We start from the raw sequence: 144,179 nt of genomic DNA, 5'->3' as shown, positions 1-144,179 counted from the left end.
GACGGCCTGGTATTCAATTCTGGCTTTAGTTTTGAGCTGTGCTGACCTTTTTATGTCTTATGAAAGAAGACACCAATCTCAAGGCAATCTGACATAGTGACATTTTTGTAACACTTTCAACACACAGTACCAAAGTCAAAGAACAGCAGCGCAAGACAGAACATGCACAGAGCGAGATTAAACGCAGATCTTGTTCATGTGATTGTGAGAGATGTAATAAATCTATCATCTCTTATGCTCAAAGAAAAAAAAAAATCTGAGTTGCTTTCAATGAGCCGATTCCACGTTGTTTTGAAAAATTCTTCTCATGAGAGATCTGTAAAAATATAATTGCACCCTCCTCATAGTGTGTGGAAAAAGAGATAAAAAACAAACATACCAGCTGTCTCCCTTTTTTATTGCATTCATGCATGAATTAATATCCAGCAAAACACTTTAGGACAGCCATGTGAGTGAATAGCAATTAAATGAGAGTGCCATTTTAAAACAGGAAGCAGAGTTTTCTGTCTGATAACATCAAAATGATGAAAGTGATGAGAATATTTAAAAGGTGGTTTGCGAGACACTGTAACAGGTCATAAATTAAGGCTTCAACAGCAAAATAAGTTTTAAAATCCATCAATGACGCAGCCTGTAGAGAACAGAAAACATTCTTCTTCCTTTGTATCATTAAACTTTTCAACTCATCGCTGTTTTCCAGCGGTGATGCACCTGTTGCAAACATCACATGAACACTCAAATCTTTCCACACAGGTACTGTCATGTCTGCCATAAGAAACATTCATGTAACTGAATTTCCAGAAATGTAATGTGCATTTCCACTAAGCAGCAGCTACCGCGGCTTGAGGCTGAAGCTGATGAGGAAGTACCTTAAAGTGAAATGATGCTAACGACCGCTAGATGCTCCAACTGACTCCCATTCAAAAAGCGTCAACGTCTCCCTAGAAATATTAATTCAATCATTTTTTAAACGCGTCATCGTGGTGTCAATCTCTAAATTCAGACCCTCTAATAAGTGTGCTGGTGGTCGTTTTGGAAATTACTGCACCATTAATAAGATTTGAAGACTTCTAGTAGCTTTGATGTCTCCCTTGTGGGCGTTGATTGACAGCTATCTCTCTGGCTCCGGGACTCACACTGAGTCAGATTACTGTTGCAGTATTTCTGTAAATTTAATATTACTTGATTACAATACCTGTGATGTTAGCTAAAGTAGCTAATGTTAGCCCAAGTGTGCAGCGCTCAATGTTCCCAGTAAGCTAGCGTTAGCCTCAGTTCAAGGTAGCGGGGGCGTGTTTCCAGAGCGTAAAAGGAAACACATCCACATCCCTTATCTGGAAGGTCCTGGATCCAAACTGATCATACTGACCAACCGGCTCCTATGCAAACCAATGGGTGATGTCACACCTCGCTACGTCCATACAGGCTGCGGTTTCCATCCACTGCCGTTATGCACATTTTCTGAGTTTTCCGGAACAAGAAGTTGGTGGCGCTCCTTTTTCCAGTCGGGGCCATTAAATCATTGCAGAAGAAGAGCACACAACACGATGATGTAACTAATAATGTAGAAAACATGATGGAAATATGACATTTATGTTTCATGTGCTGATATCTGCCGCCATTTTCAGTCTCCTCAGTGGATGTTTAAGTGGTATGCTTTATGTATGTCATCATTTATTCAAAACGTCTGTTTCCATCGCACTTTGTCGCATTTTTTCACCTCAGCCAAGGGTAAACTAAATGTCTGAAAAGGACAAAAGAAGAAAAAAAACCACCTCAACCTGTTTAAATGTGGCTAAGAATGTTGTAACGTTGCTATTCTTAAATAACAATCAGGGCGCCAGATTGTGAGATTTACCTCTCAGCATTTTTGACCTCTTAAAAGCATTTTTTTTTTCCTGAAATTAAGCTGTGGGTGGTTGTGATTAACTTCCCACCTGTGGTGACTGTGTGTGTGTGTGACTGATTCACTTTGAGGAAGGACAAATGATGGCATAATCTTTCTATTAGTATATGAATTCATAATAATTTCAATAACACATAATTGCCAGGATCACGCACTGAAAACAATCTAAATATCTTTTTTTTTTCAGATGCTGTTTTTGCTGTTGCTGATGTCAAATGTAAAAAGAAAAATCTATTGCAGGATAAAGACGCAGCATCTGAAAACTGTTTCAACATAGAGGAGATATGATGTTGTTTTGCTTCTCTGAGCCGAACAGAACAAATTATATCAGCTGATAATCACACTTACACTGTCATAAACACAGTGGGGAACATTTTTCTAGAAAAAAAAAACACAAACGAACATATTTTCTCCCACAAGCTGAGCTGAAGTGACTGTTAAAAGATAATGATACAGTTGTCAGAATGAGATATGGTAGTTTACAGATGTCGTGTCTGCATGAATGACAACAAATTCATTTTGACAAAACTGGTCACAGTGTTCTAGTAAAACAAATATAATACTAGTGGCTACAGAGACACTAAAGCCTTATCTGCTTTTTAAACATCATCATATAACACATGAAAAATATTAAATGCCTCAGTTTGTTGTTGTATGCCTACACACATGCTCCACTCATTAGATTACTGTGCTAATGTATTAATTACATGTGACAGTGGGGTGAATTTTTACTCTAATGGAAATGTGAATTAGCCTGTCTCTCTCAATAACACACGTATTCTTTAGATATTGAGAGAGAGAGTCTAATTAGTTTAATATTTGCATTCATTTCTGTTTTATTTATAATGCCAAACCATTTTAAAATAAGCTTTATCAAGTGAGCTATTAAGAGAGAAGGATACTCAGCTGTTAAGACCATAAAGATCATAATCAACTCTATCTTTGACTGCTTATTTTATACAGTCATCATGATGACAGAAACTTTCCATTAAAAACACAATTTGGGGTGTCCCCATCTAATAAAGCAACCTTTATATTACATAATTTCCTAATGCTTCATTGATCTGTTATTGTGTAGATGTTTTTTTAAGTAATTTTAGGTTGCCAGGTTGTGAAATATCTATTTTACTAGTGTTTATCTTCTCTGTTTTGTAATAATTCAGTTATACATGTTGATAATGTATTCATAAATGCTTAATAACTTGTTCATAGATACATTTTAGTCCAACACCTATTATCCCAAGCTAGTAGCCCAAAAGTGATTCTTATGAATGTTAGGCTATATATAACTGTAAATAATTTATTAATCATCTTATAAAGCCTGTATTAAGGTTGCCTTATTAGACAGTGGTACCGTTTAACTTTAACGGACTCTGGATGCATTTAATGGGTCATTTTGGATTGATAACTCCTTATTAACCCCTCAATTAAAGCTCCTATGAATCAACACATCAATAAACCTCTTATAGTACCTGACTTGTATCTGGTGCAACATGTTTTAAAGAGTAATCTTGATTTTAGTGCAGTAATTAATGACATTTAACGGATGGTGTGTTGTCGTACTGTTAAAAAAAACGATCCACACTCTCAATGCTCAGGTGATCTTTCAGTGACAATATAACCATCCTGTCACCGCACAAATAACGTACAGATCTACGCACTTTACATATATATATATATAAACGCGTGAAGGAAAAACTCTTTCAACTTACCGTTTTTCGCTGAGACTTTTTCAAACCGCGATCACTCCCAGTTCCAGTCTGGTCCGGTGAATTAAGGATTTAATGAAGGAACAACGCGAGAAGAGTAGCTGTACTTGGTCTATTCCAGTGTGGGGATGTGTTTTAATTTCATCCTCCGTCTGTGAACAGTCCGCTCCGGTCCCCGGTGAGTTTTTTCCCCCTCCGCCTGTTCCCGGACTGACTGATGCACTGGAAGTCACCGGCGGAGCATTATAACAGTCTCTTGCTTGTAACTAGGTAACAGCTCTGCCTGCTTGCATGGAGTCAAGTAGGAGGTGTTAAAATCCTATGCTGGTTGTGTGTGTGTGTGTGTGTGTGTGTGTGTGTGTGTGTTATCTGTCCATATATAGCCTACTTGTTTTAATTGATTTGTTTGTATCTTGCATCTTTTTATGAAATATATACTTGTTATACTCTATAAGTTTTAGTCGACATCACTTTAAATTATTTTACTGAGTTTAATTAAATATATATTTGTTAATATGGCCATACTGTTGTTTTATGTGCATACAGGAACAGAACTTTAAGTAATAATAATACAATGACTGTCCCATTAATGCATTGTGCTGCCAGGTTCATGTGTATTTATGTTAATGAGAAGGAAGTTACATCGCTGTCCCTTTAAAGGCCCAACAGTGCTTGTTTTGACCAAGCTACAACCTCCGGGGCTGAAAAATGAAGCCAATGCGAAAGTGCCAAAAACCTGCAATCTATCTAATAGCCATTAGGGGGCGACTCCACTGGCTGCAAAAAGAAGTCTATGAGAAAATGACCCCACTTCTCTCTTGATTTATTACCTCAGTAAAGAGTTTCCTAATGAGTTTGTAGTCTCGATTGCTAGTTTCAAGTCTTCTATACAGCATGGTGTTCATTTTGTAAATGATGGTCCCATTTAGAGTAAAATAGACGATAAAGCAGGGTATGCTTTAGGGCGTGGCTACGTTGTGATTGACAAGTCGTCACCACGGCAACAACGTTCCTTACGTAATGTAGCCATTGGGTATGAGCGTAGCTGCTGTTATTTCACAGTGTGTTTTCAGTTCACTAAAGTTAATTGTAACATTGTGGTCGCCTAAAAAAAGACCCATCAATGAGTCGGATGATCAGTTTTTCCAGTGGGTACATTTTGTTTTAACGGTTTTAGGCCTGTTTTTCCCTAGCGAAAATTAGCGTTAGCATTAGCATTATCACTGTTAACCATTGCTTGTGAATGCATTGTGCTAACCAAGCTAGCAGCTAGCACTATGGTCAGCTTCACCCTCTCATCCAAATATGGTCACTTCTGGCTCCAAAAATCAAACATGGCGATGGCCAAATCGCTACACTCGAGGCTTCAGAAGTTTGCAAATCAATGGGTGACGTCACGGTGACTATGTCCATATTTTTTACAGTCTGTGGTTTTGACCTCATAAATCACATATTTAAATGTCAGCGCAAACCACGGTAGTGTAAAGGTGGTTTGTAAGAAGTTCTGTAGGTTGTATCTGAAATCTAAAGTGAGCTAATTTTTTTTTTTTTTTGAGGTCCAAACCTTAAAAACCTTAAACCTTAATCATACTGGTAGCAACACTCATTTGAAACTTTAATGTAACATCTGTACCTTCTTGTTCAGTGGTTGTAATCTTGGAAGCACACATACACATGTATTTTAGACGTCTTGATGTTACTGGATAAAAGGTAAAGTTGCTCATTATAGCTCCATCACCTGGTCAATCTGTGTAATTCTTTATTGAATGTGTAGTGGCGCATATTTGAAAGCTCAACAGGGTTCAAAATAAGAAAACTGATAACAAGCAGTGAAAATTTCTCTGGATGTTCAGTCTAAACAGAAGTATACAGGCTTAACTGAAAGAGTAGTTTTTTATATTGTTAGACCAATTTAAATCCTTTCAGATTCATTTCGTTTAAATCATTGTTTATGTTTTACTTACTAATAATTCTGACTCCATGAGGAACCAAATAAAAAGTTTTCTTTGCAAGCTGTATTCAAAAATCTGATAAATCCAGCTACCTGCTGTTCTCATGTAATAATTGATTCCTACTCTGTCTGTTCTGTGCCATTACTTCATGCTTGTTTTGTCAGCACTGATTTTTTTTTTTTATAACTTGGCTCTGGAAAAAGCAATAAAAAAGCAATAAAGATACCATATGCACATCAAATGTTCATGAGATTGCTGACAATCTGGGTAAAATGGTTTTCAGCGCTGGTGATAAATAGAAGAAGACATTTTTCATTATAGATTTTTTTTTTATGTCTGTGTGTATGAGATAGTGTATTTTACAGCCTGCAGAGTGCTGTTGCTCCAACACTGTTGCTATAGTTCTGGCTGATTAGTGCCACGGGTCTTGTAAAGCAGATGTGCCTCCAACATTCTTCTTTCAGATGTATGGATTGAGCAATGGTGATGCAACAGATCAATAGATCGTTATAAGATGCCCTTATGCACTATTATCACTTCTCCAGTGCTTTCACAAATGGACTATTCTGTGTTATAAAGGACTTCTTTCCCTCCAAGGCTACAAAAGAGGCCTTCACTGTTGTTAAAAAGGCCATGACAGCGGGGATCATCTGCCCATTTGTTGCTGCAACAATGCCTGCATGTGCCACATGAAGAGTCATTTCATGTTTCACATAAAATTCACATTACATAAGTATGTCCTCTGCAGTGCACTTACAGTTATAGAATGTGTATCCTGCATGAGAAGGTGGGTGGATATCTCTCTCTCTCTTAGCATACAAAGAGAAAAACCTTTCCCTCTTGTTTATTTAGAAAACTCCTCAACAAACTGGCAGATTAAAAATCTGAGGGATTAGAAATACTTTTTAAGGATATTTCATGTATGAATGCTGAAATAGGAAATGTAAAAAATATTAGAGGCCTCCTGATAATGAGTTACATCCTCATCAAGTCCACATTGTCAAATCTGGTGTTGTGGGTACAGTATAACCAGGTCTAAAGCTCTAAATATATTAAACTTTTGGAATGTTTCGTATTTTGAGTATTAGGCTTTGTGCATCTTTTAGGCCACAAGAGTGCAGGAACTTACCAACCCATAACTGAACTTGTACCCATTGTCCTGGGTTCTGTTTTTGTTTCCTTTGCCTCCGGGAGCTACATTTTGGTGCCAAATCAAGTTCCAGGTACTTGCAAGGGGAAGAAGGTAGCCTGTGATTGGTCAATTGGTTGTGTGATGTCATAGCTCAACTACAACAAGCACAACATAGCAGTAACCACTATATCACTTCTGTGTGTACATCTTCAGTAAGAGAATTATGATTGAATTTAATAGTTGAGAATATTGATTTTAATAAAACGTGGTCATTACCATATGAATTCTGTATTCCCAATAAGGCTTGAGAAATACATTTAAAAATCCTACGTAACATTTACCCCACAAATGTTCTTGTTTCATGTTTTGCTGATGTCGATATTAACTGTACTATTTGTAGAAAAGAAAATGAATCACTCACTCTAACCCTAACCTAAATTTGGGTCAGATTCAGTTGTCATTTCCAACATAAACATAACTTTAAACTTTATATTGAAGATGTTATGAACATATTTTGAACGTAAAGACCCTAAAATTGATTTTATTGTGAATGTAATGGTTATAATGGGAAAAATTTGTATTCACAAATATTTTTTTCAATTTTCCTTCATAAATCTACATATTTTATAAACCTCAAAATTTCTTCAAAACAAAAATTAAAGTATTAAATTATTTTTTTAATGTAAAAAATAATGAAAAAATATATAATTAATTAACTAATTAATTAATTTAATTAATCATTATTATTATTTTTATTATAATTATTATTATAACTACATTTTTTAGAAAATTTTGAACATTAACCTGCCTTAACCTTTTTTTTTTAGTTTTAATGTATTATTTTACTTACTTTGTTTTAGGTTTTTCTTTTTTTGTTTTATAATTTATAAAGTCTTCCAAAAAACAAAAAATCTTTCCCTGTTGTAAAATTGTTAACAGGTTGTTAAGTTCCCATAGTGGAAAAACGGTTTAGGATATGCAGGTAACGAGTGTTAATGAAGCAAATAAAGCAATATGCTTTGCTAGACTGTAAGCTACACAAAGCTGAAAACTTCTGAAATAAAGAAGCGTTTTATTTTACTTACTGTGATAATTGTGTTGATGCTACCTCTGTATTAATTTTACAGTAGATGAACAAAAATCTTCCAGCTTGTATGTATGTCATATCATGACAGTAGCAGAAATAAGAAATGACCTGGAAACATATTTAAATCAAAATGCAAAACAGGCACTAAAAGTTGTTTAACTATTTATGTACTTAAGTAGGATTCTTCATGCAGGACTCTTAAGAGTCCTTAGATGCCACTTTCAATGGCAGGTCCTTTGAAGAGAGCCATACCTTTTAGCCTGGAGTGTAGACTGGAGCTGGGGCACGGCAACAGTTGGCTTGAGACTGGGCAGAGGCACCAAGAGGGGCATCACGGGCTCTCATCCAAGTGTGACAACAATGGTGCAGGTGGTCATGCACAGAGTAGGGATGTGAAGAGGGCCTAGTATTTGTATTTGTATCTGTATTTGTTGAGGCAGCAAAATTATTTAGGCTTAAAAATCCTGCTTTTGTTTTTTATTATGCTTTTAATTTTAGAAAATTCAAGTGTTCATGAATAAACTACCTTATGAAGGAGGTCCCCACACCAGGTCTCAAACTTGAGTCTCCTGAAGCATAGACGCTGACTACTCAGCTAAAACTTTACTCATCGCCTCATTGCAGACAGACCTCTACCTTTTTATACACCCATAACACAGAGACAGCACACCATGTAACGTGTAGGGAAGAACTTCAAAGGTGATTCTTGCTTTGCACTTTTCATTTATTGCCTATTTTTTACAACCTAACTTTGTGGAAAGGAGAAGGGGAACAACAGGTTATGGAGAGTCCCTTGGGAGCACTTCACATGTGTCAGTAGCTCAGCTTTATCTCTGGGAAACACCCCCAACACTGGGAGTGATGTCCAAATTAGGAAATATGCGTCATGTAGCAGGTGGATGTGACTCCCCCCACTGAGACCTGCTGATAGATATAACAGCAGAGCAGAAGGGAGAGACTGAGATAGTGATGCAACCGACCTCTGCTGGTATTTGATGTTTTTGATGTTTTTTTTCTTCTTCCAGAAAACAAATTTTTTTAAAAATATTTGTATGAAATAAATATTCATAAAAACCCCCACTATTTGTGCTTTGCTGAATAATGTATTTGTATTCAGGCACACCCCTAGCACAGAGGGGACTGCAACCTCGACCTCCCGGGCTCAAGCAGAGCGCCCCGACAGGTGAGGGTTTGGTGGAGAAGATCTGTGTCTGCTGGGTTCATGTCTCTGGCCAGATCGTACCATTAGGTGAGGCAGAGCAGGTGAACTGGAGTGCAAACAGAGGTGCAAAGACAGGAATATGATAAGGTTGTTTATTGTAAAGAAAGGTAAATGGGATGTAAGCCAGGGGAAGTTTGGACTGGTAGCTTGGAACCTGGAGGTGAGGCTGGGCAGAGGCAAGCCGGTCTGGAGTGGGATCCGTGGGATTTGCACTGCTGGTCACAAAAAAACAAGACATTTCTATCATCTAAGACATGGGGAAAATGTGTTGGACCTTTTAAAATAATTTCTGACATTTTACCAAAAAATCCAAGAATAAAAAAAAAACACTGATAATGATTGTAATCATTGGTTGCAGCACTGCTTGTAATTGATTCAGTAACTATATCTTGTATCAAATATTTCAAACACCTCAAGTGTTTGAAATATTGAGGTGTTTGAAAGGTCATTTCCTATTTTAGTTACCATATATAAGTTACCAGCTTATCTATATGGCTTTGCCAGCAGGAAAAATACATCCATGTTCTTTGCATACCTTTGCAAAATCTATGTCTGTATTGTGTGGATATTATATTTTTCAAGGTGCACCATGCAAGAATCAGGTATTTCAGGAACTCACAGCAGAAAGACCTAAACTGACAACTGGCCTCACCAGATAAAATCAAGGTTATCCATCTAATGATTCAGTCTGGAGCCAGCAGAATATAATATCACTATAGTATTACACTCTCTTTATCATATATCGCACCACCCAGTGAGAGCGGTAAAGTACCTCAGGGAATGGACTCCTACAGCGTCAGAAAGGTCATGAAGAGTGCCCACATCTTTCTTGCCTGTCTTCATCGTTACAATAACAACGCTGTAAATGGCAAACTGTTTCCCTTTAGGGAAAAAAAACAAGCAAAAAAAGTCAATGAAACTGTCAAATTAAAATAATTCTGCATGGACGCCTTTTCTTTGCCCATTAATGGGTATGTCATATTCTTTGTTTCCATCTCGGGTTCATTACCAGATGTGATGTTTGTGTAATTAAATTGGCATGCTGGGTGTACAGTATGTGGGAGACTATTAAATTTACTTATCTGATACTAGCAAGCATTCCAGTGACATATAAGCAGCACGTCTCAGAGTGGGAGAGGTTCTTTGACTCTTAGCGATTTGTTATATTTCTGCAAAGACTTTGATGAGTCAGACGAGACAAGAGTGATGAGCTAAAAAGAGACAAAGAGAGATCCTTGCTCTCGCCCTTCTAGCAGTCTAATGGGCTTCAAGGCCATGGCAATCGTTCAGTTATTCTTAAGTCTTATACATAAACTACTTAATAGTGATGGAGAGTAACATCAAATTTTGAGGTACTTGTACTTATATATTTCAATTTTCTACTACTTTCTACTTCACTACACTTTACAGGGAATTAAGTCAAGTTTATTTGTGTAACACCTTTCAACAACAAGACAATTCAAAGTGCTTTACGTAAAACATAAAAGGTTTGGGTTTTCCTGTCATTTATATACTGTTATGATGTCGGATGTCTCTGTTAAACGTAGTAAAAGTTACAAAACTTGAGGTGAATGTATGTAAAACATGTATGCAAAGTTACCTCCACTTCCCCAATGAACTGAGGTCATATTGTTCATGCATGCCTACAAATGACCGTCTGTTATGTAGTCTTTGTTGCTAAGGTTGTTCCACGGGCTGTTCACTTTGTCCACTCCCATATTTCGGATCTTATTTGGCTTGACTGTGTACGGTTGTATTTGAGAAGTTGACATTTGAGTAAAGAACGAGAAAAAAAAGTGAAATCTTACTACTATTGTTTGTTTAATTAGTCTCTGGAGCCAGTGGAAGCCTCCAGAAGATAACCAATCAGAAGATGAAATAATAAAAAAAATAATTTTCTTGTGTTTGCAGTAAAACGTATTTATTTGACAGCTAATTGCAATTTAATTTTAAGATTTACATTAAAAATATATAATAAGCTTATATAATACAATGCATTGTTAAAGATTGAAGCAATATGGTTGTTAGCAGTGCCACCAAAGAGGGATTTCTGTTCAAAACTTCACAGACAGTTTTATTTAGCTGTTTGAGGTCTAAAAAGGAAAAATTATCCAATATTTCACAAAAAAACCCAGCAAAGATGAGAAAAAGAAATCCAAATGAATACAAATTTGTGTACCAGGACTTAAGTTTTCTCTTCTCTCCTCTCATTAATCATCTCAGTAAAATGTTGCTTACACATTGATGCATCAGAATATACTTTTGATACTTTCAGTAATTTGTGCTGATAATATTTTTCATTGCAAGTAGGAATTTGAGTGCAGGACTTTAACTTGTGGTAGAGCATTTTTTATTTGTAGCATTTGCACTTTTACTTGAGTAAAGGATCTGAATACCTATTCCACCACTGCAGATTCATAACTGAGCAGAAAGAGGCAATAGAGCTCTTGAGTTTAAAGGCTGACCTAAGTTCAACCTGCTGAGGTGTGGTTGAATCAGACACTGAAACCCTGCCGGCTTTAAGAGAGCAGACTCTAACCTCAAGCCTCTTTATGAAGGGGACTGGCAGAGAAGAGGAGACCTGCTTTCTCTCAGTGTGCTCCTATCAGTTAGCCCTCCAGTGATGAAATTTCTGACATTCAAGAAGTAAATTATTCTCCGGAAGGAAGGAGAGGCAGAGTGTCAGCCCGAGGCAAAATTGAAAATCTCTTGGAGCTTGAAAAGTCCTCCATATTTAATCTCAAAAACCTCATAAAAAATAATTAATAATTGCTGCTGTATAATTGGATATAAATGACAATATAGTAAAATAGTTGTATATATGAAATGTCTATAGGAGAAGTATAACAAATATGTGCATTGATAAACACTTAAAATGTCATTTTATCTGCATACAACTACATTATAGGGTGTTATAAAGTATTGTCATTTAATTATAAAATTAAATGTGTATATACAATAGATGGATTTCTGAGCAATGCCATCAGTGAGTTGTGTGACAAAGAGCTTATGAAAAGATCAAAATGTGAAGTTTTTGTGCCAAACAGCAGGAAATGTATGCTAGCGATACTTTATTGTTTTCATGCTAACGTTACTTTATTATTTTCATGCAAATGTTACTTTGTTTTCATGCTAACATGACTATTGTTTTCATGGTAATGTTACTCCATTATTTCATGCTAACGTTACTTTGTTTTCATGCTAACGTTACTTTATTGTTTTTAATGCTAATTTTACTTTGTTTTCATGCTAACATGACTATTGTTTTCATGGTAATGTTATTTTATTGTTTTCATGCTAATAGTACTATTGTCTTCATGCTAACTTTACTTGATTGTTTTCATGTTAACGTCACTTGTCTGAAGGGAGCCTCTGTGCTTTTAACCCATGCTGCTGTTTGATGGTTTGGGTTTATTTTTCCTTCCTGTAGAGCTAAATTTGTATAGGCTGCATCAGCGTCATCAGCACTGCTACTTGCTGCCATTTCTTACTGGAATATGTGTCATGTGTTAGCTAGCAAGAGCTGACAGATTTCTTTCAAAGATGGAGTGGTGGGGAAAAAAAGTTTCAGAAATGCAAAGATGAGTGTCGCATACAAATTTACCTCTATATTTTATGCTGTGCAGTGGACAGGTTCAGCTGACAGGACCTGTCTGCTCCAGAGCTGTGGTTGGACAGGTTCAGTAACGGCTCCAGTTACACCGCGATTTAACATTTTAAAAAAGATTTTACCAGCTAATAACTGAAGGAAGAGACAGCTGGAGAGTTGAAGAGCTACAGGACGAAATGCAAAATGACTTCTGGCCCACTTAAATATCATTGCACTGTTTGTCTTCCTCTCATTATTATCATGTCGCTGAGCAACTCCTGCCCTCCTGCCTCACAGCCGCGCTCCCCCTCCCTTCTCCTGCCCTCAGCCCCTCCTCACCCACCTCTCAGCCCCTTGCCCAATTTTTTAACATTTTTCAAAATTATGCAGTCGGTGAAGTTAAGCTTAGACCTGGGGGTGCAGTTACACTTTAATGGTTTCCAGCAAGTTTCAGTATTTCTAAATAGTGAAAATGTCCATATACGAGCTGACATGTATTTTCTGCCCCCTGATACACCTATTTTTGATAGTTTGTGAACTGCAAACCCATCTATACTGCTTATAAATGCTAAATAGGAGGACTTGAAGTGTCACAGTCGTTTCCAATGCATTTCATACCAGAACATTACTGGTCTATAAATCAATCAAACATGAAATATGCATAATGAGATTGTATTTATAGGATATATATGGTATAATTTGTGTCAGCTGTCTGTCACATTCAGTACAGTGACTCATGTAGAGCAATGGAAGAAATAAATTTTCTACCCTTTGTGCAAGAAAATAAGGAAGAACCTATGATCCCTTTTTATGATACTGGAACTGAAGTCCATTTTATTTTTCTGCTATTTTTCATTCAGACATGTAATGGATTTCTCCCTCAATTCAACACACGACAAAACCCAGAACCAAATGCAACCCAGTTGTCCTTCAGTCATCAGACGTCAGTATAGTGCATCCCAAGGATTTCTATTCATTCATTTCCATTTAAATGGGCTGAAGCTCTGATTTCTGATACCAAGAAAACATTTGACATGAAGGCAGCGTTTGTTTACCAACGTGTTAGGATACAATAAACATGTAAAATACTTGAGAATACATCAATATATTATTCTAATGGAAATTTAACAAAAAATCTAACTCCGAATCCATCTCAAACTGGATGGGTTTACTCACGATTGTTCAGGAGACCGTTTGTTCACATTTCAGTTCATCATTGTCTGTGGACAAGGAACCATCCAGACCTGCTAGATGTTAAGTGTCTCAGTGGGGTTTAGACACTCATTTTTTTTACAGACTGACCATGATTGATTATACAACCATCTTCCTTAGTGCATCTTTAAAAAAAAAAAAACAAAACAAAACATCATTATGAAAACAGATGGGTCCACCCTCAAGCTGTAACTACACAGCCTACAGGGAAAACAATCTACGTTCAAAATAACCTTTATGACTCTGGACATAGATATTGAACAGGTGTTAACACCTCTGTATTATGCAGCACATGCACTGATGAGGTGTTATTCACCATAGACTGTTATTATCTTTAAATTGGATTCTCAAGTGTTATGTTGAAGGACTGTTTTTATCTTAGTGTTGGAGGTCTAGGGATGGTAATGTAGATAGATTGACTATCAAATGGATTACCATGAAATTTGGTACAGACACTCACAGTTCACAGAGGATGAATCCTAATGACTTCAGTGGTCATCTGTAGCCACCAGCAGGTCAAATTACATACAAAACATAATCAGAAAGAGAAAGAAAGTTAAAAGAAAACTAACAGTGGTGTACAATTTGTCAGAACTTATTTCACTTACAACTTTTTACGTTTCCAGGAAGTCCATGAGTGGTCCTTGGATTACCATAGATAAGTGTATGAGAGAGAGAGACAGAGAGAAAGAGAGAGATGGCTTTAGTGAATTTTTCCAACACACAGCAACTGTATATTTGGCGTGCAGATAGCAAAAATATACCATCTTTTTCGGCTCACAATTTAAGTTACATACAGTAGGAAATATACCAGTAAACATAACAAGGTTTTTACATATCCAGTGAAACATCTCAACATCTAACAGATGGATGGCCATGACATTTGGTATTCATGTCTCCCTCAGGACTCATTGTAATCGCTCCCGTAATCATCATCAAGTCAACATCTGTTTGTCAAATACTTTATGACCAAATGCCTGAAAAAAAATAATGACGTCATGTGTTTAGTGCTAATTAAAAATGTTAGCAACATGTTAAGATGGTAAACATTATACCTGCCAAACATCAAGATGTTAGCATTGTAGGCTTATTGTGAGCATATTAGGATGCTGACTTTAGCATTTAGCTCAAAACACCACTGTGCCTCAGTAGAGCCTCCACAGAGCTGTTAGCATCTCTGTTGACTCTGGGCGTCCGTCCCAAAACCCACACGAGAAACCTTTGAAGACCCCAAGAGTGTTGATGTTTATTAGAGCTCACTGGGACACTCTTGATTAATAAGGACATCCTGTTATTCACGCAAATAAAAATATCATCCATGGCCCAATCAAGCTCAGATGATTCACAAACAGTATCACAGTCACAGTAAGATAACAGTAAAAAAAAAATGCAAACTCAGGACCTGAGAGGAGAAATAGGAAGAAATTAGAGTTAGTCTATCTAGGAGCACATAGATATACTGTACATAAAAGAGATAAGAAGAATGGAGCAAATTTCTTGAAATCTTTTATAATGGATATGATATTTATCTTGACAGCATCATGTGATATTAGTCTTATCAGTCCCATAAAGAAGAGACAGATTAATTAATATTATGTTATAGCCATCAGTGGAGGTTCTGCTATAACTTAATGTTTGGATCTTGATAGTAATATTCACACTGAATCCAACTTTCGTAAACTTCAGTTTCCTCTCGTCTGTAGATTATTGTTGATTCTAAAACCAGCTTGAAGGCGCCAACAACTGGACTGCTGTTGTGCAATATTCGGTGGTGGGATATAGACTTGCTTGGCTTTGAATATTTTGTTGTATTAGGAGAAGTTAGCATCAAGTGTGGCTTGAATGGACTGTGTGTTGGTATATTTCAGACGTGGGACAAACTACCTGGCAATGCGTGAACGTAAGTGCTCAAGACGGCAAGTGCGAGTATTGGTGCAGACCTGTAGTCTTGTTTGTAAATTGATGAATTGATCAGGAATCAATACTTAAGTCAATAAGATAGTGAGTTACAATCCATGTGAGAAATCAGTAGACGTCCTATCTGACCCACTTGTACAGGTTAGTTTTAGTGCAGTTATATAACAACATTTTTATTTAAATAAACTGTTTCCACTCATTTGTCAGTCATATCACATCCACAAATCTCAGCTCCTCTTATGCTCTCACACATGAAATAAAAATCAAAGCTTGTGTGTTTTTTGAATTCAGGTGTATTGACTGGCTGCTTATGCTGCTGAGTGTTTATCTCTGGCTTCTCCAAATGAAAAAGTAAAGCAGGTTCCCGTGTTCTTTTTATGCGCTTTGACGGGAACCAGCTGCTAGATCCGATTAGATAAGTGCTCTCTGTTCAGCCTGTCACCTCCGTAGCGCCAGCTTTTAGTTTCATTTAATTCCAATCTTCATGTTAATTTTTCTTTGGACGAACCCTTTGCTCTTTTGGCAACTCACACGGGTGCAAAATGTCAAAAACAGAAATTGAGTTGAACCGAGGAAGATCGAGTAGACAGCAGTAATTCATTATGCATTAATTGAATCTTGGCGTGTATCTCCATGTCTATCCATGTGTCTTTTGTATCTGTTGATTTAGAGCATGAAAGCGGACAAACACTTTTATCACTCCCCACTACATTTTTTATATGTTTACAGCTTACACTCATCAATCCCCTGTGATCAGATATGTCCATAGACCCCCATTAATCAATATATTTACATGTGCAAAGCCATGAAAAGATGATCACAGTTAAATAATTCAAACATTCTTGCAACATGTTGCAAAAAAAATGCTCCAATTCACAACAGCAATCCCTGCCCAGTCAAAATTGTCTCTGTGCAGATTTGCATGTTTTGCTCAGATATGGCAACACTTTCTCATTTTCTGGCAGCAGTGAGGCAGCGAGAAACTCTCTGTGGACCCCGACCCTTTTTGTTCAATCTTAAGAGTGTTTACAGCCAGCTAGATGTATTAATTAGGTCCAGTTGTGGCCAGAATGAGCTTTTCCTTTGATGCAGAGATGATTACGTGTGTGTGTCTCTCTCTCTTATTCACTGTGCAGTCCCACGAGGGGATGCATGCTCGACCCAAACTGTCAGTCTCTTTGAGGAAAATGTCAAGGGACATATTCTTCCTTTTATACTCCTGATGTTGTGCTGTTGGTTGTCATGACTGGATTAGCAACGCAGAGGTGGAATAATTGCCCTTCTTTTGACCTACAAGTAGACGGAGCCTGACCATTTTGCTTTGCATGTTTCACCCTGTAAACAATGACATGAAATGAAATATCTCCATTTATGGCACTGCAACTTATAAAACACATGCAAATAGACAAAACGGAAAAAAAAGGAAGACAGCAGCTTCACTAATTTGACAACACGTGTGAAGCATTTAGAAAAAAATGCTGCAAAGTGAGAAATGCAACCAAATATAGAAGGTAAGTTGCACAGAAATTAGTTAGAAATTAGCTGATATTAAAAAGTGATGAACATGCCTGGACATTACTTTTGGCAAATAAAAAAAAATATATATTTTTGGCACTCTGCATTTAAGCTGCAGTTTTTCTGATGGCCACTAGCTGCCTGTAGCTAGCTGACTGCACTGAATTTTACTTGTAATGAGTCATATTTGAGAATAACCAGTGTAGGAGGAGGTATTCATATCCTTTAAAAAAGTACAAAAAGTACAAAATATAAAATATGCTACATAAGTGTTATCAGCAATATAAAAGTACAAACAGTTCACTTGTGGACTATGTGGATTCACCTCTAAATATAAATGATTTGAACTGAACTTAACACAAACAAACAACAGGATGTGTAGGTCTGTGACAACAGCAATGTAAGCAGTTTCATGGATGTGTGGGTGTTGAAGGTGCAAAAGGAAAAAAAAAAGATGCAGGATGTTATTATGTTATCATACTTGCAAGATTCAAACCAACTTTCAAGTCGTAATCATTACAACTGAGAAACTTCTCTGGATGATCCGATATGTCCAGTTTGTTGCTTCATAATACAGAAGTGCCTGAAAATAGCAGATAGGAACGCTTCATATCAGCCGAAGTCTGAGGTTAATTGTGATTAAACCCAACTTTAATGAGTATAGTGTTATGTTGTCAATGCACAGTATTTTTAATTCTTACTTGGCCAACACTGTAATCATATATATTGTATTTTCATACTATTCTTGATGATTTTACTACTGTTCTCTGTAGCTTGCATTGTTCTATGCAGGTCACTTGTCTTTAACGCTTCTTATTCTACTTATGGCTCCTAAAGTTATGTGAAGCTGCTTTTAGCTTCTATGCTGCTCACATCTGGAAAAAAAAAATATCTGAAGATCTCAGACTGGAAACAATGATGATTACTTTTAAATTTCAATTGAAGACGCATCTGTGTGCCGTGACTTTTAATTAAAGTTCAAAGCTGCATGTCATGATTTTTATTTTTTACACTGCCTTTTTAATGCCACTTTACTTTTTATAAATTTCATGTATCTTACTGTTCTATTATTTTACTTGCCTCTTTTAGTCTTGTTTTTATTTTCATTTTTCTTATTTCTGTGTATGAAATGTGTTATATAAATAACAACAAGTCTTCTATATTAAATGACCAAACAAGTGGTTTGACCTTTTGACTGCAGAATAATACATAGAAGTGTTTTTTAATCTGGTGCCTCTATCAGCAGTAATCATCAGGACAACATAATTTGTTTGTGTTTTCCAAAACCATTACACATCACCGTTAAAAATAATCATGTTTTATGATGTGACAACGCTTTGGTTAAGGTCTGGTTAGGTTTAGGCACAAATCATGGTTTTGGTTAAAAATGATTATTTGTTAAAATTAGAGAAATGCAGTGTGGGTTAAAATGACCACTTTCTTAAAGTTAGATGACCTTCGTTGTCATGGCAATAATAATAACCACAGGGTGAAGATAAGGGGACGACTGTAGTTATGTTTTTTTAAAAATTGTCCAGGCTTATGATTGGAAATGTGAAAACGAATGCCTCCATCCACCCGTCCTCCTCCTCTGAATGTGGAAATTTGTCCACATATATTTGCGTCATCTCAACTTCACCACTGCTTCGGGTCATAATTACTACGGCCACTAGATGGCATCTGTCACTCAAACGTACCTATAGGTCATTTTTGGGTGACTGACTTTAAGACCTATTGTGTCGATCTCCTTGGGAGGCTCTGCTCTTCCATATAGATCAATCAATCAATCAGTCAATGAATTGCTTTATTTGTCCCCAAGGGGCAATTAGTTGTGCAGCAGTGTGACACAGGATAAAAACACAAAGCACATGAACATGACATATAAATATTAAAACATAAAATAAATACAAAAGAAAGCAGAGTACACAAATTAAAACCATTTAAAAATAAACTGTTTCCCAGTATAAATATGTAAATAATGTATAATTTGCAATGTCTGGGATTTGGGTCTTGATTAGGTTATTAGATTAGTGTTAAGCTGAGAGATTGCTGAGGGGACAGAAGAGTTTTTGTATCTGTTAGTTTTTGCTGGTGAAGCTCTAAAAAAGAAGCAGAAGTTAAGATCTGAAACTCTGGATGTCGTAAACAGAACAGACAGACTTTGAGTGACCCACATGTACAAGATATAAATATCACAAAACAGGCCAGTCGTTCTGTTTGAATACATTTTAATTCAGTGGCAAACTTTAGACCTTTGAAACTATTTGTCTAAACAATTCAAACCAAACATCTGCTCTGCTCTATCACTGAAAAGATAATGTCTTTAAAACCTCACTGAGGACAAGCTGAGCTCACATTCTGACCCTGAGCAGATAAAGTATGTTATTCCTCACAATAACAAGTATTTTTATTTCTATTCAGAGCGCTGTTACAGTTTGTGCTGCAGCACTTAGATTGTGCATCAACGCACTCAAGGGTATCTATTTTCTGTAAAGCAAAAACTCGAACTTTCAGTGGCGATCAAATAACAAATATCTTATAATGTTTAACAGTGTTACGATGATGATGTGTGTGTATTTATATAAGTGTGTGGACTCTCTGAACTCGGTGGCTGCCGTCCAATCTTTCATCTTTCTCTACTGAATCACCTCAGATGAATTTGAGCTCACATCCACACTCCCTCTCCTAATTGTCTTCAGTTATCTGCATTGATGATAATTCACTCAAGGCTATGTCACAAGGTGAAAATCTATATATGTAAAAAAATGATTTTGCTGGATGCAAATCAACACACAAACTCTAAAAATCAACTTATTTTAGAAGACTCAGGTATAAAACATCAAATTAATAGATGTTACAATAAAGAAAATTGGTGTTTGTTACATTTACTGATTTATTCTGATATTTTATGAGCTGCCTGTACATTTTTTTCCTGTAATTTTACCTGAAATGTTCTATTATTTAACAAAACGGGGGGAAAAATATCAAATAACAATAACTGAAGAAATTACAGAAAAGACTTGTTTTAAAATTCTTTTTTTTAAGTGCAAGCAGAATTGGTCATATTTAATATAGGTTTAAGACATATTGCTTTCCTTTAGTACCACAGCGTAATACCGTAATGTTTAATAGGGTTGAAGTTATCAATACGTAGTAAAATGATCCAAACTGACCTAACTTACCTTTGAGCTGCTGTTCAATCCAACTCTCATCCAAACAAAGAGCAGATACTTGGCTGCTTGACACAGTGTTATATCTTTATTGTATCTGATTAGACTAAACTTCTGTTGCTGACCCAACTGGCTTAATAAGCAGTATAATCTTAATATCATGGCCCACTCAGTGGTCCACCATCACCCCTACATATCTAGGCCACATTCACATTACAGGCTTTAATGCTCAATGTGGAATTTTTTTAGTCGGATCTGATCTTTTTGTGTTGATGGTTCATAATTCATGTTTATAAGTGACATGTATCGGGCTCCGGAGTAAACCCCTTTGAGATCAAAGTGTAATAACATTAACGTCATTTGTGCAACAGTCAAATCATAAACATGGATGACATGGCTGTGCTAGCATACATGTGCAGGAATACTTGTTGTGGAGGTCGGCGGACAATACAGATGACGAGGACGAGAAGGAGAAGGCGACGTGTTTATTTTTACCTGGCTGTGAGGTGCTGACACCGAATGATGACTACAGGAAATATGCACAGAGAAGTGACACGTTAAAAAAGAGACAAAAAAAAGATAAATTCCGATCTGACCCTTCTGGCAGTAATTTGCATAGCCAGAGATCATTTATGCATCTGATCTAGGACCACATGCAAGTGGTCCAGATCTGATATGAAAAAATCAGAGGAGCAGCAGGACCCGGCCTTACATCTACACTGTGTCTGCTCAGGCTAAACTACAGTAGTTGACCTGACTGGCCTTATAGGCAGCGTCATCTGAATAGCCCACTCAAGCACCATCATTGTAAAACTGGTTCTACTGGTCTTACCAATAGCTACTACTTAGTAACCCCTCTGGTATGGTATTAAATTATATCCCTTGGCCTGGAACATGGTTTTAACATGAAAAATAAAGGAACAGGCTGTTTGCTATGGTCTTAATCAGTGGATGAGTTGGTAAACTTGGTGCTTTTTCCCCTCGGTTTGGTTTCTTTTCACTCAGAAAAATCTAAGCGAACTTAAATGCATCACCAAGAGACACATGAGAACATTCACTTATTGGTCAGACAGACAGAGAAGCAGGGCTGATGAGACAAGGGACCGGAGACAGAGCAGACAGGACCTCAGAGAACAGGAGACAGGGTTAGACCAGGAAAATTGGACAACAAAATAACAGGATACATGCAGGTGAAATGGATGGATGCATAGACTGTGTGGTACAGAGGTTATGATCTGGCAGTGTGGAAGTGGCAGGGCTGAGTATTTGTAGAGGTCTTGACTATGGAATGGGTTGCTGCTGGTGGGGCTCTGCTTTGACTCCAGCACACCTGTCGCACACAGGACTGAGGCAGGAATTGTGACAACAAGTGGTTGTGATGTTTTTAACTTGTCATAGCAGCAAAAGCACAGGTGTAACTAATAACATTAATGATTGCTCAGTTCCATCCTAAAACTGGTTAATCTAGCCTAAAGACAGTCATTAATGTGATTAATTACAGCTGTGCTTTCTCTGCCATCACATTTCAAAATGTCTATAAGCTCTATTAACAATGTTTAAAAGTAAACAAGCTTGCTAGTGTGCTGACCTTAGTTAGTTACAGTCTTGCATGTCTATAGTTTGTGTGTAGTTGCAGAAATATTTTTTGGATAACTCAGATAGCTTCAATGGATGAGCAAATGTGACATTTTATTGCTTTGCTCAGTTCTGATTGTGCATTTATTTTTCAGGGGCTCAACATCCAATCAGAGAGTACTCAAAAACCGGAAGAGCTGTGTGACTCCATCATCAATTCAATTGCAATAAAACTGGTAAAAATGTTGCCAATAAAATTAAAGTGAGCTGTTCTAGTGACTTGGCACTCCTTGCATTTTTATTGATTTTTAGGTATCCAGCACATATCCACTGAGGTTTTGTGGATACACTAACTTATCTGTAATCAATTCATCATGCTTAATCTGCTGAATGGTCGTCAATGATGAGTGTCAGTGATGTCTGATGGTTGGCCACAGAGGCTCAGTGATCGCCCAATGGCAGCTAATGATCAACGGGGTGTGCCAGGACTCAGACAGCCAGCTTTGGTAGATCTGCCCAGAATTAATTTTCTTTGTCCAAATTTGAATTTTATTGACAATTGACTGGCAACAGATAATCCCAAATATTCAAACTGTCCCTTCTAAAACCAGTGGCTAATGTCTCAGATGCTTTTTTCCACATTTCATACCTGCTCAGTACCAATTAAAAACAAATTTTCTCTGTAAACAAATATAAATAGGCCTATGAGCTGTATCTGACTCCATGCAATAAACCACAACAACCTGAGGGGACCATTTATGGAGATTTCTTGTCACAAGCATTATCCATGAGGCTGATACTGTGTGACCTGGAGCAGACACAACACTCCCCTAGGAGTGTGTCAGCGCTCCGGCTGGTATTCCCAACAGCAGGTAACCAGGCATCACCTCAGCCAATCAGCAGACTAACTCAAGTCATCAGCATCCCATTCACATGTGTGCACTTTATATAACCTCACTCTCCAGACTGCCTAGTTTGAGAAATCCCTGCGAGACAACAAAGAGAGAGTTGAAAGTGATTGTATTTCAAGTATATGGAGTCAGTTTTTAGTCTAGATCTTTGATTATATTTGACAAGCAGTGTTAAATCCTGCCTGCCTTGATTAAATGGTTTCAAGACTTCCTGAGTTTATGAGTCTCTGAACCTCTTTTGTTCATGGTTACAAGTTACACTCCAGAGTCTACAGCAAGCATAGTACAGAGGCATAGTGGTGCTTTGAGCAAAATGGCAACATCAACATGCTCACATATGACAATGCTAACATGCTAATGTTAAGTAGGTATGCTGTTTATCATGTTCACCATCTTAGTTTAGTGTGTTAGCATGCTAACATTTGCTAATCAGCACAAAACAGTGTACAATTGTACAAAACAAGTACAGTTCAGGCTGTTGGGAATGTCATTAGTTTTGCTTATGTAATACTCTTTTGTAAAGTTTGAGTACAAAGTTTCAGTCCTTTCAATAGTCAAGACATTTCAATCTGAATCAAATATGTCAACCTGATGATGATGCTAGAGGAAAAGTCAGTCATTAGGATTCATCATCTGGGAACCATGAATGTCTATACAAAATCTGGTGCCAATCCACCTTATAGATGCTGAGATCTACCAGACCTACTGGTGGTGCTACATGAAAAGTTGAGGGATCACTAAAGTCATTAAAATTCATCCCCTGGGCACCATGGATATCTGTGCCAAATTTCATGGTAATCCATCAATTAGTTGTCAAGATATTACACTAAAAAACAAAGACATCAACCCCATAGCATTGCTGGAGATAAAGTTAGAGGATCACCAAAGTCAGTAGGATTCATCCTATGAGGATCATGAATGTCTGTATATAATTTCATATCAATACATCCATTAGTTATTGAGATATGTCAGTCTGGACCAAACAGACCCAGTGTTTCCCCTACATTCATTCTGCAGCGGCAGTGCGTCTTCAAAAAGAACAAAATGAAATACAGCAGGGAGGTCTGCAGAGGCAGCACCGGGAGACAGTGCCATAAAAAATGTTTAATTGGAAGGTCCCAGCGAAGGTCTTTGGAGACACTGATAAGATATGTGATATGTTTTTACATGACTAATTGTACATTGCATGACTGGAGGTAATACTGCACACTATATGCACGACAAGACACATCTAAAAATCCTGTCACCTCTACACACTGCATACATCCCACTGCTATAAATAGTTCTGATTTTGTTACCTGAAGGTCTCTAATCTGTCAATTTGCATTATAGATATCACATCACTATGGTAACTGAATAAAACACCAGGACCTTGGATGAGAGGCGAAGGCAGAGTGTTACAAACCTCAAACAAGGACTCACATGGGTAGATGTGTGAGGCGTCGGCATGTGAGGATTGAAAAAGGGAAGGCAGGGTTGCTATTGTCAGAGCGTAATGACAAATCAAAACACTTAGTACAGTTGTTTGTGCAAGCAGAGAGATTCTAAATGGCACAAATTGGGATGGATGGTACCCTAGTAATTACTAATATCAAGGACGATTCTGCCTGTAATCCGTTTCTCTTTGTGCACCTGTAATTTATGCAGCAGGTCCAGAGTTAATGCGTATTCCTTGTGACTTGCTGTTGCAGTGTGGGACTGTCAACACAACAGCTGCTGAAGCCCACTTTGGAAGCAATTGCTTTGACTAATGTAAGGCTCGTAGAGAGTAGAGCAGCATGCTGATCAATTCAAGTGTCTTAAATTTCTCTTTTTCCGATTCTCCCGACTCGTCCATCAGACTCAAAAAGCAACTTTAAAAAGACCTTTTGGGTCTTCTAGCGAGCCTGTCTTATCACACGCTATCCCACGAAATATAAGACTGTGGGAACAAAGTGTTCCTCATTATAGACAAAAGAATACAGTGATGGAAGTCATTTCAAGAGGATCAAAGTATTGCAGACAGAACAGGCTGCGGCTGGTAGATTACCTTGTCATATAACAAATACTGCCGATGATTGACAGCAGGAAAAATGTGCCTAATTTGACAGGGGTCAACTCAGAACAATCCAGCTGAGACATCATTGTCTGACTTATTTGTGCTGGTGTTCCTATTCATGTCCGCATTGAAGTAGTTCAGCAGTAAGAGAAGAGTCACAGTTTGTTACGGTCTGTGCTGCTGCAACACAAAAGCATGTTCGATCTCTTTCACCACTGAGATCCTTCGACACAATGGGCACAATAAAGTTTTGACATTTTTAACGCTACAATCTGTTAGCTCTGGAGTAAAAATGTCAATACAGGGTTTTCCCATTGTGCTATTGTACTGAACTAAAAAAGCTGAATGGTTCTCCCACTACTTTCTGAATCATTCTAAAGATGTTTGAAAACATTGAAAAATACGTTTCTTGGAAAAATAATGTGTCTAACAAGGTTTTTCCACAGAAAGGTTAAACTATCTTATTAAAATCCATAAAATGACATCTACCCCTTCTCTCTCATTGAAAAATCTGTAATCTATGAATATGCAAATATTTTTTTTATTTCAAAAGTTTTACAGCTCGATACAAAATATCTCCTACTTCACTGTAAAGTCCATTCTCGGTATTTGTGCACTAGAGGCTTCAAGTTTCCACATCACACTGTAAATTGCATACTGGACCACGATTGGCTCCAAACTAGTTGTGATGTCACAAATGATGCCTTTAGGTACATGTCTTAAAATCATATTTAAGGTGAGCAGAGAAAATTTCACTTTCAGCAGATGAATGTAAAAACAAACTCTGCACATACATCATTCTACACAGTGAAACTCAAACATCCAAATGAAGAAACAAAACGCATTTAGGGGAGGGCGACTTTAAATATACTTTTAAAGGTTCTATATGTAATAATTGTAATAATCTCCCGCTAACGTCAACAAACAACTAGCATAACGACACAATAACACAACACAACAGAAACGGCGCTATCTGATTAGAAACATCTTGCAGATATTAGCCCTCCAAGCTAATGAAACAGCTAGCTGCCTCCGTTGACAACAACACGCACAGCTAAAACAACATTATTTCCTCAACAAAGGAGGAGAAAACAAGCTCCAGAGCGATAGCAGAACATAGATTACACCTTTTGTGTTTTCTGTTGGTAGTCCAAAGGTTGTAATAAGCACACATTTCACAACAAAACTGGAGCAAGTTGCTTCCCGGCCACAGCCTGTTGCTCCCTGGCAACAGTACATTGACTGCAGCTCACTTAACAGCCACCGGTGTCACTAATGAGAAGGAATTTCCGATTCTTACAAATAGAACCTTTAAGACAGTGCAATATGTTATACTTTAAATATATTGCACTGTCTGTCCTCCGTAGACGTGATGAGATAAATGTTCATATTTTCACACATCAAGAGATGCTGCTAAAATTATCCTATAACGAGCTGCAGTTATTCACCGTGAGAAAAAGGAACACAACTCATACTTGTAGTGGGTGAACTTTGTTTCAAATGGAAAGTCACTCTCAACATGATACAGTGTCACGACATGCTTACAGTGCAAAAGTGCATTAAAACATACACTCATCTTGACTCATGAAGTTTAAAATATAGCTGCCTCATTGCACAAAACTAACCTCCTACACATTTAATGAAGTGCATTGTTCAAACTTCAGTTTTTTATACTTTAGGGTCAATGAATTATGAATAAACTAAATTGAAATGAGGTAGATACAGTATGTCCTCCTGTTTTTGTTTAGCCTGTCTCATGTTGAGCATCTGTTTCTTGCTGCTTTTGCTCTAGTTGCAAGTTTTGAGGAAGTAGCTTAATTTGTTTAAAGCTATTAAAAGTGTTTGTGCAACAATTTGTGGTCATTACTTCAATAGTATTCATATCCTTCTTTTCAGAAGTAGAATAATGTTATCACTTTACTTTCCACAAGCATTTAACTATCTATGCACCCAACACTGATAATAAAATAAACATTGGTTACTCTGAAAGCACTTAAATATGATAAGTTACTATCAGGAATCAGGAGAAGTTGTATTTAGGAATTTTAATGGAGATTTTCTTATTGTCAACAACTCGCATAAAAAGACTAAAATCAACAATGAAGTGATCTACTTATGTGTTATCATGTGTGTGTTCAAATTCCTCAGCCACAGAGAGGCTTGAGAAGTCAGAAGCTGTTGGGCAACAGAAAAAAGCTTTGTTGGCTTTGGTGTGTATGACTATGTGGAGTATGACCAGCCTTATTCCATAAGGGGATGTATTATGCACATTTGCAGGTCTATATTTATATTCTGGGGCTCTACTGGAATAACTTTGCATGATTTGCAGTTTTAAAAAACTCCTTATTTATCTTATACTGACCCTTTATGCAAGCCCCTCAGTACAGCCTCTGTCTGAAACAGGCCGTTTTAGCTCCTGTCTCTTTAAGGCCCACCTCCCAAAGAGCCCACTCTGTCCTGATTGGCCAGTTCTTGGAAGCTGACAATCATGAGACATCGGCTGGGTCCAGAGGCTACATCAACAAACTACAGTAGTAGGATTTCACTACTTTTTCTCATTCTTTACTTGAAATGTCAACTTCTCAGGATTTATTTGCAGATTTTAGTTCAGCTTTTAACACAATCCAACCTTACCTGCTTGTCTAGAAATTAAAGAACATGCAAGTTATGCTACACAAATCACACTGTACACAAACAATTGCAGAAGTAAATAATAATGTTATTAAATTTTCAGATGACACAGTTAATTTAAGCCTGCTGAGGGTAGATGACTGCCCCGCTGTATACCACAATGAGATATCCACTTCTAACAGCCACCACCTTATTCTAAATACTAATAAAACAAAAGAAATGGTTTTTGATCCAAGGGAGGTGAGAGTCCATGAGCCTGAGATTGTTGGCGACAGAGAAATTGAAGTATCTGGACATACTAATGGATAATTTAAAAAGGAATTTTCACGTTGAGTATCTGTATCTATCAAAGTATTCACTTTCTCCGCCGACTCAGACTGTTTGGTGGTTTTGGGTACTGAGGTCATGTTTACATTCTACAATGCAGTGCTGGAAACCATTATCAGGTATGGCATGGCATCATGGAACGGTCCAGCTGAAAACTGGAATGGCCAACATAGTGAAGACTGCTATGAAGGCGATAGGGAGGAGGGCGAGAACGGTGGTCAGACAAGCACAAAGGATTTTGAAAGACTCGTCACATATCTTATTCCCTGAATACAAATTATTACCTTCAGGTAGACGTTATAGAGCCAGCAGATGTAAAAGTTTCCTTCGTCCCAACTTCTATTGCACTTCTCAATAAACAACCAGCTCAAGTAGTGACTTTTTAATGCATTGTGTGATTGTAGTTGGATGCAGTACTTTTTTGCACCAGTGCACCACTGCATTGTCTCGTCATTGAGGTATGTTTTTGTCCATGTATTGTATTGTCATGTATTGCTTGATTGCAGCTCTGCGTAGCACTTTTCCCCAAGACAAATTTCCTTCGGGACATTAAAGTTTATCTCATCTCATCATCTCATCTTCTCAAATATATCCGTATATGTTCAAGTCAAAATCCAATCCAAAATATGTGAGTGGAGGAGGCCGTTTATGGGCATCCTCAAGACGAGTTGACACCAACTCATTGGCAAGGTAGAAAAACAACTTTGCAAGCGAAGCGTTCAGAGCAGGTTGAAGCCCTGACTTTTGACTTGTAGGGAGCATTTCTGTATACATTAACCTCAATAAGTATGGTAATAATGTAATAATACATCATCAATTGTATGTTTGCTAACATTCTTTGGTATTAAAAAACGTGACGCCCCACTAGATGGGGCCTCACATTTAGAAATGAAAGAAGCCCTGTTCTGTATAACTTTTGTTTCCTTCCTGCGATGCAATGTGTCTGAAACTACTTCTTAAAAGACAAATGACATGGTGAATAGGTTCCTATACTTTTATTCCACTACGTTTATTTTTAATTAAATGGATTTATTTACAGTTTACAAATATTGTACTCTCTACTTCATTTCATTTATTTATAGTTACTGATTACTTTTCAGAAGATACACTCAAAACAAATGAGTTTATAAAATATGATGCAGTCTATACTTTTATAAATAACACTACCAAACGATATACATTTGTAGAGTTAAATAATGTAAATAATAAATATAAAATGCATGAGATATACATAAGATATAATAAAAAATAAGTGAAGCAGAAATAAAGTATGACTCCTTTTTGGTTTCTTTTTGGAAATTTACCATATTTTTAGTTGATCTTACTACTATTTTTTGTAAGGCACTTTGTGACATTAGTATGACAAAAGCAGTGCTTTAGTAACAGATGTGTAATAATACTAGTAGTAGTCTTTCATGGTTGTAGTTACAACATGAATGACATCTCTGTTTCTTAAAGACTGTCAACATTTTGTCATGCACGTCATCTGAAGTGGTGTAAGAGAGACTGAAACGCGGAGTCTCTTCAGCGTCACGGCGCGGCCCTTTTTTCACTTTGACACAGCTTGTTTCCTGCACAGCCTTCAGTCGCTCTACACCACTAACAACATGGCCATATCCAGAAAAGACAGCTTCCTCTGGGGGAAAGGTACGCTTTTATTCCTTTACTTTTAATCATTACTTTACATTATTACAGGATAATCAGGACAATAATTACATTTGTAGGTTACAAACTTTTCAGCGATGTTTCTGTTTTTGCTTTCAGAAATGTTTTATTTAAAACCTACAATTAATTAAGACATATTTTATAGTTCTGTTATTCAACTTTGGTGTCATTTGCGATATGTGATTCAAGATGGATTGTTTATCCAACGTTGGAAGATACTTGCTATACTGTTAATGTTCTCTTCACAAATAAGGAGGAATTGTCCTTCAATGGCCATGCGGTGGGCAAAGTCTTACTGATTGTAAAGAGGAAGAAAAGCAGCTATTTTTAGCCCTGTTCTTTTCTCACACACTGACCACTTCTCTAACTGAGCGAAGGTTATAGTTGTGATGCATGCTGGTCTGTGAGAGCTTAGGCATGAGGAAGCTTGTCCACCGTGCTGCATGTCTATCTGACTGCTTTTGGCGTCATCATCAACTCTGTGCCACCGGCCTGACTTGTACCCCCTGCTGATGCTTTTGTTGTCGCCCCACAGCTCCACCGAAACTCCCCCCTGCAGTGAGAAGGCAGAGTGACACCATCAAGAATCACAAGTCTGAGCTGCTGGATGACATTCAGGTATTGTGTGGAGAATATATACCTCCAAGGTCTTACATTAAAATTCCTCTATTATTCCTCTCCATGCACCCACTCCTGACAGCCTCCTGACAGTGTTTCACAGCACACAAAGGCATTTCATTCGCACTTTTAATTAAGATATGAAGGATTTGAAGGTTGTTTTATAACTGTGGGGGGACAAATTGGCACTGAGTCAGGTACCATAGAGTGTATGACTGTTTGTGATGTAATAACAAACCTTGGTCCCATTTAATCATCACTGTTCTATTTCTCAATTCCCTCTTGCAGAAGCTGAGGTTAGAGATCAGTCACGTCACGCCAGAAATCCACAACCCTGAACTGGAGGAGCAGAAGTGAGTATGAGAAAATTTTTTAGAGGAGCTCTTCTGTGAGTCAGCAAGTACTTTTCCTCTCATTTAAGTGACACTATAATGCACTTTAGACTCCTACGCCATCCAAAATACTCAGTTTGCCAATGTCATGCAATTAGCTTTGCTGCAATGTTTATTTGCCTGAGTCAGAAGTCAAAATTGTTTCCATTAGATGCTACCTGTGCAGTTTAATCCATCACCTGCTACTCAAACCTTTTAAACGAGATGTTTTTAAACCTGTTTTGCATGGAAATGCTTTAGCAGTGGTTCCCAGTTTTCTGTCAGATATACCCTACAGCCCTGCAGATGAATTTGAGTATGCTGCCATTTATTTTTCAACCATTTATCTATCCGTTTTAGCTAACTATTTCAACTGGTTATAGTTCAAGCTATCTGTTTTAACTATTTACCCATTTAACCCTTTAAACTAACAATATCAGCTGTTTATCCATTACTTTTAGCTAACATTAACTATTTAACTAGTTTATCCTTTAGCCTGCTTTTAGCTAGCAGTTCAACTACTTTAAGATAACCATTTCTACTATTTATCATTACTTTTAGCTAATTATTTAAATGATTTGTCCATTGTTTTTAGCTAAGGTTAACTATTTAACCAGTTAGCCTTTACTTTTAGTGAGCTAATCTATTTCAAAACTATTACTTTAAGCTATATGTTTTATCTGTTTGTCCAATACTTTAAGATTAAGATAAGATCTGTTTCTCACTTCTTTTATCTAACAAACTAAACAATTTATCCATTATTTTTAGCTAACATTAACATATTTATAATAATTACTTTTAGCTAACGCTAGCTATTTTAACCATTTATCCATTAGCTATATCACCATTTATCACTTTAACTTTTTAACCAGATATATATACAGGTATTTAATATTATCAATTACTTTAACAGTTTTAACCATATATATAAACTGTATATGTATATTATAATACCTATTTATGATTTTAACTGTTTATCCATTACGTTATGCTAACTATTTTAACAACCATTACTTTTAGCTAACCTTTTCAACTGTTTATCCATTACTTTTAGCTAAGCTATATCACAATTTATCCATTACTTAATTACCAGTTTAACTGTTTATCCTTTACTTTAAGCTACCTATCTATTTCAACCATGTATCCATCACTTTTAGCTAACTTTTACAACTTCTCTGCTCACTCGCTAACTAGTTTTCATGCACTCTGAAGATGTGGTGTTCAGATGTTACAGTCAACATCATATATTCAAATTCTTTTTAAATTCAAATAAGATTTTTAAAAATGAGTTGAATCTTTCCTTAAAGATTTATGAAAGAGAAAGTGTGGTCATTTACTGTAGCGCTGCATATGCAGTAAGAAAAGACATACTAAGCACCAGTTTTGACAGAAATCGGAAATGGTCTTGTGACATTCTGGGAAAGACAGTGTGTGTGGCAGTATATCTACATATTTAGACTTCCTGTTACTTTTGTCACTGCTATGAGGAGTTGATAATAAAATATGTGGTATGACACTTTCACAATAACTGAATTACTGGCATGATAAACACAGTTTCTCAGTACTCATTATGCAGAGTGGAACCTTCCAGTTCATTAATATATAACTAAATTATTTGATTGTTAACATGTAAGCAGCATTTTAATCCGGCAGCCGTACAAATTTTATTTGCTGATCATGTGTTTTGTGTCTAAAATCTGAATTTGCAGTGTAACCAGCTGTCTATTAAATGTAATGGATTAAAAAGTAAAGTACAAGTACCTCAAAATTGTGTCCAAGCACAGTACCCTCCACCACTGGTTTTGAACTGTTAGGCAGGTAAAATGATGAATATGTCACATTGAGCTGAAAACTTGAGATGTTTTGTAGGTTGAAGTTTCTTTATGTTCATCTTCTTGTAAATATACACACATTTCCAAAAATGATAAATAAAAACTCCAAAAAATATGTAAATATTGCCAATTTAACATTTCTACAACAAAATAAACAGTTAGATGAATATACAGTGTCTTTGACATACTGTACTAAAGGAAATCAAGAAAATATAGTCACAGTAAATAGTCCAACTACAACCAATGAAACATGCAGTCCATTAACAATCGTCTCTATTTGTTGTTTGTTTTTTAGTGAGTTACCGATCAATTTTAAAAATCAATACATCAGTTTATAATACAAATACTCATTATATATTTGCAGTTGTTTGACTGTTATTTGTCTTCTGTTGCAGTAAAAATGTTGCGAGGAACAGACGATTCTTACATGGGAAAAAGAAATTCAACATGGACCCTACAAAAGTGAGTTTTTTAGTGTATATAAAAAGGAGAAAATGTTGATTGATTTAGTGGTTATGGATCCAGAGGATTTCTTCTGTCTTTGTTCACAACCAGTTTTTGTCATTTTAACATTTTAAACTCAATCTGAGCTGGTGAACAATGTGTGTGCAGTGAATCAGACAAAATATTTAATTAGGTCACTTGTATACTTGTGTACTCAGATGGAGATATGTTGGTTGTTATGTCCTGTCACATTAAAGGTACAGTAGGTGAAAGTCTGCTTTCACTAACTTCAGCTCCTCTTGATCTGAAGGTCAACAGTGGATGATAACTCAACACAGAGCGGATGTAGATTAAAGCGGCGTGTGTGTGTTTGATGTGCAGAGGTGCAAACTGTGCACAAGCACAGACGCAGATGAGCAATAGCGAGAAAACCACATCCTGTTCCCTGAAGCTTCTGCCCCACTTCACCACATCGACCTCCGTCTTTCGTCTTCCTTCCTCTAATGTGTGTCATAAGAGAAAAAAAGACCTCGTTAGAAACCGAGTCCCCTTGCCTGTGGCTGCTCTGCTCTCAGGCCTGAGGACATGTATGAGTAGGTGGAAGAAAAGTCTTCAGGGTTAAAGGTGTTAGAAGTGGAATTGATGTGAGGAACTACTTCGGAGGCGTAGACACTCAGAATTAAGTGTGATATTTTGATAATATGGCTCTGAGCACCCTTTGTAATTAAGAGATAACAGCATGCAGTATTCATTCAACATTTCTATTATTCTGTTCTGGTGATTAGTGATGACAGTGACTCAAATGTAGAAGAAGAAAACCTTCTTGATGTGTGTTATGACTAACAAGAATTTAAACAGTGGTTTTGTTTGACATTTATATGGAATCTTTTCTGTCAAGTAAGTAGAAAAACACATAAAATATCAGATTAAAGGACTAAACATTTAACAATTCTGCTCTATTTCAAACCAAAACTGTCAGGCTGTACCATTAAACTCTGAACAGCCATTCAGCACAACATAAAATGCAAGTTCCTGTGTGTAAACATTGCTGATTTGCATGCTCTCAGTAGTAATACTGTTCATTCAAATTTAACTTCCCATCCTTCCTGTGCTGCAGGGTGTTCAGTACCTGGTTGAAAATAGCCTGCTGGAATGGCGAGCAGAGTCAGTGGCAGAGTTTCTGTACAAAGAGGAGGGACTGAACAAGACTGCCATAGGAAATTTCCTCGGAGAGAGGTATAGTACACACACAACTGGTTAGTTTGATAGATATATCTTGATTTAAAAGAGACATAATTGAACTGGATTGGAGGTTGAGATGTACTGTCTCAGCAAAAACCTTGTCCGCTTTGTCAAAAAAGCCAAGTTGTACTCATTTCTTAAAGCAGCTGTTTATATTCTGAAGGTTGAGAGAGAAGCAGTCCGTCATGAGGTTCACTGATATAAAAGATAAGTGAATGAACAGGCCACAGAAAATAGTGATATACACACACATCTCCTGATGTGTGTTTCATACCAGTGGTGCTAGAGAGTTAAGGGAATAGTTTGGTTAATATGCTTGTTCGCTTTCTTGCAGAAAGTAAAGAACGAACAGATATGCTTCTATTTTCTCTCTCTTCTATTTATTTGTTCTCTGTGCACTGCTGTTGAGTTTTTAGGATTTACTCAGTTTTTTGATTTCTTTATTCTACACTTTTATTCCTTTTTCCCCTTGATCCTCATAACAATATCAGTGTTTTTATAGTGTTCTATAAATAAACTGACTTCACTATTTTAATCAGTACAGCTTTCCACACAGGCCACTTATCACTCACTCGTTACACATGTAACTGACCTGAAGCGCATTTTTATACTTCAAGTGTATTTTCTTTAGTTTTACGCACGTAACTACAGTGATTGTGTGTCGGGCTCTAAACGCTGCTAAAATCAGGGTGACCTACACTCAATATTGTACCTGAACGCATCCTGTGTAGACAATGATGGAGAACTAAAGCTGCTGCTGCTCAGCAAACATGATGCTTTAGCTACCCAGCCTGTGTACACATTGTTTTACTGTAAATGAGAATGTAAATACCACTCTTGCATCACTACAGTAAATATGATGCTATAACCAGCAGCCGGTTAGCTTAGCTTAGCATAAAGACTGCAAACAGGGGGAAACAGCTAGCCTGGCTCTGTCCAAAGGTAAAGCACCTCTAAGGCTCATATTATATCCCAGTTGTTTTATTCCGTACAAAAACCGAACTGTAGTAACTGCAGTAACTTCCTTGAGTCCCCGCTGGTTGCTTGGCAAACCTCACAATGACGATTCCAGGAAGTTACATTATGTATCTGACTCTTAGCAAGAAAGCAAATAAGCATATTTCCCAAAATCTTGAACTACTCGCTTCAAAACGTGCAGTGAATGTAGATTTACTGGATCTGTCACAGCTGTTCTTCATTCCAGTTCATTTTCTTAACTGTACAGTGTCAATCACTGTAGAAACAGAAACATCTGAAAACAACTCTGTTTTAGAGAGTTAATATAAGATATATATTGGCTTTCAGTTTTATGATCTACTGTGAATTTTCACTTTGGTGTTCTCCTTATCTCCCATTTTCTTCATTTTCATACAGGAAGGACATGCATCTGGATGTGCTGAAAGCCTTCGTGGGCTTGCATGAATTTTCAGACCTGAATCTGGTGCAGGCACTGAGGTTTGTGGCCTAAAACTCACAAGCAAGCGTGAAAGTCAGCATGAAACGTTGCAGCAGTTTTACTTTTAGTCTTGTTTTAGTGATGATGTGGAAATCCTCCTTCCTTACCCGTATGCACCTGACATTGTATTCATGTGTTGTTGGTTTTTTTACATCTCTGCCAACTTGCAGGCAATTTTTATGGAGCTTTCGTCTCCCGGGAGAAGCTCAGAAGATTGACAGGATGATGGAGGCATTTGCAACCCGCTACTGTGACTGTAACCCCGGGGTCTTCCAGTCCACAGGTACGAGCACAAAGAGGCTTTTGTTTCGCCTCATTCAAGTCCCATCATTACAACGTATATTCACTAACGTGTGTTTAATTTCATAGATTTAAAAATAAAACTCTCTAAGGCAAGTTAACATAACTTGCCTTAGAGAGTTTTATTTATTTATGTTAAGAAAAAGAAATGTCTTCTTTCCAGAAAATATGAGTGAATGTTTCCCTCCCTGTTCAGAGCAAACAGATTATTCGACATAAGTGTTTTTTGTTCAGGCAGAATTCACAGATACCTATTATTTTTTAATGGGGGCAATTTATACAGCTGAAGCTGCAATAATGATGCACAGCTGAAGAGAACTAACTGTGGTTTTGGTTTTTTTGCATTCTGCGTGTGTTTGTGGTTGTATGACAGACACATGCTACATCCTGTCTTTCGCCGTCATCATGCTCAACACGAGTCTCCACAACCCCAACGTGAAAGATAAGCCCAGTCTGCAGCGGTTTGTCGCCATGAACAGAGGGATCAACAACGGGGAAGACCTGCCCACCGAGCTGCTTACGGTCAGCTGCTCACGTCCTACTAATAATATCTTATTCATAATGTCCTGTCAATAAACTAAACCAGATACATTCACTCAACATTGAGATTCTGGTACTTTAGTTTCTACTTTTCCTCTTCCTGTGTTTCAGAGGACTGTATTGAGTGTGTTTACATTCACATCAGTCTTCTCGTGGTTTAAATAATTTAACGTGAAAAACCTCATTATGCAGGTACCTGCAGGCATGCCTTGATTCATCAATGTCAACTTTTGAGATGAACACATTTTGTTTCCTGATTGCCTGAACTCTGCTGCATTTGGATTCTCTAAACTCTACAATGAATTTATTTACCTACAAGTATTATGTGTGTATCCAAAGCCTGATATATCTTCTTCCTCTCTGTTGTAGACCTCAGTTGTTGTCCAAAAACTATTGAAAACATGTCAGTGAACCACATTGCTGCAATGGGTGACATGTTTCTTTATTATGAAGAGTTTTGGGCATGTTGGGGCACTAATAACAGTCTAATAACAGAAATTATGTTAAGATATATCAGGTTGTGGGTACACACACAAGACTTTAGTAACTTTAGATTTGTTGACAATAAGAAAAGTATAGAAAATCATCAGCCAGATCCTTTAAAACAACAAAATATGGAAGTGTCAAACATCCTTCTGGTGGACCAAAGGTTCAGTCTGTCTTTAATATGAGAGAGAATGATCAGAAACCTGGATAAGGTGTTTACATGCCACATTATCCTGTTTTCTATCAGAGTACTCCAGCTAGCTCCAGGTTTCTCAAACCAGGACATGATGTTTACATGTGCAATGCATAACCAGGATTAATAAATCTGATTTCTACAGCAAAATTGATGCATAAAATACGACACAAAGTGCTTGACATAGAAGCAAAGAATCACAATATTTACAATAAAATAGGATAAATAGTGCAAATGTAAACACACTCATTGTACTTTAACCCTATACAGATAACTAACACTAACCCTCTGATTATTGTGTGTTAAGCTCATAAAATATTGTTGTTGCTAAGTAAAAATCTTCCAAACTATCCAAAATGTCAACATTTCACGAGTGTGAAAATATTTTAGCTTGTAGACATTTTCGAAAGAGAGAATCTATTCAACCTGGAGAGGATCCTTCAATGATGTAAAAGCATGAAAATCCGCTATTTTGGGGGAATTTAATTTTATCATTATCTCCAGTTTGGGGAATTTCCATTATTTCATTATCTCCAATCTTCTGGATTTTCATTTTTCACTCTGACAGAGATAGTTCGGAACAAAGACTAAATGTATTTTTGTCATTAATGATCTGACTGCTTCTTCCACTACTATCTAATTCATTTTTTAAGGATAATTAGACTAATAAGAACTAATATAGTCTACTACGAAACTGACATTCTCTTCTATCTCGTCCTCCAGAACCTGTACTCGAGCATCCGCAACGAGCCATTCAAAATCCCAGAGGATGATGGGAATGACCTCACACTGACATTTTTTAATCCAGACAGAGAGGGCTGGCTCCTTAAAATGGGTGAGATGATGAGATATTTGAACCGTACAGAAAGGTCACAGTTGATCATAAGGCTTTTAGAGGTTACGACAGAGGGCATCTCTCTAAATCTTTGTTTTCTTCGTTGAAGGTGGCCGAGTTAAAACCTGGAAGAGGAGGTGGTTCATTTTGACGGACAGCTGTCTGTACTACTTTGAATACACAACAGTAAGTATCTCTCATTCTGATGGATGTTTTTAAATGAAATAATGCAAAAAAAAAGCTTTAAAGGATAAGAATGATGATTTTCTATGTTTTTCTTATTGTCAACAAACCTCATGTGCAGAGCCAAACCAACAATGAATTGATCAACTTACGAGTATCGTGTGTGTATCTAGAACCTGATATATCTTATTCCTCTGTGTCGTAAACCTCTGTTGTTGTACAGAAACTATTAAAAACATGTCAATGAGCCACACTACTGCACTGGGTGACATGTTCCTTCATCACAAAGATTACAGTCACATTAGTTTGTTTAGAAACGGCTCCAAAGACTAATAACAGTGATCACGTTTTCAGTCTCCAGAGAGTAGTTCTGTGTGTTACATATCACAACCTCTTGACTTAATACTACATTGTCAATTTCTCAAAGAACTTCAGTACAAAGTGAAGAGATTGTGATATGTAGCACAAGAAGCTAGTGAAGCTCTGTAAACAGAACCAGAACAAGTTTCCACACATGCTCTGTGTGGTGTCTGCCTTACACTGAACTACTCTCCAGAGACTGAAAACATGTTTGCTGTTATTAGTCAGAGCCATTTCTAAACAAACTAATGTAACTGTTGTCTTTGGGGTGAATGAACATGTCACCCAGTGCAGCAGTGTGGCTCATTGACATGTTTTTAATAGTTTTTGGGCAACAACGGAGGTTTACGGCACAGAGGAATAAGATATATCAGGCTTTGGATACACACACAATACTTCTAAGTAGATCAATTTAATGTTGGTTTGGCTCTGCACATGAGATTTGTTGACAAGAAGAAAAATATAGAAAATCATCAGCCATATCCTTTAAAACAACTTAATATGCAAATGTCAAACATCCTCCTGGTGGACCAAAGGTTCAGTCTGTCTTTAATATCTGTCTCCTCCTCCAGGATAAAGACCCAATTGGGATTATTCCTCTGGAGAACCTGTGTGTCAGGGAGGTGCAGTGCACAAGCAAACCGGTAGAGTATGATTTGTTATGGTATCAGAGTGTACAGAGGAGCGCTGAGCTTCCTCACAAATATTATCTGCTGCCACACAACCTTATGAATCACACAGCAGCTGCTAAATGAATTTCTAACACAAGTGCTTGAAAACACTGAGTCACGCAGCTATCACAAGACTAATAAAAATCAATGGAAAGCATATATACACACACTAACAGCGCTACGTGTCTCTCTCTATACGTGTGTTTGAACAGTATTGTCTAGAGTTATATAACCCCAAAGGACAAAAGATCAAGGCCTGCAAGACGGAGAACAAAGGCAGAGTGGTGCAGGGTAAACACCAGTTCTATAAGTTCAGCGCAGCCACTGCAGATGAACGGGACGACTGGATGGACGCCATCAGGTGAGAGCCGCATAACTGTTGTTGCTGTTGTGAGGACACATGGGAGACCATGTGCCGCCAGTGTCATGTTTGTCAAGGCTTAAGCTGGAACACATGACCGCAAAGAATTAACACAGGTGACAACAATGATGAGGACAGCTACAGTGGGTCTCCAAATATTTGTCATCTCTAATCTTAAGCTACAGCTTAATGATTGATCTGTTCATGGTTTGTTCAATGAGATGTTGCATCAGCAAACAAAAAAGTAACACCGGTAACACTTTATGATAAGGGCACATGAATTAACATGTATTTACGTATTCAAAAAGCATGAATTAACTCAGGAATGTGTAAGAATTAGCAGTATCTTAAAGGAAAGGTTCACAGTTTTACAAGTGTGTCTTAAAACAACAATCAGGAGCCCAAATTGACACTGATCCTCCTGTTCATACTGACCATTAGAAGATCCCTTCATAATGCACTTACAATGTAAGTGATGGGGGACAAAATCCACAGTCCTCCTTCTGTGCAAACATGTATTAAAAAGTTTATCTGAAGCTAATATGAAGCTTCAGCGTCCAAATGGGTCAAATCAAGTAGATATCTTTCAACGTTACAGTCTTTTTAGTGCCAAAGTTCCTCTTTTTGTTACCCGTAGCTCAACAAGGAAACACTGTCCGAGGAAACACAAAGAGGGAATTTGATGCTAAAAAGACTGTTAATGTGTCAGATATCCACTTGATATGACTAACTCAGACTGCTGAAGCCTCATATAAGCTTCACATCAACTTTTAAATGCATTTTTGCACTAAATGACTGTGGATTTTGGCCTCCATCACTTACATTGAAAGCACATTTGAAGGGGATCGTTTAACAGCCAGTATGAACAGGAGGAATGATTACAGCGAGGAAAAACCTCTTTCATTGCTCATCTGGACACCTGACTGCTGTTTTAAGACACACTTGAAAAATTGTGAACCCGTCCTTTAATCCAAGAACAACATGTTAATTAATGCATCATCTAACGAATTTCAATCATGATATCTGAGTTATTAATGATGTTCATGTCATGATGATAATCAGTTAATCATTTAAGTGATTTACTTTCAGGTTTCAGTCTAAATCAAGCAATTTTATGATGTCACTTTGGGTTTCTAGACATTTTTCACTATTCTCTGACATTTTATAGATGCAACAATTAGTTGATTCAAACAAGAGAAACTGAAAAAACAATCAACACATGGATAAATAATGAAAATAATCATTAGCTGCAGCCCTATCTTGGATTGACAGTTCTTGCATTAGGGGAAACAAAGATGAACAACTACATCTACTCAAACTGAATCTTCATCTTCCTCCTCAGGGCAAGCATCACCAAAGACCCTTTTTATGACTTGGTGTTTCTACGCAAGAGGAAGGTCATCAGTAAATCTTCCCCACAGGACTGAAACACAAGACATGAATGGAGATAACATCTGAGTTTGGATCCTGGGTGTGTTTGTATGAAAAGAATAAAAGCAGCACATCACAGCACTGTACTAATTAGTAACTGACACTTCTTCAAGTGTAAAACTGAGACGAGTGAGCTATTTGTGGCTTGCAGCGTCTTAGAAATCTTCACCGAACTTCTGCAAACTGCACGCACTACTGCTCCGACTTCAGGGGCTGACAACTCCTACTGACACACATCTGCTGTTCACATGCTGTTAAGATAAAATCTTAAAGTTCAAATCTTTGTGATTGAATCAGTGGGAGAAATGTATGTATGTAGCACTTTGTTAAACCGGCTCCTGGTGTTTATCACTGGAGGTTTTTTCAGAGAAAATATGACTGTTTAAAAAACAGCTAATCATCAAATCATGTAAATCAGTTATTTTCCTTCTTGTAAATGTCACCTCTTGCAGCACAAATTATTACTCAAATTAACTGCAAGTAGAGTAAAAACAAGCTAAAAAGATTTTAAGTTCTAAATGTATTTATGAATAAACTGTACAGTATTTTATTTAGTAATTATTGTATAAGTGTTTGTTAATGATTTCATGTGTAATTTAATGACTTTATGTTAATAGAAGAAACAAAACAACTTGTTTTGCAATAAAATGTTTTCCTGCTGAGGGTTTTGTGCGGTTGTTTGTCCAGCAGATGGAGCTAAATTATCACTGCACGTCTCTTCTTTCATCAGGGAGCTCAAATATGAACTACTACAACTTACGACATGCTGAATATTTTTATCACATTATAACAGTAATGATTATGTGAAATAAGTAAGAAATCACTTGAAAATGAACCTGAGTTAACTTGTTATTTTCAGCAGCCTAATGATCAGATTAAGTTTATCTGATGCATAAAGTCTTTTCCTGTGCATTTCGTGTGAGATGCTTTGATACCGAGTTGTGGTTTTGAGGTTCCTGGGAACTTTTATACACACCCACTTCCGAAAAAAAAAAAAAAGAAAGAAAACATATTTACTTTTTTGCGAAATATATTTTCTAACCAGGTATTCTTCAAACATGGGAGGGTGTGAGTGTATTGACTCACCTGTAGAAAATAAACTTCACATGGCTCAATATTGCTTTTGCAAGTTTAGAGGACAGGCCACTTAAAGGACAGGCTCACAGTTTTTACAAGTGTGTCTTAAAACAACAGTCAGGTGATCCATATGAGCTGTAATCATTCCTCCTGTTCATACTGGCTATTAAAAGATCCCCTTCAAAGCTTATATGAGGCTTCAGCAGTCTGAGTTAGTCATATCAAGTGGATATCTGACACATTTACAGTCTTTTTAGCATCAAATTCCCTCTTTGTGTTTCCTTTTTGAGCTGCAGGTGGAAGTATAGTAACAAAAAGAGGGACTTTGACACTAAAAAGACTGTAACGTTGAAAGATATCTACTTGATTTGACTCATTTTGGACGCTGAAGCTTCATATTACCTTCAGATAAACTTTTAAATACATTTTTACACAGGGGGAGGACTGTGGGTTTTGTGCATTATGAAGGGATCTTCCAGTATGAACAGGAGGAATGATTACAGCAAGAAAAACCTGTTTCAATGTTCATTTTGGCCCCTGACTGTTGTTTTAAGACATACTTGAAAGGATACATACAATAGGTTTTGGTAAATATAACTTTTGTTTGTGTACAATAACTAAACTCTACAGGGCCCCTTTAAAACCCAACATGTTGAAAAGTATTGAACTCTTCACTCTGCCACAAACTGAGCTGCACATTTGATGAAGGTGTCTGAATACAGAAATGAGCATAAAGCATTGTTATTACGCCAAATTAGGAAATATTTAGCGTTTTATATGTTATTTGGGTCAAGAATGAGCAAACTCCTTTTGTTTGCAAAAAAGTCATTCAGACAAAGAAATGCACAGTATGTACATTTTTTTGTTTTGGGTAAATTCAACCCCAGAGAATTAGACCTCTCATGAAAAAACTCCAGTTCTAGATCAGTAATAAGGAGCTAATTTGGGATCTGGGAGGGTTAGTGCTGTGTTACAAGTACTCACAGCAACAATCACATACAAAACTTCTGAACATTTAATCATGTATGTAACAGTGTTTCACAGTTGGAGCCTCTGAGACCTCAAATAGAAGTAAAGTATTATTTTTGTGGCAACTTCTGAAACTTGTCATCAGTTAAATCTTTTTTTAAAAAGGATCAAATTCTGTTTTATACCCTTAAAATATCTTATTCCATACACATATCTTCCACTTTAATCTTAACATGGGAGTTTTAAGGTATAAAATCATTAAAATTACTATTTGGGTTGCTGGAAAAGGTGCCACATATTACACAAACCAGTTTTTTTTCAGCTGTTTTCATGTGTTTTATTACATTTCTGCTATAAAATTCAGATTATTTGCATCTCAAGTGGTTCTCAAGGATTCACATTTTCATGTCGGTCCAGTTTAAGTGCAAAATACAAAAAGTCAATGTAGAAACAGACGTGGAAACAACACAGTTTGGTCTGCGCTGACACCCGGCCGCTCAGCAGGCCGTACATTATTCACAGCCTGTACATCACACACTGACGAATGCTTATTCTGTTACCAAGGGTCCTCGGAAAGGTGACACTCTGCACATCTGATCACTTTTCCTGTCGCTGTAGCAACCGAAGTAACCCACAGGCATGATGTAATCCACCCACATACCTGGTTCACACCTCAGCTACTCTGCGGTGTTCAGGTTCAAGCATACAAAGGGAAAAAACAACATATAAAAAGCACTTAACTGGAGAATAATTTAATTTAGAAAACATATAAAAACAACATAATGGCAATGTTTTCCTTTGCTGATGCACTTTGGCTACAACGATGAGATGTTCTGGACTTTTTCCTCATGTGATTGGTTAAACTACAACAGGACTATCACCCAGACGACCGCAGTAGTAACAGGCTGCACTCGTTTAAAGTGGATGCAGAAACGTGACATTGTGACTGAGCTGTTGCAGCATGTTTAACCAACAGATCCTCAGATGCTCTTTTTTTAACTCCAATGACAGACCGTGCTCTTTGTGTTTTTTTGATCTCATGACTGTATGCAGTTCTTCTTTTGATGCCGCCGGCGGCTTTTAAATCCTGTTGACAAAAAAAACAAAGAAAAAAGACAGATTAGTTAGGGTGTAAGAGCCTTTATCAGTAAGATAAAAGAAATGCATATCACAATATTTCTTGAGCATAGAAATAGAGATGCTATTCTGGATTCTTCTACTCGTGTGATGAGTTAATGAAATTCGGTGGAAAGTGCAGATGTGGTGCAGATTTAGACATTTTTTTCAAGACACAAATTATTATTTAAAGCAGTTTTTTTTTTAGAGGATAGTGAAGCTTTGGTGGAGTTGTGCACTCTCTGAATGCTTTATATTCTATACTGTGTGGTATTTCTTGCACAGCTTTTTGTGTTAAAGAGGACGTATCATGCACATTTCCAGGTCCATATTTTTATTCTGTGGCTCTACTGGAATATCTTTTAATACTTTACAGTTAAAAAAACTCCTTATTTATCTTATACTGGCTCTTTATGCAGCCCCTCAGTTCAGCCTCTGTCTGAAACAGGCCGTTTTAGCTCCTGTCTCTTTAAGGCCCCTGATGAGCCCACTCTGTTCTGATTGGTTAACTTCTGGAAGCTTCGAAGGCCACATAAACAAACGATAGTACTAGGATTTCACTTCTGTTTCTCATTCTTTACTCAAAATGGAAACTTCTCAAATACATCCGTACATATTCAAGCCCGAATAAGATCCAAAATATGTGAGTGGCGAGAAAGGCTACGGAACAGACAGCCATTTGTGGGCACGTGCAAACAATCTGATGTCATCACGAGGAGGAAGTAGAGGTAACTCTACAAACAGAGCGTTGAGAGCAGGCTGAAGCCCCGGCTTTTCACTTACAGGCAACATTTTTACATATGCTCACCCCAAGTTTTGGAAATTTGACCATGTTTAACGCAGACATCCGACATTATAACAGCATATAAATGACAGGAAATCACAAAAAGCATGTTATGTCCCCTTTAAAAATATATTTTAAATGTGTATATTTGAGGAGTTTTGTCTATCTTTTGTAGGAAAAAGTGCATCACTCATTTTTGTATGGTTATGATGAAACAAAGAAACAATTATATATCATATATATATATACATATATATATCATAAAACAAACTATTTGAAAACATACCGTCTTCATCTGCTGTGTTGAGGGTCTGCAGAGATAAACTCCTCTGAATGACCTTTGAAGGCTTCTTGATCTTCGATTTCAGCGGACTTGGTTTCTCAATGATCTCAAACGAGTCCTCCACCTCATTTACTGCGACGCCATTGGTCTCTGACACTTTACAAGGAGGAGGCGGGGGCTTCTGCGGAGTGACTACGCCTTCCTCTATAATATCTGTGCTGTGATTGGCTCCTCTGCCTTTCAAGAAGTTCCTAAAGGAGCTGCGTTTCTTTAAACTGCCCGGCTGAATCTTCTTCAAGCCTCCCTTTTCATCCTCATCCTCCTCCCCTGGACTCTGCGGGCGGTCTAGCTCCACCTTTTCCCCTTTGTCCTTGTGAATGAAGTTGCTCTGCAGGCCGTTCCTCTGGCTCAGCCCACCCGCCAGCGAGTTATCAATATGACAGGTCGACAGGTCTTGTAGGGAGCATGTTAGACCCTTACTGTTCCCAAAAACTAAAGAGTACTTTGGATTGTGGTATTTATAAGCAGGTACCTTCATGTCGACCTGCCTAGAGTCCCCAACGGACACTTGAAAGCGAGATGTGGAGACGGGCAGAGGTAGGATTGGCTCCACTTTTGGCTTCCTGATGGGCGCAGGAATAGGCGGCTTGGTGATGTTGAATTCCCCGTAGAGGTCCACCTGTTCGGACACGGCGTACAGCTCCCTGAAGTCGTTGTCGAAGAAGTCCACGGTTTGCCCCGACATCACGGTGATCATGTTCCTGTCCATCCGAGAGGAACTCCAGGTAAAGCTGGAGGAGAAAAGAAGAGTGTGAACCAAAAACTGTGAAGTTTAAGAAAGTTATTAGTCTTTGGAGCCGTTTCTAAACTAAACTAACTCTTCGTGATAAAGGAGCATGTCACCCAGTGCAGCGGTATGACTCACTGACATGTTTTTAATAGCTTTTTTGACAACAGCGGAGGTCTACGCCACAGAGGAAAAGGAAATATAAGGCTTTGGACTCACACACAATACTTGTTAGTAGACCAATTCATTGTTGGTTTGGCTCAAAACATGAGATTTGTTCCAGAAAAATAGAGAAAATTACCAGCCACTCTACTTGATTTGACTAATTTGGACAGCTGAGGCTTCATATTAGCTTCAGATAAATACATTTTTGCACAGAAGGAGGACTGTGGATTTTGTCCTCCATCACTTATAGTGAAGGGCATTATGAAGGGATCTTCTAATGGTCAGTATGAACAGGAGGAATGATTACAGCAAGAAAAATCTATTCCAATGTTCATTTAGGCTCCTGTCTGTTGTTTTAAGACAGACATGAAAAATTGTGAACCTGCCCTTTAATGACCAGAAAGTCACACAAGACCAAATCAGGTGTCAATTTCATCAAGAAAAACCTAAACAGTCATAATGAAGTGCACGAGTCAAAACATGACTTATGACACTTGGCACCAATCATTCATTCCAGCTCTGACACAATCCGACACTTCATAAGGTACTCTGAAAACGTCACTAGATGTGGTTTACCAGCGGGGTCAGATGACTGATATTAGTCACTTTCATATAAAACAGCCGACATGTGGGAGGTTGTGTCATCTGCAGACATCACAGCAGCTTAAGACGATGTGATGCACGCTGTATCCAAAACATTTCAATCTGCTTATTTCTGTCTGAGTCTGGCTTTTCTGCTTCCTGGATTCCAAGTTATTTACAAGAGGAAATTGAGTTTTCTGACACATTTGCATGTGATTATAAGAATACGGTGGATTTATAATTTCTTTAAATTGAATATGAGCTTGACAACGACAGGTTTCTTTGTACATTTGTGTAATGGTCTGCAGTCTGTTGTATTGTATTTTATACAATAAAACAAGGCATTTATTCTGTTTAAAAGTATATCACAAAATTATATTTAATCTTCCTTCTCACTGTCTTAAATATTATGTTAATAAATATAAGTAAAGCACGCTGAATTGCCTTTGTTGTTTTACAAATGACAACATTCTTACACCAAACCATCCTGAACTGTATCCACATCATTATTGATCATTAAACACCATTGATGCTAAATGTTTAAATGTCTTTAAATGTCAAACTTAACTTAATTTATACATAAAGCTGTACAAATAAATCTATATAATAATATAATATACAGCATCTATAATATAAAGACCGTGTTACAGTTTATAGGATTGACATTTCTAAATTGTTCTATCGCTCAACACTATTCAAACATGTGAGCAGGAACCAACACGATAATCGTTTAGGGTTTATGATGTTACTGTTTATTCACTGCATTTTAAGTGCAGGCAGTTTCCACAGTTTAAATTTAGACTGAACTGGACTTTAGACTCATTGTTTGGGTTCACACAGACTCTGCTGATGTACAGAATGTGTAAAGTAATTCATAATAATTGTAATTTTTTTCTTTAAATATATTTTTTCCCTTACTAAAATCCATATATAGAAAAGTGGTAGCCCTTCCCTTCTCCTAAGGCGAGAGTTTGCACATTTGCACATATAATGAAGGTGGAAAAATATGGAAAAGAGCATAAAGCTTTGATATTAGCCCAAACTAGGAAACATTTCATGTTTGTATGTTTTACAGGCAATGTGTGAAGAAAAAAAATATTTTGTTTGCCAAAAAATGACTCACATACAAAGAAATGTAGAGTATGTTATCTGGAATTCTAAAACACTGCTTAAAAAAACCCCTGTGTATGCATGTATATATGTGTGCACATGTATGTATTGTATGTTTATACATATGTGTACAGTATATGCATGTATATACAGGTGTACTCTGTGGATACCTCTAAAAAAAACAGCTCAAGATTTACCTTTTTAGACTTGCTTTTGAGTTGTAGTGTTCTTTTATCCAATTCTAACTCTTTATTATTCTTTTTTTTTTTTTAATATTATCTTTTTATATATATGTATACTCATTTGTTTTTCTTTTATCTTGTATTTTGAAGCACGTCGTCAAGTCAGACCATGAAAGGTGCCATATAAATAAACTTTACTACACATGTATGTTTTGTATATACAGCAGGGCTGCAATTCATGGTTGCTTTCAATGTCGATCAATTTGCTGATTATTTGAAATTAGAAATCCTAATACACTAATTCAGGCTTTGAGGGGGTAAAACTGCATAAAAACTGTTGTCAACACCAATCACAGATAAAGAGAATATGAAAATCTGTTGTATATAAACATGTTTTACGGCTAAAGATTAGAACAAAGTGTTATTTTCTGTGGTGGACAAAATCTTGTCTATAAGCAACTTTCATAAAATTAGGAAAAGTCATGAAGTATCAATATTAAAGAGGGCTCAAAAACATGGAGGTTAAATGTCAAACCGTCGTAAACTGACAAAATTGTCAGAAAGCAGAACAAGACTGAAATATCTGCACAGTAGTTAAAGAAAGAGAGCCAAGATGACAACTGGATCCATAACAATAGATTAATGTGCAGGACTTTCCCGCATTAAATCAAACGGTAGATAAGGAGCTTAAAAAAGCATTCCAGTCACATGAGTCAATTTAATATGCTCCAAAAGTCTTTAAGGAGTCATTAGCGAGCTGGACGAACTGATTTCATATTGTGTTGTAGCAAGTTGTTTTAAGATTAAACCTGAATAGCCTCTTAACATTTGGATGTGAGAGAGGGAAACAGGCTGTCATCATCAGGTTTAGGTCCACAAAAATAAACATGCAAACTGGAAATAAGCTATTTAAGTTAATAAAGTAGAGCAACACATCATGTTATGAGCATTTAATGAAGTTAAAATGAAGTAATGTTTGTAATTATTGTACTTTTTAAAAAGGTAGCCAAATCTTTTAAACCACTTTTTCAAATTGCTTATATACAAAAAGGTCTAGTTACAGTAGCAGCTGTTCTGGAGCTTTTGATTATATCACACAGTCTTCCTCAGCAGATGAGGAGCAGAAGTTTGTTGTGCTACATATCACAACCTTATGAATTTGTACTACTTGGTAAATTTCTCAAAGAACCTCAGTCAAGAGGTTGTGATGTGTAGCCCAACAAGCTAGTGAAGAACAGGAAACAGAGCAGCATTTCTGCACATGCTCAGTGTCGTCTGCCTTACACGGAACTACTCTCCGGAGACTGAAAATGTGATCGCTGTTATTAGTCTTCGGAGACGTTTCTAAACAAACTAAAATGACTGTAATCCTTGTGGTGAAGGAACATGTCACCCAGTGTGGCTCATTAACATGTTTTTAATAGTTTTTTGGACAACAGTTAACTCTATGGCACAGAGGAATAAGATATATCAGGCTTTAGATACACACAAAATACTTGCAAGTAGATAAATTCTTTGTTGGTTTGACTCCAAACATGAGATTTGTTAACAATAAGGAAATATAGAAAAGCAAAATCCTCTTAGGTAGCAAGTCCTGTAAACCATTTTTCAAAACATACTACTGATGTTTTTATTCTTATTCCGTCTTTATTAAGTTTTGTATTTATGTATGTATGCCATCTTGTAAAAGAACTTTGTAACTATTTTACTTATGTTTAAAAATCAATGTTCTTTGATTACATAGAAAAATGTGCAACTTAACTTACTCAACCTCCTCACAAAACCCTTGAAGCATAACATCTGGATACACTAAGAGTTCAGTTTTGGTGTTAAATCTGCACAGTCTTGTCTCAACTGTAAATGGCTTATTGTGTGTGTTTTATGGCATTTGCTGGATATTCACAGAGATATGCTCACCTGTAAGACCCAAACATGACTTTTTCTCCATCCACCAGCATGTATTTGGAGCACAGGGAGCCTGGCAGCTTGCCAAACGACAGGGCCAGCCCCGCACCTCTCACCATCCGCACACGCAGATTCTGTAAAGAAACACCCGCTTAATTACACATTTGAGCTGGCTTAATGTCACATACATAAGCCTGAGTAAACTCACTCAGCCACAGCTATCAAACATCCCCCGGCTATATCATGCGTAACTCCTTGATTTAATGATGCCAAGTCAAACTGCGCTGTCACACCTTGTGACATGTCGGTCAACTTTCCGAGAAAATAAAGAGAAAAACAAAAACCTTAAAGCCACAAGTGTTTACCTAAAGGGAAGAGAATCAGGCAGAAAGAAAGAGAGACCTAAATACTCAGTACAGGCTGGGAGGAGGCTTTCCTCTGCTGCCAACCTGGCGTGGGGTGAAGCATCGAGTTACACTCTTTGGATCTGTTCTCAGGAACTATGAATGTGCATTTGTAAGAAGTAACAGAGCCCAGTGCTCTGAAAAGGCCTTTCACAGCCTTATCAACTGACACCACTACCGCCAGGTATTCCTGTGCTCCAGTTAAACCAGGCTGGAGCTACAAAACTCTGCATACAGCAGATAAGGTTGGGTATTGTGTCCCTGTGCAGATAAGATGACAGTCTGGCTCAGTGAACTGCTGCTCGCTCTTAATCTAGTTCAGCACTCACTTGCAGCACACAGGACAGGATTAAATGTGAATTCATGGAAGTAAAATGATGACATTTAATGCACAGGTCGGTCAAAAACGACCCAGCTGGCCTGTTTTTTGCAATGTTGCAACATTACATATTCCAGGTATTTCCTCAAAAATCTTGTTTTTGATATTTCCCTGTTATTTACCTCTTTTACTTTTTAAGAAAATCAAGTTTTGGAATTATTACCCCAATTCTTCATAAGTTCATTTTTTTCCTTTTCTGTTACAAATATAGAAAGCTGAAATGAAACCAGAAGTACCAGAAGTAGGAAAATCTCGTTCAAAATTATATTTCATATTATATTTTTATATTTGTAATAATGCTAATAACTAAATATTCAGCCTTGGAATAGAACCTTTCTCAACAGTATGTAATGTACTTCACTTCATGTATCTAGATAAAGATGTTTATTTTGTTGAAAAACTAATATCATTGTTTATTTAGTAATTTCTGTTTCAACTGCCCTTAACAAACATTATTTCATCATTGCAGGTTAAACATCACAGCTTGACAAAACAGGCGAGTCCGTTGAACTGTGGTTAGTTCAGACATGACTGTAATAACAGAGGACTGAGCTGTGTGATGACAGCTAAACAGTTTTAAAATGACTGACTGGAAATGGACAAAACCAAGTTACAGTGATGTAAGCACCTGCGCTGTAGCACAGATAAACTTTCATGGGAACTGTAGTTTTCCATTTGTCTAAAAATATGTATGGTTAACCCCAATAACATGTTCTGTTTATTCAAGAAAAAAAAAACAGACGAAAGGCAGAAATGCTGAATGTGAGATTCTATTGAATTATGAAGCTGATGGAACAGAAACTAACTCAGGTGTGACGTCAGGACTTCAGCTCTCTATGCAGAATTTACTGTAGATCACATCTCAACTGTCATTCGCATCAACACTCACCTACATTATTTTATATCAGACATCTATATTTTAACCTCGGAAAGTTTGAATTCACTGAACATTCACACTTTATGTGGAAGTGTATCTGCTACTGTCCTACTTAGTAGCGAGCTAACATTAGCTTGCCAACATTACTGATGCCATAACTACGTAGATTAGTAGTAAAATAGCATAAATTAGAGAAAGAGAAACAATTACAGGTTTGACACTTTGATTACAAACTTTAAATGAAGTTGATGAATTCAAATCATTATTTTGATCAAAATTGTGACAATATTACTATCAAAAACCACTGATTCTAATAATAGTCAACTTTGACCCCCTTATGGAAGATTGTTGGTTCCAATGACCTATGTGTCTAAGGGTTAAAAGACCAGTTCACCCAAACCAGGTTCTGAGATCAAAACACTTTCCTGAAACAGTCTCCATGGTACTCCACAGAGTAAACCACAGATCTCACCTTGAACCATTTTAACTTTTTTTTAAAAAATTTTTTGGTAGAAAATAGTTTGGAAGACTTTTCTGGAAAGAGAATGTGCTACTGTATGGTGGGATTTAAATGCCAAAATTAAATCAAATTCAATACAATACACATTGTTACATTTATTTCCATGTTATACACACATTGCATACATAAAAAGGAAATAAATAAAATACATATAACAATGTGTATAGTATTTCACTTTATTTCATTTGCTTAATTTTTTAAAATTCTTTCTAGTTTACTTTTTTTTTAATTTAAGCATTTTCAATCTTCCATACTGCTGACTTTTTCCAAATGTCATGTTTTAATTGAAATTCTTTTGACCTTCACTGTGTTTGGGTGGAGGCAGAGATATCAGTAGCAGAGATCTGAAAACCTTTGCAAATAAACCGGAAACCATCTGCATGATTCAACTAGAAGAAAGTGCAGAATTATGTCAGGGCTGTACAGTGTGATATGTCGCACATGCTGTCTGTGCGATGAATGAATTTACCGCAGTCATACCAGTGTGATACAGTGTGTGCATGTGAGACAGAGCTGCCTGTTCGTGTGAAGTGAAGGTTTGTGTGCCTGTTGGTGTGTGAGGTGAATTCATGGCACATAACTGTTCTACTTGGTATTAATCCAGTGATTAACAATCATTTCCCCGGCTGCGTAGAGTCCATACATCCAACATCAATTCCCACAATTCCTAGGGAACAATCCCATAATTCCTATTCGGTTGCCTCTACCCCGTTTCCTCAGTGAGTCGAGCTAGCTAGATGACAAGAAAAAAATTAAGTGGTATTTTCCTGAATAAATAAAATTAGTTTAACTTATAGTTACATTTATTTCAGAACTTCCTGAACTTGCTTGTGATGCCCATTGACTGTATGTAAAGATGGACGCCATGACAGCTGCCCAAAAGTGAAGCCAAAACATCTCGATCGCCCCCTGGTGGCTGGCTGCAATATAGGTCATAAGTCCCGCCCCCTCCATGTTACAGGATGGGACATGAGCCAAACTAAACAACAAAGTGCACGTTATCACACTGATGTTTGTCCAAGTGCTCATTTTTCTGATAAGTTTGTCAATTAGTTATTTGACGATATAAAAAGGGGGAGTGACGTCATGATTGACAGGTGTGACAGCCGCTCTCTAACTTTCGTCTTTTGGCTTCATTTTTGCATAGTGGCAGGAAGTGGAGACGTGTTGTTCATATTTATATACAGTAAATGGTGATGCCAATCTCCTCCACTCAATGTAAGCAGGGATTTTCAGCACAAAATCAGATTAAAAACACGACCCACAGCAGCCTCCATGTCTCCACTGCTGAAAACTTCATCCATATCAGCTCAGAAGGCTGCCCGTTGGACGAATTCAACCCTAGACAGGTAGCAGCGAAATGGACACTCTCTTCTAAGAGGGCCAGGATGCCAAATAAGAAAGAGTGGCCAGCAGACAAGCTAGATCTGTGGCACACACACACACACGCACACATACATATACAGGAGTTACTGGTTTAAATGTTATATTGCTTGTTTTGTACTGACTTTAATCTGTTACATTCTGCTAAAGCACAAACAAAATCTTTTGAATTCTAGTTTTTAGCTTCTCATGTTTGTTTTTGTTCTCTTATTAGTGATGTATACATTTTTTTAATGTAATATGAGTAATATTGTATGTATGATATAAATTCACTGAGATTTGCTCATTTGAAGCGTAATATATTGATGTTTTGTGTATGGTTGTTATGTCCCTGCAATTTACCATAAAGAAAATGTTTGTCTGAAAACATTTATTGTTAAGGTTTGGATTTTGTGTGTCCTGTATGCAACACTAATGTCCTTTTCCAGTCACGTAACTGTCTGAGTGATGAACTGCACTATTTGTGGTTATTTTTAGAGATGGTAACAGACGTTTTATACTCATGTTACAAACCTATCGACCTCTGTAGCACCAGTGCTATGTGCAAAATAGGTTAAGGTACAGCTTCAGGTTTTATGCAGTGATCCTTTAAGTAACCTGGAATACAGAGGTTACTGAACATTTGAGGAATAAAACTATTTTATTGGGCTTTTTATTGTCATGTTTTTACAGGCTTACAGGTTTTGTCCCACCAGATCAATCATCTCTGTGGTAATATTGTCTTTTACTTGTCAGGAATTTCCAGACAAAGAGCTTGACACATGATACAGAATGTTTTAATCCATGATAATCACTACAGCCACTGCCATTCTGGCCCACTGAGGTGCTTTCCCTCAAACTTTCCATGTTAATATTTGCTTTGTGTATTGTATTAGCGAGCCTCCTCCCTCTGGTACCTCTCTCTGTAATGCTCTCCACTGTTTGCGGAGCTCACTCACCCGCAGATGCACTGCGTTTATCTGGAGCCGACTGCACATATCCAGGAAGTGGGGCACTCCACTGGCCTCCAGCACAGCGTAGACGGCCACCCCGCGTCGTGACGAGACATCGAGCAGGTCCTGGAGGATCTGCAGGTCCGTCAGGAGGTCCATGACTATGGCCACCACCTGAGAAACACACAGGAGGAACATTTCAACAGTGAAGACAATCAGAGGAAAATATCGTACTTTTGACCTCAGTACATTTACCTGACAGCTGCAGTCACTTTCCAGATTAACATTTTACATAAAAAACATAAAAACTGACATTATGAACGTCGTTATTCTACATTCTACAGCAGTGTCTGCATTCAGGACCATTACGTAACAGTGCAGGACCTGACAAGACACAAGATAGACTGTATGTTTTATTAAACAAACACAATGACTGATGCAGTGGAGCGTTTTACAACCACACTGGGTTTTTATATCCTTGACTACAAGGCTTGTGGGGCTTTTTCCATTTCCTTATTGCGTCTCTCAGGTTTTCCTGGCAGACAGGCCTACATGTGACGGCAGTTTGGTGGATTTTTAAATGACATCAAACATTAAAAGTAAAGCTCATCTTTACTGGTCATTAGATCATGTACTGAGAAAAACATCTGCTCAGGGAAGGCAGTCATTTCAGTGTAAATCTGCTTGTTTTCAGGAATTAAAGTATTATTTTTCACTAGGTTGGTCCACCACTTTGATCTAGACTGATATATCTCAACAATTACTGGATGTGAACTGACATTCATGGTTTCCAGACGGTGAATCTTTATCACTCTGATGATCCTCTGACTTTTCCTCTTTTGAGTGAAATGTCTCAACAACTGTTGAATGGATTGCCATGAAATTTGGTACAGACATTCATGTTCCCGTCAGGATGAACTGTAATCACTTTGATGATACTTAAACTTTTCATTGAGGGCCACCATCAGGTCAAAATTTTAACTTGTGCGAAACAATGGATGTATCATAAGAATTGTATACTGGACCCCAAGATGTCACTCACCTGGAGCATGAGCCAGAAAAGGTTCAAGCTTCCAGGTTTGCTTCTGCCTAGTGGGCAGGAACAACACCAGGCTGGGAAGCCAATGTGACATAGTATCCAAACTGTGTAATTACAACTTCTGGGTCAAAAAGCATTTTTTTTTACTGCACGCAATCTGTTAAACAGTGAATACATTTTTCTGACCATCACAACCCCTGCAAAATGACTCATTTTACTATCAGAATTTGATCTAAATGATTAAATTATTTTATCCCCATTCAAGTGAAGAAGGAGCCAAAATTACAGAAGCTTGAGGAAGCCCATTGAAACACAGTGGACACACGGCAGACCGCCGAGCAACTTTCATATGAATCTTTGAAGGTGTTATCCGGTTCTCCTGCGGCCCATTGAATATGCGTAGTCGTGATTTTGCCACTGGCCCTGCACACAAGTTGCCACTGGTCTCATAGACTTTACATTGGGATGATGTCACAAACTTTAAAATCACTTTTCCATGCTCTAAGAAAGTTTTATAAATATGAAAACTTCATGTATTAAAAATTCATTCATGTATTAAAAGACTAATAATTGACCTTGTTTGAAGTTTAAGGTTTCCTGTCAACAGTTTTACAGACATCTTTTATAATAGTAGTCTATATGGAAAATGCTTTTTAGGCCGCTGCAATACTGTGAGTGGCCACTGGGAGTAGTGGCTCCGTATCCAGCTCTCTGAATACATCTATGTCCAATACATTTTAGCATGCTAACACACTAAACTACTAAGATGGTGAACATGGTAAATAGCGTTGGTTAACATCACCATTGTGACTGTGTTAGCATGCTGATAGCATGACACCGTTAGTCTGGTTAGGATACTGGTGTAGTGATCTGGCTTGTTCTATATGAAAACAAGATTATCTCACCTGACAGGTAAAACTTTTAATTGCCTTTTATAATATAAGACTTCAAGACTGCGTGTTGATTTAATTGACTTGTTGATATAGTCATTTCCTGCAAGACTAGTCTTACTCTTGAATGTAGTTTTACCAGAAACATAATCATTCTCCACCTATCACATAGAGATCCACCTGGCTCATGATCGACAGCTCATTTAGATATAAATCACACAGCTGGGCTCTTATATCTTTGAGATAATCTGAGATAAACTCTTATAGAGTCATTTTCTGCTTCCAGAATTAGCAAGCATGAGTGTGAGAGTACACTATTCTGTAGGTACATATGAGTGACAATGTGGAAGTACTCTCTAAAGTACTTGGCAGGCTTTCAAGAGTAGATGATTTACTTCACCTTTAGAGAAACAATCTCAGCATGTAATCAGTTAATTAAGCAGTCAGGGCTGTGAAGAGGCTAATGTAAACATATATTAAAGAGGATTAACTTCTGTGTTGAAGTATGTTCGGATATTCTTCCATAAGAGCTCTACAGCATTTCCGCTTTCAAAGAGCGCTGACTAACCGGTCGTATCTTGTCCTCCGCACCTCAGAAAGAGAAACAGTGATGTTCATGCCAGTCGAAACAGACCATATCGCTTTACCGTGGAACTATGGCCTGTGGCACCATACCAGTCACAGGTGAACATTCCCCGCTTTAGTTTAAGTCCGCATACCTGGGAGGTCAACCAATCAAAGGGAGTGGATCATGTGGGAGGCTGAATGAGTCGTTGTGAAACTGACATTTAGAGCTCCTGGGCCTTCATCTGCACCATGAATGATTCAGCTTGTTAAAACTTGCATATGACTCTCATTGATGTAGATTTTCATTATTGTTGCCCTGGGTTTGGTTAACCCTTCACTGGTTAATGTCTTTCTGGAAAATTCTTAATATTGTTCTGTATATATTTAGGTTTCATTTTTTAAAAAAAAGTTATGTACTTACTGCAACTTTAACTAGTTGTATAATAATTCTACATATTTCTTTGGTTATGGGAGGGAAGCGTGAGAGTACCTTCAGCATATTTTCTGCTTTCTATTGTGCAGTTCATAGTAAGCAATTAAAAGAAAATGTGGCTTTGGGCCCAGGTGCATTTGTGACGTTTTACATTTAGGTAGTTTTATATTAACCCTCTCGGGAATACACAGTGAAGAAAAGCATATTGTAAGTTAAAGATTAGCAAGTTTTCCAGTTTTATATGTAGTTTGTAGCACTCAAATGTAATGAAAATATCAATACATGAGCACAACAGTTTTACTTGTAATTTCATCTGTATATTTTAACTTCAACACAGATATTCTGGACATAGCTGGATGTACCTACAGGTAGACCACATGTTAAATCTCACACTAACACTAAACCGCATAGGCGCATGATTGACAGTCACTCCTGCAAGCTGAAACACGAAGTAGCTCTTAGCAGATCATGATGATAGAAATTTCATGTACTAAGTCTTAACTGTCACTTTTATTTTTATTTCCACATATAGCATAGATGATTGAGCTAAAGTGTGCTTGTTGAAACCTGTCTGAGGCTTGAGTCCTGAGGCCCAGAGCTACAGACGTCTTCTATGGTTTAAGTTAAAACCTTTAAACCTGAAAACGTTAACCTGAACTCCACAAATCACAAATCACAGCATGGCTAACATACATTAGATGAGAAGATTGATACCATTCTTGTATATGGTGGTTTAATAAGACGTTACAGCCAGCAGCCTGTTAGTTTAGCTTAGCACAAAGACTGGAAACTGCTGAAGCAGCCGGTGGAGACTTCCAGCTAAGAAATAATTGGAGAATTAAACCCCTGTGAAGTGTTGTTTTTACACTTTTTTGTACCGATTATACAAACAAGATAAAAACATGTTAATTAATGAGTTTAGTAGGTGGATTTTGTTGCCGTTGGACTGCGTCAGGCCAGCTGTTTCCCCTTGTTTAGTGTGTTTGTGCTGAGATAAGCTGACTGCCTGGCGGCTCCAGCTACATATCAAACAGACATAATCAATCTTCTTGTATATATCCACCAGACAGCTGAATAATAATACTCTTTTCGTTTCTTTTTAATTACAATATGCTTGGAATTATTGATTTACACAACAGAATTTTGTAAAAAGATCCCAAGATATGATCATATCAACATCATAATTTTATTTTAAAGCCCCAAAGAAAGGGAATTTCCCTTTAAATTACCTTGTTTTTATTTAAATTGATGTCTATATCATTTAGAGCTGCAACAGTTAGTCGATTAATCGATTAGTTGCCACTATTTTGATTAATCGCTCTGAGTCATTGTTCAAGAAAAAATGTCCAAATTCTCTGATACCAGCTTCTCAAATGTGAATATTTTCTGGTTTCTTTACTCCTTTATGATAATAAAGTTAATATCTTGGTTTGTGGACTGTTGGTCGGGACAAAACAAGACAGTTATTGACATGTTTAACAATTTTCTGACATTTTATAGACTAAACAACTAATTGATTCATTGAGAAATCGAGTCGACAGATTAATCAATAATGAAAATAATCCTTAGTTGCGGCTCTAATATCATTATTTTGATTAACACTCAATTAAAAATGTGAACAACTTGACAATATCACTTTAGTACAGCCTTTGTTTACGGTTCAATTATGATTAAATAAATCTAATCCATAACACAAACATTTAGGCAACTTTGTTTTTTATCAAACTGTCTTTTATTGATTAAGTTAAAACCTTTAAACCTTCAATGTTAAGTTAAATTGTCATTTCTTACAGTCTGTCAGATGAATTCAGAGTGAAACCAAAGACAGGACACATGCAAAGTAACAGTCATTGCTCTCAGCCTGAGGTTCTTTGTCTCTTTCACTTGTGAGAGACGGTCACATGAGTCCCTGCAGCCAATCATTTTAAAATGTTAGAGCAATTATTCTGCTGCTGGCCAAGTCAGAGAAGTTCACCATGAAGTGGAAGAAGCTACTGATTGTTTAAGTTTTATTGCGTGGTTAAATATTTTCATATGACAGAGTAATAAAACACGTTTTCCTTTTTTGTAGGTCAACCTGTAGACTTCAGGTTCAACACTGTCGTCTTTGTGGGAGCATTTACACATAAACTAAGGCTTCGTAGAGCCAACTTGCTTTTCAAGTTGCTCTAAATTCATGAACACACACCTGCAAACTGTTATTCATTACCAATCAATCTGTATTTCTGGATTAATCATTTATTATTTTACATGTCAGAAAATACTGAAAATTGCCCTCAGAGCCCTGAAGAGTCTTAAACTGTTATTTGGACCCAGAAGAGAAAGTTGAATCAGTGAATTTTGGGTATTTTGGATTTAAATTTGCTTTAAATGATCAAAATTGTTGCAGATTAACTTTCTATCATCTACTGACTAATCAATGAATCAACTAAATGTTTCATCTCTGTGGAAAATATTGACTTGTGAAGGTTTGATTGAGATGTTTTCCCCACTGAAAAGAAAGCACCAAAAAACTAAAGTGACACTATTATCATCCATTTTTTTACTATTCAATTTAAAAAATGTAATTATTTTTTAACTTGTTTCACTTAGAATAAATGTTTATTATATTTTATTTTTGAATTGGGTACTTGTGTTTTCTCTTACCTTCTATTTTTGATTGATAGGCACAACGCCAAGATAAATTCATTGTATGTGCTTGGCAATAAACCTGTAGATAATTGAAACTGTTTACAAATACAAATCAACTTCTTTTCCAGGAAATTTACACTTGAAATTGTTGATTTGTGCTGGAAACAGGTTGAAAATGGTAAATTAGAGAAAACTTTGCCAACATGAATAGAGGTTAGGATAAACATTAGAATAAAGGTGAAGTTACCCTGTATGATTCCTGTATGAGCCTCCTCACCACCTCCTTGATGTGCGGGCCGTGGTCTTTGGGCGGCTCGGTGTACACTGACACCCGGGTCACCCCCTTGTAGACGCCGCTCCTGCCCGACCATCCGATGTCCAGAGACGGGGCCTCGGTGTCGGACATCTGGGGCCAGTAGGTGGAGTGGACCCCGGAGTCCGCGCTGGAGGACCCTTTGGACTTCTCATTGTCGCCGGTTTCAGAGTCACTGTCCGTGTCGTACTCCTGAAACATTTTCCGCATGTATTTAATTTCCCTGGCGGAGAGAAAGTCCTTGGTGTTGTCCTCCTGCAGCCGCATCTTGAAGGCTCCGTCCCCGTTCCTCAGCAGCTGCTCCACAGCGGCTCGCTGCTCCTCGCTGTAGTAAAACTCCGGCCGGGACTCCGGGATCTTCTCGTTGACGTGCTCGTCGTCCAAGCACAGCAGCTGAGACTCCGCCATAGCGGCTCAAAAAGACAAAAAAAAGAAGTTCCTCCGGTCCTGCTCGTCTTTACCCGGCCGTTGTTCTCCTAAACAGCGCTGTGCTACCTGTGAGCACAGGTGAGCCCGGTGACGTCGAGTCTCTCAGGTAGAGGCAGGAGGCGGGGTTAACTTTACTGGGACTCATTAATGAACCAGTATCAAGGTAGCGACGTTATCAAAGGACTGTGTAATAAATAATCTTCGGTTCAGTAAAAAAGACTGTATATCTGTAATTACCTAAATTGCCTTTTTTCCCCTTTATCGCATTCTTTGTGTCAGTGTAACCTTTTTGTATGGAAGCCGAAAACGGCTGTGATTGCTTTTTTTTCTTTTTAATACAATTATCTCAAGATAACAAACCCCACAACACACTCAGCTTCATGGAGTTAAAGCATCACAGTAAAAGTACACAAGTATAAGTACACAAGTATCATCAGCTTCATGTAGTTAAAGTATCACAGTAAAAAGTATAATCAGCATCGGCTTATGTTATCTCGAGATAACGAGATAAATTAACCCGTTACGAGCTTTGTTATATCGAGATAACAAAACAGTTAGCTCGTGATCTCATTATAAAGTCATTAAAAAAAATAACTGCAAGCACGTCCATTCTTGGCTTCTGTATTTTTGGCTTGTGACCCCATAAAATAAAGCAAACACTACCTCGGACCCTTCATCAGACCTCTTTTGTTTTATTTTAATAACTTTTAGTTGCTTAAGGGGATAAAATACAGTAATTCACAATAAATAAAGCAAAACTTAGAGGAGAGCTTGAAAAAAGAACATTTTTGTGTGTCAGAAATATGTTTTTTTCTGTTGTCCTACCCCTTAAATTAATCCATTGACCCCTTGTGGGGGTCCTGACCCCAAGGTTGGGAACCACTGCTTTATATCATTATGTGTTGTTTTGTTATAATTGCTTATATTTGTTCTCAGGTCTCTCTTTAGCAAAAAAGATCTCAATCTCAAAGAGATTAAATAAAGGTCCATTACATGTAAAGTCCTGCATGAAAAATCCTACTACAGTAAAAGTAGATAAGTATTATGAGCTTGATGTAGTTAAAGTATTGCAGTAAAAGTAGTGGTTTGGTTCCTCTGACTGGTATATTATTATATATGACATCATTAGATTATTAATAGTGAAGCATCAGTGTTAGAGCAGCATGTTACTGTTGTAGCTGCTGGAGGTGGAGCTAGTTTAAACTACTTTATATACAGTTAGCTAGTTTAGTCCAGTGGTTCCCAACCTAGGGGTCGGGCCCCTCCAAAGGGTCACCAGATGAATCTGAGGAGTCGTGAGAGGAAAGAAGATAAAACAAAGTTCTGATACACAAATCTGTTTCCAGTTTTTGGACTTTTTCTCTAATCTTTGATTTTTTGTTAAATATTGGATCATTTGAACATTTATTGAAATGAGAAGTTTCAAAAAGTACTTCAAAATTGTACTTAAGTACAGTACTTGAGTAAATGTACTTAGTTACTTTCCACTACTGGTTGCTATTTTTATTCACTTATTTATTTTTTGTCTATATATGTTTCTATTATTATTTATTGTTATGATTAACTTATTAACTTACTATACATACCGCCTCTTAATGGTTATGTGTAGGCTGTGGTTACAGAGGTCAGAGAGGGTCATCTGTTAATCGTTGCTGGTTTGATCCGCGGCTCCTCTTGTCCACATACTGAAGTGTCCTTGAAGACACTGAACCCTGATTGGTCCCGACGGGCCAGCGGCTTCAATGGAGGCTCCACAACCATTTATGTGTGCTTGTGTGTGTGTGTGTGTGTGGGTGAATGAAAAGCACTTTGCTATAAAAGCACAATATAACTGCAGTCCATTTACGATCAGTCACTTAAGAACATCAGCCTGTGTATGTTATTATCACAGGGCTTTACAGATAAGTAGAGGTTATAATGTCCAAAATGTGATTAACGTAACACCAGAACTCATACTATAAAATCTGATTTTCTACTGTAATTTACACTTTGTTGGGCTATGAGGGCAACTTCTGTGTATTACACATGAAAATTATTTTCCTTTATGAGTTGATGAAGAATGCTCCATTGCTTTTGGTCACTGTGAAGCAACATTATCTTTTTTTGGGTGCAGATGCTACATCCTTTACAAGATCCAGCCCCCAAATTAGGATGCAGCTTAATCAGGACTCTAGTGCAGCTTTAATTTTCAAGGTCAACTCTTCTTACTTGTGGTTTTATTTTTGCTATTTTTTTGACTCTGGCTGACATCATGCAGCTGGACAAGATCCCTCAGGTGAGTAATTGTGCACACACTCACAAACTAACCAACATAAAGCCCTTCATCTACAACATCTACTGTAGCTTATAGGAAACAAAAAGGACATGAAGGAGGATAAAACTTCCTGTTGCTGAGTTAACATTAGATTTAAACATGAAATCGGTGATAAAAAATAATTTTATTTCCAAGTCAGTGGGCTGCGAGGAAGTTACACATCTATGTTAAGCATGCAGACTTGTTGAGAAATCCACTAATTTTCTTTATACAACACTTGTGGTATAAAATGAGACTACACTTACAACATGAGCAGAAACAGTCGGGTTACAGTCGATTCATCAGCAGACTGACCAACGAGCATTTATGCAGCAAATAAATACCTGCTGACAGATATGTGATAATAAAAAAAATATATAAAATACTCCTCAGCACCATCTGCAGCAGTTACACAGCTCCTGTGTGCCAGTTAAACATGTACCAACTTTTAGGAAGTTCTTGTGGGTGTGTCTCTGCTCCTTTGTAAATAATTGAGACAAAAACTGATCAATAAACCCCGAACAAGAAATGTGGCTGAACTGTATATGAGAGTATTATCCGACAATGCTAAGTGACTCATAGTCCTTTGGCGTCTTGATGAAGTTCCGATTTGTGGTTCAGAGATTTGATGTGTCACCGACTGCTCGGTGTTCATATTCGAAAACACATTTTCAGTGCCGTTGCACCTGCAGAGCAAGTCTGTGAATAAGTGTCGGCATAGTAAGTGCATCGCCTGGGGTGTTTTCTCACAGCTGTATTGTATAGTTGGCAGGAAACAACCCGCTTCTACCCCGCAGCCTTCCTTTCCACCACGACGGATCCGAGCGATCCAGCACTTCGATGATGTCACCGGCGGAGAAACCGAGTTCGTCGTCTTCCTCGGCTATGAAGTCGTACAACGCTTTCACCTGCATCGTGGATGCCCTCTGTGAGACGGCAGAGAGAGAAACCAAACACTGATGAGGAACTGACAGAGAGCTCAATAAACACAAAGATACATGCAGTGTTTTTTAAGTGTTTACCATAATTAAATACTGATAAAAACATCTTCGGTGAATAGAGATGTATGTCCTCAAATTACAAATAACTCGCAAATTACTAATCTGTGTAAATTTATTTAATTTGTTCCCTCTTGCACCCATAAAATACTACAACATGCTCTCAATTTACAGATACGGAGGGTAGCGACATGCTTTGTCAAGGGATGTCAAAGATAAAACAACAGTGCTAATGCTGGTGTGGCTGTGATGTGTCATTGAACACTGGTTAAGAGATTTGGGTTTGATGTAATTGAAAACCTTTGTATGTAGAAGAGAAAGGACAGCGAGCTGACCTGAGGCAGAGGCATGGTTTCAGATGTGCGACGGGGAGGATAAGCGGAGCTGATGGGGCTGTTTCTTCCTGTGTGACCGATGGTGTGAGCTCGCTCCTCCAGGCCAACTCTCTTAGCCTGGAAAAGAAGGAATAACACTCTACTTTACGTCTCTGCTTAAATCAAAACTGATCATATATTATATGAGTCATAAAGGTATAGAGCAGTGATTTCCAAGCAGCGGTACCTCTGGTATGTGGAAAGATTGTGCAGTAACTCAGCTAATTTGAAAACATTTGAATTCAATTTTTTGAAAATATAGCTACTGCATATCCATAATGAGTCAGCTGCAACACCTAAACATTAGAGTGTTGATTGACAGTACATGAAAAACTAGTTAGCAAGGGAACAGAGAACAGTTAGCAATGGTAGTAATGGATTAATGGTTTCAATAATTGGCTAAATATAATGGATAATTAGTTGTAACAGATAGCTAAAAGTAATGGACAAATGGTTAAAAGAGTTAGTTAACTTTATTGGATCAACAGTTGGAATAGCTAATAGTGAACAGGTTAAAAGTAAAGGTTAAATGGTCTAAATAGTTAGCTAAAAGTATCCCAGATGGCATACAGAAGTGGGCCACTTCAGGCAATAATGCGTTACTGCTGGCCTTCTTCTGGCCCGGACAAAATGGATGTGAGCCTGAAATGGCCCACATTTAAAATAGCAAATATGGCCCAAATATCCCAAATCAAATGTGGGCTTTTTTTGGTAAAGATGCGGTGCTCTCGGCTTGCTTGGGGCCCAGATCTGGGAAACAGGGAAGGACCGCCCAAGTGCCATCATTCCACACGGTATGTGGACCGGATGAAAGTGCCAAAAGTGTTCGGTATGAGCCAGATCTGGGCCAGAGCAATTTTGCTATCTGGGATCGTATTAGTGAGGCTGCAAGCAGAAGATATAGTTGAAATAGTTCTATGTTCTAAAGGTAAAAACAGTTAAAAGGCTAAAAGTAAAGGATAAATTGTTGAAATAGACAGTTAACAGTTCTGGATTAACAGTGAAAAGGCTAAAAGCAGAGGATACATGGTTAAATAGATAAAAATAATGAATCAACAGTATTGGTAACTGTGAACAAGCTAAAGGTACTGATTAGAATGGCTATGTAAAGGTAATGCAGTGAAAAGGCTAAAAGTAGTACATTGTTGACAGTTAGCTAAAAGTTATGGACAAACAGACAGTTATGGATTAATAGTAAAAAGGCTAATAGCAGAGGATAAATGGTTTAAATAGTTGGCTAAGATTAGCAGTTGAAATAGTTAACAGTTAAAATTAAAAAGACTAAAAACAGTAAGCTACATGGTTAAAAGTTAGCTAAAAGTGATTGATAAATAGATAGCTTTGTAGCTAAGATTAACAGTTGAAATAGTTAGCTAAATATATAAATAGTTTAAAAAGCTAAAAGTAAAGGATAAATTGTTGACATAGTTAGCTAAAAGTAATGAAAAAATCATGGTTGAACTTGGTAACTATGTAAAAGTGCTGAATAAATGGTTGAAACATTCATACTGTAATATCCACTTTTATAGAACTGATAGTGTTAAATTTCGTCCAGTTGAAAATGAATTCAACAGAACATTGTACATGACGGGGTGTTGATGAGGGGTTGATCTGACAGCGTTAAGTGAAGGGCGAGTGTTTTGAGAAGCACTGCTATAGAGTGTTTACCAGCTGGTTGTTAGGCTGATCTGAAGCTCTGCGTGGTGTCACGGCGATGGCTGCAGCTGCAGTACGCTGTTCAGGCAAACTTCCCCTCTTCACCTACGAGAAGGAAACATGCAGGAAGTAGATAACAGCACACTGTAAAACCAAGCTGATGCATCAGGAACTACAGCAGAGTAATAAACAAGACGTTGGGTGTTAATTTCTATTTATATGTTCGTAAATCAAACATTTAATCTCATTTGCACAAAAAAGGAGGGGTCCATGTGAACTCAACCAGGGCAGGTTTTTACAGTAAAATAAATACATCCAAAACTAAGCTAAAACAGTTTAACCTTCATGGAACACTGCAAACATTTTAAACATGTTTGTTCACTGTTTTACATGAGACGTAGGCCACAATATTTCTCTTAAATCTTAAAAACTGTTGAGCAGATTAGACAAGAATACAAATTCATTATGTTGCTATTCAAAAAAACAAACTTTAAACAGTAATTGATATAAAAATCTGTTTTTTATGTGAGAGGTAGAAATTATAAATGTGACAGCATGTTGAATATTTAGAGCTGAAGTGAGAAGTAATATTTTTATTTAATGTTTTATTTTTATAGGAACAATAGCATTATAACCCATATAGAGCTACTGCAAGCCTGCAAAATGAGGTTGAGCCTGTTTATCGAGTGACAACATTAAACATTTCCTGGTTGCAGCTTCTCAAATGCAACATTCGCTTGCTATTCTCTATTTTATATCGTTTTGAAATGTATAACTTTAGGTCTTTTTACAGTATTTCTAATATTTTAGAGAACAACTGATTAGTGAAACCAAGCCATAGTTGAATACTCACACAGTAAGATAGTGAGATCATAATAGCAACATTCAGATGCAGAATGATTTAAAGATAAGATGCGAATAAAATGTATTTTGATGACTATGGTCCTTTAAACTGCTCAGTTTCATCGACAGATCTCTGTTGCTCGTTTTCTCACAGAAACATATCTCTCCTCTTCCATATCTTCCTCCTCAGCTTGCCTTGATTCGTTCTCATTAAAACACGTCTTGTCTCGGTCTCCTTTTCTATCTTCTTTAGTTTTATTTCCTTCTCTAGCACGTCTCCTTTACAGTCATCGAGGGGACTGTTATCAGTCACTCTGCCTCTGTGATCTCTGCACTGTTGTCTCCTGTTGCTCTCTTTGCAGGGCCGTCTCGTTAAAACCTAAGGCTAAACATCCCCCCTCATGCAAAATATAATGATCTTCTCAGTTTTGACGGCGTGGCTTCAAATTGTTTCTGTATTTAACAAATCTGCATTCAGAGATAATGATGAAACTACACACGGAGAGAAATAACACATGAAAGATACTTCTAGGTCATGTTTTTTGGGGCCTTTACTATAAAATGAACACTTGAAATGTAATGGGTTTACCACTTTACCACAAACACATTTTGGCATATTCAAATTTTAAAAAGAAATTACAACCCAACTATCTGACTATCTTTGAGCTAGATTTGATTTGATTTGATTTTGTTCTGTCATAAAACAACAAACATAACATAACATGTTTAGCCTTTTACACAGAAAACCAGAAAAACTTTAGGACCAATATATATAAATAAAGCTAAAACAAACTGTAAATAGCATGAACTGTAGCATAAACAAGGTGTTTTGCGTAAAATGGAAGCATGAGAGAAAATTGTTTATTGTGGTTCTGGCCTGTTCAGAATCATGATAAAAATCAAGTTTGCTGCTCTTCTGTCATATTTTACAGACTCAACTGGGGGTTGTCACATGCACATTTGGTTATTATACTGTATAATACACACATTGTACATATTGTCTAATCTTTCCATTTTACATTATATTGATTAATCAATTAATCACTGTTATCTAAAAGGTTAGATAACAGTGAAAAAACTTGTTAAAGCCCACGGTGATGCCTTCAGATGTCTTATTTTGTCTGATCAACACTCCAAATCCAAAATATATTGAGTTTACTATCAAGTATGACACAGAGAAGCTTCAAACAGTAAATATTTGATATTTTAGCTTAAAAAATGACTAAAACAATTGTTTGATTATTGACTAATCATTGCAGCTCTATTTATACCCAAAAGAACCAAACTGTATTCATACATTTATACATTTCTACACATGCCCTGCTGCTATACTTTACCCCATTCACAATATTTAACAATTATAATTATTTAAATTGTTCTATACTTACAGTGAATTGTATACTATTTTGATCTATGCATCATCTTATATTATACAGTCTGTAAGCAGATTAGTTGATGCTCATAAAGACAAATCACATGCAGTCAGTCTGTCATAACATAAACATTTTCTTGCAACTAACAAACTATTTAAAAATCTTTAGACAAGCATTTGACTTCTGAGCCCTTTTTTAACCACAAAATAACCTAATCTATTTCCATTAACCTTAACAGACTGTACAGGTCAATTTGTGGTCTTTTGACCTATTTTTTTACATTTGAGAGCAGTAAAAACACTTTAAACATCTTTCATTAAGTGTCCCTGAATATACATAAATGGAGATATTTCAACTTTGTTTTTAATTTTGGTGCAGCTGTTTCATATTTTTGTATATATTGTAGAAGGTGTTCCGGGTTCAATTTGAACCCATATAAAAAAGATGCTTTCTTCACCTTCACTGTGGTTCACTGTGAGAAATCTAGTTTGAGCAAGTTTACTATTTGAGGCAAAAAAAACCTCAAATGAAGCTGAACGACTGTGGTGACAGAGAACAGAAAAGTGTCTTACCGACTGAGCCATGGAGGGGCTTTTATTGTCCAAGCTGCCATCGTTGAGGTAGATCTCCCTGGTCTTAGAGATGGAGGTGCTCTTGTAGAACTCTACCAGCTTGTTTAGAGAGGTGAACTTCTCAGACCACAGGAAGTACTGGCCTTTGTTGTCCCTCATCACTTTGAAGTGCTGAACGTCACTCTCATGTCTGAGGGAAGGTGAACAACTACATTAACACCTCATCACTCCCACAGTTTCCTTTATTCCAGATATTCAGCTGTTTGCTCAGCTGGATTGTCCTCTGCTGGTCAATGTGCAAAACTACAACATCAAACTTTATGAGAAACACTGGTGGTCAGAAATACTAAAATGATCCGGAAACACCGGAAGAAATAAGTACCATCACCTCAAAACTGCACTTAAATATAGTACTTGTATTCTTCCCTTGGTGGTTTGTTGCTTCTACAGACAGTCTTAATGCTTGACCCCTACAGTGAGGGGATCTGGTGGCTCTGTTATGCTTTGGGGGGCATTTTGCTGGTATGGTTTGGGTCCACTTGTCCCCTTAGAGGGAAGAGTCACTGCAAATCAATATAAAGTTGTCATCACCTTTATCCTATGATGGGAGTGGTCTCTTCCAAGATAACAATGCCCCAATTCACAGGGCAGGAGGGGTCACTGAATGGTTGTGAATCATATGCTATGACCTTCACAGTCACCAGATCTCAACCCAATTGAACACCTATGGGAGATCTAGGACTGATGTGTTAGACAGTGCTCTCCACCAATATCTTTTGGAAGAATGGTGTTCATCAACCTTTGCATTGATTCTACAAGTGTCTGGAACTCTTCTGGAGGGATGAACAGCCTGTTTTCATTAGCTTCGTCACCATCTTGACTGTACACACCTGGCAGAGATCCACATCTACTGAGTTTTAAATGTATGTCAAGCTGTGATGTCTGAGTTAAAAAAAAAAAAGAAGCAACAGCTACCTTCTGAACTTCCTACTGCAGATGGAACAGTACAACTTCACTAAATGTGACTTTCCAGGAAAATGGTGACAATAAAACACTCAGGAATCTCCATGCCCTTTGTCAAAGGCCTTAAAACTCATTAAATCTGCCCCTGATTGAGCAACAACAACTAAAAACAAAGAACAGAGTTAAATCGAGTAGGTGATTAATCCCTCAGCGCGGTGAGCAGTTTTCGCTGGTAGTCTGAATGACGGCAGCCGCACTGAGATTACTAAACCTCATGTTGGAAAGCTGCCGCAACCTCTAAAATACTAACTTGTTTATACCAGCACTTCTGCAGATGTCTCCTTCCAGTAAATATGTGAATTCTTGCAGGGTTTGCAGTGAATTAGGGAAGCTAAGAGGGCAAGATGAGTCAGCGTTTACTTGTTTTTATTTAAGATGAAACGTTGGTTTACTGTCACTGTTATGAGTGAGTGTAAATGATTTCAGCAAGATTGTTACTAAATTAAATCATATTTCAACCACATTTTTATGTTTTAAAAATAACCAAATCAAGAATTACCGGTAGAACGGTAATAAAACTCTAAATTAGATATAAAATTTGAGTATGAGAGTATGTTGTTTAAACTGTAATCAATGCAAATTTCCCTGAAATATCCTCAAATCTCTGTTCAGTTTGAGAGGTTTGATCATCTCATCACTAATAAAGCTTTTTATATAAACTCACAGTATCTGGTGAGGCACGTTACACTCTTGCTGTGAACACATTTGCACAAAACCGTCTAACATGACTAACATTCATGGCATTCTGGGTAGTTACACATTAACATTGACTAATTCATCCTTCTGGCTGATGAGTTAGTGAAAGACGAGGAAGTTTGTTCTGTCACAGAAACCTACATTTTGACACGAAGCTTACACACCTGGTACTGAACCGATCACCTTTACAGCCTTTGACAGATACTGTGAAGGCTCACCTGCATGTTGGTGACAAAACTGCAAGGCCTTAAATATTCAACATAGACGCTCATTTGAACAACAATTTATAAATGTTTTTTTCTTTTAAGATGATGTGAATTTTAAGGACTGTTTTAGAGTTTGCTAAAGCTGGAGTTGTGCTTCTGCAGACATACACGTCTTCATGAACAGATAAGAGTGTTATGGTTAACTGTACATCACAGGGGAGCTGAAACACACGTCTCTCAAATCTCAACAACTCCTAGTGCCGTTCTGCACGGCAAGCAAACATATTGGTTGATCTAACATCCTGTTGAGAAGTTTTATCTATTTTTACATACATTTCAACATAGAACTGCCTCAAGTGATCTTCAAGCAGTGAATAGGAAACCAACATCTGTTTGTTTACACTGTCACCGGGGCGAAATTGATCTCTGTTTCCTGATTTCTTCTTTCATTTCTCTTATGCTTTGCTAAATATGGTTATGCGCATGATTCCCCCAGAGAATAAAAGAACCAAACAGTGAAGAAAGAAGTATTCAGATCTTTTACTGAGAAAAAGTACCAGTACAGCAATGTAAAAATACTCCATTACAAGTAAAAGTCCTGCATGAAAAATCCTACTTAAGTGAAAAGTATTATGAGCCTGATGTAGTTAAAGTATTGCAGTAAAAGTACATAAGTATTATGAGCTTGATCTAGTTAAAGTATTGCAGTAAAAGTACATAAGTATTATGAGCTTGATCTAGTTAAAGTATTGCAGTAAAAGTACATAAGTATTATGAGCTTGATGTAGTTAAAGTATTGCAGTAAAAGTAGTGGTTTGGTCCCTCTGACTGATATATTATTATATATGACATCATTAGATTATTAATAGTGAAGCATCAGTGTTAGAGCAGCATGTTACTGTTGTAGCTGCTGGAGGTGGAGCTAGTTTCAACTACTTTATATACAGTTAGCTAGTTTAGTCCAGTGGTTCCCAACCTAGGGGTCGAGGCCCCTCCAAAGGGTCAGCAGATAAATCTGAGGGGTCGTGAGATGATTAATGGGAGAGGAAAGAAGAAAAAACAAAGTTCAGATACACAAATCTGTTTTCAGTTTTTGGACTTTTTCTCTAATCTTTGATTTCTGGTGAAATATTGGATCATTTGAACATTTACTGAAATGAAAGCATGTGAGAAGTTTAGAGGGAAAAACCACTATTTGGTGGAGCTGTTAACAACTCATAGACATGTGAAATGTGACCCCGACTACACACTGCTTTTTGTAAGACGTCAAAAGACAAAAAGGTTGGAAACCACTGGTTTCATCTTTAACAATGTGTTGTATTTTAAAAGCTCGTTATATTATCCATTGTGTCAAATCTTCATCTGAAAGGTAACTAAAGCTGTCAAATAAATGTAGTGGAGTAGAAAGTAGAATACTTCCTTCTGAAATGTAGTGGAGTGGAAGTATAAAGTAGCATCAAATATAAATACTCAAGTAAAGTACAAGTACCTTAAAACTGTGCGTAAGTACAGTACTTGAGTAAATACTTAGTTACTTTCCACCACTGAAAACACACACGTGAACGTCTCCAAACATCACCAGTAAATGTTCTCTTATGTGCAGCCAAGAGAAGCATAATTCCAGTTTAAACCCTGTTAGTTTCTGTTACTGACAACATCTGTCAAGCTCTCTGTAGACGCAGGGATTACGTGAACGTAAGATAAACATAATTTACAGTACAAACAAATACTTCCAAGTTGTTTTGTTCATGTTTATGAAATTGAACAGAACAGATACAACCCTGAAAGTTTTTTTTTTTTTTAATTTATTTTTGCTTCAAACAGAAACTTAAAAGGATGTTTTTGTCACTCACTTGACAGAGATGGAGAAGTCTCCGGGGGAGCTCTGGGAGCCTCTGATAACAAAGTCTCCCACGTTTTTGTACCTCAAGAGCTCCTCTGCAGCGTTGCGACTGGCATTCTCCTGGAACCATCTGGACACAGAGAGCAAAATGTTCCTGATTAACCGATGTAAACCACACACACCTACAGCCTGGGTCACAAACTTGTTGTAATTTCTCTCCTAGCAGAGAATTTTGATACACAAGCCTAAAAATGACAAACGTAGAATTAAATCTTTCCGTTTTTTGAGAGCTCCTAATTTAGCCTCAAAATTTCTAGCGAGGAGTCGTAGCTTAGGAGTGATTTAGGAAAATTCACAGAGCAACTCAGAAACTTTAACCTTAGTGAGGAGGTGTAGTTGACCTTGTTGCTCAGTAGTGACACATTTTTTTTTAAAATATGTGATTGGTTGATCAAAACAAAACAAAACAAAAAAATTATTAAGTAAAAATCCATTTTTAGTGATAATGAGCACAGAATGGGCAGTGAAATTGATAAGCTTAATCATAGAATTTAGTCTCTATTAAGACACGGTGTAATTATAAATACTATTTTATGTAATGAACATCTCTGTTGAATAAATTCTGAGCCATACTCTAAAAGTAGCCTGTTCACATGCTGATAGTTGTATTTATTTGCTTACATTTATTTACCATGCTGGTAACTTTAGTACTTAATCTATTTCATCAGTTTCTATGATTGCTGATCAGTCTATAGAAGTAGCAGCATTGGTTGGAGTGTAAAGCTTTTTCCAGCTGTCAGCAAATTGCAAATTTTTCACAGTTTCCAAATATCTCAGCGTTGTGATCACTTTCCTTTATATCATTATAGTTTTATTGCGTTGGGTGGGAGATGTGAGCGCATCTCCAAAGAGATCAACCACAAACTTTCTAATCTGTAGCGTTTCATTAACTGACTGTAATTCAGCGTTTAGAGAATATTTCTCCTTCGTCTTTCTGCAATTTTCTCCTCTGCGTAAGAAACTCTTAAACCTCTTAAAAGTCCTCCTCCCTTCTCTTAACGGTTTTTCATCTTACGAGCTCTCTTACGGGCTGAGATGCTTTGTGATTAGCTCTTATCTTTACCAGGATCTAGTCTTCGCTGTGAGGGGAAATTCTTAGAAAATGTCATAATTCTAATAATTTTCTTATCCTGGTTGCTTATGAAAGGGAGTTTAGCATCAAAAAGTCTGCATTAGTCTAAGTGATACTGAACCAAATTTACAGAGACACAAACATAAAAATTATGTTTTTTCCTGCCTATTTTTTTCACAGTAGTTTTATTGTTGTGTTTGCACCCTTGTTGTAAAATTAGCAGCTGTTGTCGGTGTGATTTTGGGATCTTTGCAAGTAGAATCATGAGGATTTGTGCTTCCAGTGATGTATATTTTGATGTATACAAGGTTTGGTTAAGATTCAACTGGAGTCCATCCCAAATTAGATGCCATGTAGCAGATTTCATCGACTGTAGCATGCTAATTAAGCTAACGTTATCTCCATGAGTTGGTTAAAAACACTGTCTCTCTAGTTGTGAACGCGGCATTTTAAAGTTTGGTTACTACTGTAGACAGTAAATTAGTTAAAGCAGGTAAACACACTTATCCACACTTTTGCTGAATGAAATTTCATTGCAACATTAGAAACTGTTGTCACTGTAATATTTGGATTTTAATGGTTTGCACAGGTAAAATCATGAGGATTTGTGCTTCCAGCTGTGTATGTTTTGTCAAGATTTGGTGATAAATTCAACTGGAGGTCGTCCCAAATTAGCTGTCATAACCCCTTCCAGGTCCACTGCTTGTTAAGAGGTTAGTACACCTGTCCCTCACCTCGGCGTCTGCATGTCAATGTAGTTTTGTGGTACGAATCCTTCCAGTCCGTTCATCTCTGCCTTGTACCACTCATCCTGTGGGCTTAAAATCTGAACAAAACAGAAAAAGAAAGAGAAGACATGTCACACTAATGTAATAAAACACTTTGTTAGAAAGATTCATCATCCACTTGACACACACTGACCTTCAGTATATCGCCTTTTCTGAAGCTGAGCTCGTCGTCTGCTGTTGCAGAAAAATCATACTTTCCTCTGGCTTCCATGACGACAGGCTGAAGTGTCAGAAAGGTTTAGCAAACACAGGAAAGCAGCAGAGGAATGATCTGAAGGTCCTCACCGAGAGTTTCTACGCAGGGAGGAAGATGAACGTAGGACATTTTAAATATTCATTCTAAACTCTTCAGCAAAGAGTCAAAATCTGTAGAGTTTGTAAAGGCAGCAAGTTATTATTTCTGTTCTGAACAGCACAAGAAGCGAGTGTTGCAAAATGCACATCAGAAATAAATCTGATCTATGAGATCAGAGACACTTCTCTCTTTGAGGTCTGAACATGCTGATGAGATAGTACCGTTTTTACAGTGAAGATAGAAGAACGTTAGGAAGTCACAAGATGGTTTCAACACTGCTCCAAATATACTCTTAAAGGACCAGTGTGTAAGATTTAGTTGCATCTAGCAGTGAGGTTGCAGACAGCAATCAACTGAATACCCCTCCCTTCCCCTTACAAGCGTGTAGGAGAATCTACGCTGGTTGCAAAACTTGCAAAAAACGCGAAAGGCCCTCTCTAGAGCCAGTGGTTAGTTGTGGGTTACCGTAGAAACACTACAAGGGCTCCTTCTTATGCAACGAAAACACAATGATTCTGATTACAACATATTTATGACTATCATATTCCATTTCTGCTGCAAGTCTGTTCTGTAAGATGCCACTAAATTCTACACACTGCACCTTTAAGACCGAAATGACTATACTTCTAACTATTTGCTTTTTTTTGCAGCTTGTAGTCTCTCAGAATAATAATTCCTAATAATAATAATAATAATAATAATAATGATAATAATAATAATAATAAATAGCCAGTCTAAACATTAAAAGAATAATTATTCTTTCAAAGTGACATCTTTCATACAAAGTTAATGCAATTCAAAGTGTTTACCATGCGATCGTTAAACTATTAGAGGAATAGTTTGACATTTTAAGAATCAGGCTTTTTCTCTTTCTTGCCAAAAGTTAAATGAAAAGATTAATCTCGTTTGTTAAATCTGCACAAAAGCCGAAGTGTAGAACGGACATGTTGTGGTTTTACAGCCGGTTACAGTATTAGTCTGACTGTGTCTTGGCTTCTTGTCTTAAATGGGATTTTTAACGTCAGTGTTTGTTTCCAGGTGTTGGGGAGTCCTACTGAATATGTGAAATACGTTGTATCAAGTCTTCTATGTGTCTCCAGAGGGGAGCTGTGTGAAATCTGATGCGTCATGTGATGTCACTTGAGTCAGCGTCGGTTGGGACGATAAGTTTGTAATAAGTAAAAGAAAATCTGTTGCATGGTGTTAGAAAGAAGTCAGGTTACCAGACACAGATGGCGGATCTGCTTATTATAATCGACTTTGGGCTTGTTTTTCTGTAAAGTTGCTTACAAATATCGGCAGTCGTGGGTTGTGGTTTTTTGGGCTTTTTTCTGAAGTGTAGTCGCTTATTTGGACTTTCTCTCTGTTTGTCTAACGTTAAATAAAGTTTAACTGAGCTCCATCTAAGTTGTCAGATATCGCTGCCTGCTGTCTGAACCATGCAGGTACCAGCCGACATCCAGAGCTGCAACCCGGTGGTTCACCGGTTAGTGCTCGTGCCACGTTAGTCTGAGTCCTTGCTACAGCGACATGGGTTCGATTCAGACCCAGACCTTTTCCTGCATGTCACCCTCTCTCTATATCCCATCCCTCCTGTCTAATAAAGTGAAAATGGCTTAAAAATAATCTTTAATCCTTAGCAGATGTTTTCGATATATTATTTAAACACCTGTTTTTTTCTTAACTTTTATTTCATTTATTCATTCCTCACTGTTTGTTGGTCAGTTGGTTTTGTTCATCTTCTTACAGTACAGTTTATTTTATAGTATATTTTTGAAATGGTTGCTTATAAAGTGCAAAATAAATTCATACATTGTCTATATATATATAAACTGATCAAGGAGCCTCTTTCTCTCACATTTGCTTTTTTGTTGTTGTTTATTTGTGTTTTTTGTTTGTTTTTTGAGAGCCAAGTCGCTTCTTTGGGCTTGTTTCCATAGACCTTGGGCCAGGTGCATAAAAGATGCACAAATATCACACATACACCGTTTCATTTATTAACACTTAATCTGTGCACCTCACACATTCTTCATACAAGGCGTCGACATTTTTCTAAAGTGATGTGAGGGTGATGTGATGAGGAGGAGATGAAACATGAGGTGAGAAACGGAATTTTTTTAGTAAAACATTGTGTCTTAGGGGTTGATAACAAGCTGCACTGATTGTGCACATTTACATTTACATTTACAAAGCGATTAAACAGCCTTTTACAAACATAAATGTGTGTGTTTCATTCTTCAATATACTTGGGAGTCAAAATTTTATTTTTCTGTTAATTTTCTTTCTATTTTATCCGTAGTTGTGACACTAACATTGTGAAGTCAGTTTAGATATGAGAGCTACAAACGAATCATTGCATTTCTGAGATGGTTTCAAAGTCCATGTAATGAAATAATGATATGGACGCTATAAAGAGTCGCAGAGCAACGTGTAATAACAGCTGTTCTGGCTGTTGGAGAACCTCGTCCGTGCAACACAATCTGTGAAACTGCACTTCTTCTTTCCCATTTGGTGGAGCAGGCAGCAAGTTGAAAACAGCTGGGTGTGTCTTTGTCCATTTATGACTAATTTTGGGAATGGAAAATGCACACAGTTCCTCAGTGACTGAGATTTATAAAACACGTACACACGGCTTTATAGATCTGACAAAAACAATGAGTATGCATATTTCTGGCTTTGTGCATACACACAGTTTTAGTCATGAATCTACAGAGTTTTGTTTTTGGTTGCTTGTTTCTCTCATGACATCTGGAAACACAGTCACTAGACGTCTGTAGCTCGCTCCTCGTCTCTGCTGGAGGCTAGCAGACAAAAAAGAAGAATGCGTGGAATAAAAAAGATGATACCTCTGGTTCTTTCTGTCCGTCATGAGTCTGACAATGTTATTAGACTGCAATGCTAAATCAGCTTTCCCCCCCCTGTTTCAAGTTGTTATGCTAAGCTACGCTAACCAGCTTCATCTTTACCACACATCTACCAATTTCTCTGAACAAGCATATTTCCCAAACTGTTGAGTCTCCTTCAGGACGATAAGAGCAATAAACAGTGAAGCAGTACCACACCAAAGACAAAACTACTGAGATATGAGATTAAAAAATGAATAAAAATGATGAAAGTTATATTGAATACATTAAAACAATAAAACAGATACCAAGGAGCTCATTGACAAACTTAAATCAGAACATAAATTAACAAAGTACATCTAAACATGATGGGAAAGGTACTTCTTTTTTTCTTTTTTTTACACAATAGTCTTTTTAGTTTGAGTTTTAGGCGACACAATAGAGAGGAACAAGATGTTAATGGCACAATTTATAACCAACTAAATTACACACACACACACACACACACACACACATAGATACCGGCAGTGGCTGTTATTTAAAACAACCAATTATGATTTAAGTTCCTAGTTATCGGGTTACAAGCCTCGACATATATGAGGGACATGGAAATGATAAGTGGAGAGTAAAGGAAGTGGAAAAATTCATTTGTAATTTGTATTTATAAATTAGGAAGAGATAAAAAAGCCACTTCTCCATTTGCTACCTACAGATACACAAACAGGACGGGAATGTGGAGGTCAGCGCACCATTAAGGAAAATTTAATTCTCCAATTAAAAGTTTAACTGTATTTAAATCCCATGACAGCAGTTACTGTATCTTGGGTGTGACATTTGGTTATTTTCCCACAGACATGAATAAAACATTCATTCTGTTTGTGGTTACGGAGGATGTGGTGAGATATGAAAATTAAAAAAAAACTGACTACCTTAACTTCACTCATGCAGCTGCAAGTTTACAACCATCCTCTTGAACCTAAATGTCTACACACACATAGGCAGGAGCAGACAGTGCAGAAAAGAGCCCAATATATCCTAGAGCTGCCATGATCAGTCAAATAATAGAGTTGTTGATCGACTGAAAATGAATCTGCAACAAGTTTAGTTGTTGATTCATCATTTTTCAAGCAAATATACCAAAAAATGTACGATTTCAGCTTCTCAAATGTGAGAATGTGCTGCTTTTTTACATCTTACATTGTAGTAAATTGATTCTCTTTGGATTTTAGACTGTTGGTCAGACAAAAACAAGACATATCTTAACTTAACCTTAGGCTCCTGGAAATTGTGACAGACATTTCTTACCAATCATGATGTTTTTAGACCAAACAGTTATTCACAAAAATTGCTAATGCACAAGGTGCGAACTACGCCATGGCTTTCAGGGAAACTCACTTTTTTTTGTCTGGTGGGAAATTTTGGGTAAATTTGCGAGTGAACTTCCCTGTTTTCTTTTTGATATGTCTGTATGCTGACTACAAAACAGAGAAATGAGTAATAGTGAGACGCGGTGTAATGTGCAGACTGAGGGGCACGAAGAAAGTTTGTTGTTTTTTTTCTCGTCTTTGAGTTAAAGTGAGTTAAGTTTATGATGTTGTGCCGCCACACTTCAATGCATGCCAGTATCTCTGTTAAAGTGAATTAGTGGTGAATCAGCCTCATGCATGAATCATACATCAAAAATAGCCTAATTTTACACATGATCCATGGTGACGAAGATACAGAAAAACAGAAACGCATTGCAAAAATAGCATATTGTCAGTATCTTAGAGATCCCCCGAAATCTCATAAATCATGTGTTCAGGGGAGGTCATGTGTTATTACGAGAAGCAAAGCTCCTCCTGGCTCCCTTAAAAAAAACTTTTATCATCAGTTAATCAACACACAATAGGTCTACAACTAATGATCATTGATTCATCTGTCAATTATTTTCTCGACTCATCAATTAATCATTTAGCCTATGAAATGTCAGTTGTAGTAGGAAGTAGGAAGTAGGAAAAAAACATTCTACAGTCTAAAACCCAAAGGTATTCAATGTACAGTGATATAAAACAGAGAAAAGCAGCATTTTTGGCATTTTTGCTTGAAAAATGAGTGAAATCAGTTATCGAAATAGTTGCTGAGTAATTTTCTTCTGATCAACTACTTGTTTAATCGATTAATTGTTGCAGCTATAATGGACAAACCTGTTAAAGATAAACCTAATTTCCTGAATTTCCTGGATTGAAGACAGAGAACTTAAACATAGCAAAAATTCACTGAGTGGTTTAAACCTTTAATCTTTGTCAATTCAACCATTTAACCACGTAAGAGCAGACCTGATGAAGCTCTGACGACCAAAATGCTGTAAATAAAGTGAGTACGAGTGATTTCTTTGGTTCTTCTAAGCATCAAATTCATGTGTTCATTCACTTATTTTACACGCATTTCAGCTTAATCTAAATACAAAAAGTTTAAAAAGGATTTATGGTTTTACAATGAAGGGACTCTCCTGAACCAGCCTCAGTGTCATTCCCGTCACCACTGATGACTATGTGTTTGAATGCAGAAATAAATAAAGAGGAAATTAGGTACAATTTTAGTGCACCAGGCTACTCATGAGTGACTTTAGGGTTTTTTAAGCACCTTATCTTATCTTTAATATCTAACTCAGTAGCAACATGTTCGACTCTCCTGCTTAAGTCAACATTTAATGCTAGAAGGTCTCAGATCAGCTTCCACATGATGACATCAACCAGAGGACTGTTCAATCATGAGTCCGCCACATGAATGCTTTTTCTCAAGTCTGAATTTACCTGTGTACATTTGGCATAACCACAAAAGAAGAGCGCTGACGGTGAGCTGGTCAACATGACTTAAATAAAGTGGTTTTCCTGAGCAGCCAGATGTGTTTCTTTACTGTGCAGACAAACAGGCCATGATACGTACTGTCAAAATACTTCAGAGTAGAGCAGCAAATAACAATTATTTTCATTATCAATTAATCTGTAGATTATTTTCTCTATTAATGTTCATCTTTTGATCTATAAAATGTCTATAAATAGTCTTCAAACCACTTTTACAATTACCTGTCATGCAAGAAAAAGAAAAGCAACAAATATTCACATTTGATGATTTAAGCAAACAATTGACTACAAAAAAATTGTTGCAGATTATTTTCATTATTTACAATTAATCTGCCAATTACTTTCTCAATTAAAATCTGTTCAATTTTGTCTATAAAATGTCTAAAAATAGTGAAACATGCCCATCACAATTTCCCACAGCCCACAGTGACATATTAAAATTGCTTCTTTTGTGCAATCAACTCTCCAAAATCCAAATAAAATGATTAAACAATTATCAAAATCATTGCCAATTCATTTTTTGTTGCTAGTATGCAGCATTTTTTAAATGATGATGACAACCAACTGCAATTAATAGTTTCAGTTGTAAGATGTGTTGCTTGCACTGTTGCATTAAGTTTCAGTGTCAAGACGGTTTTCTTGTTCTCATTCTGCACCTGCATAATAATCTACAAGGTCTGTGTGCAGATTCCCATGAAGAGAAGAGAATTGTTTGAATCCTTTTTTCTGCAACAGTCAGACTATTTCCTTTAACCTGTGGCTGGCCTGAAACCTACAATGCATCAGCGGCTTACCACCCCATTGAAACGTCCTGTTGTTAGAAATAATAAGACGACCAGTGAAGGAAGAAGTACTCCAATCTTTTAATTAAAGGGGACATATTATGCTTTTTGTGATTTCCTGTTACTTTTATACTGTTATAATGTCGGATGTCTACATTAAACATGGTCAAAGGTCCAAAACTTGAGGTGAACGTATGTAAAAATGCTCCCTGCAAGTCAAAAACCAGGGCTTCAGCCTGCTCTGAAAACCCCCTTTGCAAAGTTATGTCTACTTCCCCATCAAACTGACGTCAGATTGTTCGCACATGCCAACAAACATCTGTCGTTGCTAGAGTTGTTCCATGGTAAATGGCTGCACTCATATAGTGCTTTTACCCAAAGTGATTTATAATGTTATGCCATTCACTGACACATTCACTCACACATTCACACACTGATGGCGGCACGCTACCATGCAGAGCGTTGGCACAACTATTGGAAGCAATTAGAGGTTCAGTGTCTTGCCCAAGGCCACTTCAACAGGCGGACAGGAGGAGTCAGGGATCCAACCCTAACCTACACCCTACACCGACCTTCTGATTAGTGGACAACAGGTTTGTTCGCAAGTTGTTCAGGATCTGATTTTGGATTGAACATGTAAGAATGTGATTAAGAAGTTGTTAAATGGAATAAAGAACAAGAAAAAGAAGTGAAATCCGACTACTGTTGTTTGTTTACGTAGCCTCTTCAGCCCGTGGAAGTTTCCAAAAGCTGACCAATCAGAACAGAGTGGGCTTATCGGGAGGGGGGCCTTAAAGAGACAAGAGCTAAAAAAGCCTGTTTCAGACAGAGGCTGAACTGAGGGGCTGTATAAAGGGCCAGTATAAGATAAATAAGTTTTTTGAACTGTAAATAATATTTCAGTAGAGCCTCAGAATATAAATATACATCTGGAAATGTGCACGATACATCCAGCAATATCACAGTGAATTAATACTCTGTTACAAAAGTTGGATTGTCATCACTGACATCTCAATTAATTCATTAGTTGATCGACAGAAATGCCAAACATTTAATAATTCCACCTTCTTGAATATGTGAATTTACTGCTTTTACTTGTCTTGCATTGTAGTAAAATGAGCAATTTTGGATTTTGGACAGACAAAACATTGATGATATTACTCTGGGCTCTGGTCAAAGCAGTGATGGTAGAAATACTCAGATCTTTTACTTAAAGTCCAACTGAAATCATCATTTAATCATCCCTCTTTGCAGTCAAAAATAATGTCAACATGTTTGTAAATGCATTGTTAATAGTCTTGTATTATTAGAAGAAAGAAAAGGTGTCTGGGGGGAAATATCAGCCCACTTCATGTCACAGCCAGCTGGCAGGCTACCGGTGTTACACCGTACAAGTCACAGTCAACATACTGCTGTAGCTACAATTCATGGACAGACAGCATTTCACTAACAGGTAGGGCTGGGCGATACGGACAAAATCAAATATCACTATATTTTTTACCAAATACCTTGATATCAATATTGCAACATTAATGTAGGGATGACTATTGGTGCTTTCACAAAATATTTATACAATGAGATTTTTGAATTATCATCAGTAATGTGGATATAATGACTGAATGAGTAAAGGCAAAGAATAGAACAGCTAGAACATTCTGAAAATTACATAATTTTACTGTAACGCAGCCTTTAAAACCAGCAAAAACAACACTTATGCTATATCATGATATTACGATATCCAAACTCTAAGATGATATCTAGTCTCATATCACAATATTGATATAATATCGATATGTTGCCCAGCCCTACTAACAGGGATTTTGAAGAGCAACAACCAAACCAGCATCTAATGGTCCGAAGTGACATTTTCAGGTATGTTTACATGCTGTTTAATGCGCTGCAGCTGAGCAGCTAGCTAACTGATGTTATCGGTGCACTTTTACACAGTGAATGTTTGTCTGATGGTCAAGACGTGTTCATGTTTGTAAGTTAGATAAGGAGACTTTAACAGGAAAGCTAATGTGGGTTGTTGTTCAGAGTCTGTGGCTCTTGTGTTGTGTAACAGGATGCTATCAGGCTCAGTGTGACCGTCTGCTCCGCCCATAGCCCCTTTTACACAGCCTGTTCAAGGCGGGAATGTTGTGTCGTTATTTCGCCTCGCTGTTCTGTATAAAAGGTACAAATACGTAATGGGGGGCGTTGTTGTTCCGCCATTAAGCCGGCAGTGGAGGTAGTCACATAGCTGGATTAACATACAACATACACTAGACGCCAGATTCCTGAACGCTGGTGTGCTATCTAAAATCACACAAGGGGGCGACATTATGCCAGCTTTGTTTGGTTCAGTGTAAAAAAGCAAAGCCGGCATAATGACGGGTCTTCTTTACTGCAATATTGCGGGATCTCTGTATAAAATGGGCTCACGATAGAACAACGTTATCGCTTTATTCAAAGATTTGAATTGCTGCATGGAGATAAGGACTCCAGGTACATAACTGGATGAAGGAACTGGGGATGTTCAGAGCGCCCAGTACTTGTATTTGTATCTGTATTTGTTGAGGCAGCAAAAATATTTGTATTTGAATAAAAGAAAAAAAAAGTTTTTGTTTTTATTACACTTCTGATTTTAGGATATTTAAGTGTTAAAGTAAATGTTCATTCTGCAGAAAAAAATGTACTGCTCTACTTTAGTCCAGTGGTTCCCAACATGGGGGTCGGGCCCATCTAAAGGGTCATGATGGTCATAATCTGAGAGGTTGTGAGATGATTAATGGGAGGGGGAGTTCTGCTTCACAAATGTGTATTCATTTTTTTTTCTCTAATCTTTGCTTTTTTGTGAAATATTAGATAATTTTATCTTTTTGAACCTCAAACAGTTTTTTAAATGAAACCATTTGAGGAGTTTAGAGAGGAAATGTCTCTTCTGAAATGTTGCAAAGGGCCTCAGCGACACTGATTTTTGTGAGAGGTTGTGAGCGAAAAGGATTTAATCTTTGACAATTCATTTTATTTTTATAAGCTATCATATGTTTTTTTTGTCAACAATAAGTCGATCTACTGTTTTGTTAATTGACCCTTTTAAGTAATTTTTCAAGCAAAAATGCCAAACATTTGATGGTTACAGGTTCTCAAATGTAAGAATTTACTGCTTTTCTCAGTCTAAATTGAATATTTTGGGGATTTGGACTGTTGGTCAGACAAAATGAAACATTTGGAGATGTTAAACTAGGCTTCAGGAATTTGTGATAGGCATTTTTTTTTACAGCTTCTTGATGTTTTATAGACCAAATGATGAATTGATTAATTAATCAAGAAAATAATTGATTTTCAAATGTAAAATCTTAATCTAAAAAGTAACTATAGCTGACAGGTAAATGTAATGGAGTAAAAAAGTACAATATTTCCCCCGCAAATGTAAAAAGTAGCACAAAAAAAGCCTCAAAATTGTACTGAAGGACTGTACTCGAGGTAAAGTATTGGGTCACTTTGCACCACAAGGTCAGAGTCAGTCTACTTGTGGCCGACGCCGATCAGCTCATCCCTCAGACATGTTATATTCCATCACAGGGCGTGTAACATGTTTTTGAGGAGGAAGTCTTGAGTAATTCAAGCAAAATGCAACAGATTTTTCTGAACTAATGACATTGTGAATTCTTTCTATTAGTAATGCCCCATATTAACCCCCCCCCCCCTCGCCCACACACCAACAATAGCCTGTAAAACCACTTCCCCTAAGTAAAGAGAGTAAAAACATGCTGGTGAGGAACAGAGGAGCCAAATCAAACAGCAGGATCCAGTAAACCAACACATGCATAGCAAAGGAATGAGACCAGAAATTAAGATTTGACTTGTGCTTATTCATGATACAAGTGGCCAGATCTGAGTGCAGCTTTTGTGGGTGACCACATAACCAGTTATTATCAATTTAAATAATCTATTCAATCAATTTAAAATCCAATTTGTTATGTTTGATGAATTAGCTGTTATAGAAGCAGCAGAGATCTCCATAAGGGCTTGATTCAGTTTTTTTTTAAAAGCATGTATTGTAAGAAATTACAGTAATTTGTTTAAGGTGGAGATAAACGAAAGAGAAGTGAGAAAGAGGGAGAAAGAGAAAGAGGAAGAGACGGAGCTGTTTCTAGAATCTACCATATTTACAAGAAATTGTGGTGTTGGGTTTTTATAGAGTTTTCTGGCATTTGATCAGCATTCTTCAGCATACCTTACCTCCTCTGCGGAGCTGAGTTAAACTTGTGTGAAGTTTATTCTAAGGCTGGCGTCTTCTCCCTCCGAAGTGTGAACACGGCAGCATATTTGTGAGCCACAACACAAAACGCATGAACAAATTAAAAAAAAAAATTTAAAAAAAAACAGTCCTGGTTTTTGGTTGAAGGATGTTTTCCTGGTCGGTAAACTGGATGAAGTGGACCAAAAACGGCGTTCGAGCTCCGTGTGTGTCTCGGCTCTCCGCGGTCGTCGCGCCTCTGATCTGATGCTGGTCCTGTGCGTCTCCCAGAATCAGCGGTTCAATGTCACTTCCGTCATCACGTTCAAAATACAACCCCCACGTGTTGCAGCGCCTTATGCGAGTCTCCAAGTCAGAGTGTTTAACGTCCCCCTTGGACCCAGATATGTGTTTTACTTCTTGTTCCGTCAGTTGGATATTTGAGCTTCACACTTGAAAGTTTCACACCTTAAAGGGCAGATTCACAGTTTTTCAAGTGTTTCTTAACACAAGTCAGGAGCCTAAATGAACACTGACGTATGTTTTTTCTTGCTGTAATCATTCCTCCTGTTCATACTGACCATTAGAGGATCCCTTCATAATGCACATACTACTCTTATGTGAAGCTAATATGCTACAACGTCCAAATGAGTCAAATCAAGTAGATATCTTTCAACGTTACAGTCTTTTTAGTGCCAAAGTCCCTCTTTTTATTACTTTACTTCCACCGCAGCTCAACAGGGAAACACTGTCCGAGGAAACACAAAGAGGGAATTTGATGCTAAAAAGACTGTAAATGTGTCAGATATCCACTTGATATGACTAACTCAGACTGCTGAAGCCTCATATAAGCTTCACAGAGACTTTTAAATGCATTTTTGCACCAAATGTCCACAGTGTGTACATACTTACATTGAAAGCTCATTTGAAGGGGATCTTCTAATGGTCAGTATGAACAGGAGGAATGATTACAGCAAGACAGAGATGTTTCAATGTTCATTTGGGCTCCTGAATGTTGTTTTATGACACACGTGGAGATAAAACCTACAAACATGTGTACTCCTGTACCTACAAGCATGATTTGTGACATCACAACTAGTTTGCCAATAGTGGTCCATTAGGCAAATTGAAACCTTGAAACAGATTTTTCAGTCAAGTAGGAGACATCTTGTGTCCAGCAGTTAAACTTTGGGAATTAAAAGTATTTACATATTCATAGATTCTGGATTGAAGGAGTCAGAAGGAGTAGATGTCAGTTTTAGGATTAAACAGCAAGGCACATTAGAGCTACCACTCGCTCAGCAATAATCAAGTCATCGTTTCAGGTATTTTTCAAGCAAGAATATAAAATATTTGATGGCTCCAGGTTCTCAAATGTGAAGATTTGCTGTTTTTCCTTGTCACATATGAGAGTTAATTGAATTTCTCAACATTTTAGACTGTCAGTCAGAAAAAACAATCAATTTGAAGACATCACGTGGTCTCTGAGAAATTGCGAATTACAGTTTTTCACTGTTTTTTTTGTCTAAATGATAAATCAACTAATCGAGAGAATAATCGGCAGATAATGAAAATAATCATTAGTTGCAGCCCTATTACACATTTTGGTGGAAAACCATATTATACACAGATTATTTTGTTTATTTTTATTTAATCTTTATGTATACAGGTCTTTCATAAAAACACTCTGTTAACAGTTAAATGAAATCACAAGTAACAAGGATGGACAAACCGAACAATATAAGATGTGCTGGCTCAATGAAAGCAGTCACAAGCGAGCTGAACACAGTTATTGAGAAGATTCTTGAAGTTACAAAGAGATGTAAGTGTTTTGTATTATTTATATTTAGTATTTTTATGTCCTAATACAAGATCTATAAGTTGAAAATATATGTTTCCATGTTAACTTTTTCATAATTCAGTTATTTAAATGTATTACGCTCCACAGGGGAAGAGTAACCTCCCTGCACACACATATACATATACATATACATATACATAAATATATACATATACATAGAGATAGACATATACATAGACATATAGATGTGCATATACACAATGAGACACACATTGGACAAAACAGAGGTTTTTGTATGTGAAATGTCACAGTTGTAGACAAAGTGTCACTATTAAAACTGCCTCACTTAGCCAAATTCTTGGTTAGTAAGTGTTTAAACAGGTTGATCCAGTTAACCTGACAGTGTTAAAGTGATAAAGTGAGACAGGGGGTCTCAGGTTGAGCGGGGCAATACTTTGCAGCACAAAAAGCATTGTCAATTTACTGGTGCTGATTAAAAAATATATGTAATATTTTAATTTTCTGACAGAAAATGGCCCGTGCACTGCAACAGAAGAGAGAAAGAAGAATGAAAATGAAACATTAAGAGGAAGAAAGAGGTGAAAATCATTTATGGAAGAGAGAATAACAACAGCTAAGAAGAGGAAATGGAGGCACTTTTCACAGCTATGTCCTCGAACTATGTTGACCGCAGGAGTCAGTGTGACTGACTGTTGAATACTAACTAAATGTACACATGAATGTCATTTGGATTAAACTGAAATATCTGAATAAATGTTTTGTATTTTTTGCTCACATACATGATAATGCTAAAGGAGTCCCAACAACAATGTCCCACTCAAGTAGAAAGTTACCCTTTGGCAAAAGATGGTGACGTATGACTTCATGTAGAGTGACTTGTTTTCAAGTAAATCAAACAATTTGATTTCACTGAAGGCAAATTGATGAAAATCTATTGAAATGAAATAATAAACAAACTATTTATAACCTCTCCAGACAGCACAGTGTTTAATTAAAGGGTCATTTCATCCAAATCCCAACAAAAACACATTTTCTCACTTATCTCTAGTGGTGCGGATATATCTGAGACAGTCTCTGAGATTTCTCAGTGCAGTGGACATGAATGCCTTCTAGTTATTTTCCAGTTTGTTCTTTTTATGTTGCAGATAAGAAAAATACGACAGTTTGCAAAAGAGACAGTTTCCTGTATCACCATGTCTCTCTCTGCTGAATGTGATGCAGCTTCCTCATCCTTTCCTCTGATATTTTTATCTCTTACCCCCCCCCCCCCCCCCATCTGTGAAGGCTTCGTCAGCGGAAGGTCTCACTTCTCTAATAATTTAAGAGAAAATAAATGATCATTTAATTTGTACCACGCTTTTCATTCATAGTGACACTCAAAATACTACTCAGCACTTGTGAGTACAACTGATTCACATTATGATTATTATCATTCTGCATGAGAATAACATTGTGAGATACTAAAAAAGTCAATTTTATAACTGTGAAATGTTCAGTTAAACTCACCTAAGCACAGTTTACAAGCCTTTTAGTTAGCAAATTAGACTACTCACCTATTGATTTATCTCTTTAAACAACTAGAAAAATGCAAAATATGATCTCCTATAGCAACAAAATTCACTTTTCTCTATTCAGTACAACATGAAAATCACCTTGCAGAGATTTTAAACTTGCTTGAGGTTGTCTATCAGAATCTGTGCAGTAAAGAAATAATACATTTGTGTGATACAGAAAAGAACAAATAAATGTCCGGTCTGTTCATTCATCAAAGTATAAGGTTTATAGAGCTTGTGTCTCATAAACGATGTTTCATTATAAGGTGAAAGTATAAATGGATGATTCCGGTTTATTTCAACTTGATGTATTTCCTGTAAATGTATGGATCGCACTAACTTTGCACTTATACTGATCAAGACAAGCTGCACAAGTCTCCAGCTTTCCAAATAAACATATTTCTACAGGAATCATTTCAAACGCTTGTGTCTGAGTCAAACAGTAGCAGACGTTACGGCTGCAAAGGGATCTACATCCATGTTTATTTGGAAAGCTGTCCTTGTTTCTCCGAATCTCTATAGCGGAGCTGGTGACTGCAAAGTTATATGAAAGTATGTATGATCTTAACTGAAACATGCAAAAGACGCTCATTTAAGACCTGATGTATATTCATAAATAATTATAAAGTCATGTTATAATGACATGACAAGGTCACATAAGACAAAAAGGGGAACTTTTGTTCTCTAAATATATTAGCCTACTGACGTTTTTAGATGCTTTTTTTTAAATCGGCTTTTGGTTTTGTTGTTTATCTTGTTGTTCTGTAGCAATGCTCAAGACGAATTATCTGTGTATATTTATCTGTATTATCATCTAAAATACTTCCGACATGTTAACTCAGTGAGATTCTACTTTACTTAATTCCTGAGGACGACTGCGGAGAAGCTTTTCATCATGCTGAAAAGAACAAGAAACTTAATATATGTGTAATCAAATGGCTGCACTGTGATTATGATAATTTCCTGCACAAATTAATATCAATTATTTACTTTTACACACTGTATTTCACACTGTTAAAAATACTGCAGTGGTGTCATTATATATATGGTAATGCTGACGTTCTGCTGGAAATCAGTCAACACAATCTTAATGGAGTGTTATTGTACATGACAGAAAATCAACCTCAAACTGAAGTCTATGAAAATATTATCATGTCATTATTGCCACACATTTCCTCTCAGAAACATTTCAACATCCTGCAAAAACGAGAACATTTGAGGTATGAACTCTTGACAGAAGTAGTTCATAAAGCTCTTCTTCTGCATGTGGCAGAAAAACTGAATGAAAGTGAGGGATAAGGTGTCGCCATACTCAATCATAAATGTGTGTCTGTCTTGTTTTCATCCTATAAAAACACGAAAATATCTTCTAATGCTGTGTACATATACATTTTGTTCAATTTACAGTAACAAGACAATGATAATGATGACACTACATTTATTAATGTTAGATGAAAACGTGCAGTACATTGTCAAAGGATGCATGTAATCATACATGCAGGGTATAAAAACAGCCCCTCCCTTCCTCTTTTACTATATTCTTGAATGCTCTCACACAGGGGGAGAAAAAACAGGTCTGGTAGGTGTTCAGCAGAAATAAATAACTAGAGCAGATGGATACTGAGCTGCACTCAGCATGCTGTCAGAGCCAGAGAGCAGAAACAAGCAGTTTGCAGAAAAGTCTAAAGATGCATGTCTGACCTGAATCGTGACATCTACAAACCGCTTGCTGCGCACAGCAGCTGCAGGTGGAGCTCACTCACATCCGCCTCGCACACTTGTTGCTCAATACCACAACACTACAAAAGCTGTATGTGTGTGTGTGTGTGTGAGAAAGAGAGAGAGAGGGGTTTGTAGTGCAGGTGTTACTTGTGGCCAACATGTATTAACTTAACATTAATGACACAGTATGTAGCCTATTTGAAAATGCTAGAAAAAAACTCTATATTTGAATAAAAGTGTCAATGACAACATTTCATTACAAGCTGGAATAAAATTAATATCAGCAATAAAATGTCAATTTACTAATGCTTTAACTTGTAAACTCCTTAATGCTGTATCTAATCTGGGACATGACATAATTTGATCTGTAAAATATGTAAAGCAACCAGTAACTGCAGTGATCAGATTAAATGTTCTGGGCAAAAAGAAAAAAAATACACTGGAATAAATATGTAAAGCTTCATGTACTTCAAGTATTTTTATTTATTTTCTTTGTTTGCACCTTAATAAAACATATTTGTTACAAAAAATATATGTTCAAAAGATAAATTCGCACACATGCAATATAAACAGACACTCTTACACCCACATCATATACTCACACATACAAAAATTAAAAATAAACAAAAGCCTGTGCAAAAGAGGTAGGAAGTTGAGAGCAGATACAATATTTTGGGTGATGAAATATTTACTTCTTGCACTACTTTCACGTCTTGACAGTTGATGGTGCAATACGCCTTTTACAATTTCCCCATTAATGTAATACACATCATAAACATCGGTGGCAGTATTGCATTTCACATTCACATCTGGTGATATTCAGATGCTGGTGTGCATCACACACCTTCAAAAGAAAAATGTTCCCTGTTATCGTGGTGAGATGCTGTGTTGCAGTTCTGCTGTTTTATCACTCGATGGCGCTCTTGATAAACATGTGAACAAATGAGCCTCAGTTGGGATGAAGCTTCAGATCCTGTTGTCTATTTCAGGGTTGTAAAAGCTTTATAAGGCTGTTTTTGTTCATATAAACCCTATGAAATATAATCATTATATCAACTATGAATAAACTATATATAAACAATAAAAATGTGTTTTTTTTTTCCTTTAACTTAATCTGAAATTTATTTTCTATTTTCATTCAGTAATTTATTCATATAGTCATCAACTCTGTCTGCAAGTCTTTCTGTAGACTTTTTATTTTTAATTTAATTCAGGCCAGATAAAAAATGATCACTACAATCAAAATACATTTTCAAATCACGGACAGTCCCTTCGTCCAACAAGGCCTGACAGCTCTGTGGGTTCATGATTTTAATAATAGCTAGAAAATATATGAAATGTTTAATCTGCATTTTGATTTGTATCAAAATACACAGATATATAAAAGCATAGGATACATAAACCAAATGCTGTTGTCCGTGACAAAATGTTCCAAAATTCTTCTGTTCCAAATCCTGGAAATTAATCATTTGTTGCTTGGTCTATCTTTCTGGTATAAATTTTTAACTAACTAACTATCCAGGATTGAAAACATTACCTCTTTATTGGGGGTAATAAATCAATGATAGACCAAAAACTTTTCTAATCTGAGACAGGTTTGTCTAAAATTGTAATATACATAAAACACCCTCCCATTAGTTATATTTCTAATAGATTTGGCAGCAGTTAGTTGGAGCTGATTAGAGACAGTTTCAGTTGAGATTTTCATACTTTGCCACAACAGTAAAGACATACCGTGGCTTCATATTTCTGCTGCACGTGATCACACCACCACTGGTTTTCCTCCACCTTCTCCTACTATAATGATAGTCTTATCTTTTGTGGCAATGTCTTGTTTTGTTTCTGGCTGTGTGCATCCAGTAATCACCAGGATTTATTATTTGATTCGTTTTGTCAACACTCTCAATAGTACCCACACAAAGGCTGAACTAATCCTCACCTAAGCCTTCTCACTCATCCTCCAGTATAGGCCAAGATGACATTGGCACCATTTGCACCACTGATCACTGTTGTATGCAGGCTCAGATGAGCATTGTATAACTAAACTTGGAAGTTTGACATTCTAAGCTTCATAAATCATGATTATTTATATTAGCACTTAGCTTGTTGTATATATTAAAACAAGTTCAGTCAATGCGTAGGAGTACAAGTCAGTCAGTAAAAACAGCTTCATCAAGTCTAATAAAACAACACTGTCATCAGGGTTATCTGGGCTTGAGACTTAACTTCCTTAACAGAAAGCTTATGTTACAAACTGGAGGTGTGGCGTTTGAAAGAAGTGAGAGGGAGAAAGGGTGGTGTAATGAAAGAGTCCTTTTATTTTGTATTATTGGAGTATTTTTGGAGGATCCAGCATTTTAGGAGCTCATTCTGCATCTTATGAGCTCTTATGAGCCTTTATGGAAGTGCATTACTGAATTACTGGAGTACTCTGTTATTTTCAATATGATTTCAATATAGAATTAGCAAAAACAATCTTGTTTGTGCAGTAATACTTTTTAAAATTTTCTTAGAATTTTCTTTAAAGTTAATTGTGTTGAGTTTAAAAGCAGTTGTTGCTCTTGCAAAGAGAACAAGGAAGTTTTGCTTTTGTGCAGCATCTAGAGCACGATCCTGGCTATGTAGAGGCGGGGACTAGAAATCCAAGCTGAAATAGCCTGTAGTCCCCCCCCCCAACTACGTCACTGTACAAATCAAATGACGGCACTGGTGCTGAAAGAACAACAGATTTTGCAGCTGTGCCCCAGAGACACAGAGAACATCAGCAACAACTGCAGACGTTTATCACACCATGTAGCCACTACTGGAAACAAAATAAAAAGTCACTGAGAGGCTGAGGTAAGGCCTTGTTTGCTGATTGTCTGACGTGTTACTAAAAAGAATCACTGGGGTCAAAAAATATGTCTAATAACCTTTATTAATGAAAAAGATCAACTTATTATAATGTACACATCATATACTCAAAATAATTACAGTGATCAGAGGCAAAAACAACGGTCAACAAAAAAATACAGCAACCCACTCACCCTCTCTCTCTTTCTTACCCACCACCATGCAAGTGAACAGGTGCTTATATTAACTATATGTATATCACATCCATGTGACCTGATTATCAATCACTATGATTGTACAATAACAAATAAACCAAAATAACCAAAAATATAAACCATCACAAAATTACTAATTTACAATTCATTCTAAATTCACAATAAATCCATTCATGGCTCCTACACACTATATCTGTAATTCGGATAGCTAGAGATAAGGTTGAAAATCAGCGAAATGGTGCTTTAAACACTGTCTTTGTATCTCATATAATTAGTACCAAATTATATTGTTCTTTCCAGGAATCTTCCTAAAAACATACAGTTGAATATCAGTTAATTTATTGGAAATGATAGGAAAATGTGGGTCCCTTAAAATAAAGTGTTATCTATATGTCATATATACCTTATTTCACTTAAAATTTTAAGGAGGACATAGTGCTTGGGCCTACAGGTCCCCTCTTTCTCTCTATGTGTGTCTATGTGTGTGTACCTGTATGTCTGTCTTTGTGAGGACTAATTAGACTTTTAGACTTGTGGGGACATTTTAGCCGGTCCTCACTTTGGCACATATATTCAGAAGGCTATTTGTGGGGTTAAGGATTGATTTTAGGGTTAAGGTTTTAATTAGGTTTAAGTTCAGTTTAGGGTAATGTTTCGGGTTAGACATTTAGTTGTGATGGTTAAAGTTAGAATAAGGGGTTAATGAATGACGGTCCTCACAAGGATAGAAGTACAAATGCGAGCCTGTGTGTGCGTGTGTGTTAATCATTTGTCCCGCCTCTTCGCTGACCATGCGCGTGATGCCTCAGTGACGTCAGCTGTAGTAGCTCGCGACCCCAGCAGCAGCAGGTTGCCTTTCATTCAGTCCGCTCTTCGCTCCCCGGCGGAGTTAACGGATCTCCAACTGTCATTATGGACCGGACCGTTTTCCAACTGCCTCCAGCCAGACACGGACAAACTGTGTGTGAAAATATCTCCACGTCTTCTTCGTTTGCTGCTGAATTTTCCCAGTTTGGATTTTATCTTCAGGAAAAGTTGGAAGTTTGAAGTAACGTACCGGCGCTCTTTTGGTTTTCCTCTAACTTATGTGGGAATATAACGTTAGCTCATCTCACTACTAACATTTTTAATAACTTTTATATCTAATGGATACATAAACACTACACTGTTGGAATACTTTTTTAAATTTTGGACGGTTTTTTTTTTCGAGGTGGAACCGGACACTTCTGATCCCGAAAGGTTTTCAACATCTAGTCGCGAATAATGCTATTTTCTTGTCATCTCGACTGTTTCAGTAGTTTTGTTGTGTTTACGTGAACTGAAAACTAAAAATGATTTCGGAGGAGAGAAGCAGCCACGTAAATAAACAAGCCCTGAACTTCCCTGTGGGTTTACTGATCCGTTCTCCAAAGAAGCGCCTGGCCAAGCTGGGGAGGAAACCCAGCAATGGATCTGTCCAGTAAGTCTATAAAATCCACTTCAAAGGACGAGTTCAACATGTTTCAAGTCTGACTTAAAACAGCAGTCAGGAGCCCAAATAAACATTGAAGCACGTTTTTCTTGCTGTAATCATTCCTCCTCCTGTTCACACAGACCATTAGAAGATCCCTTCATAATGCACTTACAATGGAAGTGATGGGAGCCAAAAATCCACAGTCCTCCTTCTGTGCGAAAATGTATTTAAAAGTTTATCTGAAGGTAATATGAAGCTTCAGATCTAGTCAAATCAAGTAGATATCTTTCAACATTACAGTCTTTTTAGTGCCAAAGTCCCTCTTTTTGTTACCAGCAGCTCAACAGGGAAACTGTCTGAGGAAACAAAAAGAGGGAAGATGATGTTAAAAAGACTGTAAATGTGGCAGATGCTGAAGCCTCATATAAGTTTCACATAATCTTTTAAATACATTTTTGCACTAAATGACTGCGTGGACACACTGTGGATTATTTTGGCCTCCATCACTTACATTGAAAGCACATTTGAAGGATCTTTTAACAGTCAGTATGAACAGGAGGAATGATTACAGCGAGGAAAACCTCTTTCACTTCTCATATGTGCACCTGACTGCTGTTTTAAGACACACTTGAAAAACTGTGAACCTGTCCTTTAACCCCCTCTATGAAGCATTTATAAGCATGATATAAAATTTAATATAACACACTATAATGTTGTTGTATGCAGACATAAAGACATTTTAAGTGTTTATTAATGTACAGTATTTGTCACAACTTCTCCTATGAAGACATACTCAGCATTATTACAACTATATTTTACTATATTGTCATTTTTTACTAAGTTTATACACCAGCCTCTACTTACAGTAAGGATACCTCACAACATGAGTTATAATTCTTGACAAATACATAAATAAACACTTAAAAACTGCAGTATGGTATGTTATAAAGCTGATGCACAATTCAGCTAGGAAGTTCATCATTTTCAGACTACCTTTTTCAAGCAAAAATGCCAAACATTTGATAGTTTACAATGTCTTAACGTTGTAGTAATTGAATATATTTGGATCTTAGACAATCAAGACATTTGATAACATCACCTCGGGCTGCAGGAAATCGTAATGGACATTTTTGACAGTTTTCTGATGTTTTATGGACAAATTAATTGATTTATTGAAGAACAAATAATCAGCAGATTAATCAATAATGAAAATAAGTTAGTTGCAGACCCTACTGAAAAGAGTATTATGGTGGAAAGTCGCTGCCTTATGATGATCAGCTTAGAGGTCATAGTTTATTTACCCCTACATATAAATCAGTGTGTACGGTGAACTGTGGTTGACAGCGTTTGACCTGTCTGAGCATACAGGATCCACACAAATGGTATACACACACGCAGAACGGCTGATTCTTTTATTGTGTACGTTCAGGGCATCGCATCGTGTACATTATCTCACCATCTTTTCCTCTGATCCCTCTCAGGTCCAACAACTCGGACAGCACTGTCCGCTCCACAGAGAGCACGGGTGTCCGGCAGCCAGCCAAGAGCAAAATCCGCCGGCACAACAACAGACTTTCAACTGTTTTCAACTACAGCCCCAACCTACGGGACAGCGGACGCCGTGGCCAAGCGCTGAGCAGCGGGACGCTGGCTGGAGACCTCCAGGCTGCGGACGACCCAGCCGAGCTGTCCAGCCAAATGTCTGTCCCCGGCATTCTCAAGATCTTTGGCAGCGACATCTGCCAGGGGACCAACTACAAGAGCGTGCTGGCCACCACACAGTCCAGTGCAAAGGAACTGGTGAAGGAGGCCTTGGACAGGTGAGAGCTTTCATGAGACTTGTGTTATATTTTAGATTTGAGAGAGATGTTAGCCTCGCAAACTCAGACTGTTATCTATCAGTGACTGGAAAAACTCTACTAAGGATTGATTGGGTCTAATGATGTGACTCATTGCCTTTCAAAACTCCTACAACTTGTGAACAGCTGTTAAATCAAAGTGATTTAGATATAAAATAAACCGCACAGCATATTTCTCACCTTTGCTCAACTGTAGAGCTTGATTTTCTTAAAGATTTGATATTTTTTGCAGTGATGGTCCAGCCATGCTAACAGCTCCATGAGGGTGTTAAAAGCAAACATCAGGATGCTCAAATGTTCAGTGACAATATTCAATTGCTGAAGTTTAGCAATAGAGCTGAAGCAATGAATTGATTGGTTGATCAACAAAATACCATTATTAAAGAGCTATTTTGATAAATAATTAATCGTTTAAGTTTTTTTTTTTCCAGCAAAAGTGCTAAACAGTTCCTTGTTCCACTGTCTGAATTTCTACTTTTCTCGTTTAGGTACTGCCTGGAAAAAGAAGACGCCAACGATTACGTGTTGTGTGACGTGATTGGCCAGACGGGTGCAGATAACCAGTGGAAGAGGGAGTGTTTCCGTGTGGTGGGAGACAACGAGAAACCCCTCATGCTTCAGTCGCTTTGGAAACCCAAGGAAGGTTTCTCCAGACGCTTCGAAATCCAGCTGCGAGCGAACATCGAGGAGCAAAGTTTAAAGGACAGAGACACAGTCACAGCAGGTACACGCAGGTGGAAAAGAGCCACGTCTTCTTCATGTGTTTCTCGGAGGGGTCTTCTCCAGAAACCCAAGACTCTTTCAAAAGCGCACATCTAACCGTTTTCAGTGATGTAGACATAGCTCAGTGACCCTAACATCCTTACGCCTGGGTAATCAATCACTCAGTCTCTGTTGTGGTGGCATGTGGAGCTTTTATCCTTGCCTCTTATTGCAGGCTAACAGCCTTCATTGTCCAGCTTATCACCAGCTAGAACAGAGGAGATGGCCGGCATGTGAGAGAGGTCAAGAGGAAACAAAAGCTGCAGTGAGGGATAGAGGAGGTCAGAGCGGCCCCACTCTTATCTTTGTTTTATTGCAAGGGCCCATCAGGGCCCCGTGAAGCTTCGAGGCACCGAGCAGCTCTTCCCACTGGGCCTGTAGCTGCCAGAATGTGGCCACTCACTGCTGTGTTATTCTTTCTGTCAGAGCTCACTTCCTGCACGCTGGAGTCCGTGCAGCCCTGTTGACTTTGGCACAAGTTTGTTGTGGTTCTCATCTGCTTTAGACCAGTATATTGCTTTGCCAATACTGGCTTTTTAATTAACCTTGTTCTGTTTGTGTCTTGAGCTGCTGATATGTTGGAGACTCCTGCTGATCACAGCCGTAAAAACTGATGTTTAATTGTTTTTGAGAGGTAATTCTGTGTTTAAATGAGAGATAGAGTGATTATCGATGAGCTAATATTTATCGGCAGGTATTCCACATATACCGGTCCATCAGTTTGGGTGATTTATCTGCTGACAACATCCAGTATAAAAGCAGTCCAGGACAAACTGGCAGATGGTCTTCTGTAGTCCCAAAAAAAATATTTATGTCTAGAAAAAGGTGCTTTTTATTCTTTAACCCAATGTTCTTATTATTCTCTTTTTGCAATGATGTGCCAAGTGTCTAAAATATTAATTCTCCTCTTTGTTATTGATATTCAAAATCTCATATTGGCCTGTCCATATTTAAACACCTGACATATTAAATAGCTTCTGTAGCTCAACCAAACCCCTGAAAAGACTTTTCATTAGTTTGGGTTTAGATGTGTGAGTTTTAAAGGAAATTATTTTTAGGGAAATGACATATTGGCCAGAGTAAGATGAGAGAATCTGTTACTGGAAATATGAAGCTGAAACCGGCAGCTGCTTATCTTAGCTTAGCACAAAGACTGGAATCAAAGGGAAACAGCTAGCCTGGCTCTGTCTGAAGGTAACAAAATCAGCCTTCCAGCATCTGTAAAGCTGACTAATTAACACGTTAAATCTTGTTTGTTTAATTCGTACAAAAACTGAAGTGTATAAACTAGGACTACAACTAACCATTGTTGTCATTATCAATGAATCTGAGGGTTATTTTCTCAATTAATCGATTAGTCATTTAGTCCAGAAAATAGTGAAAAATATCTGTTGTAATTTCCTAGAGTCAAAGGTCACGTCTTCAAATGTCTTATTCTGTCTGATCAACAGTCCAAAACCCAGAGATATACAGTTTACTGTCATGCATGACAAAGAAAAGCATTAAATCATTACATTTGAGCAGCTGAAACCAGAAAATGTTTGTTTGTTTGTTTGTTTAAAAAATTACAAAAACGATTATTTGATAATCATAAAAAGTTGCAGATTAATTTTCTGTCAATCAACTTATCAGTTAATCATCTAATCGTTGCAGCTCCAGTATAAACGCTGCTCTTTTGCCACCAGTGGACTCTCCAAAAAATTACTGGTTCTGGCCAAAAAATCATCCCACACACTGTTAGCGGGTGAATTTTGTTACCTGCAGACAGATCCAGGCTAACTGTTCCCACCCGTTTCTAGTCTTTGTGCTAAACTAAGCTAAGCGGTTCATATTTTCCATACAGAGTGGTATCAATTTTCTTACTTACTCTTGTCAAGAAAGAGAATAAGGTGATTTCCCAAAATCTTTAATTATGAGTCATATATGCTGATTGTCAGAGATAACTTACATTTTGCTGCACGAATATGATCAAATTTGAAGATTTGAATATCATCTAACATCAGTAATCAATGACTGTCATCTGAAAACATCAGCAGTGATCTTTATAAGCCTCTATCAGTCCAGCTTCAGTTCCCATGTTTCCCTCCTGTGTGATCCACCCTCTCACTGACCAGGGGAAACTGCCCCTTTACCTCCTTGGGTTTTTTAGGCACTGAGCCCAGTCTGTCACACTGGGGGTGAACAATGTGGAAAACACCCATTTCCACAGCTGATAAGAGCGGCAGAGCGCCGGGTGTGAAGCCGGGCTCTTTGGACATTCCATGGTGCTTAATGGGTTCAAATGAGCTGAATAGTGTTTGTGTTACGTCAGGGCCGACAGAGCGGCTGTTGGTATCAGATAGAGGTGGCCACAGCTCACTTTCCCTGCACATTTCCTCTCTTTCCTCTGGTTATGTTTCGTTTGAATTGGTGCCAGTGCAGTGAACCATTATGTTGGAGTCAGTTTGATTGACCAGAGTGATTTTCAGGGGAGTTTTGGTCATTGTTAATTTTTGTATATGTGTTGAGCTGAATATGTTTTACTTTCAAATAGAATCTCAGCAATAATTTAATGTTGATCCATAGAAATATATTGTATAAATTGTCCTTTCTGTGTTTTTGCTCTTTTCTTTTGCCATTTTGCCAACATTGTGGCCACAAACAGTTTAGGCACTGTCTTATCATGAGTAGAGCTGCAATGATTAGTCGTTTAATTGATTAGTTTAGAGCTGCAACTAACAATTATTTTCATTATTGATTAATCTGTCGATCATTTTCTCAATTAGTGGATTAGTTGTTTGGTCCATAAAATGGTGAACAATGTCAATCACCGTTTCCCAAAGCCCAAAATGACATCCTCAAATGTCCAACAGTCCAAAACCCAAAGATATTCAGTTTACTGTCATAGAGGACTAAAGAAACCAGAAAATATTCACATTTGAGAAGCTGGAATCAGAGAATTAGAATTTTTTTTCTTAAAAAATGACTCAGAATGATCAAAATAGTTGGCGATTAATTAAATAGTTGGCAGCTAATCGATTACTTGTTGCTTTTGTCATTTTTTAAACAAAAATGCAAAAAACTTGCTGGTCTTCAGGCTTCTGAAATGCGAGAATTTGCTGCTTTTGTTTGGATTTCGCTGGGACAAAACGAGACATTTGAATATGTCACCAGGGAGTCTAAGACATTATAATGACCACTGCAATTTCCCAAAGTCAATGGTTGCATCTTCAGATGTCTTGTTTTGTCCGACCAACAGTCCAAAACCCAAAGATACTAAACCTAAGAAACACATAAACCATCAAATTTTTGAAGCAAAATGTTTGGATCGTCCAATTTTTTTTAAGCTAGTCGCCAATAAATCGACTAATGGTTGCAGCTCTGATGAACAGTACAGCTTGGTCTAGACACTACTCAGTTTTGGCATCGCTATATCACACTGTCTCCTTTTCAATCCAGGCCTCAACGCTCAGGCTCGTAAGCTGCAGAAGAGCCGCTCCAGAGTGACCTCGCTATTTGTGGACGGCAGCGGGGAGGACGTGGACGGACTCGGGATCTGGAGAAGTCTGAGTGAAATGGATCTGTCAGCGATGGGGAAGGAGGCCAGCCGGGCCCAGCAGAGCGCCCTCAGGGAGGATCCCGAGGCCGAGGCCGACAAGGAAGTCCTACGGCTGGGTATGGAGAAAGAGGAGACGGAAAGTAGTGACGACAACACCACCCAGTACTCCATTCACCCACCCTTCGACTTCCCTTACTTCCTGCTGCTTCAGGGCTACAGCCACAGACAGGTGAGTGAGAGGGAGGAAGTGCTGCTAATGTGAAGATAACGCAACATTTTCAACATGTATAATTGTCAAATGAATTGGTAAACATTGTTGTAATCACCTTAAACAGATAAGTAGGGCTGTATCTAATGATTGTTTTCTTTATCAGTTAATCTGATTATTAGCTTCTTGATAAATCAGTGACTCATTTGGTCAATAATATGTCTGAATATTGTGAAAAGTCTCACAGTTTTACTTAATCCAAGGTGACACAGCAGTCCAAAATTAAAAAATATTCAGTTTATTTTTGAGTAAAACTAAGCGATGAGTTTGAGAAGTCAACGAAGAATTTCTTTCACCTAAAAATAAATGTGGGAAGAAACTTAGGTTGTAATTAAATGAATGGTTCCTCTTATCCGTCATAGATAAAATTGCCTTAACTAAGACGTCACTGTAGTTGATTCATTGAAGAACTCTCAAGGTCCTTGAGAGAGTCTCCAGGCAGTTTGTAGACAAGCAGAGACAACAAGTTCATCAGAGTATTGGACTGAATGTCTTATGTTAAGAACCTGGAGGAGAAAATCCCAGAGTCAGAGGGTAGAGCTTTGGTCACCTGTGTTATAACAGGTCAGAGAGGAAGGAAACACTCTGTGCTTCGCTGTGGGTTTCTCAGCACGGACTCGGGATCCTGTTGTCCTGCACAGGCTCAGAGTCCCGTAGAGGAAACAGAAGTGACACTCTCTGCTGGAAGTTCAACACAGGACGGGCAGTCTGTCAGCATGTCCCAGTGAAAGGACAAGGAACAGTCAGTCACAAGGAAACCTGCCCAGGACGTTTGGCCAAACAAGGAGATAACCCTGATTAAAGACACACTGTAGAGAAGGATAAAGCTCTAAACTACACGGGAGCTATTCTGAGAGCATATAAACAAACTCAGTGGGATGAGGACATGTAAACCGGTGCACTGTAATCTACATACCAGTATACCTGATCCTGGCTTTAAACTATCCCTCATATGAAAACACTTTCAAAAATATCACCTCCAACACTGTCTCTGTTGATGTGTTGTTTACACAGCTCATTTTTCACAGTAAATCAGAGAGTCAGGCTGTGGCTTCGGCCCCGCCCATTCCCAGGAACAGGAAGCTCTCTTTCTCGCAATGGTGTTTATCCCCGCTGGTGGAGATTGCTGACTGTGCGGGATACTGGTAGCACCACAGCAGGCCTAATCTTACTCTGCAACAATAGGTCAACCCAAAGCCAAACCAAAGGAACGAGGCAGGTCTGCAGTGTATCAGCGGTCCTATAGCAGGAAACATTAGACCTCTAACGTTTGTTTTTGAGACTGTGTCTTTATAGAATAACCGGTGGAACTGCAACTAATGATTATTTTCTCGATAAACTGGTTAATCATTTCGTCTTTAAAATGTAAGAAAAAAGTGAAAAATGCTTGTTTAAACTTCCTACAGCCCAGAGTGATCTATTTAAATAGCTTGTTTTATTCAACCAAAAGTCCAAAACACAAAGATATTCAGTTTACTATCATATATAACAAAAAAAGCATCAAATCATCACATGTGAGAGGCTGGAACTAGCAAATATTTGCTTGAAAAATGGTTAAAACGATGAATTGATTATCTTAAAGTTGCAGATACATTTTCTGACAATAAACTAATCGACTTACTGTTGCAGCTCCAACAAAATAACACAGATTATATTACCTGCTGGCAGAAAATTATATTCAAGACCATTTCTGAAAACTTGTTGGTTTGGCTTTGAAACAGTAAGAGATGTGAGCTTTATTTTATGAAAGAAAAATAACTTAACATGGGATGTAATACATTTTTTGCAAACAAAATCTGTTGACATGTAGTATCATGTGGGATAACATATGTTGTAGTGGCGCTATCTTCATACCTGTGCTGCCGTTACATTGCCTGTCACAGACCTCTCAGTCTGCTTGTCTCCTACCTGCAGAGATGATACGGTATCATCGCCCGACTAATAGTCTTAATGTGGTGTCCCTGAGGTCATTGACATCACTGACGCCTCTCTCATAAGCCCTTCCATTCTTGTCTCGTCATACTGCCAACGCAGACTGTACTTACCAGCTGATCCTGCTGCTGCTAACACGCACACTGCTGGATGATTTCCAAAAATGTTGCATAAGAAAATCACACATCGACTGTCATTTTGAATAGTTTAGGCAGCAAGAATAGAAAATAATTAATTAAAAACTATGTTTTTTTGCAGGATTTCGTCATCTATCTAATGAGTGGGACCACCACCATCTTCGGCTGCTGCAGGGAGCACTGTAACGGAGAAGATGAGGAGAGGTTAAAGGTCGACATCCTTCTCTTTGCTCCTGATGTGTTGCCCCAACACTGCTGCGTCAGACGCCTGGACTCTAACAACCCGACCTCCACAGGGGAGCCCAGAAAGACATTAACAATGCTGAAGCCCCTCCACGGTGCTCCTGTCACCAGGAATGGTTTTCTGCTGAAGGAGGAGGTAGAACTGAATCCGGGGGACTTGGTGGGTTTGGGGAAACACTACCTGTTCATGTTTAAGGATCCTACAAGCACATCAGGATCTCTCCAGACCCCTCCCTGGATGACAAGACTCTGCCCGAACTCTGACACAAAGGTGTCATCCTCTTGTTCATCATGCGGTTCCTCTATGCCCGTTAAAAGGTTTCAGAGAAAGCCTTTACCTCCTCGCTGGAGGGACCTGGAAGGCACAGCAGCTTTGCTAAGCTATGAGCTGGAGCAGGAGGAAAGAGTCCTACAGGAGATTTTGGAAATGCTGGACCCCAGTGGGAATGAACCAAAGTTGACACCTGCTTTCCTGCTTAGCCTCTGCATCCAACACTCAGCCTCCACGTTTGAGCTCACACACTTCAGACAGCTGCTGCTCCGGATAGCCAGCCAGATCCAGCTGGTTATGTGGGTAAGGATGAAACTCTGCTCTGACTTTTTTGCCATCAGATAATCGAGCTTTTGTACCAGAGAGTTTGTTCATCTCTGTGCATTCAACGCAGTATTCCCCAGAGTGTGACGAAGAATATAAAGTAATCAAATGTGCCATCAGGGTTGTAGGTAATGTACAGAAGATGGTTGATGTTTGCACGTAATGCATGCATGAAATGAATATTTTCTTTATGTGTTCTCCCTCTCAGGAGAAGACAAAGGAACTTGCAGCAATCCAGCCAGAAACGTGAGTAGACAAACCACAAGTGTTTTCAGAATGGCCCAGAAATACACGACAATGACCTGTCACAGAGAGAAGAGCTGCAGCTGCTGCCTGTGATGATATATAACACCTGACACCTCAAGTCTTACTGTCAGAATAAAAGAGGAGTTAACTTCTTCCACTCCGTCCCTCCTATTATAGACCCATTTTTGTCCTTTTTAGAAGGGGGGCAGAGGATCTTTAAGGGGAGATAGCAGGTTAACAGTATATGCTACATAGAAGTGGAGATACATCATCTGAAAACTGGGAACCTGAAGATTAATTTGAAATGCAGCTCAGCACTGTGTATCAAGCTTTTCTACTCATAAATCTGTAATAAACGTTGTGTTTTGGTTAGGCACATATTCAAATAAATCCTTCCAAAATACCACATTAAAACACCAAGACCTTGTGGAACACCACAGAAAAATTCATGCTGTGATTTGGTGCCAAAAAACTTTTGACATTTGGAGTTTTCTGTAAGAGCTGCATTTTTTGGTAATTGGATGGCGAGCACTTCTGCTGCTCAGAAACCCTCTTATTGTCAATATACCTGGTAAAGCCAAACATCCTCTGAATACCCTCAGTCTTTTTATTTTGTGGTTGTAAAGTTTCATGAGGCTGTGATCATCCTAGAAGTCACAATAATTCATTTTATAGAGTGAGGTCAAGTTTCAAACAATGGTCTCACTACAATGAAATGGCTACTATGGGGACTAACATCATTATACATGAATACAATTGGGCTCAATGAATCCACAAGAGTCTCAGCCTTCCAGTCAGACCCAATTTATGCAATTTTAAGACTGTTTAGGGACCCCAGTATGCAGAAATATTCAAATAAACCAATTTTAGAATAGGCGAAAATAACACATTTATACTGCATGCAAACAATTGCATGGTTCTTGCCCAAAACTGCATGGGATTAGCATAAAATGGGCATGTCTGTAATGGGGAGACTAGTGGGTCTCCACAGAACCCATTTTTATTCAGATATCTTGAGGTGAGAGGTCAAGGGACCCCTTTGAAAATAGCCATGCCAGTTTTTCCCTCACCAAACTTTAGCCTAACTTTGGAGCGTTAATTAGCCCCCTTCCCGACAAGCTAGCATGACGCAGATGGTACCAACGGATGCCTTCGGCCTTCTAGTTTCATATGATACCAGTGTCTTCTGTAGCTTTAAAACCGAGCCTTTCAGCCTCTGAAAGACAGTGATGTCGGCCAAGGACGCCAAGGCGTCTTTGGTGCGTTTAAGAGATTAAAGTGATTTTAATACTATGTGCTCTGCAGAAACCAATGAGGTCTCTTAAATGCAGGTTGTGCAATAAGAGCATTTCCCATTCTTTAATTCCCCATCTTCTTTAAGAAACTAAAAACAGCTGAGAGTTTTTCCATGATGACTGTGCTACCAGCTTTATCAGCTGTGTTTTTCATGAGAAGTGAACAGTTGCACCAGTCAGGTGCTACTGCAGTGAAACTTTTGCTGATATGCACAAATATAAGAGGAAGTAAAATCAATGTAGGTCAAAACAGTTTTGTTCACTTTAGTGTTGTTGCATTCACTCAATTCTTATAAAACAAAAAATGTTCACTTCCTCTTGAAATCACAGGTTTCTATTGTGTCACTTGTACAACAAAATGCACAAATATTACTCACTAATTCAGAAGTCAGACTCACTGAATACTGTTGTTACAACAGATCACATGTATGTTGTAAAATGTACGGAAAGTCTAGTAAAAATACGGTAAGTCAGAAGCACTATTTATAGACAGGAAATCATTGGAAAATCAGCATCTATTCTGATAACTGGTTAATCATTTTGAGTCATTTTTTAGAAAAAATGCCAACATTTTCTGGTTATAGCTTCTTAGATGTGAATATTTTCTAGTATCTTTAGTCCTCTATGATAAAAACTGAATATATTTGGGTTGTGGACTGTTGGTCGGGACAAAACAAGGTTGCATCTTGGGCTTTAGGAAACAGTGATCTACATTTTTCACAATTTTCTGACATTTTATAGACCAAACAACTAATCAATTCATCGAGAAAATAATCGACAGATTCGATGATAATGAAAATAACTGTTAGCTGAAGCCCTAACAATTTTATTATTTTTTAGATATAATGACAGCTAAGTTGCTATTTCAGTGTCTCAACAGGACACTACAACTTGTTGACAATTTAATTTAAAGTATATTCAGATATTTTCCATATTTTTTACAGTGTACAGTAAAACTATAACTTAAGCTTGCTGTGTTTTCACATCAGGAGCTCCAACGACGGGCAGCCCGAGCAGCTGCAGCTGCTCAGCATGGATGAGCTGATCCCAGGTCTGCAGCCGCTGGTGCTGTGGATGGCCAACTCCATCGAACTGCTGCACTTCATCCAGCATGAAGTCCCTCAGCTGCTGCCCTGGAGGCAGGACCAGGAGGACGAAGGTGGGCAAAAAACACAACGTGAAAACAAACTTTACTGCATCTGTCACGCTCACAGCTGTCGGAGTACAGTATGTATTATTAAAATGTATTTATGGCAGGTCTGCTGGACTCTGAGATGTTATCCACTCGGACAGCCTGTGAAGAAGCCATGACGGTCCTGGAGGAAGTCATCATGTTCACCTTCCAGCAGTCTGTCTACTATCTAACAAAGGTTGGCTGCCACACACACACACACACACATATACAGCATATATACTGTATACATTATGTTCTTTAACATACAGAATAAAGCAAAGCATGTACACACACTCATATAGTGACATCAACATTTTCACATCCTTTTGACCTGTTAAATCTGACTGTTGGTCACATGTTAAGCAGGAAATTGAACTGTGTAAACACCACATTCTGTTTTCATTGAGTATATTCCAGACAGAAAACACAATAACAGAATGGAAACACCGACTTTTGTCTGGCACTCTCACTCAGGAAAGGCCTGTGAGATAGTGAGCGGGGTGTCTTTTCCACTGACTGGAATATAAACAGAGACAATCTTGTCTCCCAAGGTTACAGTGGTTTGTTGGATAGCAAAACCAGAATGCCTGATTTGGTGAGAACCAGTATGGATGTGAACATCTCAGGGCTTTTTTCAGTCTCGCAGTTGCACTGATGAACTGTCAGAGGGACCAAACTCCATATTTATCAAACTGCTAAAAGAAAAATTAACAGGAAAACATAAGATTAAAAGCTAATATAACCTTTCTTATTACTTTGAATGCTCTCAAGCTCCAGAAGCCTCTTAAAGAAGACGTATCATGATCATTTACAGGTTTATATTTATATTCTGGGGATCTACTGGAATACCTTGGTATGATTTACAGTTAAAAAAACTCCTTATTTATCTTATACTGGCCCTTTATTCAGCCCCTCAGTTCAGCCTCTGTCTGAAACAGGCCGTTTTAACTTCTCTTTAAGGCCCCCCGCCCAGTGAGCCCACTCTGTTCTGATTGGTTAATTCCTTGAAGCTGCCCATCATGGCTCTGGAGGCTACATAAACAAACAGTGTATTTCAATCATATCCGAAATACACGAGTGGACAACATGAACAACCTTAGCAACAACCTTAGCAACAACCTTAGCAACAACCTTAGCAACAGACTACGGAACAGACGGCCGTTTGTGGGCATATGCGAACAATCTGATGTCAGTTCGATGGGGAAGTAGAAGGAACTTTGCAAACGAGGCGTACAGAATGTCTCATCCTTCACACTCAGCAATGACTTTTTTAAGTTGGCTCTTTAGAAGTGTAATTCTGAGAAGTTATATAAATATGGACCCTTTTAAAATCAGGAAATTCATCCTCTGGATTTGTTGTGTGAAGTACGTGACAGCAGGCAAGTTCCCTCTTTTACAGCCCAACAGGACACTCCCAGGCTGGATTTATGTGATTTTTTCCCTCGTGTTAAAGCTTCTTATTAAAGGCTGTTTGTTTTGCAGAATCTAGCTGACATGACAACACAGACGCTTCACAGCAGAGGCTGTAGAAAAAAAAAACACAACCACTCCGCACAGTAACTCTTCAAGGACAGGAGAGAAGGAACAGGGTGGGAAATCAACACCAGCCATCAGCCAAATGCTGGTTAAGCAGTGGCTGTTGGCTGGTGAATTTGAACATTTATATGTCAGCAGCTGGTAGATGTTCACATTTAGTAATTTCCCTCCCTTGAAGGAAATAGGAACAGTCTGTGCTGTTGTTTTGAATTCGAAGGCATATTTCTATTACTTGTGCTGCACAAAACTGAGGGAAAAAAGGTCATTTACCTGCACAGTCTGCTCTCCAGTCGACCTCAGCTGAAGGCTTTCCTTTTCTTTATGAGGTTGTTTTTCAGCTTGCCGTCACATTTATTTCTCATTTTCTTGTTAATCAGAAACTCCGTTTCAGCTTCATTAACAGCAGTAACTTATGCTGTAATTCCTGTCTTAATTAGCTAATGCATTATTTATAAATATGCTTGGTGGAAACTGTTACTCTGGTAGAGTAAGGAGGAGGATTAGCAGCTATGAGCAGCAGTCTGTTTCCTGCAGAGGAAGTCAAACTGTTGTCACAGAAACACCCAACAGAGGAAGGGAGGAGGAGAAAAAGGTCTTTTTGTTAATTTCCTGTGAAATGTGACCAACTGTTCATAATGTACAGACACCTTCTTTTTTTTTTACCACTTCTGCTTTTTCATCAGGCTAAGTTTGTTCAAATTAGAATACAAATAAAACTGCATGAAATATTTGATGGCAGCATTTAAATACAACACAATAGAGCGCTGAGTAGAACCAACAGAAGGAAAAATGTGAGGAAAATCTGTAGATCTGCTGAATTTCACTGTAAATCATCATCTGACCTGTCGCCTCAGGCACGCAGGGTTATTGTCGTCTTTATTGCCTCTCTCTCAGTTTGTCTGAGGTCATTATCTTAGTCACGGTGTGTGAGAGTGTGTTTGTGTATTTGTGTACCTAGCGGGTGATGTCATGCAACTGAAACAATGGCGGAACTGTGTCAGAGGCACAAGTGATAAGAGCCGGATCTGAGTGAGAACTGACAAGGAGTTAACGTTCAATAAAACAGCTCACAAGATCTGCTGTGTTTGCAGAACTTTTATACAAATATATCTGAGTGAAATCCATGTTTCTCTGTCAAACACTTACCCTTATTAAAATGCTACATTTAGCATTTTTTTAAAGCTGTATTATGTGATTTTTGACCACCAGACAGCTGAAAATAGACTTTAATACACACTTACCTCTTCAAAGCTTTAATCTTGGCTTCGTGGAGGTTTATAGCAAGTTTCAGCTCATCGTTTAGCTGTCCAGCTGCAACTTTACTGTTTTGATTCACTCTCGGTGCTCTCATTTCAGCTCAGGCAGCTGTTTTCAGAGAAAAAGCACTAAAAAGCCACTGTGCACTACCTGCTCAGCACCAAATGGCAAACAGACACAGTTAGCTGTAGGCTAGCTGGTGAACATAGTGGAGCGTTTAGCAGCTAAAGAGCCAGATATTTCCCTCAGGAGTTGGTAGAGAGCAGAAACAGAGCTAAAAGAGAGTGAATATTGGTCTAACATTCACCAGGTGGACAGAAACACGACTCCAAATGAATGATAATGTTGCTCCGTAACTGCTGGATGTGGAAATAAGCAACTGTTTGCTAACAAGTTCAACATTTCAACTCAAAAAGTGATGATACATCAGTGTTTTCGCCGAAAAGAAGTGACCAAAAAATCAGTTAATGCAGTTTAAATAGTTGGTTTATCTTGGTCTTATGCTAATGTTCTATGATTGCCTTTATATCTAGGAGAAACAGAGCAGCATTGGCATCTTTCTAGCAACCTGACAAATGTAATGCTGCTAATAATTATGTTTTCAAGCATTCACATCAGTTGGTAGTTGATGGTTAAAAATACTGAGCATTTTCCAATAGAGCACCACATTATAGTCATTAAATTTAGGTTAAATTACCTTGACACTTAAGGCATGTATTATTTGGCGCCATTTACAGTAACGTAAATCTGAGTTTGTTGAAGTGAACGCTATTTACAAGTTAGAAACTGTTATCAATGAGGCCCAACAAGTCCAGTATTCTGTGTATTTAAGCTCTGGTTTGCTTCAACAATCCTTTTTGTCTCTTTAGGTGTTTGACTCTCTTCACCAGACACTCATTTATTTAATGTCTTCATTTAATGTTGGTGCTGAGCTGAGAGCTTTTGTATAAATGAAACCATTGTGATTCAAAACCAGTGAACAGCTGAAAGTTGCAGACGAGGCTGTTGATTCCCACTGGGATCGGTAGTACTGCCGACTCTGTTGCTACATTTTCACAGCTAGAGGTTTTCTTTTTTAAGTGTCTTTTACTTCCTCCACCAGCTGCCAGAAAACCTCATCTACACATTGTCTTTCGTAACTCTTTTAGCAGTAGTTTCATGTATTTATTGATTGATTTATGTTAAAACCCACAATTTCAAAAGGTACTGGGATGTTTTATTTTAATTCCCTGTGTGTTTTAATCCTTGTTTTGGTGCAGTTTGACACATCTAAAATGAGTGAAACTGTAGTGTGACTGTAGGTTGCACTTTTCAAGTACCTGCAGTTGCCCTTTGTGTTGGGGACCATAAGCTTTCCTGCAAGGTTTCCTGTGCGCTCCATGAATGCCTTCCTGTCTTTGAGACATTATGTCATTATGTTCTGTACGTACTGTGGCAGCACTAAAACAAGACGAGACAAAAAAGAACATGACCGTCCTTATAACCTTATTGCACTGCACTTAAAACGGTAATACCAGGAATCATCTGAAGGCAAAGGAAAGTTGTGTCTATGTTTAACATGATTATATGTTTTTATGAGCGATGATACTCAACAACTGATTCCTGAGGTGCTTTAGCAGTGGTGATGGTAGAAGTGGGTATTTTCCAGTCCAGAGGTTCATCAAACATATCCCCGTCTCTCCACAGAGTATGTATTCAGCCTTGCCGGGTCTGCTGGACGGGAACCCGTTCTCAGAGAGCGGCCAGCTGCGAATGCCTGACGGACTCAGCGGCATCCTGGAGGTGCTGAAGGAGGCGTTGAAGCTCCTCACAGCCTTCCAGGTGCACCCAGACATTTCTTTACAACTCTGTGCCTACCTGTTCTTCTTCATCAACGCGTCGCTGTTCAACGCCCTCATGGAGAGAGGTAAAACCTCAGCTGACTGTCCCATGTTGAAGGAATAGTTCGGTATTTTTGCAAAACACTCTTATTTCCTTTCTTTCTGAGAAGCAGATAAGAAGGTTGATACCAGTCTTGTGTCCATATGTTAGATAATTAACTGTCTGGTGTGCCATGATAGCCTGCTGGTTGAGACGCACGCCACATAACCGCGGCTCGATTCTGGCTGCAGACATTTATTGCATGTCTTACCCCTCTTTCTACCCATGTTTCCTGCCTCTCTGGGCTTTTGACTGTCAAATAAAGGCAAAAAAATGACAAAAATAATGTAAAGAAAATAAAAAATAATAAGCTTTCCACTGAATTGTAATTTTTAGACTTTGATTTTTAGACAAACTAAACAAATCAGTTTTGGTTTCGAACTTCTCATCTATCAAAATAACTTGGCTTAGGAAACCTGTTAAACCTGGTTTAACTTTTGTTTTCAATGTCATAACTGAGGAATTGCAGAACATGCTATTATTTTCAAACTTCAGGCTGGGATTACTAACAGACACAGATTTTTTACGATGTTCTTTAACTTTATATTTTGACCATTTTCACCATAAAAACACCATTTTATTCTTTTCCCCCAGAGTTTTTTGTTCCAAATGAGCATTTCAGATTGACATTTCAGTTTATTTCCTCTTCTATTACATGTTCTTTTCTTTTTCTTGTTCTTTTTTTCTTTGTAAAACCAGAATCCGGTTGCTCTGATAGGTCAAACGAGCCTCAGTTCACACATGAAACAATCTAACTGAGCATTGATTTGTCGTTCAGGATCGGTCGCTGGGTTCTACCAGTGGTCCCGAGGTGTCCAGATCCGGGCCAACCTGGACCTGCTGATGGACTGGATCCAGAGCATCAGTCTGGGCGATCTGGCCACCGAGTTCTTCCAGAAGCTTTCTGCTGCTGTCAATCTGCTGGCTACACCCAAAGAAACCCTCATGCAGGTCAGAGGACATCCGTTTCTCCTTTCCTGTTTGTCTTACCAGGGGTGAGCCGTTGCCCCGAGAGTCCAGTCACTTTTGCGTCAGACTGAATGTTTTCATTGTCTTAAAGGTTAAAATCAGTTGTGTATGTTTATGTATTAGGTTGAAAAATTTCCATCTTTGGGAAATCAGAGCTTCACTAAACTCTTCCCACTGCAGCAACAACAACAACAACAACAGCTCCTTATCGTTGCCAAACCTAGCGATGACGCTGACTAATAATGCTATAAAACCTGAGGAATATTGTCTGCAGAAGTCTGTTATTGGTTTATGAGAAGAGAGGCACTAAAACTCACGTGCAACAACAATGCATCTTGATCAGATATGAGGAAGTAGCGTGCGGGAAAAGAAAAGTGTAAATACAGTAAAAAAACGTCTATTTCACTGAGCGGAAACATGCGGCTGAGAGTGCAAATGTCCTTTTAATGTTAAAAGGCAGACAAATACATGAGAGTTAATGCATTTTAAAGCCTCCATTTCAGTGTATGATCAGGAATAACACACTATATCACTCAAACAATACTGTACATGTGTTTCGCTTTTACTGCGCAGGGCTGCCTTGCCAACTTAACACCTAATCCCTCCTCCTTAACTACATGTTTTCTCGGTTACCCATTCAGATCTTGTTTACACTGTACAGCAGGAGGAAGCTGAGTTCTCACTTAGCTGGTTATTAAACACTGAGGTATTTAGAGTCTTAAAGAGGAATCAACACATAAAAGTACACAGGTCAAGGTCATATAAACCTTTTCCTGATTAACTGGTTTATGGTACCTGGAAAAAAGAGGTTGTGGAACCTGTTGGATGTTTCTGTGGTGGAGTCATGATACGCTACTGTTCCTGTGTATTACAATAGAAAAGGTTATAAATAGAACATGCCTCTAATATATACTATATATGTACAGTAAAACCATAAAAATGAGCTTTTCAGATAAGCTGTAACTGTTTCTCCACTTTACAAGATAAATGCAGTGAGAGAATATTTCAGATCGGGTTTCACTGCTTGTAAATGTGATTTATTTATTTAAACAGCATGTTGATGTGGGATCATTGTCAGCTGAGACGTCAGTAAAGAACAGAGAGGGAGTTTGAGGAACAGACGACACAACTATTTTTACTTTCAGCAAACTATTTCAACCGCTGGCTAACTTGTTTTCAGGCTGCAACACGTGTTGTTGATGCGCTACGACTGACTCGGGTTGATGGGAAGCTTACTGAACATTGTAAAGTTAATTAAAGTGGCTATAATGGATATTTGTCATCATAACAACGGATCAAAGGACAGGCTGTAACGAGAGAAGCGTCAGTTGTGTGTTCACAACATGTTTCCACTGCCCCTAAGTGGCCAAAAAATCCGTTATTGCAGGTTTAAGATTACTCCTGTTGGGCTGTATGAATGTGAGATGGGACATGTGGATGTATTTTTTTCAATTTCTATTCTGTTTAGTTAGTAGGTCAGGAATCACTGATGGCACCACCATGACCCTCTTCTACAAGAAATAGGTTCCACATACATTGAATCTCACAAACAGTTTATTTATTTCCATCTTGACAGCTATTAGCCACAACACGGTCCCTCCAGGATCTCTCAAAGCTGTGAAACACATCCTGCTGCTGCCTTTTTTTCTTTGAGAGATGCAGACTCAAACCATATTCTGTGGCACACATCAAAGGGTGTCAAGGACAACAAAAGAAACATCGGGAATTCCCAGAAACTTCTCACTAACACACTCCAAACACAGAATTAGAGCAGAAATATCTGTGTTTAAAGAACAAAATACTGCAAAAATACTCCTGCGATCCAATCTGCAAAGAAAAAGAATCACTTTCAAGTTTACTGTGAGAATAGACAACTAGACAACCTACATGTGACTATCTGAACGTATCCCTCCACCACAGCTTAGAGAGAAACCACATTTTCAATTTCAGTTTCATATTGAACAGACATTAAATTCAGCTAACAGACCACTGAAGCCTCGTATTAGCTTCAGCTGGACTTTGGAGAGTAGTGAGGTCGCCTTTCTGCTCTCCGTACCGTCTCTGAATTGTTATTTCCATGTACATGTGGGAGCGTCAGTATAGTATTAAGACAGTCTTAAAAAAAACCACATTACTAATTTAAAAGTGATATGTCAGTGGAATCCACTTCCTGTATTTGGAGGAACTGTGTTAGGATACGAGGTCTAGTTGAACTCGGGGAGGTTGACACCTGTTTCCACTGTACTGTGTGACTCAAAGCGTGATCCATCAGCAGGCACCAGCCTGACCGTGACACGACCGTCCAAGGCTGTGTCTCATCTGTATGTGGGAAATGGATGGTTGCTAAGAAGCTGGTGGTTTTATGTATCCCTCCCCCCTGGTAATGAGGTCACTTTTGGGGTTGCCACAACGGAGCACACACCCTCGACAGATTTTTTTAGTTTTCCATCTGGAGTTCTGGGCTTTTAAAAAAAAAAAAAAATGAAGTGCCTCGCTGGCACGGTTGTAAATGACAGCAGATGGATGTGGCGTTGTTTTGTTTTGCCAGCAGTTATGGAGGAGACAACATCTGAGGAGTTATTTTAAGATTTGCAGCTGCCAAACGCTAAATCTCAGACATAACAAACAGACATTTTTCAGTTTCCCTGCTGTTTATAAGCAGCATTTAAACTTCTGCTGAGCTCAGTGTGGCGTCTGTTAGAAGAGGAGGGCAGGGACGACATTTAGCTGGAGGTTTCTATTGTGGGCCTGACATGTCTGGGCAAACTCTTACTTCCACCAATTCAAATTGAAACTGACTGAATGAACGATGTAATGTTTATAATGTTTGTCTTGTAATCATCGCATGAACGTCGCTGGCGAGTGACTCACCTGTTTCCTTACCCTCGAGCTACTTTCCACAGGCATCCGAAGATCAAATATTGTCTTTCTCTTGTTGTCATTTCATGATAAAGACTCTCACAGAGGAGAGATAACATAAATGTTTACGCTTCTCACGGTGCGCAGAACAAGAACAACGCGTTCTTGTTAATTAGCAAATCCAGCACTCAATCAAACACGAGAAGAAAAGCTGCAGCGATAACAAACAACTTAAAGTGCTACTGTATCCACATTCAAGCTGAGAAATACTTTCCCAAGAGACTTTGTTACCACATCTAGCGAAAGGGGACAAAAAGTATTTACTAGATCATGTAATTGGTTTAAATGCTGTGCATGCAAATGAGAGAGTAGCGATGACTGTGTTTCCTTATATGGAAACAAAGCAGGATGGGAAAATGCTTGTTTCTCCCACCCTGTTATTCTCATGATGACTACAAAGAGCTTTTGTGGCTTGTTCTTCAAACTAAAACAGCGATGGATTTTCTTTTACAATCCCATATTTGCTCGTGTTGCTCAACGTTACATGTTTTCTTTGTTGTTTTATGTCCGTACAGGCGTCCTGGACGTCTCTGAGGACTGAGTTTGCGGCCCTGAACCCTGCCCAGCTCCACCACATGCTGAGAGAGTATAACTCCGGTAAAGCCTGTCCCGCCGGATGGAGCCCCTCGCCGGACGACGCGGAGGACGCCGTCAGGACGGGTGAGTCACGTAGACCACCCTAGAGATGAAAACATTAGCCGGTCGATCGATAATTCCATCAACAGAGAAATAAACAGTAATTATTTTGATGTTCAACAGATGTTTTAGTCGTTTTTCAAACAAAAATGCCCAAAATGACTCTGGTTCCAGCCTCTCATATGCAAAACAAGCAGTTTAAAGATGTCACGCTGGGCTCTGGGGACTTGCGACGGGCAAAATTGTTTTTTTTTTGCTGTTTTTTGGCATTTTATGGAGTAAACAAATACTTGATGAATAAAAATAATAACACCCTACAACATCCTGACTCAGAATCTGCACTGATCTGAATAATATTGCACTCTGTATAGAAAATAAATGATTAGTCATCACAAGTTCAGTTTGTTACAAGTGCATGTTTTATGCACTTTTCATTTATCAGCATTTATAATATCATAAAAGATAGGTGACAATCAGATTTGTTAAAAATGAAGATGCAAATTCCTGACGATGAAATGACCTTCTGCCCAGTTTTCTCCTTTTTTGTCTCGTACCAAAAGCATTTTCTGAGCGTTCCTTCGCCACAAGACGGCCCTGTTTACTATAAACTGTGGTAACCGGACTCCTCCTGCAGCAGGAATCAGAACAATCTATTGTTTAGTTTGCATGTTCAAACCCGAAAGGAGCCTCGCTTGACTGCACAAGACTTAATGATACACAATAGAGAGTTCATTAACTATAATAACTTGATAAAAAAAAGGAGCTCTGAAGAAAGTACAATGCTGCTGAAATGTCAACAAATGGAATAAAGTTTACACTAACAATCATAATACATGCGTGTGAACATGAGAGTGAAAATCAGTTAAAATCAGTTTATTCTTTTCTTTTTTAATCTCAGTGAAAATATGTCATTAAAACACTAATTTGGACTTTATGTTTGTGCTAAAGAACACTATAAATTAAAACACACTCAGGCTTTTTTTAGTAGCAGCCTGAATGTTCCTCTAGAGTAATCCTGCCAAGTCAGTCTGTCTCCACCAATCAGCTTCAGTCCTCAGTTGCCTCTCAAATCCACCTCTCCCAGCGGGGGAGCGTCCGCCTCGCTCTCACCTGTTTTCACCTCTTACTTCACTGCGTCCGGCCTGCTAAAACAGCAGCGACTGCAGCCCTGTACGTTATTTATAACCTTTAATTCAGTGTTAACCCCAAATACACCAGCTTTACTTCAAGTTCCAAGATTTATTTTTATTAGAAAGCTGCAATGAAAGTTGGGTAATTCATGATGTATGATGGCGGGCCTTTCTCTCTTCTTGCAGCCGACATCCTGGAGAGCTTCGACAACCACCCGCCGCTCATCCTGCCCAGCAGCACGTTTCACCTGGAGCTCGGTAAACCGATCGTGGAGCCCGCTCTGTTTGAACAGCTCGGTCATCTGCAAGAGTTCATACGCCAGCTCCCCTGCGGTGAAACCCAAGCCGAAGCTGATGTGGAGGAACAGGTAACAAGCTCCGCGACCCCGGAGCTCAACAGCATAACGAGAAGCCAGCGGCAGTCAGGAAATGAGACACTTTGATGTCCCTACATCTGTTATTGATTGATTTTATATTTCTCCAACTCAGGCTCTCAATGGGACGACCACAGACAGCCAGTCTACGACCTCACCCTCCGTCAGAGTCTTTCAGGATCCAGCCCATCAGGGGGTCTCTGACCCTGTTACCTGCCCCTTCCCTGAGGCGGATCTGGACTGCACCTCCCCTGCAGAGCCCACTCAGGCCCAAGGATCTCATGGTGACTTGAGCAGTTGTGAGGCAGTCCTGACCCAGAAGCTGAAGAGCCTGGAGCTGCAGAACGCCCTCCCAGGACAGGCAGACCAGGGCTACCATAAAAGCCTGGCGCTGGACCCGTCCTGCCTGCTGACGCCACCCAACACCCCCCAGGGTATGGAGCTGGCTGAGCTGGAGGCTGATCTGCAGGAGGGCGCCCGCCAGCAAAAGAAAGGTAACTATCTACTCTCAAACTGGACCAATCACAGGACAGCTAGATAACACTGTCTGATACTCTCATATAGGAGACAAAGCACACCTGTATGGAAAGAACAGTAAGAAAATATATATTATACAGGAACATATTGACTCTAATACATCACAAAGATTTATTAAAATGTAATATATGAATCACAATAATCATAGAAAATAAGACACATGAAAATGTAATAAATTGAAAAATAAGAAATAATATATTATTTGGCCAAAGCAAAAGCAACAGGCTAAAATGTGTATAACTAGGAACATAGTGCAGGAAAATGAACTCAAACAAAAGAAAGAAATTAAAAGGACGTCTCCTGGAGAGACGGTCAAAATAAATTCATCTTAAAATCTGTAAAAGAAGAGTAAGATCTGTTAGTCATACTCAAATGGTTTGTCAGTTTAAGATCAGAATCAGAGTTTAAAGCTGTGGTTGATAAGGAGTTCTGGGCAGGAGGAAGATGTTCTCGATGTACAGACGCCTCCCAAGTGATGAATCACATCCTATTTTTAGTGAATATGAGCTGTTGCCATCAGGTCAAAGCTATTTTACTGTAACTCTGTATGATGAAATAGGACTGGACTGGATGAAATTGCTCATTCTGATCCCACAGAATATTTCCATGCCACTGCGAGTGTGTACTAGACAGTTAGCCAATTAATAAAAACTCCTTCACACAAAGTGATTTTGGGCTGTCTGTTATGAAAGTTGACATCGTGAGAGAAGCATGGTGAAATATTTGGGCGTCGTCTGTGACAACTGATTTGGAGCTTTGGCGACCAGAAATTCAGGATCGAATTCTGACAATGTGACTGCTGCTACGACCCCCGACTAGACACAAACCAATCAGAATACGACATGACATGACGCCGAATACACCGGCTGGTGTGACGTTTCACAAGCGCAGTAAATGATAGTACTAAATAGAAGTTTGTTCTTCTACTTACATCGTTATTCACCACATGTTCAGTGCACATCTGTCATCCTCAACCTGATAACGTACACTCTGACACGGATTGAGACCAAGATTTGATTATATGCGTCTAGCACAATGTGACATCCAGTAAATTTACACAATCATTGTTGCACAGTGTAAAGGCGACTTAAGATGGCGATATGGTCGAAAAGGGCTAGTTCGCACGATGTGACAAAGAAGTGTTTCTAGCTGTTCTGAATATCAAAGAAAGGTCGTAATAATCTTTAAATGTGGAGATAAGAGCTCACACCTTCAGACAGTCTCTCCTGGAAGGTGTTCATAGTGTTGCGTTCAAAAAAAAGAGCTTAAGAGAGAAGTTAAAACGCTGCTTACGGTCTTTAAAACGCATAAACCCGACCAATCAGTGCATGAAGTGGGCGTGATTGATGGAAAGTTACAGGGGAACAAATATGTGTTTCATATTTCACAGGAACACATCCAATCGTTGAGATATTTCACTCAAAAACCACAAATGACAACCTCATGGTGGCGCTAGAGGAAAAGTCAGGAGATCATCAAAGTCAGCAGGATTCATCATCTGGGGACCAAAAACTTTATGGCGATCCGACCGCTAAATGTTGACGTATTTCTGTCTGGACCAAAGTGGTAAACCGACCAAAATGCAAAAAACATTTCTTGAGTTTCTCAGTTGTGAGGATTTATTGCTTCTCTCTGTTTTATATCGTCGTAAAGTGAATATCTTTAGGTTTTTTTATTGTTGATTTAAAAAAAAACAAGCAATTTGAAGATGTCATTTGGGCTCCAAGAAGAAGTGATGAGTGTGTTTCACTAAACAAAAACCCATCAGATCCATCAATAATGAATAATAGCTGTTACTCGCGTGTTATTTGAAACATATTCATTTTTTTGTCTGATTCTTTAATGTGGTCCCTGAAAGCCACACTAACAGCTGAAAGACATTAAGTGAAACCCGACAACAGAAGAGGACGATTGAGAGTAAGACACGCTGCCACCACGCATGACGACACGCTGACAGCAGCTCAGAAAGACCCGCTCACGGCTTCACTTACAAACAGCAGGTTCTGATTCAAATGACACACAACCCTGTCACTGAGAGTCGAGCTTAAACTTTGTCCCCTCTGTTACCAACGTCTGGAATGAGGTCATCGGCGCTCGTTCTTCCCAAAACCTCATCTACTTCCCGTGACTGACGGAATCTATTAAGGAAAGTATTTAGCGTCTTGACCCCGTGGACCCGCCGCATTTTTTGTCCCTGGCGGTTCCAGGTTCCCATAAAGGTGCCCTGACATAAAAAGGGAGGTGGAGCGCCTTCGTCGTCCTCCCTTCATCTTGTTTTTTTTTTTTTTAACTGACTCTGGAGGTCAGGAATTTCAAGTGGAAGAGCTGTGCAGGGTGGGTTCGCTCTGCAGAGGAAAGAGTGTTTCCTCTTACGCCCGTATTGTTTTTCCCAAAAACCTCCGCCATGAGGTCATCTGTGGGAGTGTGAAAGTCAAATACTTCAGTCTTCAAGTCCGACCGAGATTGTAAATATAAACTGAAATGATAGTTCAGCTATTCGAGAGAGGATGAAAACATATTTTAAACATATGTGTGGAACAGCAGTGGTAGTTAAAGAGCAGCTTGTGGGCTGAATCTGTCCCTCCAGAGAGAAGTGAGTGAAGTAAATATATTTGATTATTGCACAGATGATATTGATAATTAGCCTTGTCAGAAGTCTTTGGCACTAAATCCCCCCACTGAGTCCACACACTGGTGGCACTGGTGGCTGATGAGGCTGATGAGGCTGATGAATCTGCGAAGACGAGGCTGTTACAGGGAGGTGGTGGAACGAGCACTAAAGGCAGAGAGGAAGACAAACATATTTAAAAGGACAGCTGCTTGATGATATTAGTGAGCATGTGTGAGAAATAAAACTACATTTGGCCCCTGAAGAAAGCTGAACTTTTCACTTTCATAGTTTACATCAAAAGAGTCATTTTTGCCAAATTTGTACTGATATAATTCCTCACTTACTAACTGGGGAAAAATCCCATTCGCTGCTGGATACAGTCCTTAAAGAAACAGCTTCATCTATCAGTTATATTCTCATTAATAATTCAACATCAGCGTGATGGGTTCAGTCAGAGACGAGGCTCCGTCTCTAGCTGCTCTCTGAAAGTCCTCAGATCTCGACCAGACCTTCAGAAGCACTTTTCGTCACATGTGATTGTGTTTGTTCTTAAGAGGTTCAACCTGTGCTAATGCGCTCACTAAAGGATCCCCCACCGCGGCTGTGTGCAATTACAGAGAGGATTTAAGCTGCAGGATTTTGTTGATCTTAATCAGATGTCTTTACTCTCATTGGCTACTTGTTGCATTGTGTTTTCCATTAGTGCTTTTATCAAAAGCAATTTGCTTAAAGGGGTTTTTTTGGGATTAGATTGAAACAAGCCATCTGGTACTTTACCTGTATGTATATCAGTCCTTAATGGCAGGAATTCAACACTTAAATATTTTATACATCTGCTAAATCTATATAGTAAAGCAACATGGAGAGGTGCAACAACCAGTCCATCAGTACATCAACTGAAAATTAAACTACCAAACATTAAATAGTTCCAGCTTCTTGTCTTTTTCTTTTCTTACATGATAGTAACTTTGAATCATGTTTAGGTTTTGGACTATCAGCCGGACAGAAGACTGACGACTGATCTGATGACGTCACCTTTGGTGCCGGGAAATATTGACGATTGATTTCTGATGTTTTGTAGACTAAACAATTCATCAACCAAGCAGAAAATAAGCAACAAATTAATAAATAGTGAAAATAATGGTTAGTTACAGCCCTGTAACTACTTTATTCCAGCACTTGGTTTATATTCAAGACTTCACCGCTAGTTGTAGATTTTCTGGAATATCAGGAAAATTGATGTTCAAGATTTGTTCAAGAAGAAAAACTAGATAATAACCCAACCGCAGTGAAGTGATGTTTTTAAGTTTTGTCCAACTTTACAGCTGTAGTATCTTCAGCTGCAACGATTAGTTGATTAATCGTTTAATTGACAACTATTTTGATAATAAGTTAATCATTTTAGGTCATTTTTTTAAGCAGAAAAATTCCAAATTCTCAGTTTCCAGCTTCTTAAATGTGAATATTTCCTGTTTTCTTGAGTCCTCGTCACAGTAAACTGAATGTCTTTAGGTTGTGGACTGTTTGTTGGGATAAAACAAGACGTCTGATGACGTCATCTTGGACTTTGGGAAACAGTGACATCGATATTTTTCACCATTTTCTGACATTTTATAGACCAAACTAATTTATTAATTGAGAAAACAATCAATAGTTGCAGCCCTACTAGTGTCAAACATATATTGATCTGTAGTTAAGATGTGTATGTGTCACGGATTAGTTAAGGGAATATGCCTGAATATCGTCCCACCAGTCGTACCTTGGCCTCCAGCGTATCTACCTCTGTGCTTTTGGATAACGGATAATGTTATTTTGAAAGTTTGGTAATCCTTTAATCTGGCCCCAAGAATTACAGAGAGGTGGTGATGTCAGGAGAGAAAAGAGCAGTGGCCGATCCGTCATGGGAATTTACAGTTGGGTTGGTGCGTGGAATCTTAATCGGGAGCGGCATTGTTCGGGGCAGGTCCTGCGTGGGGGGCAGACAGGCTGCATGTTGGGAAAGGCGGAGGGAGAGCTCGGGGGAGAGAAGGGGAGCAGAGCGGGAGCTGCAGGGGTGGGAACAGGGGTTTTTTTTTTTTTTTTGGGAATGCTACTGTTGCTGCGTTGTTGTTGTGACAGCCCGTCCCACATGAGCCAGAGGAAGATAGGAAGTCCCTGACGCTCCGCAGAGAGGGGAACCTGTCTCTGTTCACGTCCCGCTGCTCAGCCTGACAGATCTGATCTCAGGCGGCTCAGTAGATGATTTAAGGGTTGAAACTCTAAAGCTTTCTGTTTGGAGAAGAGGGTTATGAACGAATATGTTTGGTACAGTTAGTCTGCAGCTGTGGTTGCATCTGTGTGAGGCTGAGTTAAAGCTAACATGATCATAATGACAACGCTGCTGTTTAACATGTGTACAGTTTATTCCCATTTAAATCTTTATTACCAAAAGATTTTCAACATTACACATTGAAAATAAAGTGTTTGGGACGTTCCTTCACTATTTTCATCATTCAAGGCTGCAGCTAATAATTGTTTTCATTATCAGATAATCTTGACGATTATTTTCTTCTTCTTTTGTCTATAAAATGTCAGAAAATAGTGAAAAATGCCTGTTATCATATCCTAGAGCCTGAGGTGGCATCTTCATCAGTTGTTTTGTCTTATCAACAATCCAAAGTCTAAAGATATTCAGTTTTCTGTCATGTTTGACATATAAAAGCTTCAAATTCTCACATTTGAGAAGCTGCTTTCCTGTCGATCGACTAATCACTGCAGCTCTGATTCATGCAGGTCTGTTGATGAGTTTATTTGCATGTCGATGTTTTAAGTCTTATATAACTCACATTTTTTCTTGCGGCCTCGACATGTCAGTTTTTCAAGCAGATGTTCTGTTTACACCATGTCCACCATCTTAGCGTGTTAGCATGCTAACATTTGCTGATTGGCACTAAACACAAAGTACAGCTGAGACTGTCGGGAAAGTCATAAGTTTTGCAGATGGTCATAAAGCAAAGTACGGGACAAATTAAAATGTCTTGATGTTGCTGCATGATGTCATCTCAGCTGTGTGGGTCCTAAATGTTTTCAGCATGTTTAACACTTTGAACTGTGTGTGTTTGTTTAGCCAATGGATGTAACGAGAGAAAGGCGTACAACGTGGAAGAAGAAGAAGAAGACAGAGAGGAAGTGTTCACGGTGGAGCTGCACAGAGGACCTCACGGTCTCGGCCTGGCGCTCGTAGACGGAACGGTACGACATCTTCTTCCTGCTCTCATCCATCATACATCCACTCTTCTTCTTCTCTCCTTTATAACGCTGACTTCATCAAAGACAGCAGGCACAGTTTTAGTCACTAGTGACGTAAGAATGAATTTGAAAGACCAAATCTTATCTGGATTGTTTCAGATCAGCAGCCACGAGGCTTTTCACGCACAATTTAATCCGGACAAGAAGCACAAAAAAAACTCTTGTGTAGCTGCTCAGATCTCATGGAAAAGACTAATCAGATCAGACTATAAACTGCAGGGATTTCAACTCCGCACACAACTACACATCTAATCACACAAAGTGTTTTTACCGACAGACCAGGAGTTTTTCAGTCCGGTCTCGTGGACGGAAGCCAAACTCAACCAAACTGATATTTTTCTGCTGAGGAGTCAATAAGACGGTTTACAGTTAAAACAATAGTATATACACATATTTGTGGATTTCAATCATATTTGTGGAATTAAATATTGAATTATAAAACTTCCACATGATGCTAAGAGGACGATTGACATAAAGTTTGATAATCGTTTGTCATTTTTAAGCATTTTTAAAGTTTTAAAGTTGGATTTGATGCTTTTCTGTCACACATGACAGTAAACTGATCATCTCTGGGTTGATCAGACAAAACATTTGAAGACGTCACTTTTATTATTATTATTTACTCCACTCGAGTGCCTCAATATCTGTTTTCCTGTTTCCTCTTTACACAGAAGACGCCGCTGAGAATGAGCGGGATTTACGTGAAGTCGGTGGTGCCCGACTCGCCCGCCGCTCAGTGTCAGAAGCTGAAAATGGGCGACCGCATCCTGGCTGTAAACGGCATCAGCCTGGTCGGTATGGAATACAACATGTGAGTATAAAAACGTCTGCAGATATCAGCCTGATCTCCTCCCCCCCCCCCCGTCGCTGTGCGCTCACACCTTTCTCTTCTCTGTCGTCACAGCGGGAGAGAACTGATCCGAACATCGGGAGACTCGCTCAGACTGCTGGTGGCCAAGATCGACTCGAAAACGAGCGGCTCGGCGACTACGACTAAATGCTGAAGTGAACGAGCTCCGGCGGACGATCAAGTGCAATTGGGAATACTGGAGGACGTGTGGTTGTGTACAGTACAGTTCTTCCTTCCTGCTGTATCCAAAGTCAGTATTTCTCACAGGATGGAAAAACACAACTCCCCCCCACCAACCCCCAACCCCCAACCTCCCCCTCCCCCGCTTCTCATCTCATTTTGTGAGGTTTGTGCGTAAAAAAAAAAAAGAGCGTCGAGACAATCAGCCCAAGCAGCGGGACTCTCGCTCGTTTTTTTTTTTTTTTCCGCTCATCACCTCTGTGAATGTCATCTCAAACCAAAAAAACAGCGGTCGGCTGTGGGCGTTTTCTAGCAGACAGGTGGTCAGCTCTTTCTACTGCTCCAGCTTCTTTGTGGGGCGGCAGAACGAGTTTTCCTTCTTTCTTCTTCATAACTCGTAAAAAGGTTCGGCGGTGAGGAAAAATAGCCCGTCTGTGGCAGTTTTTGCAGTCGCTACTTGTGAAACATCTATTTGGATGTCTGCGTATTCCTGTCTGAAGAGCACCGACATGTCTGGCATCGACTGGAACTGTTTGGAAATTCATTGCAAATTATGGCTTTTATGGCTATTTTAATCACTGTGAAACACTATATTTTACACTGCGACTTCCTCCATCTTTACCCCGTCAGTTTAGTCTGTCAGGGAGTCGTTCCTTCATCTGTCAGTGTGAGATCATTTCATCTGTTTTGTTTATATTCTGTCCACTTTTACACACACTTCTAGGAACATTCTCAAAACAAGGGAAACCGGTTCATTATCTCATTCCACTGGGAGAACTTTTGCTTGTTTTAAGGGGAAAAAAATCGAGGCTGGATTTAAGACGATATAATTTTATTTGTATTGTAGCGGTTGGTCGTTTTAATTGTGGCCTTTAGAGCATCATACAGATCCTCACATTTATGTATTTTCCACTTTTTATCACATGAAACACAATAGAGCTGCAACAACTCAGTGATCACTCGATGGACAGAAGATTTAATTGGCAACTGTAGTCATTTTTTAAGCAAAAATGCCCAAAAATGTTCTGGTTTCAGCTTCTCAAATGTGATGATTTAATGCTTTTCTTTGTCATCTATGATAGTAAACTGAATATCTTTGGGATGTGGACTGTTGTGGACTGTTGGTCAAGACATTTGAGGACGTCACCTCGGACATTTTTCAACATTTTACGGATCAAACAACAGATCAATTCTATGAGAAAAACAGATTAATCGATAATGAAAATAATCGTGAGTTGCAGCTCTATTACAGTTTCCAAAAACAGTTTGGAGATTAAAAAAAATATAAAAAGTCCACATATTAAAATGCACAGAAAGCTAAAATGGGAAAGTCTGTTATAATGTTCTCTCAGCTGTTTGTTTTGGGATCTTTCAGTAGAGAAATTCTTCACATAAACCGATATGTGTGTGTAAATAGTTGTATTAAAATGAAGCTTTACTGCCAGAAGTTTGGCTCCGAATCATTAAACATGTTAGAGTTACTGATCTGAAAGCAGCTTTTTTTTTTTTTTGTCTGATTTTTAATGTGTTTAACACAGTAGAACATCATCCTGCTGCAGCTCTGAAGTCTCTCTGTGTTCTTCATCCGCCATGTAAACAGTGTTAAAGTATATCGACTCACACAAATTATTTCAATTTTTGTTATATTTATATTGCGCAGTATTTTTGAACCTATGAAATAAATATTATTTTGACTTTGAAAACTTTGCATTTTGTTGATTTTTTACACTCCCGGATGCTTCCCGCTTATTCTGACTTCATGACTTAATATCTGTGTGTGTGTGTGTGTGTGTGTGTGTGTGTGTTAGTGGCTTCAGAGTGAATTGAATTTACAGCTGGAATCTAAAAGTCTGGCTGGGTGGAGCAGCAGGGAGGCTGCAGGGTGTGTCGGCTGCATGGCACGCTTTAGTGGCCGCCACCAGCCGCTGTTTATAGCTATTCTGTGGTTTCCACCAGCCAAGCATTTTCCACTGACTCCGACACGGCACAGTTCAGCTCCTCAGGCCGCGATTAAAAAACACTGTTTTTATGTTGGTATAAAAAAAAAACCCAACAGTCTTGAACATGTTGTGCACTTTTACTTGATTTACAACCCCCCGGGAGCAAACATCTGAGTGTGTAATTAAAGTGTAAATATGCCACAAGGTGCTGAGTGTGAAGCTCCTCCTGCAGCTTTCTGACAGAAATCCAAACTTTCCTGATTGTTCACAGTGTTTTATTTATCTTCACACTGCAGGGTGTCATGCTCAGCTGCTGCTAACACTTGAACTCGACACACAGATCCAGTCACACTAAATGTTCTTACTGACAGACGAATCCTGTGGACAAAAGCCAAACTCTTTAATATTTTTAGAATATGTTTCTATCGAGGAGTCAGCTCGTTAGTTATCATTAACAACAGCTTAAAGGACGGGTTCACAATCTTTCAAATCTATCTTAAAACAACAGTTGGGAGTGAAGCTAATATGAAGCTTCAGCGTCCAAATGAGTCAAATTAAGTAGATATCTTTCAACGTTACAGTCTTTTTAGTGCCAAAGTTCCTCTTTTTGTTACTATACTTCCACCGCAGCTCAACAGGGAAACACTGTCAGAGGAAACACAAAGAGGGGATTTGATGCTAAACAGACTGTAAATGTGTCAGATATCCACTTGACATGACTAACTCAGACTGTTGAAGACTCATATAAGCTTCACATCAACTTTTTTGGGGATCTTTTAATAGCCAGTATGAGCAGGAGGATGTTTAATGATTTGGAAAACCTCTTCCAGTGTTCATATGGACACCTTAAGTCCTTTAATAAGACTGTTTACAGTTATAACAGTTAAAACACTCAGAACAGTAAAATCTAATCTCAAATTATAAACATCTTATTTTATTGAGGTTTATATGTAGAGCTGCAACTATTAGTCAACAGAAAGTTAATCTGCTATTCTTAATCAACTATTTTGATAATCAAATAATCATTTTTGTCATTTTTTTCAAAGGTCAAATGTGAGGATTTGAAACTTTTCTGTATCATACATGATAGTAAACTTTCACTTTTTATTTATTTTGGATGATATTTCAAAACTCTTCATCCACACGGAAGACATCACATCAGTTTTGTACCTGAAACATTTCTGTTGATCTCCACTTGTTGTTTTCTTAACCTTTAGTGTCCTTTAACTCCGGCTAATTATAAGAAAAAGGCAAGTTACTCAGTCTAAAATCATTCAGACACACAGAACTGTGTTTTGAGTTTTAGTCTGAATCATAAAGTTTCCAAAAACTAAAAAAACTTTCATGTAAACGTTTGAAATTATGCACTAAAACATCTAGAATTATGAGCACTATCATTAAGGCTGTTAAACTTCTTTTCTGTTGGTGTGTCACATTTTTTTACGTCAGTCACAAGACTTCAGACTGCTCGTAGTTCAGACTGTAGACCCGTGCGAGTTGGTGACAGTTGCACAAACACGAAGACTAATTTGAAACCGAAATAGCTGGAATAGTTAAACTGAAATAATCAGTCACACCAGCTGACAGTTAGCCGGAACGAGGAAAACATGACTCGTAATTTGTGGTTTGCAAATGATGTTGTAAAGTGTTTTTTGAGGGTGTAGTTTCCCCTTCAAAACATACAGTTTACATACAGTATGTTTCTATGTATGTTTACTTGTTCTGCTCTAGCTGCACACCCTTATTTTATTATTTTATACTCTAACCTCCACAGTTTAGCTCGACTGATTTGACTGCACAGGAACATCACTCAAAAGCAACATCTCTGTCCAGGTTCTTTATAATATGAAAATAATAAAACATCTGAACGTCAAAAGTCTTTATACCCTAAACCCCTTTTGTTGTTGTTGTTGTTGTGCAATTTTGTATACTTTGTCTTCCTGTTTAGAAGTTTCACAAGGAACAATTTAACCAGAATACACAACAGATTTTGTATAAATAAAACATCAATGTTTGTCAAAAACCAGCAACCAGCGACAGAACCGACAAATGATTGATTATTAAGATATTTGTCCCATAAAAAAATCAGAGTTATGACTCTTCAGTGTGACAGTAGAACTCATTGATAAGAAACGCTGTCAGTCATGTAATTTAGAGACAGTCCTGCCAGCAGAGTCCGGCTTTGCCCTGAAGTAGTGATCACAGTTGAGGACGGGACAGTCTGTAAAAGGCAGCTTGTAGTCGTAGAACACCGCGGTCTCTGGAGGAGTTTCCTCCGGGCCTCCTTCGAAGCCGCACTCCTCCAGGGAGCTCTCTGGGGGCAGGCGGACCTCCTCTGTGGACACTCTGCTCCTGAAAACCTCCAGCCTGGAGCTCTGGATCCCGACCCGCTCTCGGATAATCCTGATCAGACTGAAAACTTTGCTGCTGCTCGCCAAAACCACCTCAAAGTTCCCCGGATGGGCTGCAGCGGAGTCGAAGGGAATCAGTCTGACGCTCAGACGAAGGAACCTGAAGTTAAAACTGGATTTTAGATCAAACGGCGTCCAGTTCATGTGTTGTTGTTTTGAGGGTTTAGAAAAGGGAATTACATTTCTGCTTTGAAACAAGAGTCCTGTGAGAGTGAATGTAATTATGGGTTTTACAAATCAAGTTATGACTGTAATGTTTTACAAGGAGAACTGTATGGTGGCCCTGAAGTGCAAAACACAACATTTCAATGGAAAAAAAAGTATCTTTTTATCATTATTATTATTATTATTATTGTTATTATTATTGTTGTAGTTGTTGTTGTTGTTGTTATGTTTTTTTGCTGTATGTAAAGTGTCCTTGGGTTATGTGAAAGGCACCTAAAATTGAATGTAGTATTATTATTATTATTACAACTTCAGAAAATACATCAATAATTTTGCATAAACACAGTATTTCACAAATCAAACTAACAGCACATAAAACAATTCTTTGACACATTTTTGTATTTTTTTTTCCAACTGTAATTTAAGAGATTTTTTCCTGAAAATTACATGTTTTATGTATTCATAATTCATAATAATATTCATAATACTGCCTTCTAGCTTCTGCAGAGACAGTGTTGCATTAGAGGTTGTTTGTAGCTGTTTGTTGCTAGGCTAGCATGTTTCTTCAAGTCCATTTATAGTGAGTTAATCAGTCATAGCCTAGTTTATTTATTTTTAGTAAGCTTATGAAACAGGAGTAACAAGTACACAGCAAGTGACCGACCATATAACTTGTGTGTATGAACACAACAGTGATAACGATAATAATTCAATAAAAACCCATTATGTATGAATGTGTTTCAACAGCATTTTTGTTGATACATTCAGCTACAGATGAAATGTTCTGTTTGACAAATATAATCGGCTCAAGTTTTATTCCTTCAGCTTGTAAATTTTGATTTTCTCATATAAAATTTGGTCAGAAAAACAAATTAATTAAGTAAAACTCAGAGTCTGAGTGTTTGACTGCAATCTAGACAAATGTGGGATTTACATTCTGCTTTAAGGAAAGTATGTCATGTGTTATAAGACATCAAAACAAAACTGAAAACACAACAACAACAAAATGTGGTATTTTTGGTTTTTAATTCGTTCATGTGTTTCTTATCTTCAAAACCTCTTATATTTGATCCAATACAGTATTTGGTTTTTTTTGTTAAATCCTGCAAAAGTAAAGGAGACACCTGCAAACACAGTATCATATGTTGCTACTAAACTAAACATGATGCCAACCAGGTCACAAAGGTGGCAACATCTGTGTAAAGGTCCAGCTAAAGGTCAACATAAGGTCTTCTTTGTTTACTAAGCTGCTGAGTCATGTGTCATGAAGTAGTATTTGTAATTTTAGCGTCAGGCAGTGAGTCACAGTGTGATTTACTGCTGATAGCTGAGGGTCAGAAATAACTCTGGCTTAGTTAACCTCAGACACGGAGGTGTGGTCGCAGCAGTTAGTGTCTGTCAACACGGCCTGAAGTTTGTCAGGAGCTGCTCAGTTTGAACTGGTTCAGCCGCAGAAGCTGTTGAAACTGTTTAGGGACATATTTGATGTGTGTATGGCTTCATTTGACGTAATGTTGGAACAAGCTGCTGCTCCTTCCATTTATTCTACGAGTGTGTTTGTTATGTCTGTATTGAGCAATAGTGGAAGACTTTACTTCAATAAAAGTACTAATACTGCAATGTCAAAATAGTCCTTTACAAGTTCAAGACCTGCATTCAAACTCCTTTAAGTAAAAGTACAGAAGTATTATCAGCAAAAAGTAATTTTGCAGAAAAATGGCCCCTTGACTGAAACAGTATTTTATGATATTATGTTTAGCATTTATAAGCAGTAAACAAACATTTAATAAATTGTTTATATTATAATAATATAGTTATACACAGATAAAAGGATATTTTTTAAGTGTTTACTAATGCACAGTATTTGTCATTAAGACATATTTGACAGTATTACACCTGTGTTTTACTATATTGTCGTTCATTTTCTGTTTGTACAGCAGCATCCGCTCACGGCCACCCACAGGGGGAATTATAGCGTTGACAAATACATTAATAAACACTTATATCTGCTTACGACTAAGTCGTATTTTACTGGTGTAGCTGATGGAGGTGGAACTAATTTTATATACAGTTTGATATTTAAGTCCAGTGTTTTTCAACCTTGGACTTGAGGCACTCTAAAGGGTCACAAGATAAGTCTGAGGGGTCGTGAGATGATTAATGGGGTAAGAAATTACGTTCCACCACTGGGACTGAGAGGAGTCACCTCCCCAGCTGATCTCTGTCTGTCTGTCAAACTGCCTCTGTCCTCAGTTTGTGTTCATGTACATGAAGTACCTGTCCTTTTCAGGGTTTGACAGTCTCAGGTGACGGTGAACACGTTGATCCAAACAGGAGACGTCCTCCTTCTCAGCTGCTCCTCGTCTTTTCATAAAGTCCTCGAGCTCGGTGTCGTCTCTCAGTCTTTGATTACAACAATAAAACAGCCACAGTTAAATAAAAGGGGAAAAAAAGATACTCAAACACAGAAAACAGTCTGTCTTACCTCAGTCTCTGTACTTGTCCGCTCAAGTTTTGATAACTGATCATGTTATCGGCGGTCTTCAGCAGCTGAGTCAACATGTGGAGCTGATACTGCTGACACGGGACGCCCAAGTCCATCAGACCTGCAACCAGAGACACAGGGGTCAATGAAAGCGGACCTTCTCAATACAAATACTTTAAAACTGTTTATTATGGATGAAATGTTGCAAAAGTTCAGGTATTTTTTTTTAAAACAACATTTAGACCCAACAAGTCTCCCAAATTAAACGACCACATACTGTAGGTTGTTTGACCATGCACTCCAGCAGTCATCAGCTGGACCACATCATTTGTCAAATAACTGTTAAAATAATGATGTTTTACAATGTGACAACACTGTGGTTAAGGTCTGGTTAGCTTTAGACAGAAAAACCACTTGGTTATAATTAGTGAAAGATGGTTTGGGTTGAAATGATCATTTGAAACATGGTGTGGGTTAAAGTTACTACTTCCTTAAAGTTATGCAACCTTTAACAGTAAACACCATGACAATCATAGTTACGGTTTTTTTAAAAAACTGTCCTGACTGGCAGTTGGAAACAGGAAGTGAACAGCTGTCTCCTGCAGCAAAGTCCACTTTTTGCAGGTTAGGCTCTAACCAGCCACCCAACCCGCGACCTCTGAATATGGAAATGTGTTACCTTATATTGATGTCATCTGACCTGCGCCACGTCTCGGGGTCATAATTGTTAGATCGCTAGATGGCGTCTGTCACTCAAATGTAACTATGGGTAGTTTTTGGCAACTGACATTATGCGTTAAATAAGGAGTTTTTTCAACTATAAATCATGCAAAGATATTCCAGTAGCCCTCCAGATTATAAACACAGACCTGAAAATGTGCATAATATGCCTCCTTTAAGTACCCTAAAAAGAAATGGCAGTAGATATGTAGTCTAAAACACTGATTGAGAAGGAACCTTAAAAAAAATACATATTTAAAAATCAAGATAAAGACATAGAGATAAAAATATTTAAAAATCAGTATATCAGTTTCATTCTACAGCTTGTAATGTGGTTTCCATCCTAATATGCATAGTAAAAAATGTAATCTAACTGAAAATGAGTTTGATTTACTGCCTTTGCTGTCATTCTTCTTTGTGGATATTTATGTGTGAAGACTTCAATGTAGTTTGAGGTAATTCCCACTGAATCACAGTCTGCACCTCACAGATTTCTATCCTGCAGGTCTGAGCTGAGCCGAGTATAGTTTACCCTGTGTGTCTGAAGTTTGACGGACAAAAGGAACATTGTCCCGGTTTTGTTTCCCAGAGCCAGTTTGCTCTTATCTACGAGGGGGATGAGAGAGCTACAGAGAGCTCTCCAGGAAATGAGCCACTGCTCACATTATCAAAGTCTGATTCACAGCACCCTCCTTAAATACTTCAGTGCAACCACAATGTGGCATTTGCTTAATACTGACTCACATATCTCTTTCTAATCTCTTTTTTCCTTTAAGAGTAGCTGACATTCAAAGGAGTGAGGAGAAATGACGAGAGTTTTCAACTGGCCCCCCCCCCACAGATCTGAGGCATATAAAACAATCATCAACAAGAGCAAGAAGAAGAAAGGCAGGGGGAGACATTTCCCACAGCTTGTTCAGACTAGTGCAGAGAGGTGACGGGTTACCAAACTGGAAATGGTTCAGGTTGACAGATCCACTTCTGTCTGCGTCACTGGGGCTGAAACGCTCATCCACCTGCTCCTGATGATCAGAAAACCACCCGATCATCTCGTCCAGGAAACTCTCAAACTCTGGCCTGTTGGACCTGAAGGCCTGGCGGGTTTTATCCGTGGAAACCATTAATGATGTTTAATACAAATCAGTACAAAGATACCACCAAAACTTCAAAATCTGCAATTCCAGTTAACTTGCTGGACAAATTTTATGTTTCTTAATGTTTTTTTTAGGTCTGTATACGAGTGACTGATTCTTTACGCACCTTTTTATGGTCTTTGTTGCGTTTTGGGGGCCGCTGTTTTTTCTTCTTCATGTTTTCCTGCATGTGAAATGTCTCATCCAGGACGAGGAAGGAAGCAGCACTCAGCTCTGTGTTTACATGAGATATGAGGTTGATGGCTGATGTCAGTCGCTCATTGTGCAAGAACAGATAAAATACTGTTGTTTATGCTGGAAGTAGAATCACTGGAAGCTGTTGTTTTTGGTTTTTCCATAATCCTACAGTTCAACGTATCAGTTTTACACTATCAATAAAAGATACATACAGCTGAATGTAAGGTCAGTTTGAATTTTAAATAAACAGATTTGGCAAATCAGACTTTCTAACTTTAAAAAGCAGAAAAACTAAAAATGAATAAAGCAGGTTCCAACTGTTTTGTGTCAGATTCACATCCCTGTCAAATGAACACCCTTCATAAAAATTTATTTCAACTATTTATCATTTCACTTTTAGCTGTTTTTCCATTACTTTGCTAATTATTTCAACCAAATCCATTACAATTTATCTATTACTTTTAGCTATTTCACCATCTATCCATATTGAACACAGATTAAAGCTTAAAGAAATCGCTAAAAGTAACAGATAAGTTATTACTTTTAGCAAACTATTTCAACCATTTACACATTATTTTTTAGCTATTTCACCAATTATCCCAACTTTTTAGCCAACTACCATGGCTGTGTCCCAAATCACTTCCTTATTCAATCATTCACTAATCCCTATATAATAGACACTAAATAGTGAGCGGCAAATCAAGATTTCGCACACTAATTCATCGTCATCACAGTCAGCTGCAATGTGGAGCATTGCATTGTGGGATTGTTAGCAGGAAGTAGTGTACATGCCATGGACGCTACTTTTTTCATTCCATTGTGGAATTTTAGAGGGCACTGTATAGCGGATATATTTACACACTCAGCATTCGGACGCTTAATTAAAATGGTGGAGGGTAAATGTAGTGCACTATATAGCAAATAGGGAGTGATTTCGGACACAGCCCATGTATTTTACCATTACCAGTTTAGCTACAGTTTTCACACACTCTCAACATGTGATGTTCAGGTGTTAAAGCTGCCTCAATACAGTATGTGGATTTTTTTTATTTATTCAAAAATGTAATCTCTATTCTAATCTCTATTTTTTCAAATTAGTTGACCTACTCCACAACGTTTCCAAGTAACCCAAACTGCAAAAATAATGGTTGGGCATCAGCCTACGTGCAGTCTGGCTGTTATTGTACAGCAGACCGGGTACAGTGACTAAACCAGTTAACCTGTGACTGGACATGCACAGTAAAAAACTTTAGGAGGTGCAGACGCCCTGATTTACAGCGCCGTTAAGTGATTAATCCTTCTTAAACCCAGCAGATACGACATTACAGCAACAGAGTGACAAAAGGGAAGAATAGCAACGATAGTTTAGTGATGGCTCATCCTTCCTGCTCATCTTAAACAATGAAGGCAGGAAACAAAGCCATGGTGACCAGTTAAACATGACGAGGGAGTTCACTGCTGTCATTGGCTTCCTCAGCCCCAGTACATGTCCCAGTACATGTTCCAGTCACAAGACTGGGAGCTGGGGGCTGAGGGGGGGGGGGGGGGGGGGAGGGGTTCCTGAGATCCAGCCCCTCCCTCAGACACAGACAGGAAATCCCGTCTGGAGTCGAAGGGGTACGGGGAAAGACTCTCTGACTTGGAGGAAAGCCAGTCAGGATGCCTCTGAGTTTGAGAGGTGTTTGATTTACTGATTACGATGAAAGACGTATTCATGTACTTAAGTAAAAGTACTAATACCGAAATGGAAAAATACTCAGTTGAGGGTAATTCATTCATTGTCATTCGTACTTGCTATTACGTGTTTATAAAATAATCTTCAGAGATCTTGAGAAGATGATTTATCTGAAAAGTCTAATATTTAAAGCAGAGGTGTATTCAGGTCTTTTACTTAAGTAAAAGTATCACTACTGCAATACAACAAGCTCCATTAGATGTTAAAGTCCTACGTTGAAAATGTCACTTAAGTAAAAAATGTTATTAGCAGAATGTTCTTAAAGTATCACAAGTAAAAATACTCATAATTCAGTTCGATGTGAGTGTTATAGTAAATATTGGATTATTATTACTGATGCATTAACGCAAGAGTATAAATTTACTGTTATAATTGGTTGAGATGCTAATTTTAACTATTTTGCATACCGCATAAACCATTTATTAATTGTTTATATGCTGCTTGAATAAAATCTTAATCTGCAAAGTAACTCATACAGTAACTTCAGCTGTCAAATAAATGCATTTCCCTCTGTAGAGGACAAGTAGAAAGAAAAAAAAAGGAAATTCTCGAGTAAAGTACCAGCATTTAAATGCACAATATGTAATTTCTGCCACTAGGGGTCTCTAAATCAAAACAATAACAAAAGCGTGGGATCATGGGAGTTGTTGTCCTCATTGTGAAACAACCAGCTTCTCCAAGTTAGGGTTACTTCGGTGTTCATATTCAGGAGGTTTTTACCGTGAGCCAAATTATTCACAGAGGTCTTCTCTCCAAAACAAACGTACGTGGGGAATAACATGGGACTCCATTTCTAAGCTAACGTTAGCTAGTGTTGCACTCTGTTGGCGCTGTAGGGGGACGGGAGGGAGGCAAGGCACTTGGGAACGTCCATAAACGTCACATCCTTTGGATTGGAAACCTTACAAGGCTGTTATAGGCAACCAAGAAAGTCAAAGAAGGTCTCATTTTATGATTTCTTCACATTCTGTTGATCATTTTAGCTAATTTTTGAATGTTTTAAACTAAATTCTTACATAATTCTTACATATTGCACTTTTAAATGTACTTTTCACTCTAGAAAAATGAAGATATTAGTTCTAGTAATAATAGAGAGGTGGTCATCCTTTTTTCCTGTGTCTGTAATATGTTAAAATCCCCTCTGAGGATCAAAAATGAAACTTCTGAATCACTAAATGAGCTCAACCATCTGTGAATCCAAACTGCTTTTTTTATGTTTCTGACAGAAAACAAGGAACGCTTCCTATGAGAACAATACAACACATTATGTGGCTTTCATCTCTGCACTTATAAAATTCCTCTCATGCATATTTATGCCTCTGCAACAGGCAGATCACTTCAAAGAGAATTTCAGTTTCCACCAACCACTCTGCAAATATCTGTGGAGAACCACAGGTGTGTGCTTGGTGCTGTGTGTGGAAAGCAGGGCGGGGACTGTTCGGACACAGCGGTCATGTTTTACTCTGACCACATGAGTGCCAAAGTGTGTGCTCATGCAACATGAAACTCAAGGAAAGTTTCCTACAGGCTCTCATGCAGAACTTAACAAAAAAGCCCAAATGAACAGTGGTTGAAGAAATATTTCAATCCTTTACTTGAAGCGAGACCATGTAACTTTTGCTGAATAGCAGCTACTGTGCCACAAGTGTAATTTATTATCTAATGGTCAACACATCCTCATAATTAAACAACCACATAGGAGTGTTTTCTAATATGCATCAGCAGCTTTCCAAAAGGGTTAGAAAAAGATCATGGTTTGGGTTAAAATTAACACTAGAAACATGGTTTATTCTTCCTTAAAGTTAGGCAACCTCCGTCATTACAGCAACAGTGAACACCATAACAATCATACTAATTGACCCGACTCGCAGTTAGAAACAGGAAGTGAACAGCAGGTCTCCTGTAGCTACGTCCACTTTTGCCATCTATCTATCTAACCATCCACCGAACCGACCTCATCCTAATATGAAAATTTGTCAACTTATATAGACTCACTTCTTCGGGTCATAATTACTAGATGGCGTCTGCCACTCAAATGTAACTATAAGTCAATTTTGCCGGCTGAATTTTCGACCTATAGTGTTGTTTTTCATTTGAGGATGGGCTGATAATGGTGAATGCTAAATGCTAATTATTTAAAGGACGGGTTCACAATTTTTCAAATGTGTCTTAAAACAACTGTCAGGAGCCCAAATGAACATTGAAACATGTTTTTCTTGCTGTAATCATTCCTCTTGTTCATACTGACCATTAGAAGATCCTTTCATAATGTACTTACAATGGAAGTAATGGGAGCCAAAAATCCACAGTCCTCCTTCTGTGCAAAAATGTATTTAAAAGTTAATCTGAAGCTAATATGAAGATTCAAATCAAGTAGATTGTAAATCTTTCAATGTTACAGTCTTTTTGGTGCCAAAGTTCCTCTTTTTATTACTGTACTTCCACCGCAGCTCAACATGGAAACACTGTCCAAGGAAACACAAAGAGGGAATTTGATGCTAAAAAGACTGTAAATGTGTCAGATATCCACTTGATATGACTAACTCACACTGCTGAAGCCTCATATAAGCTTCACAACAACTTTTAAACGACTGTGTGGACACACTGTGGATTTTGGCCTCCATCACTTACACTGAAACCACATTTGAAGGGGATCTTTTAACAGCCAGTATGAACAGGAGGAATGATTACAGCGAGGAAAACCTCTTTCAGTGTTAATATAAACACCTGACAGTCGTTTTAAGACACACTTGAAAAATTGTGAACTTGTCCTTCAAGAGTCATCAAGTGTGACTCAGCAATGAGCTACTGGTCATTCCACACCAAATAAGGCTCTAGCAGGAAAACCTCTGAACTACTACTGAAATGAGCAATGGTGGATATTATTGCTCATGAATTGAACATTTCATTTGTAATAAGGAAAATATGTTGTGTCTTCCTTCTGAACTTACATCATGTTGCTTTAAGTAAAACTACCACACTGTAAATATTCTCCATTACAAGTAAGAGTTCTGCATTGAAAATCATACACAAGTAAAAGTACATATCATTAGCTAAATGTACTTGATGCAGTAAATATGACTCCTGTGAGGTGGAGCTAATTTTAAGTATTTTATATACTGTTGGGTAATTTTTTTAGGGTGGCAACTAACAATTATTTTCATTATCAACTAATCTGTTATGTGTGTAAAATGACAGAAAATAGTGAAAAATGGCTGTTAAGGAGCCCAGAGTGATGTATTCAAACACCAACCTCCATAAAATGGAAAAAGAAAAGCAAAATGTCACTTTGGTGAAGCTGGAACCAGAGTCTTTGATATTTTAAACAATCATCAAAATTGCTGCAGATTGCAGATTCTGATGATACTGATGACATTTTCAGGGGTACAAAGTTTTTATCTGACAAGACTAATACTTTATAAGCAGTGATGGAAGACGTATTCAGGTGTTTTACTTAAGTAAAATTAGAAAATTAAAATTATAAATTACAAAAGTCACAATGTCACTTAAGTAAACATACATATGTATTATTAGCAGGATGCTAAGTACTCATAATTCAGTTAAATTCCCCCTATGAGTGTTATACTTTATATATTATATTATTATATCATTATTATTACTAATGCGTTAATTTGTTAGGAGCATTGGTGCTAATTTTAACTATTCTATGTAGCTGCAGTTGGGTAGTTTATCTTTAACAATGCATCATATTTTATAAACTCATCATGTTTTTGTGTGCTAAGTCTTAATCTGTAACATAACTACTAACTATAAATGTCTGATAAATGTAAAAACAATATTCCCTCTGAATAACCTTAAAGTTTATGCTTTTAGTAAGTTCAGTACTTGAGTAAATATACTTTACTTTCTTCCACTGCCAGTGAATTAGTAATGAAAAATTAAAAAAAAAAAAAAAAAAGAAGGCTGCTTTCCTCTAAAAACATGTAACTAGGGCAGCACAGAGAGCTCTGAGCCTTGAAGCAGTTGACATGTTTCACCCACAGCGCTGTAGGACATGAGGTGAGTGTAATCCCTGCTTATGTTGACAGCAGCTCTATCAGAAAGGTCATATCTGCAGTATTAGCTCCTCAGCCGAGTGTTTATCTCTGAACAGTGTCAGAATAATAAAATGAGTTGGTTTGCCTCATCTGTGCAGTTCATTGTCAGTTTGTGTTCCTTTATAGCACACTCAAGGAAAGCTTTCAGTCATTTTTAAACATCCTATAGTTTCTCAGATCAGTGGTACAGTTGAGCTCATAAAGTTTGGTTACAGCGCCCTCTGTTGGATTGAAAAGAAAAGGATGGGAGGATGCCTCAGTTTCTTTATAAATACATACACAAATCTGTTCTCAGTTTTTGCACTTTTATTTGAACATTTATTGAAATGAAAGCATGTGAGAAGTTTAGAGGGAAAAATCACTATTTGGTGGAGCTGTTAACAACTCATAGACATGTGAAATGTGACCCCGACTACACACTGCTTTTTGTAAGACGTCAAAAGCCAAAAAGGTTGGAAACCACTGGTTTCATCTTTAACAATGTGTTGTATTTTAAAAGCTTGTTATATTATCCATTGTGTCAAATATTCATCTGAAAAGTAACTAAAGCTGTCAAATAAATGTAGTGGAGTAGAAAGTACAATATTTCCCTCTGAGATGTAGTGGAGTGGAAGTATAAAGTAGCATCAAATGGAAATATTCAAGTAAAGTACAAGTACCTCAAAATTATATTTAATTATACTTAATAATTTAAGAATAACAATTTTAATCCTAAAACCCTCTTTCAACTTTTCATATCAAGATGAGGATAAACAGCATTAATGTATAAAGTTACTGTGAATGAATAAATCCATTTTTTAATAGTGCATAACATGAATTCATACATAATTTATGCCCTAAATCATCATTCAATTGTGAATCATGCTTCAGTTATGCATGACTGCAGTTACACGTGTCTTGCATCCTTATTATAAAGTCTAAGCAGAATATTTTAAAGGTTCTTTAAGCTCTAAAACATAAAGCTGAAGCATTAAACTAATGATATAAAAGGTAATTTTTATTATTTTTGTGTCTCCAAAAAGTCAAATTCAATAAAAACATACACTATATAAAATTAAATCAAATATCAACCCATATTTATGTTTTTTGTCCAAAATTTCAGTAATGCTTTTAGACAGTGATGGTAGAAATATTATTTAATTAAGTAAAGAATATACAGCATACACTTTACATATTGTAAAAACATGGGTATATAAAGTATATATAATATAAAGTATATATACTATTTGCATGTATATATGTAACTGTATATTCCTTGAATATATAATATAGCTTTTCCTTTTTAATTTCTTCTTCTATGCTACTTATGTACTTTTTTCCAATTTGCCAAATTTATCGTTTAATTCTGTTGTAATTTAAAATATTTTATATTTTTACATTGTTTTTATGTGTAGCGTGGATGGGGCTACAACTGAATCTCATTGTGCAATTCCGTTTTGTAAAATGACAATTAAAATGAAACTTGAATGTCACTACTGCACCACTTGACAATCTCATTAACATGTAAGCAGCATTTTAAAGGTGTTACTGGTTGACGTGAAGCTAATTCTTTTTAAATTGTGTTGTGGTTTAATCTAAAAAACGATACATCAGCTTTCAGATACATGTAGTGTAATAAAAGTAGAATATTTCTCTCTGTAATGTAGTTAAGTGGAAGTATAAAGAAGAATAAAGTAGAAATACTAATTTAATAATAATTTAAACATGTCACATTAGAATCAATATCTGTTGCTTTAGATCAATTCTACTAATCAATCAGACCTCAGAGGTGAATGACGCAGACAGGAAGCTTCATACTGTGAATATGACTCACATGTAATCAGTATTCATCCAGGCTGGACGTCTCTGTCTCTCTGCTGAACTTCTCTCTTCTTCTTTTTGAAGTTGAAACTATTCTAGTCTGGTGTTGAATCACTCTGTTGACTGGTCGCCATGGGAACGGGACCTTCACACCTGCAGTGATTTATTATAGAGGGGGTCGACCACTGAACAAACGAGAAGGAAGAGTTGAGCCGCCAACCAGATTCACAGACACATTTTTTTTTTTTTTGTTTGAGCTCATCAGCAATAAAACAAAATAAAAGTTCAGGATCTTCAGTGGAAACAACAGATGTGTTGACATTTGTGTCCAGCAGGTGTCAGTAACCACAGGCTCATGTTTGATAACTGCTCCTGACGCCATGCATCATCTGTTACAAGGAAATTAATGCAACGTTATGTTTTTCTCTTCTGCTGGTTTCACATTTTCAAAGCTAAAAAGATCAAGATAATTAGATTTAATGTTTTTCTGTTTTAGACAATGTTAGCTTTTAATATGTGCATTTGTGCTCTGACTTATATTCTCTCCCTCTTTCACACACACACACACACACACACTCGTATAAACTGTATAAATACATATGATTATTGTAAACTTATTGTTTTAGCATTTTCAGTGTTTATTGTTAAGCACTTTGTAGCTCTATTAAAAGTGCTATATTACTTGTCATTAAGAGTCTCATTATTTTATGTAAGACACAATCTACAGATGATTATTTTCAGCAGCATTTAACTTTCCATGTGTGAAAATACGTTTAAAAAATCACCAACTTACACAAGTATTGAAAAGAGATAAAAGTGAGTCACAACATCAAGGTATTTTACACTATTTTACACTCCAACACAACATTTCAGAGGGAAATATATACTATATTTGTATAACATCTACAGCTACTAGTTAGTTTTTAGAGTAAGACTGTACATTAATAATATAATAAGCTTAAACATGTGTTATTAAAGATTAAACCAGTGGTTCCCAACTTTTTTTGGAGCATTTTGGAGCATTTTGTCTATACGTTGTTAGTAGTCAGTAGTAGTGATTTCCCTTCTTAACTTAATTCTTTTTCTCATTTAAATAAGTGTTCAAAGCCCTGAGTATCTGTAGTATCTGTAAAGTATCCAATATTTCACAAAGAACAGCAAAGATTAGAGAAAAGTCCAAAAAAAAAAAAAAATCTACTGTAAATTTGTGTAATTTTCTTCTCTCCAACCTCATGAATCATCTCAGGACACCTCCGATTTATCTTGGGACTCTTTGGAGGGAAACAGTGCTAATCTAATAATGTCAAATATAGAAAATATATCAGTCAGAGGGGCCATTTTTATGCAGAAACTTGTTTTTAACTGCATTTATTTATGATAATACTTCTATTTAAGTACTATTTACAGTGTAAATGAGTATGTAAAACTGATAATTCTACTTACGTGAATGATCTGAATACTTTTCCACCACTGGCGAAGGTCGATGAAAAAGGTTTTTTGGGGTTGGTGAAAATAAATGTTGGCAGAAAATGAATCAAGAGTCAATTCTGTTTTCCTTCAGCTCATTTTGTTCTCAGTGAGTCTCTCAGTGAGTGAGAGAAAAAACAGTACAAACTGTTTATGAAGTGATTTTTTTTTTTTTGTGCCTTGAAAGTGGAAAAGTTTAATAACAGTCCAGCTCAAACTTAAAGTTGTGTAATTGTCTTAGGAATTTCTTCAAAGAGTTTCATCATAAAGCCGATACACTGTACATCTATCAGCGTAGACAAGAAAGCATGCAAATCACTGACATCATTAAAAATATGACCTGCATGCATTAATTCATGATTTCTCAGCTTTTTTTATTCCCAAACACAGACTGTTAACGTTAGGTTTTGGTTCTGGTTCATTCTCCATCTGTGAGCGGCGATCTGATCTCTGCCAGGATTCGACACAAGTCGAGGTGTCAGACTCGTCCCCCTGATGTCGCAGCATATGAAAACCAGACAGGATGCTGTGTTACATCAGAGAAAGATGTTAGTCTGGTTTTTTACTGAGGCCAGCAGAGAGGAAGGTTTAATTTTTACACTCGTTGGACATGATTTTACTAAACTCAAGATAACAGACTTTGGTTTATAAAAGCTCATTTCTAAAAGCAGGAAAGAAATTAATGCTGAAAACTATGAAGTACAATGTTAAAATATGTGATAGAAAGGCAAAGAAAAATGAGAAAAACTGAGCTAATTATGAATTCTATTTGTTTTTGTGTATGAGAT

At 37.9% G+C, this 144,179-nt stretch overlaps 6 protein-coding genes and 1 long non-coding RNA gene across 9 annotated transcripts in view; 2 read left to right on the top strand and 5 right to left on the bottom strand.

Annotated features, from left to right (window-relative positions):
• sstr3 (somatostatin receptor 3) overlaps positions 1 to 3,992 on the bottom strand; it is a 22,547-nt gene extending 18,555 nt beyond the window's left edge. The window contains exon 1 of the mRNA XM_067571152.1: positions 3,619 to 3,992. The gene's annotated coding sequence lies outside the window, so the exon portion shown is untranslated. The remainder of the gene's footprint in view (positions 1 to 3,618) is intronic.
• A 5,094-nt stretch (positions 3,993 to 9,086) lies between these two features.
• On the bottom strand, positions 9,087 to 12,898 carry LOC137167955 (uncharacterized). 2 transcript variants are annotated; one of them, XR_010924213.1, is made up of 3 exons: positions 12,613 to 12,898; positions 9,781 to 9,889; positions 9,087 to 9,223 (listed from the first exon to the last, which is right to left on the bottom strand). It is a non-coding gene; the product is annotated as an uncharacterized lncRNA (long non-coding RNA). The 2 variants fall into 2 exon arrangements; XR_010924212.1 differs by having other exon boundaries at positions 9,087 to 9,220.
• A 16,512-nt stretch (positions 12,899 to 29,410) lies between these two features.
• On the top strand, positions 29,411 to 41,543 carry LOC137167850 (cytohesin-2-like). Its single transcript, XM_067570161.1, has 13 exons — positions 29,411 to 29,540; positions 30,094 to 30,176; positions 30,465 to 30,529; positions 32,775 to 32,841; positions 33,941 to 34,059; positions 35,440 to 35,520; positions 35,692 to 35,804; positions 36,195 to 36,343; positions 37,764 to 37,875; positions 37,985 to 38,061; positions 38,991 to 39,062; positions 39,302 to 39,450; positions 40,793 to 41,543. Exons 1-13 carry the CDS (start codon positions 29,501 to 29,503, stop codon positions 40,875 to 40,877), a joined length of 1,212 nt encoding a protein of 403 aa, XP_067426262.1. The 5' UTR covers positions 29,411 to 29,500; the 3' UTR covers positions 40,878 to 41,543.
• Positions 41,544 to 43,663: 2,120 nt separating this feature from the next.
• Positions 43,664 to 60,766, bottom strand: fam83fa (family with sequence similarity 83 member Fa). The gene is made up of 5 exons (XM_067570561.1): positions 60,144 to 60,766; positions 54,343 to 54,510; positions 49,854 to 49,975; positions 45,114 to 45,901; positions 43,664 to 44,014 (listed from the first exon to the last, which is right to left on the bottom strand). Exons 1-5 carry the CDS (start codon positions 60,615 to 60,617, stop codon positions 43,965 to 43,967), a joined length of 1,602 nt encoding a protein of 533 aa, XP_067426662.1. The 5' UTR covers positions 60,618 to 60,766; the 3' UTR covers positions 43,664 to 43,964.
• Positions 60,767 to 63,057: 2,291 nt separating this feature from the next.
• On the bottom strand, positions 63,058 to 85,726 carry grap2a (GRB2 related adaptor protein 2a). Of its 2 annotated transcripts, none has more exons than XM_067616487.1 (8): positions 85,424 to 85,726; positions 74,569 to 74,729; positions 74,382 to 74,473; positions 72,526 to 72,645; positions 68,748 to 68,937; positions 65,972 to 66,064; positions 64,265 to 64,381; positions 63,058 to 63,857 (listed from the first exon to the last, which is right to left on the bottom strand). In XM_067616487.1, exons 2-8 carry the CDS (start codon positions 74,644 to 74,646, stop codon positions 63,678 to 63,680), a joined length of 870 nt encoding a protein of 289 aa, XP_067472588.1. In that variant the 5' UTR covers positions 74,647 to 74,729; positions 85,424 to 85,726; the 3' UTR covers positions 63,058 to 63,677. The 2 variants fall into 2 exon arrangements, with proteins under 2 accessions (XP_067472588.1, XP_067472587.1); XM_067616486.1 differs by having other exon boundaries at positions 85,429 to 85,726.
• Positions 85,727 to 94,415: 8,689 nt separating this feature from the next.
• On the top strand, positions 94,416 to 126,810 carry radil2a (Ras association and DIL domains 2a). Its single transcript, XM_067571351.1, has 16 exons — positions 94,416 to 95,029; positions 96,505 to 96,843; positions 97,371 to 97,606; positions 101,083 to 101,411; positions 103,641 to 104,336; positions 104,566 to 104,603; positions 106,888 to 107,057; positions 107,156 to 107,268; positions 111,552 to 111,771; positions 112,564 to 112,736; positions 116,189 to 116,333; positions 117,626 to 117,807; positions 117,929 to 118,307; positions 124,068 to 124,192; positions 124,921 to 125,060; positions 125,154 to 126,810. Exons 1-16 carry the CDS (start codon positions 94,902 to 94,904, stop codon positions 125,251 to 125,253), a joined length of 3,513 nt encoding a protein of 1,170 aa, XP_067427452.1. The 5' UTR covers positions 94,416 to 94,901; the 3' UTR covers positions 125,254 to 126,810.
• On the bottom strand, positions 126,777 to 142,118 carry LOC137168640 (uncharacterized). Its single transcript, XM_067571352.1, has 6 exons — positions 141,938 to 142,118; positions 134,261 to 134,367; positions 133,947 to 134,094; positions 132,281 to 132,401; positions 132,073 to 132,198; positions 126,777 to 129,730 (listed from the first exon to the last, which is right to left on the bottom strand). Exons 2-6 carry the CDS (start codon positions 134,321 to 134,323, stop codon positions 129,358 to 129,360), a joined length of 831 nt encoding a protein of 276 aa, XP_067427453.1. The 5' UTR covers positions 134,324 to 134,367; positions 141,938 to 142,118; the 3' UTR covers positions 126,777 to 129,357.
• Between the last annotated feature and the right edge of the window lie 2,061 nt (positions 142,119 to 144,179).

The sequence above is a fragment of the Thunnus thynnus genome, chromosome 17 (genome assembly GCF_963924715.1).
Source record: "Thunnus thynnus chromosome 17, fThuThy2.1, whole genome shotgun sequence".
Classification (NCBI taxonomy): Eukaryota; Metazoa; Chordata; class Actinopteri; order Scombriformes; family Scombridae; genus Thunnus; species Thunnus thynnus.
Note: the sequence above shows the minus strand (reverse complement) of the source record. Positions and strands in the feature narration are given on the sequence as shown.

What these genes read in the sequence shown, in the direction of transcription:
- radil2a (XM_067571351.1), top strand. Translation starts at nt 94,902, where the DNA reads ATGATTTCGGAGGAGAGAAGCAGCCACGTAAATAAACAAGCCCTGAAC. An exon ending in AGATCCAGCTGGTTATGTGG is followed by an intron (nt 104,337 to 104,565) that starts GTAAGGATGAAA and finishes TCTCCCTCTCAG; the next exon opens with GAGAAGACAAAGGAACTTGC. An exon ending in GTCGGTATGGAATACAACAT is followed by an intron (nt 125,061 to 125,153) that starts GTGAGTATAAAA and finishes CTGTCGTCACAG; the next exon opens with CGGGAGAGAACTGATCCGAA.
- fam83fa (XM_067570561.1), bottom strand. Translation starts at nt 60,617, where the DNA reads ATGGCGGAGTCTCAGCTGCTGTGCTTGGACGACGAGCACGTCAACGAG. An exon ending in TAAACGCAGTGCATCTGCGG is followed by an intron (nt 49,976 to 54,342) that starts GTGAGTGAGCTC and finishes GTTTCTTTACAG; the next exon opens with AATCTGCGTGTGCGGATGGT. An exon ending in CAACACAGCAGATGAAGACG is followed by an intron (nt 44,015 to 45,113) that starts GTATGTTTTCAA and finishes TTTTGTCAACAG; the next exon opens with GATTTAAAAGCCGCCGGCGG.
- LOC137167850 (XM_067570161.1), top strand. Translation starts at nt 29,501, where the DNA reads ATGGCCATATCCAGAAAAGACAGCTTCCTCTGGGGGAAAG. An exon ending in CAGCTTCCTCTGGGGGAAAG is followed by an intron (nt 29,541 to 30,093) that starts GTACGCTTTTAT and finishes GTCGCCCCACAG; the next exon opens with CTCCACCGAAACTCCCCCCT. An exon ending in TGCAGTGCACAAGCAAACCG is followed by an intron (nt 39,063 to 39,301) that starts GTAGAGTATGAT and finishes GTGTTTGAACAG; the next exon opens with TATTGTCTAGAGTTATATAA.
- LOC137168640 (XM_067571352.1), bottom strand. Translation starts at nt 134,323, where the DNA reads ATGCAGGAAAACATGAAGAAGAAAAAACAGCGGCCCCCAAAACGCAAC. An exon ending in GGACAAGTACAGAGACTGAG is followed by an intron (nt 132,199 to 132,280) that starts GTAAGACAGACT and finishes TTGTAATCAAAG; the next exon opens with ACTGAGAGACGACACCGAGC. An exon ending in TCAAACCCTGAAAAGGACAG is followed by an intron (nt 129,731 to 132,072) that starts GTACTTCATGTA and finishes TTTTAACTTCAG; the next exon opens with GTTCCTTCGTCTGAGCGTCA.
- grap2a (XM_067616487.1), bottom strand. Translation starts at nt 74,646, where the DNA reads ATGGAAGCCAGAGGAAAGTATGATTTTTCTGCAACAGCAGACGACGAG. An exon ending in ATTGACATGCAGACGCCGAG is followed by an intron (nt 72,646 to 74,381) that starts GTGAGGGACAGG and finishes CTCTGTGTCCAG; the next exon opens with ATGGTTCCAGGAGAATGCCA. An exon ending in AAACCATGCCTCTGCCTCAG is followed by an intron (nt 63,858 to 64,264) that starts GTCAGCTCGCTG and finishes GCCGTCTCACAG; the next exon opens with AGGGCATCCACGATGCAGGT.